Below are 124,506 nucleotides of genomic sequence, written 5' to 3' on the forward strand. Positions count from 1 at the left end.
TGACGGTGAGTTTGGGGTAGCCCAATGCAAAAATCCGGAGGATCCATGTGGATTGTTGCTTTGTAACCGCGTTTTTGAGCCATTGCGGCCCCACGAAACAGTGGATGCGTGGTTTTTTTGGGTGCAGGCTGTAGCCATGGACATGCTATGTGATCTGATGGTGAATTTGGGATGACCCAATGCAAAAATCCTGAGGATCCATGTTCTTTTACCTCCCCCCTCCCAGGCAGCCTCCTTTATCACTAGCGTCCCTTATCTCCCTCCCGATCGCTTGCCGATCAGCTGCTTCCTTTCAACACTGCCTTCCCTCTTGTTTGCCTTAGTGTCTTTTCCTTAGCTGGAGCACTTTTTTGCTCCTCCTTTTCTTCTAATTTCTCTCCTCATTGCTTTATTCTTCCTGTTTCCCCCCTTTGCAAGTTTGCTGTCTTTACCTCACCCTCCCAGGCAGCCTCCTTTATCTCTAGCATCCCATATCTCCCTTCCCAATTGCTTGCTGATCAGACATTTCCCCTTACTTTTTAGGAGGAAAAAAGTGTGTCTTACAGAGTGAAAAATACGGTAATTAAAAGTTATCTGAAAAGCTAGTCAGTTTTTCTTTTAAAAACGTGTTCCAAAGCAGATTGATAGCTTGCTGAAATTCTAGGTTGAAACTTAGTTTAGATCATATGACAAGTGTACAAAAATATTTAGAAAATTGGGTGACACAAGGTAAAAAAGTTGGATCACTTGATACGGAATGACCCAACAGTGTGTGCCTGGCAATTCTGCTATTGAGAAGCCTTCTTTGTGGTGGTGGGGGCCGTTCGCAGTTCTTCAATTCTAGGTTCTAAGATCTCCCTGCTATGGATTGCGAGATATGAGTGAGGAAGGAACAGAGTCCAGGAGATCCCATTGTGCCACCGCTGCCTCCTTCCAGCACTCGCCAGCTAATGCTGACCAGGCAGGAATATTAATCGGTGGAATTCTGCATCCCTGTGCGCTTATGACCCCCCACCCCCGCTAATCTTGCTAATACAATAGATTGGAGACCTGTCAGGTCTTCTGTTTCTGCTCAATGTTGTGGAAAATGCAAGCTGGCTTCTTTCTCGAAATTAAAGTACGGCTCAATTACCTATTGGCTTTGATTGCTAATGAGGTTACAAAAGAGGTGAATCCTGGGTTAATTAAAGAGGGGTGTGTGTGTGAGAGAGAGAGAGACAGAGAGAGAGAAAGGAAGGAAGGAAGGAAGGAAGGAAGGAAGGTGCTATGTACTGAGTTGAATAGGATCCAAAAGGCAGCAGTCTGATTGGTCCTAGAACAATAGGATCCAGAATGCAGCAGTCTGATTGGTCCATAGGAGCCACCCAATCCAACTCCAGGTGGAAGTGAATCCGCAACCTGATTGGCCTACAGGAGAATCCCAGAATTAGCCAGGCACATGGGGCCCATTGTGTAAATAATGTATATAAAGCAGACACTTTGGGGGAATTCTATTCCTCACTACTATGAGCTGAATAAAGATCATGAAATCCACACTTGACAAAGAAAGAAAGAAAGAAAGAAAGAAAGAAAGAAAGAAAGAAAGAAAGAAAGTTAGTTTAAAGTACCCAGGCTAAAAACTGAGCTGTGTTTATTTATTTTTTTAAAAAAAGATATTTATTAAAATTTTCAAGATATTACAAAATGAAAAAAGAAAAAAGAGAAATACAAAATAAAAAAACAGTTAAAAACAACTCCATCTTTCTATTACTTATTTTTCATTAGCTTGTTTCCCGGACCTCCTCACGCCTCCCTTTTTTGTATTCCAATTCAGTTTGTTAGTTCAGCAAATCCTTCCCCTCTTTATTTATCCTAATCTTTAATCTTAAAATATTGTGACATTAAATTTTTACCTATTAGTAATCCATTTTTCATATTCCCTTATAGTATTACAGCTAAAAACCACTTAATTTCTATCCAACATCATTCTAACATTCATTAATTTTACAATATTTCTATAAATAGTCTTTAAACTTTTTCCAATCTTCTTCCACTGACTCTTCTCCCTGGTCTTGGATTCTGCCAGTCATTTCCGCCAATTCCATATAGTCCATCACCTTCATCTGCCATTCTTACAGAGTAGGTAAATCTTGTGTCTTCCAGTACTTTGCAATAAGTATTCTTGCTGCTGTTGTGGCATACATAAAAAAAGTTCTGTCCTTCTTTAACACCAATTGGCCGACTATGCCCAGGAGAAAGGCCTCTGGTTTCTTCAGGAAGGTATATTTAAATACCTTTTGCATTTCATTATAAATCATCTCCCAGAAAGCCTTAATCCTTGGGCACGTCCACCAAAGGTGAAAGAATGTACCTTCAGTTTCTTTACATTTCCAACATTTATTGTCGGGCAAGTGATAAATTTTTGCAAGCTTGACTGGGGTCATGTACCACCTGTATATTATTTTCATAATATTCTCTCTTAAGGCATAAAAACTGAGCTGTGTTTATTGTGCTTTGGCCATAGGTGGGTGAAGGCATTGCAACAATCCGAACAGAAAACAAAAGTGGGCATGGTCCATACAAACACAAATCAAGAATGCCGTGCCTTTAAACAGTAAGGGAGCTTAAGATGGCAGTGAAAACAGACTTTTTAATAGAATAAAATAAACCTATCTCCACCTTCCCTCTTCCCTGAGTTCTTATTTGCAGATTCTCCTTCCTCTTCCTCTCTCCTTCTAACTTTGCTTCCAGGTTTCAAGTCCTCTCCTCTCTGAGCTCACAGAATCCAGGCTCCTGCAGACTCCAGCCTTGGGTTTTGAAGGGTCAAATCACCTAGGCAAGACAGAGAGGCGTCCATCGCCTTGCGTATCAGAGGGACAAACACCGCAAGGTTGAAGAGTTTTGAAGTACTGCAACAGCTGCTATCTCTGGACGGTGATGATAATGACGACGATGATTTCTAACTTGCCTTTCTGGCTTAGGACTCTCAAGGCACTTGGAAGTGAAAAAGAAAAATGTTAAAACAGAAAATTATTCTACGTTTTCCTTGATAGGAATGCTTCCTCCCATCTCCACCCAAATTTTCTACTGTTTTAACTTCATTGTACAAGAAGCAACCATCCGTATTCAGCAGAACACTCCAACAGAAGCACCAAATGTCTACTGAACTGCATTTAACTTTTTCAGTGCTTTCCGTTTTCAAGCAAAGGCGTCATTCCTCAAGTTGCCATGTGCCTATAGCCAGTAGTACGACTCATGCAACACATTGGTGACTAATAAAGGTAAAGGTAAAGGGACCCCTGACCATTAGGTCCAGTCGTGGCCAACTCTGGGGTTGCGGCGCTCATCTCGCTTTATTGGCCAAGGGAGCGGCATACCACTTCCGGGTCATGTGGCCAGCAGGACTAAGCTGCTTCTGGCAAACCAGAGCAGCGCACGGAAACGCCGTTTACCTTCCCGCTGGAGTGGTACCTATTTATCTACTTGCACTGGCGTGCTTTCGAACTGCTAGGTTGGCAGGAGCAGGGACCGAGTAACGGGAGTTCACCCCGTCGCGGGGATTCGAACCGCCGACCTTCTGATCGGCAAGTCCTAGGCTCTGTGGTTATGCAGAAATTGGATGCTTCTGAACCCCAGTTCCTGGAAATCAAAGGAAGGGAGAGGGCTCCTGTGCCCAGGCCCGTCTTGCGGGTTTCCCCACAAACATCAGGATGGCCCCTGTGAGAACAGGGCTCTGGACTAGCAGGGCCATTGGCTTGATCCAGCAAGTTCTTCGTCTGTTCCTGTTAACAATAAAATCTAAGAGCCACCAAAGGTCTTGCTCTGGTACCTGAGTCCCTGATTTCCCTTTCTGCTTCTTCCATAACGTTCAGGCTGAGGCCATTTCCCTTCTCTGCTCAGTTTTTTCTCTTCCCACCTTCCTGCCTTTCAGCTATTTTGGAGACGATGGAATAGAGCGTGACAATATTAAGACTGCTGGATCCTTCTTTTTTCGGAACTGCAAAAAAAGACCAAACCAGACACACATAGAGTCATACCTCATGTTACATCCACTTCATCTTACGTTCTTTCAGGTTACGTCCCGCGGCGACCCAGAAGTACCGGAAAAGGTTCCTTCCAGGATTTGCTGCTCGCGCATGCGCAGATGTGCAAAATGGTGCCATGTGCATGCGCAGAAGCGGTGAATCGCAACCTGCGTGTGCGCAGATGCACCGCTGCGGGTTGCGCTCCTTTCATGTTGTGAACGGGTCTCCGGAACGGATCCCGTTCACAACCAGAGGTACCACTGTATCTACGTAAGAGAGGAATAGCAGAGACCTTGACCATTCAGTCATTCCATTTACATTCCACCTTCCTCTTCCAAGGATCTCAAGTTGGCGTACGTGTTTGTCCTCCCAATTTTATCCTCGCGACAACCTTGCGAGGTAGATGAGGCTCAGGGATGGTGACTAGCCCAAGGCCAACCAGTGAGTTCCATGGCTGAGTGGAGATTCGAACCCTGGTCGACCCAGGTTCCAGTCCAACACTCGAACCATTACGCCACACTTTGCTGAAGTGTCAAGAAGCAATGACTGAGCTGAAAGACTACCAGGCCACCATTCTTTATGCCCAAAGTCAGAACCGTCCCCTTAGGGCAGTGGTGGAAAGCCTTTTCCATCCTGAGGCCCACATTCCGGGCAACTTCCGAAGGGCCACATGTAATTACTACTGTAATTCGCTCTATGCGGGGCTGCCCTTGAAGATGTCCCAGAAACTCCAGCGGGTGCAGAATGCTGTGCTCCTCACGGGGTCCCTGCCATGGGAGCATATTCACCCAGTGCTTTATCAGTTGCACTGGCTCCCGGTAGAGTACAGGGTCCAGTTCAAGGTGCTGGTTTTGACCTTTAAAGCCCTTTGTAGTTTAGGGCCCTTGTATTTACAGGACCACCTCTCCTGGTCTGCCCCGCAGAGGACCTTAAGGTCCATGAATAATCATAGTCTAGAGGTCCCAGGCCCTAAGGAAGTCAGATTATCCTCCACCACGGCCAGGGCCTTTTCAGTGATGGCTCCAACCTGGTGGAATGCTATGTTCCATGAGACCAGGGCTCTGCAGGATTTAACCTCCTTCTGTTGGGCCTGTAAGACAGAGCTATTCCGCCTGGCTTTTAATTTGAATTCAGCCTGATTTTTTATTTCCCTTCCCTTCTCTTCCCTCCCCCTCCCCTTTTATGAAGATTACCTGCTCTGAGACCCCACAGCTAATTCTCCCCTGGTCTCCTCGCTGGCCCAAGTAGGACCAATTCAGCCAGCTAGCCCAGGGGAAACCCAGCCAGATGGGCGGGGTACAAATAATAAATTATTATTATTATTACAGTGGTACCTCAGGTTACGTACGCTTCAGGTTACAGACTCTGCTAACCCAGAATTAGTACCTCGGGTTAAGAACTTTGCTTCAGGATGAGAACAGAAACCAGGGGGCAGTGGCGCGGTGGCAGCAGGAGGTCCCATTATCTAAAGTGGTGCTTCAGATTAAGAACAATTTCAGTGTGATGGCCTGGGAATCCGATTCAGAGGCTGAACCGGAGGAACCCCAGCCTGCACAGGAGTCCCTGCCTCCAGGGCCGGCTGAACTGGGGCAGGGCCTTGATTCTGAAGTGCCTGCACCTGTGCCGGATCCTCAGGAGCAGGCACCAGGTGAATCCACTCTGGCTCCGGAGGTGATTGAGGACCCATTGCCTACAGGTGCGCCTCTCCCAGCCCTGTCAGGGGAAGGTGAGGTTGCCTCTGGGTCCAGTAACCCTCCATCCTCTCCTGAGCTGCAGAGGCTCAGGGCAGAGAGGCAGAGGGAACTGGTTTCTCCCAGGAGGAGTGCTCGCCTTAAGGCCAGGAGAGGCGGGTCTCCTGGGGGCCGGGACCACCCCTGGCCTCAGAGAAGATAAAGGCCAGTCAGCCAGTCCCAGGTTGCGGGAGCAACGTCCTTGAAGTGCTGTTTCGGCCAGCGCCCAGTCCTGTTCCTCCAGAGTTCCTGTCCTTGCCCGGCTCCTCGCTTTGGACCTCGCTTCGCCCGTGGAGGACTGTCTGCCGACCCTCTTGAAAATCTCTCTGGAGCTAATATCGGGCCATAGTGAGGATGACGTTGTGCTTGATGGGTCTGACTCAGCCAGGAGATGTGCAGGTCCTTCCTGTAATTCTCAGTGCAGAGAGAAAGGAGGAGAGTACGCGTGGGGAATGTTTTTCTACACACCTGGGAAAACTCGCGGTGGCGGTCGAGGATTTTTGGTAGCTCTTGCAGATGAACTGCTTGACAAACTGCCAGGGGAAAAGCTTTCTGAGCTGAATAACCTAGAAATAACAACAACAATACTTAGAATCATAGAATCCTAGAGTTGGAAGAGACCACAAGGGCCATCGAGTCCAACCCCCTGCCAAGCAGGAAACACCATCAGAGCACTTCTGACATATGGTTGTCAAGCCTCTGCTTAAAGACCTCCAAAGAAGGAGACTCCACCACACTCCTTGGCAGCAAATTCCACTTTAATGGTGCTTTACGGCAAACACAAGGGCCTTCAAGGTAGGCCAGCACTGTGACCCCTCCTATTACAGAGGTGGGGTGTGTGTGTCTGTGACTCAGAGGGGGCTTCAACTGAGCCCACCTGAGGCAAAGTTCATGGCAGAGGTCTGAACCTGGGGTTTCCTAATTTGTCGCCCAGCCTCTTAGCCACCAAATCTCAGGGCAGCTGTCTACCAGCTCCATCTGGTACGCAGGCTGAGACCCTATCTGTCCGCAGACTGTCTGGCCAGAGTGGTGCATGCTCTAGTTATCTCCCGCTTGGACTACTGCAATGCGCTCTACGTGGGGCTACCTTTGAATTTGACCCGGAAACTACAACTAATCCAGAATGCGGCAGCTAGACTGGTGACTGGGGGCAGCTGCCGAGACCATATAACACCGGTCCTGAAAGACCTACATTGGCTCCCAGTACGTTTCTGAGCACAATTCAAAGGGTTGGTGCTGACCTTAAAAGCCCTAAACGGCCTCAGTCCAGTATACCTGAAGGAGCGTCTCCACCCCCATCGTTCTAACCGGACACTGAGGTCCAGCGCCAACGGCCTTCTGGCGGTTCCCTCATTGCGAGAAGCAAAGCTACAGGGAACCAGGCAGAGGGCCTTCTCGGTTGTGGTGCCTGCCCTGTGGAACGCCCTTCCAGCAGATGTCAAAGAGATAAACAACTACCTGACATTTAGAAGACACCTGAAGGCAGCCCTGTTCAGGGAAGTTTTTAATGTGTGACATTTTAATGTATTTTTAATCTTTGTTGGAAGCTGCCCAGAGTGGCTGGGGGAACCCAGTCAGATGGGCGGGGTACAAATAATAAATTATTATTATATTATTATTATTTCTTTGTTTGCTATGGCTCGTATCCAGCCAAGCCAAAGGCTTGGTCTGAGTTCACACTGCACCTTTAAAGCACATTCAAAGGAGATTTTTCACCCTCAAAGAATTCTGGGTGCTGTAGTTTGTTGAAGGTTGCTTGGAACTTGCAACTCTATGAGGGGTAAACTTCAGTGCCCATAATCCTTTGAGGGAAAGGATGTGCTCTGATATTTTTTTAAAAGGCATTGTGTGTACACAGTCCGACTCTTGACTAATCAAGACCATTGATTTCAAAGGGTCCACTTTACAACATAGCCGGATACTACCCTACATTAATTCTATATGCTGTAAAAATATCTCAAGACTTTTTCCAATTTCCTTCCTCATGAAAACATCACCTGAAAAAAATTACCGGTAATTGCAAGTTTTTATTTTATTTAAAAAACCTTAATAATCTGGATTGTTGCTTTCAAGGCTTTGGCAAATTGCCCTTTTTGGAAAGATTTTTCTTAGACTAAATGTATCTAAAGAGCAAATCTCAAATGACTATATATATATATATATATGGATGGCATGGTTTTATTTCTCATACAGATATTGCAGCAAATCTTCACTCATCGCCACCAGTAAATGCAAATGCCTGGGCCATTTAGGTCCTTTATTCTCAGTAATAATGGAACTTACAAGTAGAGAACATTTTTATTTTTTTAAATAAATCTTTATTATTTGTAAAGGGAATATTTGCATGAGTCAGTACTTCATTATCTCTTTGTAGCTTTGTACTTTTATCCTTCCAATCTGTGATGCTTTTATGATTTAAATTTTTGATTCTTTGCTGCCCCCCACCTTTATTATGCTTGCACTATTTTTTGTTAATAAATTAGTTAATTGAAATTTTTATTCTACAACTAACTGACATTTATCGGTTCCACTTGCCTAGGCTTGTATTGTTTGCTATGTCACTAATTTTAACTTATGAAAATTATTTTTCCAAAATGTGGGGGGCGGATTTTTGGAAAATATAGCAGTGGAAGATTTTCTAGAAAATGCCCTCCTCCCCAGAACTGGTTAAGTTTGCATTTTAAATCTGCAAGGCTGCCATCATCCACATCTGGGAATGTTGTCAGCCGTTACATTAGTGACAGCTGGACGATGGTCCGCCAAGGGTTTATTATCCCATTATACATGCCTTGGTAAAGATGAGCACATTGTAATGAACTCTACGTGGGGCTTCTCTTGAAGATCATTTGGGAAAATCATTGGGCCCTAAATGCAGTTATTAACTGGTGAAGGTCTCACGGGTCGTGTGACGCTGATGTTGAAACAGATCTTCGCTGGCTGTGTCTTTGTTTCCCTGCTAAATTCAAGGCCCTGCTGAAAGCCCAAGACGTGTCATCAAATCACAGAACTGAACCCCCTGCAAAGCAGGAATCAGAGCTAAAGAATCCCTGTCAAATGCCCACCCAACCTCTGCTTTAAAACCTCTAATGAATTGGAGCTGGACCATAAAGAAGGCTCATCGCCGAAGAATTGATGCTTTTGAATTATGGTGCCGGAGGAGACTCTTGAGAGTCCCATGGACTGCAAGAAGATCCAACCTCTCCATTCTGAAGGAAATCAGCCCTGAGTGCTCACTGGAAGGACAGATCCTGAAGCTGAGGCTGCAAGACTTTGGCCACCTCATGAGAAGAGAAGCCTCCCTGGAAAAGACCCTGATGTTGGGAAAGATGGAGGGCACAAGGAGAAGGGGACAACAGAGGACAAGATGGTGGGACGGTGTTCTCGAAGCTACCAGCATGAGTTTACCAAACTGCGGGAGGCAGTGGAAGACAGGAGGGCCTGGCGTGCTCTGGTCCAGGGGGTCACGAAGAGTCAGACACTACTAAATGACTTAACAACATCAACAACTTGGCTGCAGGTGAAGACTGTCTCAACAACCCCACCGCAAGAACTCTAAATAACATCGGAGCGTTTCTGTCCTCTGTTCCTCTCTACCAGCCTTCCCAATAACATTTTATTACTTTTATTATTCCCTGGATTTCTGATTCCTCCGCAAGAAACGTTGGCAAGATAATAGCATCGTAGAATCTAGAGGGGACCCAACCAAGGGTCATCTAGTCCAACCCCATGCTGCAGTGATAACTAAAGATTCCCTGACAGATGTCTGCCTGTCTTCTGTTTAAAAGCCTTCAGTGGATAATCAAATCTTCGAATTGTAGAGTTGGAGGGAACCCCAGGGTCCTCTAGTCCAGCCCTCTGCAGTGCAGGAGTCACAGCTACCGTATTTTTCGCTCCATTGGACGCACCGGACCATAGGAGGGGGAGAACAGGGAAAAAAATTTTTTTCTTGTTCTCCCCCTCTAAAACAAGGTGCGTTCAAGGTACATTCACCGGAGCTTGTGGGGCTGGCGGTGGGGGGAAGCGCTGCTTTCCCCCACCGCTAGCCTCAAAGATCCCTGAAGCCTTTGGAGCGCAGCGCCCCGCTGCCCTACAGAGGTTTGCGCGCAGCCGTCCCCAAGCTAGAGCAGCGAGATGGAGCCCTCCGTCTCGCTGTTCTGGCTTGGGAACAGCCTTGCTAGCTTCTGCAGGATAGTGGGGTGAAGGCACCGTCCCCAAGCTAGAGCAGCGAGACGGAGCGCTCCGCAGTGCTCCGTCTTCCTGTTCTGGCTTTGGGCTTAGCGGCGCAGCCTGCATTCGCTCTATAGGACGCACACACATTTCCCCTTGATTTTTGGAGGGGGAAATGTGCGTCCTATAGAACGAAAAATACGGTAAATAATCCTTGGTAGATGGCCATCCAACCTCTGTCTGAAAGGATGATATGGATGACCAGCTGACCAAGTGGTTAGAGCAGCCTTCCCCCTACCTGGCGCCACGCTCGCTGGTGGGAGTCGCAATCCAAGACATCTAGAGGGCACCAGATTGGGGAAGGCTGAGTCTGAGACACGGCGTAGGAAATGTAACGATTCAACATTAGAGGCACCTTGTTCCGTCCTCTTCTGGTCTTACTTGGGTGTCTTTGGCACTGTGTGGACGCTGTCGTAGATCTCATAGCTCTCTGCCCTCACATACAGGTCCCTTAAGCTATAGTGGAAGGGTCCTTCTGCCTCTATCGCTTCCCTCTCCTCTGCGGAATACTCCTCTTCCTCAAAGAGGACGCGGCTCTCGACAGGGCTTTTCGCTGCCTCCTCTTTCTCTTCCTCCTTCTCCACCTCCTCCTCTTCTGGCTCCTCTGGAAGAGGAGAAACCTCCTGGAGTTCAGGGTGTAAGGGGAAAAAAGGGAAGGAACTAGTCAGATGTAGCAGAAAAGTCTGCAGGGGCAGATAATTTTTTAAAAATGTGTTTATTTACATTCCTCATGCAGGAGCCCAAGGCAGTAAACGCACCACGATAAAACAACTCTTTAGTTGTTTTGAATTAATTTTATAATGGATGATTTTAGAGTGTTGTGCTGTGTTGTACTGTTGTACTGTTTTATTGTTGTTAGCTGCCCTGAGCCCGGCTTCGGCTGGGGAGGGCGGGATATTAATAAAATTTATTATTATTATTGAAATATACTCAGAGTCGCAAAGTGATTTCATGCTCTTTATTCAGCTCATAGTGGTGAGGAGGGATGAATGAAAGTCCCCTCACAGTATCTGCTTTATATACATTATTTACACAATGGGCTGCACATGATTGGCTAATTCCGGAATTCTACTGTAAGCCAATCAGGTTGTGGATTCACTTCTATCTGGAGCAGGATTGGGTGGTTCCTGCGAACCAATCATACTGCTGCATTGTTCTAGGACCAATCAGACTGCTGCATTCTGAATCCTATTGTTCTAGGACCAATCAGACTGCTGCTGTTTGGATCCTATTCAACTCAGTACATAACAATTATTATTATTAGTTGCACCGTCTACTTTCCCCAAGCAACTGGTTATTGCATCATTGCTTGCTTTTGTCACCAAAGAATTGTAGAGTTGGAAGGGACAAAGAGGGTCACCGAGTGAGTGCAGCCTCCTCCATGCATGAATCTTTTTGCTCCACACAGGGCTCAAACCCATGACTAAGAGACTGAGAGACTATTCCTCTACCAACTGAGCTGCCTCTCTCTCTCTCTCTCTCTCTCTCTCTCTCTCTCTCTCTCTCTCTCTCTCAGAAAATGAAATAAAAAGAAGGAAGGAAGGAAGGAAGGAAGGAAGGAAGGAAGGAAGGAAGGAAGGAAGGAAAGAAAGAAAGAAAGAAAGAAGGAAGAAAGAAGGGAGGGAGGGCGGAAGGAAGGAAGGGAGGGATGAATGAAGGAAGGAGGAAGAAGGGAAGGAGGGAGGAGGGAAGGAAGGAAGAAAGGAAGGAAGGGAGGGAGGAAGAAGGGAGGGAAGGAAGGAAGGAAATAAAAGGGAGGGAGGAGGGAAGGAAGGAAGGAAGGAAGGAAGGAAGGAAGGAAGGAAGGAGGGAGGGAGGAGGGAAGAAAGGGAGGGAGGGAGGAAAGGAAGGAAAGGCAAGAAAATGACATATGAAAGGGGGGAGAGGGAGGACATAACTAAAACTCTATGGTACCATGAGCAAATTAAAAGGAAAAACACAATAATTTACATTGTCATTCCTTGCAAGCCTTTTCCCACCTGCCTGGGAGGGCCAGACATTGGCAGGATTGGCAGCGACAGCAACAGCAGATAGAGTCTAATGTTTTATCCTCTTGCTAACTACACTGCTTCAAAGGGTGCCTGCAACTCCCCTCGCCCAATTCTGGCCCCAAAACGCCCCCCTGCGAAGTCTTGCTCATACTCACAGCTTCGTCGTCGCTTGGGAAGACGCGGATGCTGAGGTTCTCCAGGACGGCGTAGGATTTGGGTTGTGGTTTCAGGTAGCAAGGGGGCGGGTGCTGGAGAAGGTAGACCAGGGAAAGCCAGCGGTCAAAGACGGGCTCCTCTTCCTCGCTGGTCGCGTGAAACCGAAGGTAATAAGTGCGCCCATTGATCAGCTTGATCTTGATGATCCGCTTCTCTGGGTCGTGAATGGAGATGCGCACATATCTCAGAGGGATGAGTCTGTAGTGGCAGCAGAGAGGATGCAGAAAGAGAATATTCAGGGCAACTCAGCAGAAGGATGCGGGGAGCCACTGCCTTGTACTGAAGGAATGGGTTTCCCAAAACCCAAAACTGACTGTGCAGGCAGTTTTAAACTGCACCAAAATCCCTATTTTCCCTTAGCTAAAATGCACAAACTTGAGCTGTTGAGCAAATGTATAACAAGAACACAGCTCTCTCCCTTATCGGTCCGTGGCGGCAATGAGTGACCTTGCCAAGTTCCAGTAGAGCAGGGATGATGTGTCTGTACCTTATCTTATGTGCTGACCACAAAAGACGCACAGACCCAATCTGGGAACAGCGCCAGAGCGTATTCTTGGAGATGACGACCTCTTCCTCCAAGATAAGAGTAGGAAGAGGAATTCCCTTTTATGGTTAAGAATACCAGAGCAAGAACATATGTAATGTCAACCTGCTGACGTGGTTGGGTTTATATGGGAAGGAGGGAGAGGGTGCCTGGAGGATATATATACTGCATGAAACTTGTCATTTCTTTGGACTTGCTGTGGACTTGATCACGCAAGTGACTTCTGCTATCCGGAGAGCAGAATAAACTCTTTCTTTGAATCAACCTCAGTGTCATTTGACTTCCTTCCTCCTGTCCCGGAGCAACGCAGACCCAATCGGTGAACTCCAATAAGGCTACAGTACCTAAGCCAAGAGGACCGATCCATCTAGCTTATCAAGACAGATAAAAGAAAGCCCTTCTTGCAGGGCATACTTAACCTGTGGAACTACCTCCCACAGGAAGCAGTGATTGCCACCAACTTGGATGGCTTTAAAAGAGGAACACACAAATTCATAGGGGAGAGGGCTATTGTTGGCGATTAGCCAGGATGGCTCTGTTCTGCCCAGTGGTGAAGCTGCACGCTCCAAAGAATGGATGGTTTTGAATTCTGGTGCTGGAGGAGACTCTTGAGAGTCCCATGGACTGCAAGAAGAAAAACCTCTCCATTCTGAAGGAAATCAGCCCCGAGTGCTCACTGGAAGGACAGATCGTGAAGCTGAGGCTCCAAGACTTTGGCCACCTCATGAGAAGAGAAGACTCCCTGGAAAAGACCCTGATGTTGGGAAAGATGGAGGGCACAAGGAGAAGGGGACGACAGAGGACGAGATGGTGGGACAGTGTTCTCGAAGCTACCAGCATGAGTTTGACCAAGCTCCAGGGGGCCATGGAGGACAGGGGTGCCTGGCGTGCTCTGGTCCAGGGGGTCACGAAGAGTCGGACACGACTAAACAACTAAACAACAACAACACAGAAGTACTTGGACGTGATGCCTTAACTTACCTGGTGAGCATTGGTTCCTCTGTGTCCTCAGAGGAGACTTTGCCAGCAACAACAGGGCGAGCAATAAACATCAGGGTGGGTAGTGGCAGCTTGATGTTGGTGGAGGCAATGCCAATGATGGCCTCGTTGCACTGGTTGTGCATGAAGATTTGCCGGCCCCTTTTCGTCACCTGGGGTAGCAGAAATAATAAAAATAACAATAGCAATAGCAACAGCAACAGCAGCAGCAGCAGCAGCAGCAACAACAACATATTATTATTATTATTATTATTATTATTATTATTATTATTATTATTATTATTATTAATACCCCGCCCATCTGGCTGGGTTTCCCCAGCCACTCTGGGTAGCTTCCAACAAAACACTAAAATACAATGACCTATTAAACATTAAAAGCTTCCCTAAACAGGGCTGCCTTCAGATGTCTTCTAAAAGTTTGGTAGTTGTTGTTCTCTCTCTCTTTTTTTAAAAAAATAATATTTATTACTTTTAAGCCTTACAAAAAGGAGAAAAGAAAAAAGAAGAAAAAAGAAGAAAAAGAAAAAGAAAAAATATATAGTACAATATATAAAAAATACACAACACAACATTAACACATTAAACAAAACGAAAGCAAAAACAGTTCAAAACACACACATCATACCATCTCAATATCCTCTCTTTCATTCCCTTGTTTCATCGACCTCCTCTCACCTCCCTTTTTGTATTCCATTTCTATTAATTATTTCAGCAAATCCTTTCCATCTTTCTCTATTTTCTGTCATATGATTATCTTAACATATTTTAACCTTATTTTCCATTAATACTATAATACTTATTTATGCTTAATTCCTTAAAACATTTCTACTAAAGCCGTATAATTCCCTTCCAACATTTTTCTAACACTCATTAATTTTACATTATTTCCATTTATAGATTTTAAACTTTTTCCAATATTCTTCCACTGTCTCTTCTCCCTGGTCTCGGATTCTGCCAGTCATTTCCGTCAATTCCATATAGTCCATCAACCTGGTGATCTTCTGTCCGAGGCTCTTAACTCTTTTCCAAGTCCCTTCTGCAGGTCTTCTTCATATTTATACATGCACTTTACTTTGTCTTCTCCTGATCTTGTTCTTTTTTTCCTTCCTTTGATGCTGAAAAGTAGATCTCGGGGAAATTCCCACCTAGCAATGTTTTTATTCCTTCTCGACAAGTCAGCCAAATCTCCATAGTTAAAACTAAAATTCAAAATATATTTCCAGTCGTATTTCAAAGTTCCTCCAAGTCTGGCGGTCCCCACAATTCCAGTCTCCTCCTGACCCAAGTCCAGGTCCCAAAGGTCAATATATCCCTGCATGAAGGGATCTATCCAACTTTCCTTCTCCAGTCCAAGCAGGGCTCCAATCCTCAAAGTCTGACTTTCTCTAAATTCAGTCATAAAAGGCATCAACTTATAGTAATCAAATTGCATCTGTGAGGCTGGGGCTCTCTCCCTCTCCACTTGTGCTACTTTAGGTTCCACAACAACAACTTTCTCCCCCGCCTTCTCCTCAATTTGCCATGTCAAAGTAGGTCCCTGTATCGATTCCTGAATAGCTTCTGTATTAATATTCACCTTTTGTCCCAAATTAGTCACTTTTTGTTCCAAGTTATCAATTTTTATAATCATCACATCCGTCTGCTTATGGAGCTGTTCCAGTGAGTCATTAATCTTACATAATGCAACCACTAAGGCTTCTTCTGTCAACATTCTTAACAGTCCAAGGTCAATCCCAGATTCTCACAGTCTTATCTTGCAGCTGGAAATTCCCCCAGCTCAGCTCATGTAACAATTTCAAAGGCTTCCTCTAGGGGGAAACAATTTCTATTTGTATCAATCCTTTTAAGCACAGTTCAAGCAATAAAGTTAGTTTCAATTTTCAATTACTTTTACTCCTTTTTTAACGCAGAAGGAGACAATGGAAACAATGTATTTCTCTTCTTTAACTTACTGTCAACAAACGATCTATTCACAGGCAATGAGCATATCCAAAACTTCAGTCTTACTAGCAGCCCGTTTCCAGGTTCAGAGCGGTGGTAATTTGACTTTCTTCACTCTCTCCTGCAGGCTTACGCGGTCTAAAATTTTCCCCCTCTTCTCCTGCTTCCAAGGGGGGTTTGATGATTTTAGCCTATGGAAGTTTAATCCTTTATCAAAAGCTTTCCAAGACTTTAGCTTGCAGCCTCTTTGCTTCAGTCTATTTACAAAAGGGGAAGGCGGACTTCCTGTTTGAAACCTCCCCGTTTCGGTGCCAAATTAAGACGTTTAAAAATCCAATTTTCCGTTCTACTCACGGGTAGTTGTTTTAAGATCAAATTGTCCACAGGAAAAAGTCAGCGCCCTCCGGCAACAGCAGTGCGGCTTCACTCCGTGAAAGCAGTAGTCAATTTGAAGCACCGCGCCACTCACCCCACGTCACTCCAGATCCCCGAAACCGGGTTTCCCCGCGAGTAGGGGAGGCGCAAAAGGTGCCAGCCGAATCCCACGTTCACAGGCTTCTCCCGCCTGTGATTTTTTGTGGGTCCCCGCCTTCGCCCTGGCGGCCAGACCCTAATTTCGACGAAGCAAATTCCTCCCGATCAGAGGAATTCAGCCATTACCGGAGGCGCTAGCCCGGAAGTCCACCGGTAGTTGTTGTTCTTTTTGACATCTGGTGGGAGGGCGTTCCACAGGGCGGGTGCCACCACTGAGAAGGCCCTCTGCTTAGTTCCCTGTAACTTGGCTTCTCGCAGCGAGGGAACGGCCAGAAGGCCCTCAGCACTGGACCTTAACGTCTGGGCAGAATGATGGGGGTGGAGACGCTCCTTCAGGTATACTGGGCCGAGGCCATTTAGGGCTTTAAAGGTCAGCACCAACACTTTGAATTGTGCTCGGAAATGTACTGGGAACCAGTGTAGGTCTTTCAAGACCAAGATTACCATAACCAAGAGTACCATAACTGTTGGAGAAGGTCTTGCCAAAAAAAAACAAAAAAGCTCTCCTAGATTAGACTAGGAGGCTGATCTGTCAGGGACTGGCTGGATGAAGAGGAGTGGTGGACAGCAGCAGCTGGGGAATCCCTAGGGAAGCCTCAAAAGTGTGGGATGTAATCCACTGGGAGCAGTCAAGTGCAGCATTCCTTGTTTTCCTAGAGTGGACATGCAAGGATATGTTTGGTCCAGCCAGGCGAAACTTCCTGTTCCTCCTGGCCTGGAGCATCCTTCCTCTTGCACGTGGCTAGTAGGTGGATGTGACCTTTCCAGACCTGGTAAAAGGACAAGGCAGGCTGTCACTCTCTCTCTTTTCCATCTTCCGATCGATACGATACGATACGATACTCTTTATTGTCATTGTCCCATACAGAACAATGAAATTGAAAAAATCTACGTCAGACATTCAAAACCCAACAAGCCTGCTATCCCAGCTATCCCAACCTGGTTAACCCCCTAAAAACTCTGATACCCCATTTTTAAATACAATATACTCCCATACAGACTACTTTACACTGAGTTTAAAACCAAAATCGCATTTGGGTAAAAACTGTTTCTCAGGCGGCTAGTCCTAGTCTTCATAACCCTGTACCTTCTTCCAGAAGGCAGAAGCTGAAAGAGATCATTTCTGGGGTGCGCACTATCCTGCGCTATCTCTGCTGCTTTCTTATGGCACCTGGAAGCATAGATTTGATCCAAGGTGGGAAGAGTGCACCCAATTATTCTCTCCGCAGTCTTTACAACCCTGGACACCATTGTTTTCCCCTCTGACCGTGCAACTCCCAAACCACACACACAGACCATAAGTTAATACACTCTCAACAGTACAATGGTAAAATGCCATCAACAGGTCCTTTGAAAGATTGCTTTTCTGGAGGATTCTCAGAAAATATGACCTCTGCTGTGCTCTTGTCACCAGGTCTTTGCTGTTTTCTCCCCAGGTTAGGTCATCTCTCAACTCCATTCCCAGAAATCGAAACACTGAGACCTGTTCCACGCACTTCCCCTCAATAATAAGTGGCTGAATATTCAATTTACATTTCCTAAAGTCCACAATGATCTCTTTTGTTTTCTTTAAGTTAAGGAGTAAGTTGTTTTTCCTGCACCACTCCCCCAACTGCTCAACTTCCTTCCTAGAGGCCGCCTCCCCCTCTCCAGCCGTGATTAAACCAACCACCGTTGTATCATCTGCAAACTTAATGATCTTATTACTGGGGTATTTGGGGGCACAGTCAGCTGTATAGAGCGTATATAAAAGCGGGCTCAACACGCACCCCTGCGGCGTTCCCGTATTCATGTTGAGATCCGCAAAGACGTGGGAACCTTTCGTCCCGCGAACTTCCCCAACTGTTAACTGCAGTCACTAGGTCAACCCACAGATGGGGTAAACCTGTTTGCATATGGTTGTAACTTTAAGCCTTAAGCCTGCCTTCAGGGATCACGCTCTGCTCTGCCTGATCGTGAGTAAACTTTCTTTTTGTTCTTTATGAATAAGACTGTGGTGTCTTTATTCTTTAAGGAGGGATTCAAGGGGCCTTACAAGGAAAATATTAGAACACATTTCAAACTGGACAAGCCAGATTGTACTGTGTATTGTGTATCCTCTCCTGCCGCCCTGAACATACCCACAAAAAGAAGCTCAGGTCCCAGGGTGTGGTGGTGGGACACTGAGGACACGTCAGACGGGGGAGGAAGGGAGGAATGGTTGGGTGCTGAAGAGGCAACAGGCTTTCGTAAGCAAGAGGAGCCAGGCGCAGAAAGCGGTTCAGATTCAGCAGATGAAGCAGAGGTGGAGAGAACACAGGCTGCAGAAGCTTGCTGCTCCTACTGTATAAGCTCAACCTTGTCTCCAAGGACACGGAGGTCTTTGTAGCAGAACAAAGAACACAGACACACACCCCACATAGTTTGAGGCTGGGAAGGAGACTTAGAGGAAGTAGAAGGCAAAGGCCTCCAGTTCTGGCAACTGCTTCATAGGGGCCAGTCCTGTCTGTACACTGTTTCCTTGAATAAAGAGTTAACTTTTCTGCTCGTCTCTGCATCTTCGGTGATGACCTGCATCTGAACCAGCCCTGACACGATTTCTGGGTCAACCTTGTCACTTCCATCTTCAGGAGAGACGCTCTTACTGCCGTAGGTTCCCAAGGCTTCTTTTACATTTCCCTTTATTGTCCTAGAATTGTAGAACTGTCTAGTCCAACCCCCTGCAACTTGCTCTGACAAGCTATAGGAACAGAGGAAGCTGGCCATTTGTCCATTTGGCACAGTATTGCCTACACTGACTGGTAGCACCTCTCCAGCCTCTCCCAGCCCTACCTCGTGATGACCAAACCTGGGACCTTCTGCATGCAGGACAGATGTTCTGCCACTGAGCCACAGCAAATAGGATGCTGGGCTCCAGAGTTAGTTGAGGTCCTTGTAGGTCACCTCTCTGCAGTTCCATTTACCTGGAAGAAGCTGCTCTCGAACATGGCAACAGACCGGAAGTTCGGGTATTCTCCTTTCCCGAGGTATTTCTGCAGAACTGTCTCAATCGGAGACTGGGTCAGAGAAGAGAAGTCAATGTTTTCATGGGGGCTGTGGAAGAACTTCAGGATGCGGCCACCTGCAGGGGGAGATTGCACAGCCTCAGCATTACATGCAAAAGAGTGCAGTTTTTAATAGTAGTAGTAGTAGTAGTAGTAGTAGTAGTAGTAATAGTAATAATAATAATAATAATAATAATAATAATAATAATAATTTATTTATACCCCACCCATCTGGCTGGGTTTCCCCAGCCACTCTGGGCGGCTTCCAACAGTAATACAGTAATGCATCAAACAGTAATACAGTAATGCATCAAACATTAAAAGCTTCCTAAACAGGGCTGCCTTCAGATGTCTTCTAAAAGTTTGGTAGTTATTCTTCTCTTTGACATCTGGTGGGAGGGCGTTCCACAGGGCGGGTGCCACTACCGAGAAGGCCCTCTGCCTGGTTCCCTGTAATTTGGCTTTTCGCAGAGAGGGAACCGCCAGAAGGCCCTCGGCGCTGGACCTCAGTGTCCAGGTAGAACGATGGAGGTGGAGACGCTCCTTCAGGTATACTGGGCCGAGGCCGTTTAGGGCTTTAAAGGTCAGCACCAACACTTTGAATTGTGCTCAGAAACGTACTGGGAGCCAGTGTAGGTCTTTCAAGGCTGGTGTTATGTGGTCTCAGCAGTTGCTCCCAGTCACCAGTCGAGCTGCCGCATTCTGGATTAGTTGTAGTTTCCAGGTCACCTTCAAAGGTTGCCCCACAGTAGTCCAAGCAGGAGATAACCAAAGCATGCACCACTCTGGCGAGGCAGTCTGCAGGCAGGGAGGGTCTCATCCTACGTACCAGATGGAGCTGGTAGACAGCTGTCCTGGACACAGAATTGACCTGTGCCTCCATGGACAGCTGTGAGTCCAGAATGACTCCCAGGCTGCGCACCTGGTCCTTCAGGGGCACAGTTACCCCATTCAGGACCAGGGAGTCCTCCACACCCGCCCGTTCCTGTCCCCCGAAAACAGTACTTTTGTCTTGTCAGGATTCAACCTCAATCCGTTAGCCGCCATCCATCCTCCAACCGCCTCTAGACACTCACACAGGACCTTCACCCTCTTCATTGGTTCTGATTTAAAAGAGTAATCCCATCAAACTGAATGGATCTCACTTCTGAGTAGACATGTCTACACAAGATTGGACTGTTGTGTGTTTTGGTTGTTTAAAACAGGTTTTTGTTGTTGTTTGTTTTCCTATGTCTGTTTTTTTTCTGTATTCCCCTTTCCTCCCCTTTTACATATTCTATTCTTTGTTTTAAGATTTCTGCAAACTGCTCTGGGAGGTTGTTGAAAAGAGTTATATAAATGCCGGAAATAATAAATTGCTTATTAAAGTATATGAAGCTCTGCTGTTCAGCCTGGACACTGAGGTCCAGCTCCGAGGGCCTTCTGGCGGTTCCCTCATTGTGAGAAGTGAGGTTACAGGGAACCAGGCAGAGGGCCTTCTCGGTGGTGGCGCCCTCCCTGTGGAACGCCCTCCCACCAGATGTCAAGGAAATAAGCAGCTATCTTACTTTTAAAAGACATCTGAAGGCAGCCTTGTTTCGGGAAGTTTTTAAATATTTAATGCTGTATTGTTTTTAACACTCGATTGGGAGCCCCCCAGAGTGACTGGGGAAACTCAGCCAGATGGGCGGGGTATAAATAATAAATTAATATTATTATTTGCATGTGCACAACACGTTTAATTCAACCACTTTTATTTTGGAGAATAAAGCAGTCCCAGAATGGTTTCGCTAACCATGTGGAACAGATAAACTGCAATTTAGTTGTCACACGCTGTATTTTGTTCTCAAATTTCAGCAGCGTTAAAATCTTCCATCATTGTTCAAGGGCCCCCTGTCAAAAATGGCACCCCTAAAACCGCCTCTGCGAGGTAGACCATTGGTCTGATGCAGTACTTACAGTGGTACCTTGGTTTTAGAACAGCTTAGTTTATGAACAACTTGGAAATAGAACGCTGCAAACCCGGAAGCAGGTGTTTTGGTTTGTGAATTTTGCCTTGGGAGCGGAACATGTACCGCTTCCTGTTGAGTGTGTTCCATTTGTAAATCGAGTCCTCCGCTGCTAATCGGGCTTCCTGTTGAGTCTGGCAGCTGTTGAGTCCCAAGCACCCACGCAACACTGAGGTAGTATTTGGAGCTTTTGTTTTTGCGATTAATTTTTTACGTTTTTCCTTGTGTGGCTTTTTCGTTTTTTAAACTGTGATTTGTTCCTCGTTTTATGGGACTGACATGTGACTTGTGACTTGGTTTTTGTGACTGTGGCTTGTGACTTGTTTTTTATGACTGTGTGGAACCCAGTTCAGCTACTGATTGATTGTGTGACTGCGGAAATGGATAAAAGCCCCCCATCCAAACAAAGACTATCATCAGTGCACGTAAGAAAAGAAAAAAAGAATTTTTATCATCTACAATACTGTCTAAGGGACGCGGGTGGCGCCGTGGGTTAAACCACAGAGCCTAGGGCTTGCTGATCGGAAGGTTGGCGGTTCGAATCCCCGCGATGGGGTGAGCTCCCATTGCTCGGCCCCTGCTCCTGCCAACCTAGCAGTTTGAAAGCATGTCAAAGTTCAAGTAGATAAATAGGTACCACTCTGGCGGGAAGGTAAACGGCGTTTCCGTGTGCTGCTCTGGTTCGCCAGAAGCGGCTTAGTCATGCCGGCCACATGACCCGGAAGCTGTACGCCGGCTCCCTCAGCCAATAAAGCGAGATGAGCGCCGCAACCCCAGAGTCGGCCACAACTGGACCTAATGGTCAGGGGCCCCTTTACCTTTACCTTGCAATACTGTCTTATTTATTTCATAGTCCAGCACAATGATTATTGCTTTCATTTTATGGATCAATGGTCTCGTTAGATAGTAAAATTCATGTTAAATTGCTGTTTTGGGGGTTGTTTTTAAAAGTATGGAACGGATTAATCCATTTCGCATTACTTTCCATGGGAAAGCGCGCCTTGGTTTTAGAGCGCTTTGGTTTTGGAACGGCTTTCCGGAATGGATTCAGTTTGGGAACCAAGGTACCACTGTATAAGGCATCTTCCTAGGATGATAACAATCCATGCACATGATGTATCAGGCTGCTAGCGCATGAAAGCTTAAGCTATAATCAATCTGTTTGTGATGAAGGTGCTCCGAGACTTTTGGGTTTTTGTTGCTTTTATTTTGCAGAGACAGACTTGGCAAGGCTGCTCCTCTGGTCGATGAAATATTTGCAGTGTCTAGCAGCCAACAAATAAAGCATGAATCCAGCCTCGCCATTTATAACAGTGACATTTCCTATCAACACCTGTCCTCACACTAGCAGTAACACAAAGGTAGAGAGAGTCAGAGATAGGATCTATAGATTCAGCTGTGCAGCATCTGTTTTGCACTGTGTAGGGCAGCCAACCTGGTGTCATCCAGATGTTTGGGCCCACAACACCCAGCAGAGTGCCGGGGCTGGGGATCATGGGAGTTGTAGTCTAAAACATCTGGCTTGGGGAAAGAGAGCGGCAATAATAATAATAATTTATTATTTATACCCCGCCCATCTGGCTGGGCTTCCCCAGCCACTCTGGGCGGCTTCCAAAAGAATATTAAAATACTATAATACATCAAACATTAAAAGCTTCCCTAAACAGGGCTGCCTTCAGATGTCTTCTAAAAGCCTGCTAGTTGTTGTTCTCTTTGACATCTGGTGGGAGGGTGTTCCACAGGGAAGGCGCCACTACCGAGAAGGCCCTCTGCCTGGTTCCTTGTAACTTGGCTTCTCGCAGTGAGGGAACCGCCAGAAGGCCCTCGGAGCTGGAGCTCAGTGTCCTGGTAGAACGATGGGGGTGGAGACGCTCCTTCAGATATACTGGCCCAAGGCCGTTTAGGGCTTTAAAGGTCAGCACCAACACTTTGAATTGTGCTCGGAAACATACTGGGAGCCAATGTAGGTCTTTCAAGACCGGTGTTATGTGGTTTCGGCGGCCGCTCCCAGTCCCCAGTCTAGCTGCCGCATTCTGGATTAGTTGTAGTTTCCGGGTCACCTTCAAAGGTAGCCCCACATAGAGCGCATTGCAGTAGTCCAAGTGGGAGATAACTAGAGCATGCACCACTCTGGCGAGACAGTCCGCAGGCAGATAGGGTCTCAGCAATGGCTTTTCCCACCTGCCTTCCCCCACCCCCTCCAGCCCGAAGAGCCTTTCTCAGTCCATGACTTTGGGAACAGCAGAAGCAGCTGGGAAGGGATAAGACAAGGACAGGGATATCTTATAAAAATAATTTTATGGGCATTGTGACTTGTCATTACTATAGTAATTCTTTTGTTGTTGTTTAGTCGTTTAGTCGAGTCCGCCTCTTCGTGACCCCCTGGACCAGAGCACGCCAGGCGCTCCTGTCATCCACTGCCTCCCGCAGTTTGGTCAAAAGTAATTCTTTACTTTTCCAGAAAAACATCTACTTCTGCCTGGAGACAGACAGGTCGTGCATCCACAGCAGTGGCCAGAGGAGGAATGACCGCTGGGAGGAGCAAAGAGAGAAGAAATGCCAAAGAAACTACTCTATTCCAAACTTAAAAATGGAAAGCGTAGTGCAGGTGGTCAACAAAAGAGGTTTAAAGACTGTCTCAAGGCAAATCTAAAAAAATGTAGTATAAACGCCGACAATTGGGAACCACTGGCCTGCGAGCGCTCCAGTTGGAGAACAGCCTTTACCAAAGGTGTCATGGGCTTTGAAGACGCTCGAACTCAGGACACAAGGGAGAAACGTGCTAAGAGGAAGGCACGCTTGGCAAATCCACACCGTGATCAACTCCCACCCGGAAACCAATGTCCCTACTGTGGAAGGACGTGTGGGTCCAGAATTGGACTCCACAGTCACTTACGGACTCACTGTTAAGACCGTGTTCATGGAAGACAATCTTACTCAGCTACGAGGGATCGCCAAAGAAGAAGAAGAAGTTAAACTGTGGAACTCACTGCCACAAGTGGCAGCAATGGGACCAAAGTGGATGGCTACAAAAGAGGGTTGGACAAATTCATGAGGATGTAGCTATCAGTGGCTACTACTAAACACCGACAATTGGGAACCACTTGCCTGCGAGCATTCCAGTTGGAGAACAGCCTTTAGCAAAGGTGTCATGGGCTTTGAAGACACTCGAACTCAGGTGTCAGGGAACTGACATTGGAGCCAGAGGCGGAGGGAAGGCTCCCAAGTGATGCTGGAGAGGGACCCAGCAGGGAGAGAGGCAGCTCGTTAGCTGGGGAAGGAAATCAGCGCAACACCAGGGATAAAGGGGGGCAGATGGGGGAATCGGCGAGAGGGCTCCAGGACTCCTCGCTGGACACCAGCGGGGAGAGCACAGGTCCTCCGCTACCCACACCCTCCCTGTGCAGAAGACGTCCGCGCAGGGAGAGTAGGAGACTTGGCGTCAAACAGCTTTTATGCTGGAAAAGGTTTAAGAAACGCCCACTGACGGATTCTGCTAGGGACTGAGGCAGCCACGAAGTGAAGGGCTGTCCAGACAGAAAAGGTTTAACAAGGCAACATAGCCAGGAGTGGCGGCAACTTACGCATGAGCAACCCCTATATTCATTACATCAGGACACAGGGGAGAAACGTGCTAAGGGGAAGGCACGCTTGGCAAACCCTCACCGTGATCAACTCCCACCCGGAAACCAATGTCCCCACTGTGGAAGGACGTGTGGATCCAGAATTGGCCTCCACAGTCACTTACGGACTCACTGTTAAGACCGTGTTCATGGAAGACAATCTTACTCGGCTACGAGGGATCGCCAAATAAGATGTAGGATGCAATGCTTTTTAATCCCAGTTGCTGGAAACCACAGGAGGGGAGAGTTGCATTTGTGCACTGATCCTGTTTGGAGATTTCCCACAGGCATCCGGTCAGCCCTTGTGAGAAGAGCATGCTGGACTAGATCCAGCAGCCTCTTCTTACCTGTGCATGTTCTTAGGTACAGAGCACCTTGACTCACCTGCATGGCCTTGGAGACAGGCCTTTCTCCCCTTATGATCTTCTCTGTCTGACGCAGGCGACCTCGGCCGGCTGTTTTCTCCCCTTTGAAAGCCTGGGATCCTGGACAAAATTGACATCTGCACAATAGAAAGGTCAGAAGTGTTGGAATTTGGGGGATATCCTGTGCTGACCTGGATGTTTGTTTTTTTTAATAATTTTTTTGTCCCCCCCCCCAATTCTTTATAATCACACTTTCATCCAGGGATGTCGAATAACTTCCCAAAAAATCATTCAGTTGAAAACCTAACAATAACATGCGTCAAAATCATCCTATTAGTTATACATAACAGTAATACTTTTGTCCCTTCTCATTTATCCTAATTTTCCCCCTCCCTTCCTCCCTCCCCTTTAACCCCTCCCCCCAAAACTTGTTCTTTCTTCAAATCTTTAACCATGTGCACAGATTATTCATTCTAATTTGGATGCTTCCCCCAGTGCTATCCAATTCCTATAACTTGTCCACTGATTCAAAATCTTTTGACATTTGTTTTCCCCTGAATCTTCCGTCATTACCTGTTCAAATATATCAGATTGTATAGTCACTCCATTTTTCCATTGTCCATTTATCCTTTTCTTTCCATCCTAATGCAATAATAAGCATTGTTCCACGCCCTGGAATGCGTGCCACACCCCTGGAATGTTTGCCACGCCCCTGGAATGCATGCCACGCCCCTGGAATGCGTGTCACGCCCCTGGAATGTTTGCCACGCCCCTGGAATGCATGCCACGCCCCGGAACCCACACTACGCCCCCCTGGGCAGCATGCCATGCCCTGTGGGATACGTGCCACGCCCCCTGAGACGCATGCCACGCCCCCTGGGATGAGCGCTGCTCTGGGTACCGGAGCAGGTCGCTTCACCTCTGGCCACGGGGCCTTGGAAGTGAGAGTGACCAGCTGCCCTGTTCTCTGTCAGCATGAGGGGAAGGCAGAGCAATTGGCTGCCCTGGGACTGAGATCATCGTGCGATACCAGGGGTCCCTTGAAATCAGTTGCCTTGTTCTCCCTCATGCAAGGAGCGATATATTTCTGCATATTGCCAGGTCAAAATCGTTATCACGGTGTGATTTCTCATTTTAAATGTATTTTAAAGATTTCCTTGATTTACAAAGGTATGCGCAATGTCTCTCTCTCGTATCCCCCCCATGTAACTTTTTATTTTTTTTATTTTTTACAAATCAGTTTCATTTGTTCAGACATCAGGGGGCCACTAGGGGGCGCATCGGAAGATGGCTGACAATAACATCTCTCCGACCCACACGAGGTAATTTGGAGGCTATGATGGGAGTAATTAGCCTCCCTACCCCCCCAGGATGGTGGGGGGGACTGTCCTTGCCTGCTGTGCCCTATACCACCCCCGAATTTGTGGGGATGGGGGCACTAGGCACAAAGCCCTCCTGTGGGATTCCAGCACTCCTGGACGCTGCAAGAACTTCAAAAGAAACAATTTGGATGAAGGAATGCAAATATTTCAAGGAAGGAGGGGGAGTAAAGACAGCTAACAGAAGAGATCTCTGATAAAACAAGACAAGAATAAATCATGAGAAGATACGCCAAGATACGGTATGGCAAATGACTGATGGGGGCGGGGGGAAAACCTTCCTTTCTTTCCTTATGTGATTAAACAAGAATCCCCTCCCCCCACAAGTCAGAAATGTCGTTTTAAGGACTTAAGCTGTGGATTTAAGGCTGTGTGGAGATACACTTTCGAACCAAAGCATGTTTTAATAAGAGCGTGGAATGTATAAGGGCTTTGGAATGACACAGTTAAAAATGCCGTCGCCATATTGGGAAGTTCTGTCGGAGGTCTTGAGTCTGGGAGGAGAAACAGAGAAATAGAGCTGCTTTTATATTGCGGGTGAAACTCCTCAGAGGGACTTAAGAGCGACAGTTCTGTAATTAATGATGGAAAGAGTGCTGTTATCTATGAAGGTGATGATATATGGAAACCATCTCGATTTGAGGATTGGAAGAACGGAAAAATTCACACAGGATTAATATTGGTGTTTATCGGCTTAAGGAGACTATCAGAAGAGATCATAAAGAAAAAAGAGAAAATATATGAACAAGATGTGATGTGGAAACAGCAAGATATGACTGGATAGAATTATGAACTCTGTTTGGACTGATTTGGTCTGATTTGGACATTAATGCAGTAGCAAGAAGATGATCAGAATCCCCCTTCGGATCTTGAAATATGGGTCCCCCCAACAAAATTTAAAATTTGGCTTTGTAATTTGGAATTTATGTGATGTGATTTAATTTGATTTGATCGGCCGGTTAATAAAAATTATTTTTAAAAAATAATAATTTGTTCAGACATCAGGAAGAAAAGGGGGAAAGAAGTGGAGGGGGGGAAGTGAGTGGGGTGGGGTCAGGTGGTGATGTTTCTATTTTACTTAATATATGTGGGGTTTGGTGTCAGCGTTGCTTGTGCAGGTTCTCTGCTGTTCACTTGTGTTCCTTTGGTGGTGAGAGAGGTTGGGGTTGGCCTAGGGTGTGGCTGTTCGTTTGTGGTTGGCTGTGGTGGTCTTTGTTTTCGTGTGTGAGTGGGGTGGGTGGGTGTTTTGGAACAGGTTAGCCATATTGATTTGTATGCTGTTGGTGGGTTTTTGTCATTGTCTTGTTGGGCTGTGTAACTGATTTTGGCCAATATAGTGAAAAACCGCACAGTGCTAAAACAGATCCACATTCTCTTCTGAGCAGGGGCCACAGGCAAAAGCGATGATTATTTTGAATTTGCTTTTCTGACTATATCATATGCCTTGTGAGCCGGTGGCATATGAATGCTTGTTTCAAACAATAAATAAAAGTGGGTTTGTGATCTCACTATGCGAAAACAACAAAAAATTAGTTGTGGGAGGGGGGGAAGGGTGTGTTCTGTGGACCCCTTGGGGTCCCGAAACCCTAATTGGGAACCACTGGATTAGAGAATTGCAGCTGGAACTTCTGTGTGCTTGCTGAGAAGGAAGACCCACGAAATTGCAACCTTACAGGATTACAGTCAGAAACTACTCAGCTGCACTTGGAATTAAGTGCTGGCTGTTTGCAGTTCAGTCTGCTAATTAAGTAGCTAATTGAAGTGTGTGAGGTGTGGAAACCTCATTCTAGAAAGCAATTAATTACGGCTGAGAGCCAACAGATCAAGGGAAAGGACTTGTGGGGCAGGATGTGAAATAGTTTGAAACGGGAAACATGCTAGGGAGAAAGGAAGTTTGCCCCAAAAAGGGATGTTGGAGAATTCCGATGGGAACGGAAATGGCCAATCTTCACTTATTTGCCCCACGTCCAGAATAGAAAGCCAGCCAATGAATGCGAGCTTTATTTGATGTCACTGCTTCTTTCAGTCCCCAAATGATAAGTAATTGATTACATGCCCCCCTCAGTTGCACTGAGTGAGGGGGACTAACATAATAACAGCCTAGTTTACATAATTTGTCTCATTAATTACATAAGTTATAGAAATTAACCGCAGCACAGAACAATATTGATAATGTAGTTTTTGTTGGAAAGTGATCTGCAGTAGAATGGAAACAGCGATGCATGTGATCTGTCCCGTGAGACCAGGGCCCTGCAGGATTTAACCTCCTTCCGCAGGGCCTGTAAGACAGAGCTATTCTGCCTGGCTTTCAATTTAAACTTAGCCTGATCTTTTATTCCCCTTCCTTCCTTCCCTCCCCCTCCCCTTTTTATGAAGATTACCCGCTCTGGGATCCCACAGCTAATTCTCCGCTGACCCAAATAGAACTCATTTAGCCAGTTAGCCCTGGTGATCATCTAATGTTTATTGGATGGATTTCTCCCAAAATTGATTTTTGATTTTATTGTTATTCACGTTTTATACCGTATTTTATGCTGCTTTTATAGACTCAATTAAGTGTTTTAAATTTGTTGTTAGCCGCCCTGAGCCCGGTTTTTTGAACCGGGAAGGGCGGGGTATAAATAAAAATTTATTATTATTATTTATTATTACCTCGTGTTACGTACGCTTCAGGTTACAGACTCCACTAACCCAGAAATAGTACCTCGGATTAAGAACTTTGCTTCAGGATGAGAACAGAAATCGCACGGTGGCGTGGCAGCAGCGGGAGGCCCCATTAGCTAAAGTGGTACCTCAGGTTAAGAACAGTTTCAGGTTAAGAACGGACCTCCAGAACGAATTAAGTTCTTAACCCGAGGTACCACTGTATAAAACCAGTTTCCCCACTGAAATGCAAGAGTGCTGCCATCTTTGTTCAGAAATTCCTACTTATTTTCATTTTCATATAATACTGTATCTGAATTGTAGCAAATTCCACAGCAATATAACTCCAGATAGTTTATTGCTCTTTACCTCCAGTTATACTCAGTCTTGCCCTTTATCTGTGTTTCTGAATTTGTACTCATATTTATTCCCAATAATTCTATTTCCCCTGTATTAACCTTATATCCTACCTGGGGTCCCACAGGCATCAAAGTGTTGTTCTGTTTCCATTGACTATGGCAAGGCTTAGTTAAGGCAATAACGAAACATCATCTGCCTATTCCCCCCCCCCTTTTAATCACTATAACCTTGTTTCCTCTTATTTTGATTGCTGTGAGTTTTAATACAAAAGCAAATAAGGGCAGCAACACAGGAAGACTTGTTTTGTTCCTTTCGTTAAGTTAATTGGTTTCGATGTGAACTTTTCATTGTTCTCCATTTTCAACATTCGTCCCAGGTGGGGATTTGAACCTGGGTCTCCCTCAGCTTCTAGCACAGCGGTTCTCAACCTGTGGGTCCCCAGATGTTGTTGGACTACAACTCCCATCATCCCTGAGCTCTGGCCTTGCTAGCTAGGGGTGATGGGAGTTGTAGTTCAACGACAGCTGGGGACCCACAGGTTGAGAAAGGCTGTTCTAGCACAACACTCAAACTTAGCCTTCCCCAACTTGCTACCTTCCAGATGTTTCAGACCACATCTCTTATCCCCACAGCTGCTTATTCCTGCATTGCAGGAGGGTCAGACTAGATGATGCTCAGTATTCCCTTCCGACTCTACAATTCTGTGGTTCTTTATCACGACTCTGCTGGAGGATGTAAAGTCTTATACTCTTATACCTGGAGGATGTAAAGTCTTATACTCTTATACCTGTAGGATGTAAAGTCTCTCCCTGCTTGGAATAAATCCAGGGCCCCAGAATTCTCTTCAGCTCCACGGTTAGGGACAAAACCAGGTTACTGGGATGCCTTGAAGGGTCTGCTCTTCCTACATCTGCAGCAGGCGAGCTGAACTGCGTCCAGCCAAGACAAGGGGGTGGTGGGCTTCATTTCTCCCCAGCCCCTCCTGCACCACCATTGTGATGTCACAATCCCACCATTGCATCACGTCATGGCTTCATGTGACTTTTCCCCTTGCCCTGGCTAGCAGTTGTCAGGGAGCACTGGTTAATAATAATAATAATAATAATAATAATAATAATAATAATAATTTATTATTTGTACCCCGCCCATCTGGCTGGGTTTCCCCAGCCACTCTGGGCGGCTTCCACAGAAACCAAAAAACACTAAAATATCATACATTAAAAGCTTCCCTGAATAGGGCCGCCTTAAGATGTCTTCTGAATGTCAGGTAGTTGTCCATCACCTTGACATCCGATGGGAGGGCATTCCACAGGGCGGGCGCCACCACCGAAAAGGCCCTCTGCCTGGTTCCCTGTAGCTTCGCTTCTCGCAATGAGGGAACCGCCAGAAGGCCCTCGGCGCTGGACCTCAGTGTCCGGGCAGAACGATGGGGGTGGAGACGCTCCTTCAGGTATACTGGGCCGAAGCCGTTTAGGGCTTTAAAGGTCAACACCAGCACTTTGAATTGTGCTCGGAAACGTACTGGGAGCCAATGTAGGTCTTTCAAGACCGGTGTTATGTGGTCTCGGCGGCCGCCCCCAGTCACCAGTCTAGCTGCCGCATTCTGGATTAGCTGTAGTTTCCGAGTCACCTTCAAAGGTAGCCCCACGTAGAGCGCATTGCAGTAGTCCAAGCGGGAGATAACTAGAGCATGCACCACTCTGGCCAGACAGTCTGCGGGCAGGTAGGGTCTCAGCCTGCGTACCAGGTGGAGTTGGTAGACAGCTGCCCTGGATACAGAATTGACCTGCGCCTCCATGGACAGCTGTGAGTCCAAAATGACTCCCAGGCTACGCACCTGGTCCTTCAGGGGCACAGTTACCCTATTCAGGACCAGGGAGTCCTCCACACCAGCCCGCCCCCTGTCCCCCAAAAACAGTACTTCTGTCTTGTCAGGATTCAACTTCAATCCATTAGCCGCCATCCATCCTCCAACCGCCTCCAGGCACTCACACAGGACCTTCACCGCCTTCACTGGTTCTGATTTGAAAGAAAGGTAGAGCTGGGTATCATCTGCATATTGATGGACACCCAGTCCAAACCCCCTGATGATCTCTCCCAGCAGCTTCATATAGATGTTGAAAAGCATGGGGGAGAGGACGGAACCCTGAGGCACCCCACAAGTGAGGGCCCAAGGGTCTGAACACTCATCCCCCACCACCACTTTCTGAACACGGCCCAGGAGGAAGGAGCGAAACCACTGTATAACAGTGCCCCCAGCTCCCAACCCCTCTAGACGGTCCAGAAGGATGTTATGGTCGATTGTATCAAAGGCCGCTGAGAGATCCAGCAGAACTAGGAAACAACTCTCACCTTTGTCCCTAGCTCGCCGGAGATCATCAACCAGTGCGACCAAGGCAGTTTCAGTCCCATGATGAGGCCTGAACCCTGATTGGAAGGGATCCAAATGGTCCGCATCCTCCAGGCGTGCCTGGAGTTGTTCAGCAACCACTCGCTCAATCACCTTGCCCAAGAATGGAAGATTTGAGACTGGGCGATAGTTGGCCATACTGGCCGGGTCTAAAGATGGTTTTTTAAGAAGCGGTTTAATGACCGCCTCTTTCAGCGGATCTGGGAATGTTCCCTCACAGAGGGAAGCATTCACCACCCCGCAGAGCCCATCGCCCAGCCCTTCCCGGCTAGCTTTTATAAGCCAGGATGGGCAAGGATCAAGGAGACAGGTGGTTGGTTTCACTCGTCCAAGCAGCCTGTCCACATCCTTGGGGGTAACCGAGGGGGTTGGAGGCACCAGTTAGGGAATCCCCAAGGGAACCCCCAGAGGAAGAAGGCTCAGAGCCAGGGAGTTGGTGGTGGGACGCCAAGGAGAGGTCAGAGGAGAGGACCAGGAGGAGGTGTTGGGTGCTGAAGGGGCAACAGGGTTTGGTGGGCAGGGAGAGTCGGCGACAGGGAGCAGTTCAGACTCTGAGACTGAAGCAGATGGGTGTGTGTTGTTAGAATTCCTGCTCCGTGATTGCAGTCATGGGATTGTTGTCTATCACATGACGGTGTATGTTTTGACTCCACAGAGTGGGAAGTGACGGAGACAGGATGTTTGTGTTACTGTGTTCCGTGAAGTGGGACTATTGTCCTTTGTTCTTTTTCTCTTTGCTGTCTGGTGCTAGAGAGAGAGGGAGCCATGTTGCAGTGCTCCATGTGTGTTTATATGTAAATAAAGTAGATTAGCCAAAATGCTGAGTTGCTGAGGTCTGTTACGCAAGCTGCGAAGACTCTGCGGATCCCTAAGTGTGCAGGTGTTGATTGGCATCGGTCGCTGTGATGTACAGCCTGAAGAAAGCTTATGAAACTCCCGAACGATCGACCAGGAGGGAGGGAACATGCCAGTCGGGCATGTGTCTCTGCCAGGGTCCTACTCGAGTGTAGGCTGAACTCCTGACATGTGTGTGTGTGTGTCAAGAGGCTGCTGAAGAATCCCAGAAGTCTCCCTTTACGGCTGCGACAAGCTTCTTTCTCCCTGGTCTCCAAGAAGATAATGAGGAGGGCAAGACACAGGGCTTTCTTAAGCATATCCGGCGCCGTGGTGCAAAGCTCCCTCTGCCCCCCCCCCATTTCCCAGAGTTGTCAACCTTTTTTTAAGGGAGGATGGCGCTGCCAGCAGGGCTCTCCTCCAGCAGAGAAGAGGTGGAGGCTGGACACGGCTAGTGTGATGTGGTGGTTAAGAGCAGTTGACTCGTAATCTGGTGAACCGGGTTCGCTTCCCCGCTCCTCCACCTGCAGCTGCTGGGTGACCTTGGGCCAGTCACACTTCTCTGAAGTCTCTCAGCCCCACTCACCTCACAGAGTGTTTGTTGTGGGGGAGGAAGGGAAAGGAGAATGTGAGCCGCTTTGAGACTCCTTAAAGGGAGTAAAAGGCGGGATATCAAATCCAAACTCTTCTTCTTCTCCTGGCAAAGCTGGCTGCTTCATGCCGCAGTGGCAACGGCAGACGGAGGCTCCGGGCGTGGCGCTGCTTTGGCGTAGCATGGCAGGCGAGCTGATGCCAGGAGGCGCCGTGTCCAGCCTCCGCCTCTTCCCTGGCGCCCTCCAGAACTTGGTGCCCTGGCGTCTGGCGCCACAAGCCTCCGTGGGTAAGACAGCCCTGGCAGAACAGAGGTCAGAGGTGCACCAATGCAGTTTGAGATTGCTTGGGAAACCCATCTGGGAGAGGTGGAGCCTTAGAAAGGGTGGAAGGCAGAGACCTTCAGTCCTGGCAACTGCTCCATAAGGGCAAGACCTACTAGGAAGTGTTGCTGAGCTGCATGCCGTTTCCTTGAATGAAGAGTGAACTTCACTGACAATGGATCCCTCCTTCTTTCATGCTGGCCGGCTTCTGACTCCAGCCCTGACAGCAGCTATAGGAAGAGGAGGCAGCAGGACATCCCAGTAACACTCCAAATGAAGGTCTACCTTGGCATCCTCCATAATACCACGATACTCCCCAGCCCCAGTCCAAGACCAGGAGCTGACTTTGAGGGTGTTGTCCACACCAGGGAAAGTCCAGCTTTTGGGTTAGGAGAGTCAAAGGAGTCCCTCCTACTTACATCCATGTCCTGAAACCAGCAATGGGCTGGATTCCGAAAACAGGTTGGAACTGATTCCAGATGAAACTGGCTTACCGTAGGTTGCGTGTGTGTGTTTGGGAGTTGGATTCAGGTTGCATTTCTCCTTAAGAGTGAGGAGTAAAGCATGGGGTTCCTCCAAAATGCCCAGGTGGGGCATCTACTAGGAGCACTTTGTGGAAGCAGAATGCAGGGGTCTGGGGTCTGCAGGGACCTTGCGCTGTTTATAGCCCCGAACCTGTTTCTGTCTCAAGGCCACGTCTCCCTTATCGTGGAAAAAGAGAGCCACCATGAAAGCAGGTGAAAAGGTGACAGAGTGGAGGAAGCCGGGAACATTTGAGGATTTTGACCAGGAATTCTGTTTTCCTTCACGTTCCCTGCAAAGCAGGTTTCCTGTTGTTTCTTCTTAACCAGGTTGCAATAACTTTGTCACACTTATTAAAGCCCACCAGACACCTGTGAGAAACTCTCAAGCGCAGGGGTAGGCAACCTAAGGCTCGGGGGCTGGATGCGGCCCAATCACCTTCCCAATCTGGCCTGCGGACAGTCCGGGAATCAGTGTGTTTTTATATGAGTAGAATGCGTGCTTTTATTTGAAATGCATCTCTGGGTTATTTGTGGGGCATAAGAATTCGTTCATTCCCTCCCCCCCAAATATAGTCCGGCCCCCCCACAAGGTCTGAGGGACGGTAGACCGGACCCCTGCTGAAAAAGTTTGCTGATCCCTGATGGGGTTGAAAAACTGAAGTGTTGCTGGTAGACTTCAGGGTTGTGTTGGTTTCTTAGATCTTAAAGCACAAACCTTCCTACTGGTATGTCGTAAAGGTAAAGAGACCCCTGACCATCAGGTCCAGTCATGGCCAACTCTGGGGTTGCGGCACTCATCTCGCTTTATTGGCCAAGGGAGCTGGCGTACAGCTTCCGGGTCATGTGGCCAGCATGACTAAGCCGCTTCTGGAGAACCAGAGCAGCGCACGGAAATGCCGTTTACCTTCCCGCCGGAGCAGTACCTATTTATCTACTTGCACTTTGATGTGCTTTCGAACTGCTAGGTTGGCAGGACCGAGCAACGGGAGCTCACCCCGTCATGGGGATTCAAACCGCCAACCTTCTGATCGGCAAGTCCTAGGCTCTGTGGTTTAACCCACAGCGCCACCCACATCCCTTAGTGGTATGTCATAGAATCATAGTGGAAGGGACCTCGAAGGTCATCTTACGTCAAGATTAGCAAGCCTGGCAACTTCCAGGTGCTCTTGAACTACAGCTTCCATCATCCCAAGAACATAAGAAGAGTTCTGCCGGACCAGGCCAGTGAACTCTCTAGTCCAGCAGCCCGTTCTCACAGTGGCCAACTAGGTGCCCATGGAAAGCCTGGAAGCAGGGCCTGAGCACAATGGCATTCTCCACTCCTGGGGGTTTCAGTGTGTTGTAAATGAAATCCACTATGCTGGACCAGCCCACAGCTGAAAAAGGTTGCTGACCGCTGCTCAAGCGTGATTCAAACACAAGCTCCATTCAACCTCCTTTGGTTTCCAGAAAGTGATGTTCAGTTTCTTGCTAGGCTTGATGGGAGAGGAAATAGAAAAAGCAATATACAAGGTTATTTATGTCTGCTACGACTGCTGCCAGAACTTTGTCAGCCCCAAAATGGAAAGTACCAGAATTACCAACAATAGAGTGGCGGCAGATGGAGATGGTTGATTATGCGCAACTAGCAAAACTGACCTGTCGAATCTGAAATCAGGAGGGGAAGCAAAATTCCAACAAGACTGGAGTAAATTTATGGAGTACATAAATAATAACTGTAGAAATCTGAAGACTCTGGCAGGACTGAAATAAATCTGACGATGTAGATAGGATGGGATACAATAAGAAACGGTGGAAAAGTAACTGACATAAGAAAACCTGTTGAAGGGAGGGAAGGAAGTCAATGATCAGCAGAGTGTGGGGAAAGAATGTGGGTAAATGATTGTTGAATTTTACTGTATTTTGTTTGTTTGTATTAAATGAAACACCAATAAAAAGCATTAAAACAAAAACAAAAACCAGAAACTGATATTCAGAAGCATTGCTGCACTCCTTCCTACCTTCCTTCCTTCCTTCCTTCCTTCCTTCCTTCCTTCCTTCCTTCCTTCCTTCCTTCCTTCCTTGATAGCTCAGTTGGTTAGACCATGGTGCTGATAATGCGAAATCTGCAGGTTTGATCCCTGTATGGGACAGCTGAATATCCCTGCATTGCAGAGAGTTTGACTAAGATGATCTTCAGACTCCCTATTCTATGATTCCTTCTTTCCTTCCTGGAAAGGTTTCTCTCTCTCTCTCTCTCTCTCTCTCTCTCTCTCTCTCTCTCTCTCTGGAGAAGACTAACTCCTACATTACTGGATAGATAATATGACTTTCCTTCTTCCAACAAACCCTCAATTGAGGATGATTAACTCGTCTTGTTATTATCCCACAATGTCAGCCTGCAGGAGAGAACTTCTAATAAACGTCTGAGAGGAGCGCTCTGTTGCTGATGGAACTGTCAATTCCCCCCCAACCCCCAGATGGGTTCCTTCAATTTATTTTGTGCTTCTCCTGTCTTATGTAATTGGGAGAGGTGTGTGAAATCATGAACACAGGCAGCTACTCTTCCAGGACCGAAAGATAAGGAGGGGCTGATTGTGGAGAGGCCGTGTGGCATAGCGGTTAGAGTGTTGGACTAGCATGTGGGAGTCCAGGGTTCAAATCCCCAGTCAGTGGTGAAGCTCTAACCCACCTCACAAGGCTGTAGTGAGGATGACACGGGAAGGAGCACAACCATGTACCCCACCTTGAACTCCTTGAAAAGGAGGTGTGTAAATGTAATGAATAAATTGCAAAAAAGGAGCATGTGAATTGGCACAGGAAGAGTGTGAGCTGCGGATGTGCATTGCATGTTGGGTGGTACAACTTCTGTAATGGCTTAACTACATGGTTGGAGGATGGATGGCGGCTAATGGATTGAGGTTGAATCCTGACAAGACAGAAGTACTGTTTTTGGGGGACGGGGCGGGCTGGTGTGGAGGACTCCCTGGTCCTGAATGGGGTAACTGTGCCCCTGAAGGACCAGGTGCACAGCCTGGGAGTCATTTTGGACTCACAGCTGTCCATGGAGGCGCAGGTCAGTTCTGTGTCCAGGGCAGCTGTTTACCAGCTCCATCTGGTACGCAGGCTGAGACCCTTCCTGCCCGCAGACTGTCTCGCCAAAGTGGTGCATGCACTGGTTATCTCCCGCTTGGACTACTGCAATGCGCTCTATGTGGAGCTACCTTTGAAGGTGACCCGGAAACTACAACTAATCCAGAATGCAGCAGCTAGACTGGTGACTGGGGGCGGCCGCCGAGACCACATAACACCGGTCTTGAAAGACCTACATTGGCTCCCATTATGTTTCCAAGCACAATTCAAAGTGTTGGTACTGACCTTTAAAGCCCTAAACGGCCTCGGTCCAGTATACCTGAAGGAGCATCTCCACCCCCATCATTCTGTCCGGACGCTGAGATCCAGTTCCAAGGGCCTTCTGGCGGTTTCCTCTCTGCGAGAAGCAAAGCTACAGGGAACCAGGCAGAGGGCCTTCTCGGTAGTGGCGCCCGCCCTGTGGAACGCCCTCCCATCAGATGTCAAAGCGATAAACAACCACCTGACATTCATAAGACATCTTAAGGCTTCAGGGAAGTTTTTAATGGGTGACATTTTAGTGTATTTTTGGTCTCTGTGGAAGCTGCCCAGAGTGGCTGGGGAAACCCAGCCAGATGGGAGGGGTACAAATAATAAAATTATTATTATGACATGATGCGTCACCATGAGAACATCTCTCCTGTTCCCATCCCTGCTGCCTCACAGATCTATGAGGACCTAAGTGGTGTTACTCACTGATGGGGGAAACGTTGATACAAGGCGAACAATTGGTTAAATTACACAGTGCTTGGGATCCTGTCTTGAGGAGCACACCCTCCACATCTGGATGTTCTGAGATAAGGGTTGCCATAGCAACACCATTCAAGGCCAAGCCATTCACCCCCCCCATTGGTTCAGGAAATATGCCTACATGTAAGTAAGGTAAAGGTAAAGGACCCCTGGACAGTTAAGTCCAGTCAAAGGCAACGGTGGGGTTGCGGCACTCATCTCGCTTTTCAGGTCGAGGGAGCCAGCGTTCATCCACAGACAGCTTTCCGGGTCATGTGGCCAGCAGGATTAAGCCACTTCTGGCGCAACGGGACACCATGACGGAAGCTAGAGTGCATGGAAATGCCATTTACTTTCCCATCCCAGTGGTACCTATTTATCTACTTGCACTGGTGTGCTTTCGAACTGCTAGGTTGGCAGGAGCTGGGACAGAACAATGGGAGCTCGCCCCATCGAGCGGATTCGAACCGCCGACCTTCCGATCGGCAAGCCCAAGAGGCTCAGTGGTTTGGACCACAGCGCCACCTGCCTACGTGTAGAGATGGGTATAATAGTCTCTAGGCATTGTTTTCATTATGTTGTGTCCCATCCTCTTTGCTGTCAGGGTCTGATTCTGAATCTGTGAGAGTCAGGGGAAGAGGCTATGGGTTAGCTAGCATGGTGATGGTGTTACTGCACATATCTTTACCGTATTTTTTGCTCTATAGGACGCACTTTTTCCCCTTCAAAAATGAAGGGGAAATGTGTGTGCGTCCTATGGAGCGAAGACGCCATAGCCCCGCGACCCTCTCCCGGCTGGAGAGGTGACACGCGGCTATGGCAGGAGCCTCTCTGCTGCGCCTTTCCGCTACTCCCTGACCTGCTCTTTGGGGCTGGTGGTGGGCTTCCCCCCGCCAGCCCCAAAGAGCAGGTCGAAAGGAACCTGAAGCCTGGAGAGCGAGAGGGGTCAGTGCACACCGACCCCTCTCGCTCTCCAGGCTTCCAAGGTAGCCGCCTGAACGCACCTTAAACGGCACCTTGTTTTAGAGCGGGAAAACAAGAGGGGGAAAGTTCTCCCCCTCTCTGCGCAGCGCCTCTTGCCGCTTCACTGAAGGGGCGCTGGGTAGAGAGGGGGAGAATTTTTTTTTCTTGTTCTCCCCCCTCTAAAACAAAGTGCGTCCTATTGTCCGGTGCGTCCTATGGTGCGAAAAATACGGTACTTCTAAGACCAGAAGAACTGTATATAGATAGTAATGTTTAGCTTTGTGTTGTGCCTGGCGACAATAAACCCTTTCTTACTTGGAACTTCATGGGAGAGGAGTTTCCCCCCTAAACAGGGACTCTGGAAAAGGCTGTCTGCTGGGATCAGGAAATCTCTGTGACCCTGCTGGGGCTCTGCATAGCCTGCTGACACATCACACAGATTGAGGTGTGGTGAACTGCCAACTCCCTTCCACAAGTCACCAGCAGGAAAGGCTCGCTCTTCTTCATTATACCTCTGCAGCTCAGCCTGCAACAAAATGCCGCAGTGTGGGTTGCCCCTTTTCAGAAAACTCCATTCCACTCCCCCAGCTCCTTGTTTTCTTTCCCCGCCCCCACCAGAATTAAATTAACTACATGCCTGCTGACCATTCTAGTCCTCATTGGGCTGTTTGTGGGCACCTTGGGTATCCCCGTTCTAAATAATAATTGGGACTTCAGTAAATCTTGCCGTTTTCCAAACTGTGTGTTGCTGTAATATAGACAGGTGGTGTGCAAATGTGACATGAAAGCGAAAGTGAAACTTGCTGATTGCTGAGTTACTTAAATCCGCTGATTTCAATTGGTCTGTTCTGAGCATGACTAGCATTGGATATCACCTGTATCATTCCTTTCCATATGTTTATGAACACTCTCAAAGCACTCCAAAAAGTTAGCCAGCTAGGACTTACTCTTGTGGAAGCCAAGGCTTATTCTTCATATGCTTTGTGAGTGTTGTCTTTCACCAGTTTTCCCAGAACAGAGAAGTTAACCTAATCAGCCTCTGATTTCCAGGATCCCTAACCAGCTTCTAATTTCTAGGATCCAGATTCCCAGCCTCTAATTTCCAGGATTTAAAAAATTGGCGTTAACATTGGCCACTTTCTAGTTTTCGGTGAAGAGGCTCAACTGAAGGACATTCAGGGTAACATTTTGGTCTGGGGGACACCAGTACTTTGCCAGTACAGTGGTACCTTGGGTTAAGTACTTAATTCATTCCGGAGGTCTGTTCTTAACCTGAAACTGTTCTTAACCTGAAGCACCACTTTAGCTAATGGGGCCTCCTACTACCGCTGCGCCGCTGGAGCACGATTTCTGTTCCCATCCTGAAGCAAAGTGCTTAACCTGAAGCACTATTTCTGGGTTAGCGGAGTCTGTAACCTGAAGCGTATGTAACCTGAGGTACCACTGTACTAAATTACTCTTGGGGTCCAGTATGCCCTGACCCTTCCAGTTCTTGTGATCCTATATGGGAAATAAACAAGATGAGCTTGAGCTCTTGGTACAGCAAACTAAATATGACATAATAGGCATCACTGAAACCTGGTGGGATAAGTCCCACGATTGGAATGTAATAATGGAGGCATACAATCTATTTCAGAGAAACAGACCAGACAAGAAAGGAGGAGGAGTGGTGTTATATGCCAGGGATGTGTATACCTGTAAAGAGATCCAAGATTTAGAACCTCAAAGCCAAAGTGACAGCATTTGGGTCAAAATTAAGGGAGAGAAGAATAACAGAGACCTCATTGTGGGAGTTTACTATAGATCCCCAAGCCAAACGGAGGACATAGATGATGCCTTCCTGGAACAGATGGCCAAGCATGCAAAAGGAAGGGAGATAGTAGTAATGGGGGACTTCAATTACCCGGATATTTGTTGGATGTCAAACTCAGCCAAGAGCATAAGGTCAAACAGATTCCTCACTGGCCTTGCAGACAACTTCATTGTCCAGAAAGTGGGAGAAGCAACAAGAGGAACAGCCATTTTAGATCTGGTCCTAACCAATGTTGATGACCTGGTTAGTGGGGTAGAAGTGGAAGGATCATTAGGCGCGAGTGATCATTCTCTTCTGAAGTTTACTATACAGCAGAAAGGAGCAGCCAAGCATACCAGGACTCAATTTCTTGACTTTAAGAAAGCCGACTTCATAAAACTTAGGGAAGTGCTGGGTGAGATCCCATGGACAGTAATACTAAAAGGAAAGGGAGTTCATGATAGCTGGGAGTTTGTTAAGAGGGACATAGTAAAAGCACAACTTCAGGCAATACCAATGAGATGGAAACATGGAAGGTGCCTAAAGAAGCCAGGGTGGCTATCTAAAGAACTTTTAACTGAGTTAAGATTTAAAAAGGATGTGTACAAAAAATGGAAAAGGGGGGAAACTACCAAAGAGGAATTCAAATTCGAAGCTGGTAAAATGCAGTCTTGACTATGCTACCACTCAGTGGATTTGTAACTGGCTGACTGACTGAACCCAAAGGGTGCTTATCAATGGTTCCTCTTCATCCTGGAGAAGAGTGACTAGTGGGGTGCCACAGGGTCCTGTCTTGGGCCTGGTCTTATTCAACATCTTTATCAACGACTTGGATGATGGACTCAAGGACATCCTGATCAAATTTGCAGATGACACCAAACTGGGAGGGGTGGCTAACACCCCAGAGGACAGGATCACACTTCAAAATGACCTTGACAGATTAGAGAACTGGGCCAAAACAAAGAAGATGAACTTTAACAGGGAGAAATGTAAAGTATTGCACTTGGGCAAAAAAAATGAGAGGCACAAATACAAGATGGGTGACACCTGGCTTGAGAGCAGTACATGTGAAAAGGATCTAGGAGTCTTGGTTGACCACAAACTTGACATGAGCCAACAGTGTGATGCGGCAGCTAAAAAAGCCAATGCAATTCTGGGCTGCATCAATAGGAGTATAGCATCTAGATCAAGGGAAGTAATAGTGCCACTGTATTCTGCTCTGGTTAGACCTCACCTGGAGTACTGTGTCCAGTTCTGGGCACCACAGTTCAAGAAGGACACTGACAAACTGGAACGTGTCCAGAGGAGGGCAACCAAAATGGTCCAAGGCCTGGAAACGATGCCTTATGAGGAACGGCTAAGGGAGCTGGGTATGTTTAGCCTGGAGAAGAGGAGGTTAAGGGGTGATATGATAGCCATGTTCAAATATATAAAAGGATGTCACATAGAGGAGGGAGAAAGGTTGTTTTCTCCTGCTCCAGAGAAGCGGACACGGAGCAATGGATCCAAACTACAAGAAAGAAGATTCCACCTAAACATTCGGAAGAACTTCCTGACAGTAAGAGCTGTTCGACAGTGGAATTTGCTGCCAAGGAGTGTGGAGTCTCCTCCTTTGGAGGTCTTTAAGCAGAGGCTTGACAACCATATGTCAGGAGTGCTCTGATGGTGTTTCCTGCTTGGCAGGGGGTTGGACTCGATGGCCCTTGTGGTCTCTTCCAACTCTATGATTCTATGATCTGTGGAGGTAAAACCAGTCCCTTTGTCTAGGTAATGGTTTTGCCTAACTTGTTAAGCACCACACTTAGCATACCCAATAAAGTTGCTTTGTGCCGCAAAACAAATGGGTAGGTCTGTCACACCTCACCTAGCTGCCAATTAGGAGGAGAAGTTTTGGGGTGTTACCTAAGCTGAAAGCAGACTGGAAGCTGGAGACACAGTGACTTCTTTGCTCTGTTCTGGGTCCAAAGCTGTGGCTAATGGATAAACAAGATCTGTTGGGGTGTCATTGCTTGGAGCCCCTCCATCTTAGGCTGAGGTTGTAAAGGTAAAGGGACCCCTGACCATTAGGTCCAGTCTTGGCCGACTCTGGGGTTGCAGCGCTCATCTTGCTTTATTGGTCGAGGGAGCCGGCGTAAAGCTTCTGGGTCATGTGGCCAGCATGACTAAGCCGCTTCTGGCAAACCAGAGCAGCACACGGAAATACCATTTACCTTCCCGCTGGAGTGGTACCTATTTATCTACTTGCACTTTGACGTGCTTTCGAACTGCTAGGTGGGCAGGAGCAGGGACCGAGCAATGGGAGCTCACCCTGTCACAGGGATTTGAATCGCGGACCTGATCGGCAAGTCCTAGGCTCTGTGGTTTAACCCACACCGCCACCCATGTCCCCAGGCTCAGGTTGTACATATGTGTAAATATAACCATATATCCTAAAGACACTGCAGTCTCCGCTGAGCTTCGTTCCTAGAAAGCTGAACTGTGGGCAAACTCTGGAGCCCCTGGGAGCTCTTAGAGATTGGGACAGAGAAAATTGTGTCCCACTGGCTCTTTCCATTCTGCTAGGGTTTGTCTATGCCATGGGTAGGCAAACCAAGGCCCAGGGGCCGGATCCAGCCCAATCGCCTTCTCAATCCAGCCCGCAGACGGACCGGGAATCAGCGTGTTTTTACATGAGTAGAATGTGCCCTTTTATTTAAAATGCATCTCTGGGTTATTTGTGGGGCATAGGAATTTGTTCATTCCCCCCCCCAAAAAAAAATATAGTCCGGCCCACCACATGGTCTGAGGGACAGTGGACTGGCCCTCTGCTGAAAAAGTTTGTTGACCCCTGGCTTAGGGCATGGGTAGGAAAACTAAGGGACGGAGGCTGGATCCGGCCCAATCACCTTCTCAATCTGGCCCGCGGACGGTCCGGGAATCAGCATGTTTTTACATGAGTAGAATGTGCCCTTTTATTTAAAATGCATCTCTGGGTTATTTGTGGGGCATAGGAATTCATTCATTTTTTTTTCTTTTTTCAAAATATAGTCCGGCCCCCCTCAAGTTCTGAGGGACAGTGGACCGGCCCCCTGCTGAAAAAGTTTGCTGACCCCTGGTCTATGCCCATCTTTAAATGCCCACCTTAGCTCAGAGGCACCTGACATTATTGTATAAACACCTGTGCATGTTCTTCTTTTCAAATGTTTTTGGCACACACATTTTACCATCCTGGGCTTTGGCCTTTCAGACACCCCTCACTCGTGCCGAATTTAGTGTGCAAACACAAAGGTGCTGCAAAAACAACCCGTTAAGTCCCCTGTGGATGGAAAGCGATCCTAAATATTCCTTTGAAAGTTGGGGAGCGAGTTCGAGTGAGCCACGAGGTTGCAAGGTCTGCAACGCCAGGTCTGCAAGGCAGGCCTCTGACTCATATCTCTGCCCGAGACTTGAGCGAGTGGGGTGGCCAGGGCAGAGACAGGGGTGTGGGTGGAGAATACGCTCAGGTAGCACATTAGCGCCATGCTCATTGACGGTGTGCTGACCACAACGCTACAGTAGAAATAGAAAAGTAATTTATTAATCTTTTCTCTTTTTTTCTTTTTGCTATGTACAAGTTTAATGGAGGAATCTTGGCGTCTGCAACAATTAAAAAGAACAGGGTTTTGCGTCTCATTTCCCCTGTTTTTGAACATTCAATGGTTAACAGAAGGAGGTGCGCCCAGCTCTCGCTACATTGCTAATTTTCAGTCATGCGGTCTTTTCCGGAGACGATTGTTACCAGGCAGGGCAGAGGAAGGGGGCAACGGGAGTCTCATGGGCTCCTCACCCCTGTCATTACAAAAATACACCTTTGAAAGTGACAGCCCATAGACAGCGGCTTTGACAAAATGCATGCCATAGGGAGAGAGAGAAAGACGGAGAGGGGTGAGGAAGGGGGAACAAAATATTCACAAACACCACAGTACTGCCAATCCAAAGATGTCAACCTCGTTTGGGCAACATAATCCAGGATTTTGACTCGGTCCCAATTAAATTCTGGTGCTAAAATAAAACAAATATCAAAGTTGCAAGCCAGAAACCACAGCCTTTCTTCATTTCTAGCTATCACAGGTGGTCAGGGATTCTTTAGTTGAGATTCTAGCACTGTAGGGGGTTGGTCTGGATGACCCCCCGGGGTCCCTTCCAACTTTACAGTTCTGTGATTCTATAAATATCCCAAGGGCGCTTAGATAGAAGTCAATAACTTGTCTACACAATCACAATGGCATTCCTAAATCTGGCGGGCCCCCCCACCCCAATGTTTTAATTAATTAATTAATTACATTAAAATTATATACCGCTTGACTTAAAAACCAAAATAAAACAGAAAGCAGTTTGCAAAAAAGAACAAAAACCTATTTTTTTTAAAAAAGGGGAAAACAATTAAAACATTTAAAAAAAATTAAAACCAGCAATAATTTTTCTTCTTCTTCTTAAAACAGCATTTTAGATAACTGGCAGGCTTGGCTCAACAAAAATGTTTTTAGCAGATACTGAAAAGAGTACTTTGAAGGAACCTGTTTGATCACAATTGGCAGGGAGTTCCAAAGGTGTAGGTGCCAACACACTAAAATGTAGATTGCTTACAGATGTGGAAGGGGTGTTGTGGGTCACCTCTAACAGTGCTGGCTGGAGGTGATGGGACTCATAGACCAAAAACATCTGGAGTACAATCAATCAATCAATCAATCAATCAATCAATCAATATAAAGCCCTACATGGCTTAGGTCCAGGCAACCTGACAGACCATATTCCCACATATGAACCTGCCCAGTCTCTGAGATCTTCAGGGGAGACCTTTCTCTCGGTCCTGCCACTCTCACTGGCGTGCTTTGTGGGGATGTGGGACAGGGCCTTCTTGGTGGTGGCTCCTTTTCCTGGGCAACTTTGAAACTCCCTCCCTAGTGAGGCTAGACAGGTTCCCTTCTCACTGCTCTTCCACCTGCAGGTGAAGACCGTTTCATTCCAACAGGCCTTTGGGAAGTGTTTGTTCAAAAAAGGGCTTCTAATAGCACTTGGCTGTTTCCATCATCTTATCTTTCCATAGTCTTTTAATTCTGTTAGAGCTCAACTGCTTATCTCTCATATCTTTTTAGCTCTTCGCACTTTATCCACGCTGCGTATTTTCATTTGCATGCAGGTCTGGGACGGCAAACGTGGGAACGACGATAAATAGAACGAGAACGGAAAGGGAAAAATCGGAAGCTACGGGGTTGACTTCTTAGGCTTTGGCAGACCTGAACCAATTCACTATAAGTTGGCGGTACGAGAAAAAAAACCGGAACGCCGGAAAGGGGGGGGGGGAGTCCGTCCGCCTGCCTAGATCTCGTTCTGCTCTTTTGGGTCATCGGCTAGGCCATCGTACTCGACAGATCGCGGAGACATCCCCAGGTACTGCTTCAGAAACTCACTGAACCTCTTCTGGTTGTGCCACTTGCGAGCCGATTTCCGGACCCCAATGAAGCCTCCAAACCGCTTCTGGAGCTCCTGGACTCCGGCTTCCCCTACCGGCTCGTAACCGAACGGCCCACTCAGAAAGCCGCTCACCCCTTTCGGTATGTCGAGCTGGGCCGGCAAGTCCTTCAGCAGAGCTTGGAGCCCGTCGCCATCTCCACCTTCCGCTTGCCGGAAAAGGCCACTCGTCTTGGACACCCCCTTCTCGCTCCCGGCCTTGTCGAGGTCCGCCGCCCGGGCCAGGCTGCCGAGGCGTTTTAGGCTGCCTCGGCTTGGCCGCAGGCTGCCGTCCCACATCTCCAAGGGCCGGCTGGTGTCGTCTTCCGGGCTGTCGAGGTCGAGGGGCAAAGGACCCTTGCCGCCGGTGGCTTTGCTGCACAGCCCCCAGGTGGCGCTGGAGAGCAGCTTCCCCTCGCACTCCATGACGCAGATCTGCAAGAAGGGAGGAAGGAAGAAACAATTTCAGGAGGAGCGTGTGTGTGTGCTTTTAGTTTCGGGAGTATTGCACCGCAGTGGCGTAGCGTGGGGGGTGCAGGGGGGGCCAGCCGCACCGGGCGCAACATCTGGGGGTTAGGGTTAGGGGGCACAAATCCACGGGTTAGGGGGCACAAATTACTTGCCTTGCCCCGGGTGCTGACAACCCACGCTATGCCACTGTTGCACCGGGGGTGACGTTAATCATCTTTCTCTTTGAAGGAGGAAAGCTGGGAAAGGGCTATTATTAAAATAGCTGCAGGCTATTTTAAAATGAATCTCTTTCTAAAAAGAAAACTTAAGAAGACTGTAAGCACTGTTACGGAAATAAAGGGGGGGCACATCTTTAAAGTTGTTAAAGGTAAAGGTAAAGGAACCCCTGACCATTAGGTCCAGTCATGGCTGACTCTGGGGTTGCGGCGCTCATCTCGCTTTATTGGCCGAGGGAGCCGGCGTACAGCTTCCGGGTCATGTGGCCAGCATGACTAAGCCGCTTCTTGCGAACCAGAGCAGCGCACGGAAACGCCGTTTACCTTCCCGCCGGAGCGGTACCTATTTATCTACTTGCACTTTGATGTGCTTTCGAACTGCTAGGTTGGCAGGAGCAGGGAAAGAGCAATGGGAGCTCACCCCGTCGTGGGGATTCGAACCGCCGACCTTCTGATCGGCAAGTCCCAGGCTCTGTGGTTTAACCCACAGTGCCACCCAACAATGCTACAAATATTATGACTGAATGTATCCTTTCGACGACAGCTAGATACTTAGCTTTATAAATTCGTAGAAAATCCATACTTTAACTGACTCTCCTCATTTCGATGCCATTTAACCCTTAAAGAAAGGTGAATTTGGGCTTCACCTCCCTGTGTACCTTTTTTGCCTACCCATGGTCTAATGCAAAGACTGGTCCCAGATAGCACGGGATGACAAGGTTGAATTGCTGGCATTGGGTCAAGTGGTGACACTTCGCTTGTATTTGAGGAGGTCCCAGTCTTGCATATATTAGCAGGTAGCCAGGAGATATTTTTTCCCCAGACCCCAAACTTTCTCTGTTCATCTCTTCTCACCCCATAACTAATTGATTGCAAACAGGTTCTTAGAGGGATCACTGACTTTCATCAGAAGTCAATTATAAGACAGTAACTTCCTTTCCCCCCCTTTGCTGGAAAGGAATTGAATTCACAGCAAGGGGTCTTTGAATGCCAAGAGCGAAGAACCCAACTCTCTTTTCACGCTCAGGTTGCTAAACCGCTTACTTCTGCAATCAGGCTACTGTTTCCAAAGGCTTCCCTTCTCCACCCCCAACTTTCATTAGCAGGTGAACTGCTTGCATTTAATTCTACCCACAATATATGTGTGTGTGTGTGTGTGTGTGTGTGTGTGTGTGTGTGTGTGTGTGTGGCGGCTTGTCTGTATTTTTTTTAAAACGCTGCCCTGCAAAAGTTTAACTGTCTATTTATTCTGCACAGCCTGACTCAAGGAAGAGCAAAGTGGGGAACTTGGACTAATTATAAGTTCTGAAGTTTCCTGGGTCTTCTGAGCAGAGAGTTCTACATTTTTTGTCCCGAATGGCTTCTTCATGCAGAAGGGAGGCCTTTTGAAATTGCTCTTGCTTTGGCAAACTGAGCCATAGCTGTCAACTTACAGATTTGAAAATAAGGGACCAGCAGCCTCGAAAATAAGGGATCAGCGGCCAAAATAAGGGATCAACAATTACTTTGATAAAATACATATTTTGTTGCGTGCAAATGGCTTTAGATACCTATTAGGACCATAAATTACCATATAGCATATATTCAACACAAAAAAAAACAGCAACAATTTGTTGTTGACAAAGGATAGCTGGACATAGAAAGGGCCCCATTACCTTCAGTAGCTTATTTAAGGGACATCATCAATAAGGGACAGCAACGGGACATGGCGCTGGGATAAGGGACTGTCCCGCCAAATAAGGAACACTTGACAGCTATGAACTGAGCTGAGATATTTGTTCAGCTCCACCACGTGGCCTGACTCTACAGCTGCAAGAGACATTGCTGATGACGGCTGATCTCATGTGCGGGCTGAACTGTGTGGGGAACCAGCATGCTGAGAGCTCACTGACCAGGCAAATTAATGCAGGGGGAAGTTCCCAGGGCAGGGGTAGGCAAACTAAGGCCTGGGGGCCAGATGCAGCCCAATTGCCTTCTCAATCTGGCCTGTGGGTGGTCTGGGAATCAGCGTGTTTTTACATGAGTAGAATGTGTGCTTTTATTTAAAACGCACCTCTGGGTTATTTGTAGGGCATAGGAAGTCGTTCATCTCCCCCCCCCCCCAAATATATAGTCCAGCCCCCCACAAGGTCTGAGGGACAGTGGACCGGCCCCCTGCTGAAAAAGTTTGCTGACCCCTGCTCTAACCACTGCACCAGGCTAGCAGAGAACCTCTGCCTTCTGCAGTGCCCTTGGAGTGAGATTCAAGGTTGCACCCATTGCGTGTGTGTGTGTGTGTGTGGCTGGTGGCGAAATTGGCATTTCCCTGAAATGAGGCGGCTGACTAAATGAATCTTAATGACCTGTCCACTGCATTTTCTTAATGGGCAGGAGATTTGCCAGCACCATGCGGAGTCCAGCCCAGACAGCTGAAGCTGGCTTCGCTCCTTGGTTTGCTAATTCATTCATTCATGCATGCTTTCATTCATTCATTCATTCCAATCCACAAACCGTCCAGCCATGACAGTATCAGCTGTGGAAAGGAAGCCCTCCAAGGTCAAGGGCATAAGAGTGCATTGAACTTCCTATAATTTTGAGGCGAAGAATCCTGTCCATGCCTTGATTTCAGAGAAGCCCTCTTTGGTCGTTTGGCAACCAGAGTGATCAAGGAGATGGAGGGACTCCTCTATGGAGGAATAAAAGATTGCAGCATTTGGGACTTTTTAATTTACATCGTAGGAGTTTATAAAATCATGCATGACATTGAGAAAGTGGATCATTTTTTTCTGCCTTTCTCATAACACTGGAAGTCGTGGACATTTGATGAAGTGGAATATTGGATGATTCGTGACAGATACAGTAGAAGAAAGGACTTCTTTACAGAATCAGAGAATTGTAGAATTGGAAGGGTCATCTAGAGTCATCTAGTCCAGCCCCCAAGATATCTGGAAGGGACCAGATGGGCAAAGACCTCTTCTGGATTCACTTTCTGTTTCAGAGATGCTTCACAGGAGTTTGGGGGGGAGTTATCCTAAAATAAGCTTATTGCACAGGCAGGTGCGAATCGGCGGGACTGGAACAGGCTTCCAAGGTGGGCTCAGATGGTGACCTAGATGAATGCAGATGGATGCCTTGGCAACGATCTTTCTTTGGGGCCCCACTCAATGAGAAATGGAGCCAGGGCAGGGAATGGCTGGGACATAAATTCTCATCAAATGGGAAGGAGGAAGCGCCAGAAGCGGGAGAGGGAAGGAGAAAAAGGCCATTGCAAAAAGTGTCACTGTTGATCAGCCAAGGAGGGAGGAAAAGCGAGGAGATGAGAACGGTGTTTAACTCTTCCTTTGAAACCTGGTGTTTGAGCTGCCAGGACTGGAGCTTGGAAGGCAGCCCAAAATCATTGCTGGCATATCAAGAACAGGCTGGCCCTAGCATTGGACAGAGTGAGGCAGGGGCCTCAGGTGGCCTGTGTTGAGTTTTGTGTCAGTTTTGGTCCCCTTTTCCCAATCTTATGTTCAGTTCTCCACATTTTCACATGATGCTGTGAGGGTGGCACAGGGACGCAGGTGGCGCTGTGGGTTAAACCACAGAGCCTAGGACTTGCCGATCAGAAGGTAGGCGGTTTGAATCCCTGTGATGGGGTGAGCTCCCGTTGCTCGGTCCCTGCTCCTGCCAACCTAGCAGTTTGAAAGCACCTCAAAGTGCAAGTAGATAAAGAGGTACCACTCCGGCGGGAAGGTAAACGGCGTTTCCATGCACTGCTCTGGTCCACCAGAAGTGGCTTAGTCATGCTGGCCACATGACCCGGAAGCTGTACGCCGGCTCCCTTGGCCAGTAAAGCGAGATGAGCGTCGCAACCCCAGAGTCAGCCACAATTGAACCTAATGGTCAGGGGTCCCTTTACCTTTACAGTGATACCTTGGGTTACATATGCTTCAAGTTACATGCTCTTCAGGTTACAGACTCCGCTAACCCAGAAATAGTGCTTCAGGTTAAGAACTTTGTTTCAGGATGAGAACAGAAATCGTGCTCAGGCGGCACGGCAGCAGCGGGAGGCCCCATTAGCTAAAGTGGTGCTTCAGGTTAAGAACAGTTTCAGGTTAAGAAAAGACCTCTGGAACGAATTAAGTACTTAACATGAGGTACCACTGTACCTTTACTAAAAAATCACCAGCACTTCAGTGCAAATGCATGCAATTCTGCCTAATATACGCGTTTTTGCAAAGCAATCTCCCCTAATTTGTTCTTCGTTGCACTTCTGTACACACTACTTGGCTGGAGAACCTCATTGCAAAATTCAGAGAAGTGCAAATTTCAAAGGATGTGCATTGGTTCACAAATGATGGATTGGGTAGGTTTGCCTGGCAATGGCTGCCATATGACCCAAGCCCGCTGCTGCTTGGACTACTCACCAGAAGGCTGAAGTCATCCTGCTGGTGGCTGTACAAATGTCTGTGGCAGTTCAGGCAGTCTCTCCGGCAGTCGCTGAGGGCGTAAGCAAGCAGGCAGAACGACAAGACGTTCCAAAGGAGGAGCCTCATGGTGTCAGCTCTCAAAAACCTGCAAAAAGGAACCGGGGAGAGTGGAATGGTCAAGAGAAGGAACTGTCCTTGCCCGTCCTCTGACTCTGGACCACCAGAAGTGGAAGAAAACTCCAACCCGGTAGGTTTTTGTGTCATTCTCACCAGTCCTGTGGTATTGCCTCCCCACAGAGGTTCATGCTTCATCATCATCATCATCATCATCATCATCATCATAATAATAATAATAATAAATTTTATTTATACCCCGCCGTCCCCAGCCAAGACTGGGCTCAGGGCGGCTAACACCAATATAAAAACAATTGATTGAAATACAGCTTAAAAAGCAAGATTAAAATACAACATTAAAACATTAAAATGCAATCTCATTTCAGTGGAAACTCAAATCAAAAACTTTTGGGGGGGATAAAAACGTCAAGTCTTCACCAATGCTAACTATCCAGACTGGTCCTACGTGGGCCAGAAAAAGCCAGGGAAGTTCCCAAATAGGAGTTCCATAACAGAAGGAGAAAGGAAAAAGGAAAGAAGGGGAGGGAATCAAGTTGATTCCAAGCCAAAGGCCAGGCAGAACAGCTCTGTCTTACAAGCCCTGTGGAAAGAAATCAGATCCTGCAGGGCCCTGGTCTCATGAGACAGAGCGTTCCACCAGGCCGGGGCCAGAGTTGAAAAGGCCCTGGCTCTAGTTGAGGGTAATCTGTAAGCGGGCATATGCTTACAATCAAGGAGTATATAAATTCAAAGGATTTGCAGATAAGGGGGGTTCTGAAGAGGGATTTGAAGGACAATACAGGTGACAACAGGGCCACGGGTGCAAGAACATGCCCACTTCCTACTGAGACAGGTTCAAGGCTCTTGCATTCATTTACAAATCCCTGAACAACTTAGGTCCAGGGTACCCTGGGGGTCACCTGAACCCTTACATCCCGGTAGCAGCAGAACATATGCCCGCACTGCCCAGGGCGGGCGCAGTCCCGAGGGGTGTGTGGCACAGAGGGTGTGTTGATATTTTCACCCCCTCCCATTGCAAGAATCACCTGATCTGATGATTTGAGAAAGGAGGGGGCGGGAACTGCTCTTCTACTCCTCCGCTCCTTCCTGACTGCCTGACTTTAGAAGAATTGATTTTAGAATGAATTGATTTTAGAATGTATTTTAATTAATTGATTGTGATTTTATGTAAACTGTTACTTTTACTGTTGTTAGCCGCTCTAAGCCCGGCTTCGGCTGGGGAGAGCGGGATATAAATAAATAATTATTATTACTATTATTATTATTATTATTATGATTAAGATTTTTTAAAGCGACGCAGCAGTATACAATTTTTAAAATGTAAACAAATAAACAAATGCAAAGGAAACACGGGCGGCTTTCACAAGTTGTGCAGAAAGGTCTCTTGCAGCTGACTTATGAAGGTGACGCCGAGTGCCATTTTTCTAGAAAAAGGGGTGCCAGAGCTTAGCATGAACTTCTCCTTTGTTGTCTTAGAATGGCAATGGCGCCCACCTGAAAGGTGCCAGAACTGAGCTTCGGCTGGGTGGGGGGGGGGAGCTCTGATGACGCCCTTCCCTCCATGCTGAAACAAACCCTAGTATTCATAGAATCATAGAATCATAGAATCATAGAGTTGGAAGAGACCACAAGGGCCATCGAGTCCAACCCCCTGCCAAGCAGGAAACCCCATCAGAGCACTCCTGACATATGGTTGTCAAGCCTCTGCTTAAAGACCTCCAAAGCAGGAGACTCCACCACACTCCTTGGCAGCAAATTCCACTGTCAAACAGCTCTTACTGTCAGGAAGTTCTTCCTAATGTTTGGGTGGAATCTTCTTTCTTGTAGTTTGGATCCATTGCTCCGTGTCTGCTTCTCTGGAGCAGCAGAAAACAACCTTTCTCCCTCCTCTATATGACATCCTTTTATATATTTGAACATGGCTATCATATCACCCCTTAACCTCCTCTTCTCCAGGCTAAACATGCCCAGCTCCCTTAGCCGTTCCTCATAAGGCATCGTTTCCAGGCCTTTGACCATTTTGGTTGCCCTTCTCTGGACACGTTCCAGTTTGTCAGTGTCCTTCTTGAATTGTGGTGCCCAGAACTGGACACAGTACTCCAGGTGAGGTCTGACCAGAGCAGAATACAGTGGCACTATTACTTCCCTTGATCTAGATGCTATACTCCTATTGATGCAGCTCGGAATTGCATTGGCTTTTTTAGCTGCCGCATCACACTGTTGGCTCATGTCAAGTTTGTGGTCAACCAAGACTCCTAGATCCTTTTCACATGTACTGCTCTCAAGCCAGGTGTCACCCATCTTGTATTTGTGCCTCTCATTTTTTTTGACCAAGTGCAATACTTTACATTTCTCCCTGTTAAAATTCATCTTGTTTGTATTGCTCACTGGTGTGACGGCTCAAGCAGAACCTGTGACGGTGCAGTTACTCATTAAGTAAATTAAGACAATCGGACCCCGAGGCAGGAGGGTACTCGAAGCCTGTCACACGGCAGCGAGTCAGGCTGAGCGCAGCCTGGGATATGTTTGTTTCCCCACCTCCTCCCTCCCTCTATTTGCGAAATTCCGGATCTGCGTTTCATCTCACGCAGGGCGAGATAGCTCCTGACCGGCTCCAAGGTTTGCTGGCAGATGGAACAAAGAATTATGCTTCCTGGCTGGAGGGGAGCTCTATTTGTGACGCGCTTGCAACCCTCGCCTTACCTCGCCAGTGCCAGGAAAACGATGTGAGCATCGCGTACAGTTAGCATGCTTCGGAAAGCAATGTGGCTTGCTCACCCCAAGGAGGAAAGGAAAAGGAAAGGCCATCTCTGACCCTGGGGAGGCTAGAGATGGTGGTCGTTGGTAGATTAAATGTTGCAGCAGGTCTTGCAAAGCCACTTCCACCCTTCGGAGGAGGTGGGGTTGCGGGCTTCACGGCTCCACCACGCGCTTGGCGGCTGGAGCCCAGCCCCGCGCAATTGGGGAGATTCCCGGCCACGTCACCTCCTGGCCAGCCAAATCAGCTGGCTCTGGGGGCATGGCCTGCCCTATTTAAGGCAGGACGCGGCCGGGGATCTCCCTCTTCGCTGCCTGCCAGCTGTTCCTGTTTCCCCCCCCTCCCGCCCCATAAGGTTTCCATTCCTTGACCTTGCTATGGACCTTGGTTGGTCGCTGTTGAGGGGCCTGGAAGGAATTTTTCCACTTGGCAAATTGGCACCAGCCACTTGGTTTTCACCCACCTTGTAGCAAATTGTCACAACTTTCTGGGTATTGGCAGTTAGGCATTGGTATTGCTCTGTAGATGGAAGAGGGGAGGAAGCGCCATCACCTGCCCCACATATTGAAGGGTAGTCCGATAAAGGATTCCAGGGGGCGTGGCCCTGTCCGAAGCCTATGGAGGTGAGGGTCTAAGACACGCCCCCTATCTGTGACCCTGGGGGAGTTCTTAGTTGATGTGCATCACCAGGACTCCCCTACTGGTGGTTAACCCTTCCCGGGCTTCTAGCGGACGGGCTGAAGTCGGATATAGTCGGTTAGGACCAATGCCCTAAGCCAATACCACTCATCACCTGTAACCAATAAAGTTGTGGCCTTATTTAGCCCATTAACCTTAATAATTGTGTCATGTGTCTTTATTTCTACTGGGGGGACGGGACTCGCCACGCAAGCCCTCAAGTCCAAACACCCTGATTGATGCAAGAAAACAAGCTATGAGAAGATCTGCTGAGAGGGGTCAACTCTCAGGAACTTTCTTGACATGAGGGTCATACATGCTTCTGCTAGTCCAGCTGCTTTCTCCCGGGAAACTTTTCTGCTGGATCAGAACAAACATCAGTCGATTTTTCTGCGGGTTGACGTTTGTTCTGATTCAGCGGTAAACAGTGGCTTTTCCCAGAGAAAGCAGCGGGATGAATGGAAAACCTCTCAGATCTGTGCTTTCTAGACATGGAACAAGTGGAATGTGCCCATGGATGTTGAAACCTCAATTTCCCCCAAATGCAAAGTTTCCCAGAACTTGCGACTCCCTCTCTGGTATTAAATTATGTGGATTTTAACACTGTCTGAAAAAACAACAACTCGTAAGTTATGTGTTGGAGGATCATGAAAGATTCTGTTCTGTTTGACGGGATTTTATCTTCCATACAACAAATGCAGATATGCAGGACTCTCTCTCCACAACAGTACAAGGTGAAATCTGGTTTTGCTCGTGGTCTCAAGTACTCTACTTACCTGATTTAAGTATCTGCCTGATCTATTGTGCTACTCTTTTGCTTTTGCTTTGTTTGGCTTCAATAAAACCATGATTCTATGAAAATAACATTTTGGGGAGGGGGGAATAAAGCAAGCGATAGAGTAGAGTGGGGAACTTCAGGCCTGGAGGCCAAGTGTGGCTCTCCAGACATCCCTATCTGGCCCTTGGACCCCTCCCATGGCCACACCCCTTTCCCAAGGCTGCAGCTCTCTGTCCTCATAGAATCATAGAGTTAGAAGAGACCACAAGGGCCACCGAGTCCAACCCCCTGCCAAGCAGGAAACACCATCAGAGCACTCCTGACATATGGTTGTCAAGCCTCTGCTTAAAGACCTCCAAAGAAGGAGACTCCACTACACTCCTTGGCAGCAAATTCCACTGTTGATCACGGTGTGGATTTGCCAAGCGTGCCTTCCTCTTAGCACGTTTCTCCCTTGCATCCTGAGTTCGGGTGTCTTCAAATCCCTTGACACCTTTGGTAAAGGCTGGAGCGCTCGCAGGCCAGTGGTTCCCAATTGTCAGTGTTTATACTACATTTTTTTAGATTTGCCTTGAGACAGTCTTTAATAATAATAATAATAATAATAATAATAATAATAATAATAATAATAATAAATTTTATTTATATCCCGCCCTCCCCAGCCGAAGCCGGGCTCAGGGCGGCTAACAACAATAAAACAGTCTTTTGTTGACCACCAGGACTACGCTTTCCATTTTTAAGTTCGGAATAGAGTAGTTTCTTTGGGAGACGATAATTAGGCATCCGCACAACATGCCCAGTCCAACGAAGTTGATGTTGAAGAATCATTGCTTCAACACTGGTGATCTTTGCTTCTTCCAGTACACTGGCATTAGTTAACCTGTCTTCCCAAGTGATGTGTAAAGTTTTTCAGAGACACCATTGATGGAATCTTTCGAGGAGCTGGAGATGGCGTTTATAAGTGGTCCATGTTTCACAAGAATATTGTAAGGTTGGTAGTACAATAGCTTTGTAAACAAGCATTTTGGTTTCCCTGCGAATGTCCCGGTCCTCAAATACTCTGCACTTCAATTGGGAGCAAGCCGCACTCGCAGAGCTCAGGCAATGCTGGATTTTGGCATCAATGTTGGCCCTTGTGGAAAGAAGTACTTTCTTGCCTCTGTCCTCTGCATGTTTCCTTAGAAGTAAGCTCCTCTTTACCCAACAAGCCTTACTCCCCACAGTGCACAAAAGTGTGCTTAGGGCTACAGCTGTATTTTTTAAAAAAGAACTCCACCTTGCCTTTCAACAGACAACTCTCAAAGCAATTCACAGCTTGTTTTAAGAACCACCAATGGCAAAACAATTAAAACAGCAAAATAAAAAGGGGAAACAAAAGCAGTTCAGTAGAAACAAGGCTCCCAGGCCCTTTTAAATTCTACAAACTGCTGAGAGGCACTAAAAAACAGAGCCCTCAAACACTCATGACAGTAAAATGTTTTTACTAGGCACCTGAAGATCAGTTAGACTGGGTGCCATGGGAAGTACTGACTTTGAGGTTTCCCTGAAAGAGTAATGCTGGTGGTCAACAAAAGAGGTTTCAAGACTGTCTCAAGGCACATCTAAAAGAATGTAGTATAAACACCAACAATTGGGAAACACTGGCCTGCGAGCGCTCCAGTTGGAGAACAGCCTTTACCAAAGGTGTCCTGGGCTTTGAAGACACTCGAACTCAGGACGCAAGGGAGAAACGGGCTAAGAGGAAGGCACGCTTGGCAAATGCACACTGGGATCAACTCCCGTCCCTGGAAAACCAATGTCCCCACTGTGAAAGGACGTGTGGGGCCAGAATTGGCCTCCACTGCCACTTACGGAGTCCCTGTTAAGACTGTGTTCATGGAAGACCATCTTACTTGGCTACAAGTGATCGCCAAAGAAGAAGAAGACATCACAGAGTTTTATTTTGTATACTGTCCTTCATCCGAACATCTCAGGGCAGTTCACAGAGTAGTCCAGCATCCTGTTCCCACAGTGGCTAGCCAGAAGCCCATTATGGGGAACCCGCAAGCAGGATTTGAACACAGGAGCAACACTCTCTTCCCTCCTGTGGTTTCCAGGAACTGGGATTCAGAAGTGTTGCTGCCTCCAATTGTGGCGGTGCAGAGCATAGCCAATGTGGCCCTTTCTGTGATGGCCTTGGACTCGGGCTCGGAGCCAGAGGAGTCTCAGTCCACACCGGATCCTTTGCATCAGGCAGCATCTGAACCAAGTCTGGGGCCTGATCCTGAAGAGCCCCAGTCTGCACAGGTTCCCCTGCAACAAGCACCAGCTGGGCCGAGTCAGGGGCCTGATCCTGCCCTGGCTCCAGATGCGGGGATGACCTCGTTGCCTCCAGCTGGGCCATCACTTACAGCTGCTCCACTACTGGTTGGGTCAGGGGAGGCTGAGGCGGCCCCTGGGTCTAGTCACCCACCGACGTCTCCCAAGCTGCAGAGACTGAGGTCTGAGAGAAAGAGAGACCTGAGTACTCGCAGGAGGAGTGCTCACCTTCGGGCGAGACAGGGAGGTGAGTCGCCGGGGGATCAGGAACGGCCGTTACCCCGTCAGAGATAAAAGGCTGTCGGACCCCGCCCCAGGTTGCAGGGGCAATGTTGCTGTATGCTAGATCCTGCCTGAGATCCTGTACCTGTCCTTGCCTGGATTCCTGCCTCATGTCCTGCCTTGGCCCTGTCGGACTGACTCCTAGCGGAACGTTCGGATTCTGGACTGGACCTGGACCGCGTTTCTTGGGTTACTCCCAGCACACTCTCCTTCATGGACTTCTTAAGGAAGTGACACACCACCACCTTCTTCAAAGGGGACGGCACTTCATCCTCTTCCAGTGAAGCATTGCTTACTCTCTGGTTGCGCCCAATCCGGCCACTATGGCTAGCTCTAAGAAGCCATGATGGACAGAGGTCAAGCGAAGAGGTGGCCGGCTGCACTTCTTGACGCAGTTTGTCCACATCCTCAGACCACAATAATGGAAACTTATCCAATGTAGATGTGTTGCAGGGGGGTTGGACTAGATGACCCTCGGGTCCCTCTACAGTTCTATGATCCCATGGATCTAGAAATGCCCACGCTATCTGGAGAGAGCCAACTTGCAAAATTTCCTGCACAGACATATCTTTGCAGCCCCTTAGCAATCATTTAAGCAACTTCTGAGAAGAGGGCTTGTAGGAGACAAGTCAGGATAAAAACCATTCCTCACATCTGATTAGGAGTCAAGCACCATCAGTCCTCTAACCCCACTTGAACATTTTCTTCCTTTCTCCCTTAAAAGCGACAACAAAGATACCGAACTGTGTCATGAAAGGAAGGGCTAAAAATATCTCTCTGGTCAGAAATCTCTTAGCCAGAGTTGGGGGATTAATTTACAACTTGATTAGGGTGATGGGCGATGGGCGGATGATAGCAGGAGGAAGAGGGGGAGAAACTGCCTTTGTTTTGGAGACGGGCTCAGGAGTTTATGGGAAGCGATGAGTCTGGGATGGATGCGATGTGCAATCAAAGAAGTGGGTGTGTGATTGGAGCGCTGATTCTCACATCAATCACCGCAGTGGGAATTAGGCCGGACTCAGAAATGATGAGGCGCTGTAAATGTCTCTTATCAAGCGCGCAAGGCAAGCTCGCAAGGAGCCCATGTGGTCTGATACGGTGGTTTTTATGTGGAAAGCTCAGGGAGTCAATGGCACGGACTGCCAACCAGCTACTGAGGTAAGTCCAAGGTGTCGGTTCAAAGAGATTCTAGACCTCTGTTTTGAAGACCTTCGCATCTCCCAAGACACCTGCCTTTCCCGTGCACCTGTTGTGAACAAAAATCTGCCCTTTTTTCCCTTATGGGGTATCCAAGAGCCCATATAGAGTCCTTACGTAGGTTCCCTATTGGTAGGAGAGAATAACAGAGGCCAACCAGAGCATATTGAGAAGCAAAGCAGCTAGTAAGCCTGATCTTTATAGATCTGTTGCAACAGAGTGCTCTCCTCACACGCAGGAAAGGAGGGAGACCCAGAACAAAGGTGTTCCTGCCCTTATATAGAAATTTTAAATTCCCTGCCCTGGAGCTCAAGACCACCCCTCCATACATCATAACATCACAGAAGGGGTGTAACCTATGACCACCCCCCCAGATACATCATACCTACATCAAAGAAAAGGCAGTCTACAGCAGAAATCTGAGTGCATTGTTTAGCTCGTCTGACAGGCTACCTGTTTAATGGTCACTTGATTGGATTGCCTGGGGAGCCTGGCCAGTCTTTTGTAATGATGAATACTTAGTTCCTGAGCCAGGTCACAGGCTCACACCCTATTCATATCTTAAATGTGCCCTTAAGACAGGATTTGTGAAGAAAAAGACAATATTCCCTCACACCCAGGGGCGTACAAAGGGGGGGGCAGAGGGAGGGTGCCCCAGGACTGGTTGGGGGTAGTGACAAGATGGCCTGCTACCTCCCCCCAGCTGTAGAGCGGCGGAGGGCGCACAAGCAGTGTGGGCACCGCTTGCGCCACGTCCACACGGCTGTCGCTCGAGTGGCGACCATACGGGCTGCTGTGTGCGCGCAGTCCGTACCGGCTGCTGCACATGCGCAGTCCGTACGGACGTTGCGCATGCGTCACGAGGAGGTCAACCCTGCCCCCAGCATCCCACCCCGGGTGATGGAGAAGGTTCTTTCGCCGCTGCTCGCACCCTCACTGCTCCCGTATGAAACGTTCATATATCCTAAGGACATAAAGACATAGGGAGAGCCTGCCACTCTGGGCGGCTTCCAACAAAGATTAAAAATACATTAAAATGTCACACATTAAAAACTTCCCTGAACAGGGCTGCCTTCAGATGTCTTCTACATGTCAGATAGTTGTTTATCTCCTTGACATCTGCTGGGAGGGCGTTCCACAGGGCGGGTGCCACCACCGAGAAGGCCCTCTGCCTGGTTCCCTGTAGCTTTGCTTCTCGCAATGAGGGAACTGCCAGAAGGCCCTTGGCACTGGAACTTAGCGTCTGGGCAGAATGATGGATGTGGAGACGCTCCTTCAGGTATCCAACCAGGATCCTAGCACAATAACCCTCTTTCCTTTCCTGTGGTTTCTCGAAACTGGTGTTCATTGTTTCCTCTGACCGTGGAGGCAGGGCACAGCCATCATGCCTAGTAGTAGTAGCCATTGATAGCCCTCCTCCTCCTCCATCCTCTTTTAAAGCCATCTGAATTGGTGGACATCACGGCCTCCTGTGGCAGGGAGTTCCGCTGCTTAACTTTGTGCTGTGTCAAGAAGGACTTCCTTCTCTGGCTTTGGAGGTGAGCACGTGAGCAAACTGACTGTGAATACCAGTCATACCTCGGGTTACAGACGCTTCCGGTTGCGCGATTTCGGGTTGTGCACCACGCTGATCCTGGAAGTACCGGAATGGGTTACTTCCGGGTTTCGGCACTTGCGCATGCGCAGAAGTGCTAAATCATGCTTTGCTCATGCGCAGAAGCGCCGAATTGCAACCCCCGCGTGCGCAGACGCAGCGTTGCGAGTTGCGAACGTGCTTCCCACACGGATCACATTCTCAACCCGAGCGTCCACTGTACTGTTATAGATTCGGAGTGCAGGACCCCTCCCCCAAACCCTAGAAATTAATAAATGACCAGATTTTGATTATTTGGAGTGTTGAAGGGAATAATAATAATAATAATAATAATAATAATAATAATAATAATAATAATTTATTATTTATACCCCGCCCATCTGGCTGGGCTTCCCCAGCCACTCTGGGTGGCTTCCAAAAGAATATTAAAATACTATAATACATCAAACATTAAAAGCTTCCCGAAACAGGGCTGCCTTCAGATGTCTTCCAAAAGCCTGGTAATTGTTGTTCTCTTTGACATCTGGTGGGAGGGCGTTCCACAGGGAAGGCGCCACTACCGAGAAGGCCCTCTGCCTGGTTCCCTGTAACTTGGCTTCTCGCAGTGAGGGAACCGCCAGAAGGCCCTCAGAGCTGGACCTCAGTGTCTGGGCTGAACGATGGGGGTGGAGATGCTCCTTCAGGTCTACTGGACCGAGGCCGTTTAGGGCTTTAAAGGTCAGCACCAACACTTTGAATTGTGCTCGGAAACGTACTGGGAGTCAATGTAGGTCTTTCAAGACCGGTGTTATGTGGTCTCCAGTGTGGAGGTCAGTGGGGTAGCACAGGCTAAGATTTCTTTCCAGGCCAGGGCCTCACCTGGGATAGAGGCATTAACATGGCGAAAGGAAAGAGATTCTAACTAAACATTGGGAAGAGTTTCCTGATGGTAGCAGCTGTTCAACAGTAGAAGGGACTCCTTTCAAAGGTGGTGGACCTTCCTTCCTTGGAAGAGTTGGGTACCAACCTGCCCAGGGATTCTTTAGCTGTGGTTCCTGCACTGCTGGGGGCTGGACTACAGGACCTTTGGAGATCCCTCCCAACCCTACAATTCTATGACTCTGATCTAGGGATGCTCAGGCAGCTTTTTAAACCCCAAAACAAAGGCCCTTTATTCACAGCAACACTACCTGCTCTCCCGGGAGCGGTACTCTGCTGTTTGAAGGAGAGTGGTTCTGTTATCCGCTGAATTTTAAATAAAATACTGCCGCAACCCGAAAACGCCAGCGGCCTCCCCCTCCTTGTTTTGAGTCAGAGGGTCGCATCAGTGACTCAGGCAGAGTTTATGACCCGCTGCCGTCCCAAATGCTTCGGCCGCGGACAATTAACCCCCAAATGATATTACGCTTTTATGTGTGAGTCTCCTTCATTTCCTAGATTTCTAATTCCTTACATCCATCTCTCCTGAATACCATTTGTGGATCTGCAGCCGGCAGCAAAATGAGGTGTGATAATGATATTCAACAATGGAGTTCGTGAGGCAAGGGGCCGGTCAGCTGTGCAGTTCCACATTTGGTCCATTGCTTGGTTGAAGGAGCTAAAGACATAAGCCCACACAGTGTATGTGAGGTCCAGGGACGGCTGTACTCAGTGCTTATGGCGATCTTTAGAGTGGTTGTGCTAGAATCATGTTTTCCTTCCCTGTGGCAGCTACAGTGGAGGTTTCTTAAACCTTTCCCAATCCAAGCTGAACTGTTATAGGTACAAAATAAAGGTAAAGGACTCCTGGAAGGTTAAGTCCAGTCAAAGGCGACTATGGTATCTCGCTTTCAGGTTGAGGGAGCAGGCGTTTATCCACAGACAGCTTTCCGGGTCATGTGCCCAGCAGGAACAAACTGCTTCTGGCGCAACGGGACACTGTGACGGAAACCAGAGCGCACAGAAATGCCGTTTACCTTCCCACCGCAGTGGTACCTATTTATCTACTTGCACCGGTGTGCTTGCGAACTTCCAGGTTGGCAGAAACTGGGACAGAGCAAAGGGAAATCCCCCATCACCGGGATTCGAACCGCCAAACTTCTGATCAGCAAACCCTAAGAGGCTCAGTGGTTTAGACCACAGCGCCACCCGCGTCTGTTATATACAAGGGGTTAAAGTAAAGGTAAAGGGACCCCTGACCATTAGGTCCAGTTGTGACCGACTCTGGGGTTGTGGCGCTCATCTCACTCTACTGGCCTAGGGAGCCAGCGTACAGCTTCCGGGTCATGTGGCCAGCATGACTAAACCGCTTCTGGCGAACCAGAGAAGCGCACGGAAACGCCGTTTACCTTCCGGCCGGAGCGGCACCTATTTATCTACTTGCACTTTGATGTGCTTTTGAACTGTTAGGTTGGCAGGAGCAGGGACTGAGCAACGGGAGCTCACCCCGTCGCGGGGATTCGAACCGCCAACCTTCTGATCGGCAAGCCCTAGGCTCTGTGGTTTAACATTTGTCTATTTCCTTCCCCCATCTTAAATTCAACTCTCCAGACATGTAATAATAACAAATAATAATAATAATTTTTTATTTATACTGTGCCCTTCCCGGTTCAGAAAACCGGGCTCAGGGCGGCTAACAACAAATTTAAAACAATTGTGATACAACAAAAAATAGCATAAACTACAGTATAAAAGCATGAATAACAATGAATTCAAGAATCAATTTGGGGGGAAATCCATCCAATAAACATTAGATGGTCACCGGGGCTAGTTGGCCAAATTAGTCCTATTTGGGCCAGCGAGGAGGCCAGGGGAGAATTAGCTGTGGGATCGCAGAGCGGGTAATCTTCAAAAAAAGGGGAGAGTGGGGGAAGAGAGGGGAATAAAAGATCAGGCTAAATTCCGAATGAAAACCAGGCGGAATAGCTCTGTCTTACAGGCCCTGCGGAAGGAGGTTAAATCCTGAAGGGCCCTGATCTCATGGGACAGAGCATTCCACCAGGTCGGAGCCATCACTGAGAAGGCCCTGGCCCTGGTGGAGGATAGTCTGACTTCCTTAGGGCCCGGGACCTCTAAATTATGGCTATTCATGGACCTTAAGGTCCTCTGCGGGGCAGACCAGGAGAGGCGGTCCCGTAAATACGAGGGCCTTAAGCCACAAAGGGCTTTAAAGGTCAAAACCAGCACCTTAAGCTTGACCCTATACTCCACCAGGAGCCAGTGCAACTGGTAAAGTACTGGGTGAATATGCTCCCATGGCAGGGACCCCGTGAAGTCCCTGTTGGGACCCGTTGGAGTTTCTGGGACAGTTTCAAGGGCAGCCCCGTGTAGAGCGAATTACAGTAGTCAAGCCTGGAGGTGACCGTCACATGGATCACTGTGGCCAGGTCGGGGCGGGAAAGGTAAGGGATCAACTGCTTAATGCGGCAAAGGTGGAAAAATGCCGCCTTGGCTGTTGCTGTAACCTGCGCCTCCGTGGAAAGGGAGGCGTCAAGGATTACACCCAAACTCCTAACGGAAGGCAATGGCACTAATTGGGCCCCCGCAAGAGAAGGGAGTTGGTCCCTCATCCCCATGCCATCCTGACCCAGAGGATCTCCGTCTTCGAAGGATTTAGTTTCAATCGGCTCCCACGAAACCATCCAGCCACAGCTTCCAAGTATCTGGTCAGTGTGTCCGGGGCTGAGTCGGTGTGGCCATCCATCAGCAGATAGAGCTGAGTGTCATCAGCATATTGGTGACAGCCCAGCCCAAAGCTCCGGACAATCTGGGCAAGGGGGCGCATAAAGATGTTAAAAAGCATCGGGGAGAGGATTGCGCCCTGCGGCACTCCACACACCAAGGAGTGGCGCGACGACATCTCCCTCCCTAGTGCCACCTTCTGTCCCCAACCAGAGATAAAAGAGCACAGCCAATTTACGGGCTATGCCCTGTATCCCCACGTCTGCGAGGCGGTGGTCCAGAAGATCATGATCGACCATGTCAAAGGCTGCTGACTAAAAGGATCAGCAGTCCTGACCCGCCTTGATCCAGTTGTCTACGGAGATCATCTGTTAGGGCAACCAGAGCCGTTTCGGTCCCAAAACCAGGATGGAAACTGGACTGGACTGGATCTAAACCCGATGTTTCCTCCAGAAACCTACTGAGCTGTTCAGCAACTGCTCTCTCAATTACCTTACCCAGATACAGAAGATTCGAAACTGGGCGGTAATTGGATAGGTCTAAGGGATCTAATGAAGTTTTCTTTAAGAGCGGAGACACCACTGCTTCCTTCAGCTCCCCTGGGAATGTCCCCGTGCCAATGGACAAATTGATAATTTCAGCCAGGATGTTTTTGCTCTCTTTATTTCATTGTCTATCTGTCTGCCACCCTGGACTCCATGTGGCGGGAGGGTGGGGGTATAAATTCAACAAATAACCATTTCTTGCAGTGACTCCAAATTCGAGAGAGAAAAGAATGAATTTCTATCCACTCCCCCCCCCCAATATATTTTAATTTTGTAAACTTTTATTGTGTTCCATGTTCCCTGTCTCTCATTACACCACTCTGAGTTTTCAGGATTACTCATAGATTCAACCCCCTTAAAAAAAGAGAGAGATCAGACGCATCACCTAATTGGAGGCCGAGGGAAATAATTGTGTTGGCAGAACAGAGGGGCAAAACAATTCCTAAAACCCAATAAAGGAAGAATGGTGCATCAAGTCAAGGAAATTTGTACATGACAATATTGACAATTTGTGTTGCTCAACACCGTAAAATGGTTATGAGTTTAAATCTAGGTCATTAAAACAACAATTGCTGCAACTCCTAATTTTTAGCAAATGTGGAAAAATTTTTAATGGGGAGCAATAAAAAAGGGCTAAAAGCCCCCACAATTCTCTTTAACTGCAAAAAAATGCAGAGAGAAGCCAATAAACAGGCATATTATGCACCAATAAATGAATAAACAAAATAATAGTTCCAAGCAGATTCTGGGAATTGTAAATGTGCAAGGGTCTATGATAAGCTTGAAAGATAAGACATCTTACAGGTCCAAAGAACGCCAACACTTGCATTAGCAGAGGCTTCAACTAAGCCTGAAATCATCTGAGTGTAAGTGTAGATGAAGAGGCCTTCTGGACCAGTCCAAGGGCCCATTTAGTCCAGAATCCTGTTTTCACAGTGGCCAGACCACGTGGCCATTATGGGAAGCCAGCGTGCAGGATTCGAACACAAGAGCAGGCCTCTTTCACCTTGTGATTCCCAGCAACTGGTATTTAGGAGCAGACTGCCTTGGACAACGGAAGGAAAACATAGCTATGGAAGAATGGCAGATGAAGCTGATTAACTGTATGGGACTGGCAGAAATGACTGGCAGAATCCGTGACCAGGGAGAAGAGTCGGCAGAAGAAGACTGGAAAAAATTTAAGGACTATCTACAAAAATATTGTAAAATTAAGGAATTTTGAGTGATGTTGGATTGAACTTAAGGGGTTTCAAGCTGTAATTATGATAAAATGACTTTCTTTTTGTAAGTAAGAATTTAAAGCTACAACAATTTAAGATGTTGAAATAAGGATTTGCTGTATAAACAACTCAAACTGGGTATACAAGAAAGGGAGGTACGAGGAGTTCGGGGAAATAAGTTACAAGAAAATAAGTTGTGAAATTTATGTGTTTTTAATATTTTTATGTTTGTTTTTTCTTTTTGTTTGTTAAAAATGGGAAACTTTAATAAATATCTTTAAAAAAAAGAAAAAGCAAACATAGCTGTTGCGCAGGACCTGCCCAAGACATTTTGACACCTGAGGCCAGCCAAAAAATATGGCACCCTCCCCTCCCCACCGGTGAAGAAGGGATGGGTGAAGATCTACATCGGGAATAAAGATCTCCATCTGGATCTGTTGCCCTGTGGTTCCTGCTGCCTGAAATGGTCGCCTCACCTTGCCTCATGGGTGGGCCGGCCCTACCATTGTGGCTAGTGTTAAGTATAATTGCTTTAATTGACACTGAAGTGGGAATGGCTCAATGTGTATTGGTGGAAAGGTTTAGCGTGGGGAGATTCCATTGAAGATGAAGAAAAACAAGAAGGGTGCTCTCTGAGTTTAACTCGTTGACAGTTAACTATTGTTGTTTCCTGCTGGCTAACAGGTGGGTTTTGTAACCTTAGTTCAGGTGGCAAAGGGATTTGGCTGCAAATCTGCCTTGGAGTCGCCTTTGAGCATGGGCAGGCAAACTAAGGCCGGGGGCCGGATCCGGCCCAATCGCCTTCTAAATGCGGCCCGTGGATGGTCTGGGAATTAGCATGTTTTTACATGAGTAGAGGGACACGGGTGGCGTTGTGGATTAAACCACAGAGCCTAGGACTTGCTGATCAGAAGTTCGGCAGTTCGAATCCCCGCGACGGGGTGAGTTCCCATTGCTCGGTCCCTGCTCCTTCCAACCTAGCAGTTCGAAGGCACGTCAAAGTGCAAGTAGATAAATAGGTACCACTCCGGCGGGAAGGTAAACAGCATTTCCGTGCGCTGCTCTGGTTCGCCAGAAGCGGCTTAGTCATGCTGGCCATACGACCTGGAAGCTGTGCGCCGGCTCCCTCGGCCAATGAAACGAGATGAGCACCGCAACCCCAGAGTCGTTCGTGACTGGACCTAATGGTCAGGGGTCCTTTTACCTTTACCTTACATGAGTAGAATGTGCGTTTTTATTTAAAATGCATCTCCAGGTTATTTGTGGGGCATAAGAATTCGTTCACCCCCCCAAAAAAAATATAGTCAGGCCCCCCACAAGGTCTGAGGGACAGGGGACCAGCCCCCTGCTGAAAAAGTTTGCTGACCCCTGCCTTTGAGTCTTCTGTCTCAAGACTCTGTGGAGAGAAGATGTAAATGAAGCTCTCAAAAGCGCCAGGCGTAATGTCATAGGTCTGTTTGGGTTATTTCATATTTTCTAAGATGTTGAACTTATGCTGGACAGCACAAGATATTGTATGGATAATTTTGGATTTTTCATGTGAGGTTTTGATTTTGTTTTGATACTTGTCCCGCAAGTAAAAGTTTGAACAATATTTCTATGGGTCCAGACAATGGTTTCTTCCAAAAGGAGTCAGTGCTTCTGTTTCCAGTCGCTTCAGACTGCACAATATTAATATCTGCAATAGCTAGTAGCTGATGATTGGATAGTCTTATTCCCATGAATTTGCCTAACCCCCTTTTGAAGTTTCGTTAAGGAAATAGGAAGGCAATCCCCACAGCCGCACAACACTTTGACTACACTCCTCCTAAGCAGCCTTTGTCAATGTGACAGCCTTCAAATGCTTTGAACTGCAATTATTGCCTTCAACTGTTATGTACTGAGTTGAATAGGATCCAGAATGCAGCAGTATGATTGGTCCTAGAACAATAGGATTCAGAATGCAGCAGTCTGGTCCTAGTACAATTGGGTCCAGAATGCAGCAGTCTGATTGGTCCTAGAACAATAGGATTCAGAATGCAGCAGTCTGATTGGTCCTAGAACAAAAGGGTCCAGAATGCAGCAGTCTGATTGGTCCTAGAACAATAGGATTCAAAATGCAGCAGTCTGATTGGTCCTAGAACAATAGGGTCCAGAATGCAGCAGTCTGATTGGTCCACAGGAGCCACCCAATCCAACTCCAGGTGGAAGTGAACCTGATTGGCCTACAGGAGAATCCTGGAATTAGTCAATCATGTGGGGCCATTGTGTAAATGATGTCTATAAAGCAGACATTCTGGGGGAACTTCCATTCCTCCTCACCACTATGAGCTGAATAAAGAGCATGAAATCCACTCTCGACTCCGAGTATATTTCACTGGCGACGAAGGTGGGATCCCGCTGAGCTGACCGCAGCACCGCCACCTGCCGCACCGCTGCCTAGCACCGTGTATCCAGGCTTCAGCTCTGCAGCTCACCTGTCCTGGCTGGGAATGATGGGAGTTGTAGTCCCCAGCGTACAGTTGTCGCCTGTTGGCAAAGTCTTATGTGCAATAAACAAGAGCTTTCCTACATTGCATTCACTGGTTTGCTTAAAGACTAGCCTGGTGAAGAGCTCTGGTTTACTCAAAAGCTTGCGAAGCAATTCTTGGGCTTGTTGACATCTTGGGTGGCCGTCATAATTTCAAAATGAAAGTGGCAATTTAACCTTTAGCCCTCCCAGATGCCAGTTTAACCTGTTGCTTCCTCTGCTCAGCATCTTCGACGGGTTCCTCTCCGAGAAAATTTTATTTATTCAGCATCCTGAGGTTTGACAAACAGCTGCTGGGAAATGAGAGTCAACGCTTTGTCCCTGCCTGGCCCAGCTCCGCTGCACCAGTGGGCTAAGAGTGACGTTGAATCACTGGCATGACTAACACATCGCCACCCGTGCCAAGACTCTGGGAAGAATAAAGGAATCGTAGAGCTGGGAGAAACCCTGAGGGTCATCTAGTCCAACCCCCTGCAATGAAGGAATCTTTTTTTCCAACGTGGGACTCAAACCTGCAACCCTGAGAGTTTCCTGTTCCACCTACTCTATGAGGCTGTAAAGGTAAAGGGACCCCTGACCATTAGGTCCAGTCGTGATTGACTCTGGGGTTGCGGCGCTCATCTCACTTTATTGGCCGAGGAAGCCGGCGTACAGCTTCCGGGTCATGAGGCCAGCATGACTATGCCACTTCTGGCGAACCAGAGCAGCGCACGGAAATGCCGTTTACCTTCCCGCCGGAGCGGTACCTATTTATCTACTTGCACTGCGTGCTTTCAAACTGCTAGGTTGGCAGGAGCAGGGATGGAGCAGCGGGAGCTCACCCCGTCGCGGGGATTCGAACCACTGACCTTCTGATCGGCAAGCCCTAGGCTCTGTGGTTTAACCCACAGTGCCACCCGCGTCCCTACGAGGCTGTAAGGATGAACTAATTCAGCAATAAAGGTAAAAAAAAAAGATAAAGGACCCCGGATGGTTAAGTCCAGTCAAAGGCAACGCTGGGGTTGCGGTGCTCATCTCGCTTTTCAGGTTGACGGAGCCGGCGTTTATCCACAGACAGTTTTCCGGGTCATGTGGCCAGCAGGACTAAACCACTTCTGGCGCAACGGAACACCATGACTAAAGTCAGAGCGCATGGAAACGCCGTTTAGCTTCCCACCCCAGAGGTACCTATTTATCTACTTGCACTGGTGTGCTTTCGAACTGCTAGGTTGGCAGGAGCTGGGACAGAGCAACGGGAGCTCACCACCATTGCGGGGATTCGAACCGCTGACCTTTTTTTTTTTTAAATGATATTTATTAAGGGTTTGAAGGTTACAGAAAAAGAAAAAGAACAATAGAAAATTAAACAAAACAATACCTTACAATATATAAAAAACAAAAAACAAAAACAAAAAACAAAAAAACAATACAGTAAAACAACGAAGAAAAAAGAACGAAAACATTTAAAAATACATCCAACCTTTCCATGTCTTTACCTATCATATACTTGTTTCATCGACCTCCTCACTTCTCCCTTTTTTGTATTCTAGTTCAATTAGCTATTTCAGCAAGTCCTTTCCATCTTTCTCGATTTTCGTTCTAAAATTTAACTTAAGACAGTCTAACCTTAAATTTTCCACTTTGGTCGATTAACAATCTACAGTATTTTTACTTAATCCTTTATAACATTTCTGCTAAAGCCATATAACTTCATTCCAGCATCCTTCTAACATTCATTAATTTTGCAATATTTCTGTAAATATACTTTAAATTTTTTCCAATCTTCTTCCATCAACTCTTCTCCCTGGTCTCGGATTCTGCCAGTCATTTCCGCCAATTCCATGTAGTCCATCAGCTTCATCTGCCATTCTTCCCGGGTGGGTAGATCTTGTGTCTTCCACGAACTGCCGACCTTCTGATCAGCAAACCCAAGACACAATAACCACTCCAAAGCACACAACTCTGTCATCCTTCTCCCAGCAAGACAGAGAATACACGAGGTAGCCATGTCTTGCTGACGAGGTATTTGTTCCAGTAGGGCAGCCTTTACTGCCTATGCAGCACTTCAATTAATTAAGTATTTAGTTTAGTTTAATTAAGTATTTAAAGGATTGTTTTTCTCCCGGAGGGTAAAAGGGAAATCCCATCTCAGACAGGCTTGGATCTCTTCCCTTTTTCTCCTCCTCCTTCTCCTTGACGCTTTCTAATGAATTCTCTGCCCCTGCCCATCATAAACAGAAGAAGTGGTCTCAGTATTGTCTACACTGATTGGCTGCTACTATCCAGGTTTTGGATTCGTGTTTTACTCAGCCCTATCTGGGTCTGAACTGGGGGTGGGTGGGCTTCTGCAGATGTTCTGGCACTGAGCTATATCAAACAGTTCCATGTGTCAGACTTAGCCCTCTTTTCTGATGGCCTATTGAGTCGTTCATAAAATCACAGACTTGTAGAGTTGTAAGGGACCCATATGGCAGTGTTTCCCAACCGGTGTGCCGCGAGACGTTGCCTGGTGTGCCGTGGGAGGGAGGCGGGTGAGTCGGGCGGCGAGAGGCGGGGCGGCGGCGGCGAGGAGGGGCCGCCCAGCGCGGGGCTCTCGCCGTCTGCCTGCCTGGCTGCCTGCGTGGCGCTGACGTCACGGGGCTGTAACGTGCCCCACATAGGCACACGCGGGGCGGCGAGCGAGCTCCCTCCCACATCCCATCGCCGCTCGCTTCGGCCGGCCTACTGGGCTGTCGCAGGCGGAAGGCCTGCGCATGCGCGAGGTTTTCGGGCCTTCGGGATTCCCTTCACGCCTTCCTCCTCCCGGGTCCTTGAGAGCGCGGGAAGCGGCAGCGCGAGACCGGCGTTGAGCCTGGTAGGTATTGCGCTTGCCAAGGCAGTCATTTGGGAAATGAAAACTTGCAAAGCAAGCAACCAGTTCAATCTGAAGTACGTGTATGCTTAATATCCTGTATCTGAAACCTGTTCTGCCCCCTCCCCCACACTTGGTGCCATTTTCATCTACACAGGCAGCAGAGTAAGTTGACCCAGAATAGTACCAATTCAGATGGCAGATGGGAGAATGACAGTGCTGAATGCTTTCCCATGTAGAACAGTCCCTGCAAATAAAAACCTAGCATATTTGGAAGAGGGATGCTAGCCTAACCATTACCTTCTATGCTGTTACTATTTTTTTATTTTTTTTTACATAAGTAAAAAGTGACCTTTTCCCATCTGGCATGGTGGTGTGCCTCGAGATTTTTTTCATGAAACAAGTGTGCCTTTGCCCAAAAAAGGTTGGGAAACACTGCCATATGGGATGCAGGTGGCGTTGTGGGTTAAACCACAGAGCCTAGGACTTGCTGATCAGAAGTTCGGTGGTTCAAATCCCCGCGACGGGGTGAGCTCCCATTGCTCGGTCCCTGCTCCTGCCAACCTAGCAGTTCGAAAACACATCAAAGTGCAAGTACAGTGGTGCCTCGCAAGACGAAAAGAATCCGTTCTGTGATTCTCTTCGTCTAGCGGTTTTTTTGTCTTGCGAAGCAAGCCCATTGACGGATTAGCGGATTAGCGCTATTAGCGCTATTAGCGGCTTTTAGCGGCTTATCTGCTGATTGGATCAGCTGATAAGCGGCTTAGCGGCTTAGAAAAAGGGGGGGAGGGAAAAAAACCAGCAGGAACTCGCAAGACATTGTCGTCTTGCGAAGCAAGCCCATAGGAAATTCGTTTTGCGAAGCACCTTCAAAACGGAAAACTCTTTCGTCTAGCGAGTTTTCCGTCTTGCGAGGCATTCTTCTTGCGGGGCACCACTGTAGATAAACAGGTACCGCTCCAGCGGGAAGGTAAACAGTGTTTCCATGCGTTGCTCTGGTTCGCCAGGAGCGGCTTAGTCCTGCTGGCCACATGAACCGGAAGCTGTACGCCGGCTCCCTCGGCCAATAAGGCAAGATGAGCGTCGCAACCCCAGAGTTGTCCACGACTGGACCTAATGGTCAGGGTTCCCTTTACCTTTACCCTTTAAGGGACCCATTTGACCAAACTGCGGGAGGCAGTGGAAGACAGGAGTGCCTGGCGTGCTCTGGTCCAGGGGGTCACGAAGAGGCGGACACAACTAAACAACAACAACAAGGGACCCATGGGGGTCATCTAGTCCAACCCCCTGCAAAGCAGGAATCACAGCTCAATAATCCCTGACAGATGGCCACCCAACCTCTCCCATGATGCAGGGTCCACCACCTTCTGTTCCACAGTCAAACAGCTCTTGCCATCAGATAGTTATTCCTAATGTTTTGCCAAAATCTCCCTTCTTTTAACTTGAATCCATTGGTTCCTCTGGAGCATCAGGTAACAAGCTCGCTCCATCTTCCATGTGACAGCCCTTCAGATATGTGAACCACAGAATCATAGAATCAAAGACTTGTAGAGTTGGAAGGGACCGTCTAGGAATATGCAGCCATCCCATACGGGGATTGAACCTGCAACCTTGGCGTCATCAGCACCACGCTCTAAAACGGTTATCATATCACATGGCACCATGCCTTTCCTATGGGGACATGCAATTTGAGGGACACTCATCTGAATGGAGATTGCCAGATCACGATGATGGAATCTCATTGCCAAGGTAAAGGTAAAGGACCCCTGGACGGTTAAGTCCAGTCAAAGGCGACCATGGGGTTGTGGCGCTCATCTCGCTTTCACACCGGGGGAACAGATGTTTGTCCACAGAGAGTTTTCCCAGTCATGTGGCCAGCAGGACTAAACCACTTCTGGTGCAACGGGACACCATGACAGAAGCCAGAGCGCATGGAAATGCCGTTTACCTTCCCACCGCAGTGGTACCTATTTATCTACTTGCACCGGTGTGCTTTCGAACTGCTAGGTTGGCAGGAGCTGGGACAGAGCAACAGGAGCTGCCCCTGGCGCAGGATTCAAACCGCTGACCTTCTGATCGGCAAGCCCAAGAGGCTCAGTGGTTTAGACCACATGCCACCAGCATCCCTCGTTGCTACCAAAACCCCTGGCTCCCCTATAGGACTCTGACCACTCTGACCACAATGGCATTTATGCTCTAGACATCATAATTCTGGTGCGTTGCAGGAGGTGCATGTGGCGAAGCAAGCTGTTTCCTCCTGGAGCTCATGTCACAGGCTGAGCTGATACATGAAGGTGTTTTTGTTTTTTTGCAGAAGACACCACTTCAAGAAAACATTTCCCTGAACCATGCAGTGCAAGTTGTGGCCCAGAAGGTAGGCAGTGGATATGCTGAACATTTGCTTGGCATCTCGCTGTCAGGGCTGGGTTGAAGACCACATGGATGGAAATATACTTCACAGCATAATTTCCCTGTAAAGGCGGCCAACATCAAACAAAAGAGGAGACAGTCCTCCGGGGAGATTCTCCTTCGCCCAGTCCAATTCAATTCAACGGAGCTTGTGCAAGAGAACTTCCCCCCTCCCAGCCAGTCCGACCTGTTTCCTGTTTTCAATGCAAAGCTGTCGGAACGGCGCAAAGAATGCTCCCCTCTCCCCCCCCCCCCCGACGTTCATAAATATTTCATGACCGGTCGCGGGAAAAGACAGCATTTTGGGGGATAATGCGCCGTGAAATGTAATGTTCTCTCCCCCACCCCTAGTTACCAAGAGACGGAGCGTGGCTGCGGTCACAGCCCGTATTTTAAATACATCTCATCAGCCAACCTGATGCAGGCAGAGCGAAGGCAGCAGGCAGACCGCTTTGTTCTCTTGCTCTCCACTTTTGGGGGTAATAATAATAATAATAATAATAATAATAATAATAATAATAGGAAAAGCACGCAGGGATTCAGCTGGACCAAGGCAGGACAGCCGGGAGCACCAGGGGGGTTTATTTGCAGCACCCACCAGCTACTTAGGACTTGGAGAGGAGAAACTGAGGCACAGGAACTGGGCTGAAACAGGTGGACTTCTTCCCAGCTCCCACAGAAGGGTAGCAAACTAGGAAGAATTTGGAAGAAAGGGGTGATGGAGTATCCATGTAGTAAATAGGTATGTTGGGAAGTACAAAAACTCCTGGAGGCTCAGCCTAGAGGAGGGTGCTGTAAGGTTGTCCTAAACTTTCATTTTTATATATACAGAATTATTTTTACCGGTTTTTACATTTTTCCCAAAATGACAACAGTGTTGCATAACAAAATAAACAACATTTGGCTAATAAGCCTGATACTTCCCTCCACACCCACCCACCCACACAACGGCTAATGGTTTTCAAACTTATTCCCTGCTCCCGCATTTGATTATATTTTCTTCTTATCAAATCCAATCCTTTAAAAAAAACACACATTATTTTTTAAATCACTCTTAATAACAAATGATACTTTTATCCTTATAAAACTTCTTGTAACCCTGCTAATGATGTCGGCTGTCAGCAGTTGTCTGTCAAATACAACATAAATTTATTCCAATCTTTCAGAAAAGTCTGGTCCTGCTGGTTCCGTATTTCCCCAGTCAATTTTGCCAATTCGGCATAATCCGAGCACAATTCAAAGGGTTGGTGCTGACCTTAAAAGCCCTAAACGGCCTCGGTCCAGTATATCTGAAGGAGCGTCTCCACCCCCATCGTTCAGCCCGGATGCTGAGGTCCAGCGCCGAGGGCCTTCTGGCGGTTCCCTTGCTGCGAGAAGCCAAGTTGCAGGGAACCAGGCAGAGGGCCTTCTCGGTGGTGGCACCCGCCCTGTGGAACGCCCTCCCTTCAGATGTCAAAGAGAACAACAACTACCAGACTTTTAGAAGACATCTGAAGGCAGCCCTGTTTAGGGGAGCTTTTAATGTTGAATAGATTATTGTATTTTAGTGTTTTGTTGGAAGCCGCCCAGAGTGGCTGGGGAAACCCAGCCAGATGGGCGGGGTATAAATAATAATAAATTATTATTATTATTATTATTATTATTATTATTATTATTATTATTATTATTATTCCAATAATTTCATCTGCCGCTCTTCTTTTGTTGCTAGTCCTTCCATCTTCGGGCTAACTCCTAAACACACTTTCTGGAGAGTAAGTCCCATTGAGCATGTGGGGTGAGGGTCAACACAGGTCTTTTCTGTTGAGCATCTTCCTGCAACCTTTGTGGAGTTTTACTTGGGAGAAGAGTCAAGCGAACCTGTCCATTTCTCTGTTTCTCACCCCCCACCCTCAACCGTAAGTTTAATGCTTCACATTCTGACATTAGCTTGTGATTTTTTTTCCATCTCTGAAGCCCTTGTGGAAATCCATCAGAATTTCTGACGCTACACGCTTTGGTGTGCAATCTCGCCTAATTGATATGCTTTTGCAAAGCACTTTCCCCTTAACAGAATGCACATTTTCACTAATAGATGCATTTCAAGCATAAGACACTGACGGTTTTATTTGCTCTCAGAGCCTTTTACATGTTTTTCTACTGCCGTTTTATCGATGTCTGGGTGCCTTTTCGTTTCAATGGCAATGTTTGCTTTTTGCATTATTTTTGTATCACTGAGATTTTTTTTAAAAAAATTAAACGGTTGACGAACGCTTTTAACCAAATAACGAAAATAAATTCATATGCACCCTCTAGCCTAGTAAATGAGCTTCTTTTCGTACACGCGTTACTTGGCTGCAAAATTCGGAGAAGTGCAAATCTCAAAGGCTGGCAGTGTTTCGGTTTGAATCTTGTTCTGGAAAACGCAGATTATAAGAGCAGAAGGAGAACGCGCAGGATCAGGCCAAAGTCCCATCTAATCTAATGCCTCCAAGGGAAGCCCACAATCAGGATCCGATCACAATAACTCTCTCTCTTTTCAGCAATGGCTGTTCAGAAGCATGACTGCCTTCAGTCGTGAAGGCATGAATTTGTCTAATCCTAGGTTGCTGAGCACCACTGCTTCCTGTTGTTGCAGGAATTTATGTACAGATTGGGGGGGGGGTGCCCCTCCAGCAGATGTCATGCACATGCAGCGCACTACCAAAACCAGCACAGTCACTTTTGTGATTTGTCCCCACAAAACACTTCATCACAGTTTCTTCCTCTCTATTCATAGGGCCTCTGCTGCACGATGCCAAATGTAAGAATTCACTGATCAATGTATCTCTGTACTGGCTCACTGGGAAAACTTCAGAAATTCCTATAGACATGTGAGCTCAGCTACTCAGCAGCCCCTCTGCCTGACGGATAATTCCTCGCATCCTGATACCTGAGTGCCAGACAGGTAGCCATTCCAGAAAGAACAAACCCAGATGAAGACAAAAGGGTGTGATTAACTTGGCTGGGAAACAGGGAATTGTAAATATCTCTTTTGGTACACTTGATGGGTGTTTGGTGGAGGGCAAGGGGAACCATGGGGCAGGGTCCAGGATGCTCAGATTGCTGCCACCAGACCTCCCCTTTCATGATGTAACCATGATGTAAGAGTGATGTAGTTTGGGAGGGGGTGTAACATGGGGATTAGCAGCTAATAAAAGTTTGGGTTCTCTTTTGTTCTGGGCTTCCATCTTGTTCCACCTGGTGGCAGGTGGGAGTCCTGTCGTGACAGTCTTCAATCAAGACCAAGCCTACTGGCTGCTGTTTTGCTCTGGTATTCCTGGCTGGTGTCCTTGTTTTTTGCCCAAGGGAGCCCTCAGATTTCTCCGTTAACAGTGTGGCAGGGAGTTCCATAGTTCAACTTTGTGCTGGATGAAGAAGTTCTCTTTTTTACCTGTTCTGAACCTTCCAACATTTGTTTACATTTATATACTTGCTAGTTCTCATGAGAAGGAGCCATGCCCACAGAGCTGTATCGCTGATAGGCAGATACTCAGACCAGAGAAATGCAATTGCTAGAGAGGGCTCTGTGTGATGTCATTTCCTCTCTCCTGGAGAGGAAGGAGCATATAGTACTTCCTCTTCCTCTCTCTCTCTTCCTTTGACCAGCCCTGAGCAATGCCGGATTTACGTATAAGCTCAACAAGCTATAGCTTAGGGCCCCACTCTCTTGGGGACCCCCAAAAAAATTAAAGGAAAAAAACCCTGAATGTATATTTCCAAAATATAAGATCTAAAACATAATAAAACCTACATACAGCAAAAGTGTTTTGTGTTGTGTAGGCTCCTATTATGTAAGTCATGGGCCCCGCCTGCTAGCCTGCTCCCTAAAATATCACTGGTTTGCTCCTTTCTATATATAGGGTGCCTACATTCTGCATGGACTGGTTGCACAACAACATGTGCAAATGGCTTCAGATACTTGTTAGGTCCATCAATTACAAGATAGCATATATTCAGCACAAAAAACAGTGACAATTGGTTGTTGACAAAGGACAACTGAACATATAAAGGGCCCCATTACCTTCAGGAGCTCAGGGCCTCATCCAGCCTAAATCCGGCCCTGATCCTGAGGGCAGCTGTGCCCTGTTCTTGCTATAGTTCCAGGCACATGCCTGAAGCTGGTCATACTGTAAATATAAATATTTTGCCTGCATGGATTTTACTGCTGTCATTGCTGTGAACCAATGCAAGAATGTAAGCGATTAAATTATATTTTTAAACTTGCTTCCCAGGCTGTTGCCTAATTCTTTGTTAAGCGGGGCAAGAAGGGGAAAGCCCTACTTTGTAGCCGCACTTTCTGAAAACAAGGTTTTGCAGCCTGATTGCTTCGCTTTTAATTTTGCTGCCCAGGAGGGGAGTTTGAAACTCTGTTCAGCCCACACACGTGGGTGCCCAGAGAGATAAATCGTAATGAATATACCCTCTCCTATCCAGTCAAACCCATCCCACAAGGAGAGAGGGATGAGGACTTTGCTCGGTTGACTTTCTCCATGCTGTGCTTTGTTGTAAACAAAATCTGCCCTTATTCCCTTATGGGGAACACAAGAGCCCTTATAGAGTCCTTTGTAGGTTCTCCATCAGTAGGAGAAAATAAGAGAGGCCAACCAGAAAATATTGAAAAACAAAGCAGCTAGTAAGCCTGATCTTTATTGAACTGTTGCAATAGGGTGCTCCCCCCAGACGCAGGAAAGGAGGAGGACCCAGAACAAAGGTGTGCCTGCGCTTATATAGACATTTCCTGGAGCTCAAGGCACCCCTCCATACATACATCATACATACATCACAGAAGGGGTGTAACCCAAGACCACCCCCCTCAGACATCATACCTACATCACTGAAAAGGCGGTCTACAACAGAAATTTGAATGTTTTAGTTTTTCCTGTCTGCCAGGTTACCTGATAATGCCTTATCTGATTGCCTTTCCTGGTAGTCTGGCCATTCCTTTGAGATGGTGATTACCCAATTCCTGAGACTATGGGAAGGTTCCCTCATCCCCTCCCTCCTTGCAGAGAAACATTTGGTCAGCTTGGGAGTCAAAATGGTTTCAGGACGGTCTTCCTGTGCTGCTCCAGATGTGTAGTCCACATATCTATGTACGTGCTTGGTTGGTACATTTATGAACATTTATTATACAGTGGTGCCCCACAAGACGAATGCCTCGCAAGACGAAAAACTCACTAGACGAAAGAGTTTTCTGTTTTTTGAGTCGTTCCGCAAGACGAATTTCCCTATGGGCTTGCTTCGCAAGACAAAACATCTTGCGACTTCTTGCGAGTTTGTTTCCTTTTTCTTAAAGCCGCTAAGCTGTTAATAGCCGCTAAGCCACTAAGCCGTTAATAGCCGCCAAGCCGCTAATAGCCGTGCTTCGCAAGACGAAAAAACCGCAAGACGAAGAGACTCGCGGAATGGATTAATTTCGTCTTGCGAGGCACCACTGTACATAAAAGACCTTATTTTTTTATTTCAGCTTCATGTTATAAACTTCTACCATGAAGATAATCCAGTTCATCAGCACAATCCTGAGCATATTTATTTTCTGGAAATAAATCCTACTGCGCTCAGTTTGGCTTACTCTCCAGGAAGTGAGGTCTGTGGGTATAGGGCAGTCTATAAATTCCATTATTATTATTATTATTATTATTATTATTATTATTATTATTGATTGCAACCTGTGCCACCTTTAGCTCTTTGGTGATCAGGAATAAGCTGAGATGGGATGTTAATTGTGTGTCACATTCCCCCCCCAAAAAAAAAATCTGGGGTGGGGTGAGCAGGAAATTATTAAAAGCTTCCCAACACAACCGTTTCTTATTTCAAGTGGGGAGGCAGCCTGGGGGCAACGTTTAAGCCTTGCTTATGGCGAAAAATACGGTACTTAATTCTTGAGAGCAATTATTTACTTATTGTTGCCTTTGTATCTCACGTTTTCTCCAACGAGCTCAAGGTGGAGTACGAATCTCTCCCTCCCACACCTTGTTGCTCCATGTGTGGTAAATTACATTTTTCAGGATTCTGTAGGGTGGTTGTTATGAAATGGATGGTGGTGGACACACAGCCAACATCATGGAAACAAGCGTATTAAAATATAATCAAAAGAAACCCACAGAAAGAGCTGACATTCGAAGGAACAACTCAGATATAAAAGCTCCGGTTTGTTTCTCATGTCTTCATCACTAGACACCTAAAGCATCGACAGAACGGGAAGGGTGGATTTTCAAAGGGGGGGGGCATTGGTAAAAGTTCCACATCTGGGAAAGGATGGTTTTACAAGAACGCGGGTGGCACTGTGGGTTAAACCACAGAGCCTAGGACTCACCGATCAGAAGGTCAGTGGTTCGAATCCCTGTGACAGGGTGAGCTCTCGTTGCTCAGTCCCTGCTCCTGCCCACCTAGCAGTTCGAAAGCACGTCAAAGTGCAAGTAGATAAATAGGTACCACTCCGGTGGGAAGGTAAACTGCGTTTCCATGCGCTGCTCTGGTTCACCAGAAGCGGCTTAGTCATGCTGGCCACATGACCCGGAAGCTGTACGCCGGCTCCCTCGGACAATAAAGCGAGATGAGCGCTGCAACCCCAGAGTCGGCCACGACTGGACCTAATGGTCAGGGGTCCCTTTACCTTTAAGGAGAGCCCTGGAGTTTGATCATAGAATGGAATCATAGAGTTGGAAGAGACCGCAAGGGCCATCGAGTCCAACCCCCTGCCAAGCATCTTGTTGTTGCCATCTAGCTCAGCATCTTGTTGTTGCCATGTTCAAAAAGATGCGCAAACAGGAAGACCACAGGCAGGTTCTGAGTGCATAAAAACATAAGGAGAGATCCTCCTGGATTAGGCCAATGGCCCCATCTAGTCCAGCATCCTGATCTGACAGCGGCCGCCAACCAGATTGCCTGTGGGCAGGGCCGACCCAAGACATTTTGGCGCCTGAGGCGAATGGCAAAATGGTCTCCCCCTCTCTCCCCACCAGGGAATAATGGGTGAATGAAGATCTACATCAGGAACAAGGGAATGGGAATGAATATCTACATCTGGTTCTGGTTATTTATGTGCGCCACTACAGCAGCAAGAATGTTGATTGCACAAAATTGGAAGACTGGAGAAATGCAACTAAAGAACAATGGCAAGAGAAGTTGATGAACTATGCCGAATTGGCAAAAATGACAGAAAGACTAAGAGAAAAAGACAACAGAGACTTTGAAAAAGAGCGGGAACCATTCATGTTATATCTGCAGAAACAAAGAAAGGCAATAGACTTGGTGTCAGGATTTAAATAAACATTCACATTATTAGCATCAGAAAATGTTCGGAAGATAGTGAAATAAGATGATGTATTTAATTTTATTTTTATGTTTTTAAGGTTTGGTGTTATGTTATTAATAACTTTTCCTGCTGAGAGATAGCAAAGCGGGTGAAAAGAGAAACAAACCAGAAACGAAATTTGGGGGAAGTCTTGGAGGGGAGGGAGGGAGGAATATATAGTAAATGTTAAGAATTTGAGATGTATGTGATATTAAAGAATAGCTACATCTGGTTCTGCAGCCCCTGTGGATCCTGCCGCCTGAGGGAGTTGCCGGACCTGGTTGTGGAAATCAGCGCACAATTCCAACACTCTCCTCTCCTGTGGCTTCCAGCAATCAGCATTGCTTCTGCATTGCTTCTGCATAACTCTGCGCTCTGCGTGAGTTAGACCATTTGCTCCCCAAGCTGAGTACTGCATACCCTCCAACATTTCTCCAATGAAAATAGGGATATTCTATTCAATAATAATAATAATAATAATAATAATAATAATAATAATAATAATAATAATAATACTCCACCCATCTGACTGGGCTGCCCCAGCCACTCTGAGTGGTTTCCAACAAATATAAAATCATAATAAAACATTAAACATTTAAAAAACTTCCCTGGGCAGGGCTGCCTTCAGACGTCTTCTAAATAATAATAATAATAATAATAATAATAATAATAATAATAATAATAATAATAATAATAATTTATTATTTGTACCCCGCCCATCTGGCTGGGTTTCCCCAGCCACTCTGGGCGGCTTCCAAAAATACAGTAAAATATCACAGATTAAAAACTTTCCTGATCAGGGCTGCCTTAAGATGTCTTTTAAATGTCAGGTAGTTATTTATCACTTTGACATCTAATGGGAGGGCGTTCCACAGGGCGGGTGCCACTACCGAGAAGGCCCTCTGCCTGGTTCCCTGTAGCTTTGCTTCTCGCAATGAGGGAACCGCCAGAAGGCCCTCGGCGCTGGACCTCAGGTTGTATGTTTACTTATCTCATGGGTCATATAATTCCCTACCCTCCAACATTTCTCTGATGAAAATATCCCAAGGAAAAGCTTTTGAATTATGGTGCTGGAGGAGACTCTTGAGAGTCCCATGGACTGCAAGAAGATCAAACCTTTCCATTCTGGAGGAAATCAGCCCTGAGTGCTCCCTGGAAGGACAGATCCTGAAGCTGAGTCTCCAAGACTTTGGCCACCTCATGAGAAGAGAAGACTCCCTGGAAAAGACCCTGATGTTGGGAAAGATGGAGGACACAAGGAGAAGGGGACGGCAGAGGACGAGATGGTGGGACAGTGTTCTCGAAGCTACCAGCATGAGTTTGACCAAACTGCAGGAGGCAGTGGAAGACAGGAGTGCCTGGCGTGCTCTGGTCCAGGGGGTCAGGAAGAGGCGGACACGACTAAACGACTAAACAACAACAACAAAGGAAATGCAGGACATTCTGGGATCAAAGCAAAAACCGGGACGGCTTCTGTGAATCCAGGACTGTCCCTGCGAAATAAGGACACTTGGAAGGTCTGGTATTGCCTGCACTGCCTGGGAATGGATTTCCAGGTTTCCAGACAGCAAGATGCCCCTGATTACCGAATGAAATGCATCCTGTTAATGACTTGCATGGCCAGAGTGCAATCAGGTTTTGCCACCAGGGAGCTTTTACGAGGGAGGGAGGCGACTAAATTGCCTGGCCTTTGCGTATTACTTGTAGCAGATGCTGAGTGGGCAGATCCGGTTCACCAAAGCGAGCCAGGGGATGGAGCAAGCCTCCTAAGAAGGGAGTCTGCAGCATTTGGGTGGCGCTGTGGTCTAAACCACTGAGCCTGGGGATTGCTGATCAGAAGGTTGGCGGTTCGAATCCCCACGACGGGGTGAGCTCCCGTTGCTCTGTCCCAGCTCCTGCCAACCTAGCAGTCTTGTTTGTGTGTGTGGTTTGGGAGCTGCATGGTCAGGGGAAAAGCAATGCTGTCCAGGGTTGTAAAGACTGCGGAGAGAATAATTGGGTGCACTCTTCCCACCTTGGATCAAATCTACGTTTCCAAGTGCCATAAGAAAGCTGCAGAGATAGCGCAGGATAGTGCGCACCCCAGAAATGATCTCTTTCAGCTTCTGCCTTCTGGAAGAAGGCACAGGGTTATAAAGACTAGGACTAGCCGCCTGAGAAACAGTTTCTACCCAAATGTGATTTTGGTTTTAAACGTATTGTAAGGAGTCTGTATGGGTGTATATTGTATTTAAAAATGGGGTATCAGAGTTTTTAGGGGGCTAACCAGGTTGGGATAGCAGGCTTGTTGGGTTTTGAATGTCTTATGTAGATTTTTAAATTTAGTTGTTCTGTATGGGACAATGACAATAAAGATTATCGTATCGTGCAAGTAGATAAATAGGTACTGCTCCGGCGGGAAGGTAAACGGCGTTTCTATGCACTACTCTGGTTCGCCAGAAGTGGCTTAGTCATGCTGGCCACATGACCTGGAAGCTGTCTGCGGACAAACGCCGGCTCCCTCGGCCTATAGAGCGAGATGAGCGCCCCAACCCCAGAGTCAACCACTTGGTCCACAATTTGTTCTGATTTGTTTGTGCGAGGCAGGCAGGGAGGTTATGCAACGCAGTAGCAAACAGTTGCTATTCCACATTTTCCAATTACGGTACATTTTCCTATTACTTCCCTTACCAAAAAAATTCCTGTTTTTTAATAATAATAATGATGATGATGATGATGAAATATGATCATTTGAGTCCAGTGTAATGGATTCTACATCAACAAGGTATTGGACTAGATGATCCTCAGGGTCCCTTCCCACTTTACAATTCTACAGGAAAGGTGGGGGGAAGTTGGCAAAGGCCATTCTTCAGTGGTAGCCCCTCTGCGTTGCAAGGAGAGGGTCTTGCGTTCAATTCCCAGTGCCAATCAGTGTAGACAGTACTGGTGTCAGGCTCTTGAATGGCTAAGTGGTGAAGCTTTTATTCTAAAAATCACTGTGCAACCTCAACACGGACCAAGCTGCAGGTTACACGATCCTGTGCTTCAGAACAGAGCTCTAAGTTTGACCACTGCAGGGCTAGATATCCCCAGGGTCCCTTCTATGATAAGCTGGTAGGCACAAACTAAGTCTATGGGCAGAGCCGCGCATTTAAAGCGCACAACTCCCCACCCCCCAATACTGGGAACTGTAGTTTCTCAAAGGCGCCGGGAACTTTAGCTCCTTGCCCTCTGCACATGGCTTCTCTAACGCATCGCAGGAACCACAGTTTCTGCTGCACAGAGCTAAAGTTCCCAGCGCCTTCAAGAAACTACAGTTCCCAGTATTCGGGAGTGGAGGGAGTTGTGCGCTTTAAATGTGTGGCTCTTAAGGGAGTGCAGCCGGTTCAGTCACACTGGGCATGGAGTCCTGGGGGTGCAAGAACTATGACTTAGAATGGAGTAAGAGAAGCTGGGGAGCCAAATTTTGATGTCACCTGGGGCACCGCTGAAATCTGAGACCCCATGGTCTGCCACTGCCGCACGCTCTGCCCTCTGTGCCAGCACCTGACACGCCCCCTCGGCCCTCATTTTGGACAGTTGGGTGGGCTCAGACATTTGCACATTTCGGGTCCTGAGAGAGAGCGCTGGGCAGGCGAGCGGGGACTCCTGCGAGCAGACAGAGGGAAACGAGGGGAGTTCTGTAGCTCCATGGTAGAACATCTGCCTTGCGCACAGAGAGTTGTGGGTTCAAACCCCCAGCGCATCTCTGGGTATGGCTGGGGAAGACCCCTCCTGGCTGAAATCTTGGAGAGCAGTTGCCAGCCAGTGTAGACCAGGGGTCAGCAACCTTTTTTCAGCAGGGGGCCAGTCCACTGTCCCTCAAACCTTGTTGGGGGGCCGGACTATATTTTTTTTTGGGGGGGATGAACAAATTCCTGTGCCCCGCAAATAACCCAGAGATGCATTTTAAATAAAAGCACACATTCTACTCATGTAAAAAGTAGAGACATCACCTTGCCAACAAAGGTCCGTATATAATGTTGCACTATTTTAGTGTTGTTAGCCGCCCTGAGCCCGGCTTCGGCTGGGGAGGGCGGGATATAAATAAAATTTATTATTATTATTATTATTATAAAAGCTCTGGTTTTCCCAGTAGTGATGTATGGAAGTGAGAGCTGGACCATAAATAAGGCTGATCGCCTAAGAATGGATGCTTTTGAATTCTGGTGCTGGAGGAGACTCTTGAGAGTCCCATGGACTGAAAGAAGATCAAACCTCTCCATTCTTAGGGAAATCAGCCCTGAGTGCTCACTGGAAGGACAGATCCTGAAGCTGAGTCTCCAATCCTTTGGCCACCTCAGGAGAAGAGAAGACTCCCTGGAAAAGACCCTGATGTTGGGAAAGATGGAGGGCACAAGGAGAAGGGGACGGCAGAGGATGAGATGGTGGGACAGTGTTCTCGAAGCTACCAGCATGAGTTTGACCAAACTGCGGGAGGCAGTGGAGGACAGGAGGGCCTGGCATGGTCTGGTCCAGGGGGTCACAAAGAGTCAGACATAACTAAATGACTAAACAACAACAACAACACTCATGTAAAAACACGATTCGCAGAAGAAGAAGAAGAAGAAGAAGAGTTTGGATTTGATATCCCGCCTTTCACTCCCCTTAAGGAGTCTCAAAGCGGCTAACATTCTCCTTTCCCTTCCTCCCCCACAACAAACACCCTGTGAGGTGAGTGGGGCTGAGAGACTTCAAAGAAGTGTGACTAGCCCAAGGTCACCCAGCAGCTGCATGTGGAGGAGCGGAGACGCGAACCCGGTTCCCAAGATTACGAGACTACCGCTCTTAACCACTACACCACACTGGCTCTCTACAGGCCGGATTGAGAAGGCGATTGGGCCGCATCCGGCCCCTGGGCCTTAGGTTACCTACCGCTGGTGTAGACGATGCTGAGGTCATTGGCCCACAGGCCTGAGGCCATAAGGCAGCTCCCTGTGTCCCTAAGAGCATAGAAGCAGCAACTAGAATGATCCAGGGACCAGAGCAACTTCCAAAAGAGAAGGCAACGGTTTGGAGCATTTTTCATTTGGAAGAAATGTGGGTGAGAGAAGATGCAACAGAGGTGCAGGAAATTATGCTCACTGTAGATAGAGAGAAGCCTTTCACCAGAACAGTAAAAGGCAGGGACCATCCAGCAAAGTGGAAGGCTGGAAGATTCAGGAAGAGACAAATGGAAGGGCTCCTTCAGCTACAGCATGGGATACCACAAGGTAGTCATCAGCAACTTCACTGGGAGATAAGGCAAACAACGACTATCAGTTGTAATGCATTTGCAGAGCCTCCAAGGTCAGGAATAGTCTACCTCTAAACACCTGCCAGTAGTGATGTATGGAAGTGAGAGCAGGACCATAAAGAAGGCTGATCGCCGAAGAATGGATGCTTTTGAATTCTGGTGCTGGAGGAGACTCTGGAGAGTCCCATAGACTGCAAGAAGATCAAACCTCTCCATTCTGAAGGAAATCAGCCCTGAGTGCTCACTGGAAGGACAGATCCTGAAGCTGAGGCTCCAAGACTTTGGCCACATGGTGAGAAGAGAAGACTCCCTGGAAAAGACCCTGATGTTGGGAAAGATGGAGGGCACAAGGAGAAGGGGACGACAGAGGACGCGATGGTGGGACAGTGTTCTCGAAGCTACCAGCATGAGTTTGACCCAACTGCAGGAGGCAGTGGAAGACAGAAGTGCCTGGCGTGCTCTGGTCCAGGGGGTCACAAAGAGTCGGACACGACTAAATGACTAAACAACAACAAACACCTGCTGCTGGAGACCACAAGTGGGAGAGTCCCATTACACTCCATTCCTGTTTGTGGGCTTCCCAGATAACCCAAGGAGATGCTGGATCAGCACCTTCCAGCCAAATGCCTCTATTGGGAAACCCTCAAACAGGCTCGGAACAATTCTCCCCTCCTGTGGTTTCCAGGAACTGGGATTCAGAAGTGCCGCTGCCTCTAACTGTGGTCTGAGCAAACACACCTTCTCTGACGGAAGGGTTAAGGATGTGGGCATCTCTTGCCCAGCTGTAGCCAGGTTGTGTGATTTTAGCGATGGGAGAGAGGCGGAAGGCAGGTCAGAGACCGGTGCGCTTGGGAGCCAAGTCTCTGTGCTTCCAATGGGAATCGGTTCCCAGTAAAACTGCATCTTTAGCGAAGGTTTCCTAAACCTAAAATTGCCCATCAAATGCATATATATGTGTTTGTCTTCCTTTCTTTTTTTTGATGATCCAAAACATTGCAAAGATTTTGCTTTCTGCTGTCAACACCAGGTTAACTAGCAGATAAAGCATGTGGTGGACACGAAGGTCTTGGGAGAAAAGCAATGACAAACCTAGACAGCATCTTAAAAAGCAGAGACATCACCTTGCCAACAAAGGTCCGTATAGTTAAAGCTATGGTTTTCCCAGTAGTGATGTATGGAAGTGAGAGCTGGACCATAAAGAAGGGTGATGGCCAAAGAAGTGTTGGTTTTGAATTCTGGTGCTGGAGGAGACTCTTGAGAGTCCCATGGACTGCAAGAAGATCAAACCTCTCCATTCTGAAGGAAATCTGCCCTGAGTGCTCACTGGAAGGACAGATCCTGAAGCTGAGGCTCCAAGACTTTGGCCACCTCATGAGAAGAGAAGACTCCCTGGAAAAGACCCTGATGTTGGGAAAGATGGAGGGGACAAGGAGAAGGGGACGACAGAGGACGAGATGGTTGGACAGTGTTCTTGAAGCTTTGACCAAACTGCGGCAGGCAGTGGAAGACAGGAGTGCCTGGCGTGCTCTTGTCCAGGGGGTCACGAAGAGTTGGACACGACTAAACAACAACGGACACGAACGATGGTGTTTCCTGCTTGGCAGGGGGTTGGACTCGATGGCCCTTGTGGTCTATTCCAACTCTATGATTCTATGATCTATGAGAAGCCTGGGAACAGGCAACCGCTGACCAGCAGTGTTCCTTAGAGGATACAGTTAAACCCTCCTTGCGTTTCACCCCCCTCCTCTCTCTTACGGAATTAGCAATTAGCTTTCCTGCATGTCAGAGAACCGGCGCGAAATGTCAACACATCTAGTGGGAAGCAGGTGCCGCCGATTTAACTGAGATACTCGTAATGGGAATGCACATTAACCTCTTTCAAAAAACAAAACAAAACCCAGAGCAAACTGTAATCATGGGCGCGCTGCATTTCATCATGAGGGCATCTGGTAGTTTGATAGTATTTTAATGCAGTTCTGAGATAGGAGAGGCGCGCTCCTTTGTCAACGTGGCAGGCGCACCACATTCTGTCCATAGACCTACCTGCCTATTCTTTGCAACAACTGCCCCCCCCCCCAAAAAAAACCCCTCACAGTGGAGCTGCATTTGCTACAGATCTCCCTGGTCTATCGGATGCCTGCTGAGGCGCGAGTGGCGCAATGTGCATCCTATCGTAAAATTGACTATAATCGGCTGAATTATACGGTGCGGAGAAAGCGGCAGACAAAGACTCCAAAATTCAGCAGCAGAAATGCGAACCCGGAGAGGCTGCCGAGCAGAAGGGGAAGAAGTTTGTTCTGGGGGTTCAAATTTGTCCTCGGAACACAGCTTAGAACATTTCTCTCTGTGTGTGGCCCCAAAAAGCATTGTTCTTCCAACAGTCGCTTCTGGGAATAAAGCTTTAAGATAAAGTTCCAAAGTTTTTCAGGGCTTTTTAAAAAAAATCCTTTTTCTTTTTGTTCAGAAATGGAGTTTTAAAATACCTACTGTGGGGGTTCTGGAAGACCGAGCGTGGAATCCTATGTATGGCTACTCGGAAGTAAGTCCTGCGCCCTTCACCGCAGCTTGCTCCCAGGTAAGCGCGCATAGAACTGAAGCCTAAAGGAACTTGGATTCTAAGTTGGAGAGATTTCCATAGGAAATGCGCAGTTGTCTATGAAGGGATTATTCCCTTTGCAAGACAATAGGTGCAGGGAGAGCAGAAAAATTGAGAGCACGGTGTGTGCTCTTTGATCCCAAGGGACAGGTCTCCTGCTAACGAAATAGTTCTAAAACAAACCTTGTCAGAGCTGGCTGTAGAGAAATACCCACAGGAAGGAAAAGGGGGGAAAGCAAACATTGCGACAAATATTTTCTTTCTATCTTTTTTTTAAAAAAAGCAATATATGCATTATTTGCAAAATGCCACCTTGTTCTGGCTAATACATTTCAATACATAGAGGAATTTCCGCCCGCCCTTCTCTCTCAAATTGGGTGATTTTTTCTGTGTCCTCCACCACCCAAAAGCGTTTTTTCTTTAAAAGGGAACAAAAAGTAGCTAGTTTATCAAAAGACAAATCCTCCTTCAAGGAACCCGGTTCCAAACAATCCCTGTTCAAAGAGAAGGCGTGCTTTTGGTCCTCTCTGCTGGCGGACCAAAAACAAATGTTTCAGCGGCTGATCTCCTTGAAGGAGAGGTTAAGGCGGAGAAGGAGGTTCGCCACCGGAGAACCATAAAGCCCCCCCTCCCTCCCCAGTTCCGACCCCCCCCCCCAGGTCCTTCCCACCCCAAGCCTGCCAGTTCCAAAGCTCTGGGTTGGTTTCGAGAGCATGCAAAACCAGGAACTCACAAGCCCCGCCAAGACAAAGAGGAGAGGCTGGCAAATCACAGCTAGCAGACGCCTACCTGCCCGGGTGTGATGCCTGGGTTGCACTGTTCCGTCTGATGTTCGAGCCTTGCACTGTGTTCTCTGCCGGAGTGGCCCCCTCTATATGTACACGCAGGCACACACACACACACACACACACAAACCTTGCCAGCCCATTAACATGTGGATCGGTGAGTCCAACCCTCTGAAGGAGCCACCTGACTTGATCCACTGGCTTAGCAGCTGCCCACCCCTCGGCACCCACCAGAGAAACCTTCCCAGAAAGTGTTTGTCACACTCCAGGAAGCTGGAACGATGGCACGGGGGCATCACCGGCAGCCCTAAAAGTGAGGCTTCCGATGGGCTCGGGCTTCTCTGGCTCTGAGATGCTGCTTGCTCAGGCATCGCTGGTGAGGTTCCCTGGGAGTCCTGTGCTTCCAGACCTCACCGGGCGCTGCCTTGTGGCGGCTCTGGTTATTTGCCCATTGGGGCCAGAGTTGCCTACTCAGGCTGGCAGTAGCTGTGGGAGGAGGGCTGCAGAGGAGGGTCCCAGAGTCAATTCTGGTGTCTCCAGGTAGGGCTGCGAGAGACTCCCCGACTGAAATCCTGGACAGCTGCTGCCGGTTGGTGCAGACAATACCATGCAGATGGGCAAATAGTCTGATGCAGTCAATGGAAGCTTCTTCTGTCCCTCTCTCCAGCATCTGAGGCACCCACTGCCCTCCATCGCCTGCTTCCTGAGCCTTCTGACTGGGAGACACTAAGCACAGGAAGCTGGAGGCTTCTGCATTCAAAGCATAGGTTCTGCCACTTAGCTCCTGTCCCCCACCTAAGAGCCAACAGGGTGGAGTGGTTAGGGGTGTGCGGGTGGGAAGCCCTGAGTTCAAATCCCACGGCTGCCACCAATTTATAATGTGGACTCAGACAAGATTCTGTGACTCAGTGCTCCCCATATGTCATAAAGCAAAGGGGTGTGTGTGGGGGGGGGGGAACCTGTGGCTCTCCACGTGCCTTTGGGCTCCACCTCCCATCAGCATGGCAAATGGTCAGGGATTATGGGTGTTATAGTCCTGAAATATCTGGGGACCCACAGCTGCCCGATGCCAGCAATAAAGGTCTTGAGGTCCTTCTTGAGGCCTTGCCATAGCCACCTGTTTGGCCACTGTGAGAATGGGCTACTGGACTAGATGGGCCACTGGCCTGATCCAGCTGCCAAGACTCTTTTGTTCCAGCGGCCCCAATCCCAGGAAGTGGCTTTGACTGGCCGGCTAAACCTGGTGAGTTTTGGACTTCTCCTGCTTGTGAAGACAGGCTCAGCAGATGAACAAATGAGACCAAGAGTGGGTCCAATTATGATTATGATTATTAATTTATTATTTATACCCCGCCCACACCGGGCGGCTTCCAACAAACTATCTGTGGGAATGTCCAGGGATGCAGGAGAGGATATATCGTTTGATTATAGCCTTTCCAACTTGTATAAACAAGTTCACAATTTAGCAGAGTAACATTCCCCTTTTAAAACTTGCAGCGGAGGCGTTAGCTCAGGATCGCTAAAGCCTCTATAATAACTGTTCTGGTATTTCCCCCTTATTCCCTCATAAAAGATAAGACACGACACAGTCTTCTATAAAAGTATAAAAAGAGTTTACTCACTCACATTCTGTTCACAATTGGATCCCAGAAGGCAGACTTAGCTTAGAAAAGTAACATACACCTGGAAACTACCTCATAAGGAGACAGTCCCTTTGTCCTCTCTTGGTTGGAGGCCAACAGGGCATCTTTGGCTAAGCAGATGTTGCTTCTTTGATGCATGTTGTCAAAGAGAGGGAGATGGCTGTCCTGCCCTGTGCTTTTGTCGTTACCTGCACAGGTGAGGCCACACCCACCTCTAGTCCCATGCAGAGGAAGTCTGTCCCAGCCGAGAAGGACACAGGAAGTTTACCTTCTGGCTAGACAAACATTCCTCCCCATGTGTAAACATGTTCACTCTAGGAATGTTGTACTTGACTGCTCTTGTGTTTCACATCCCACAATATTAAAATACAGTAATGCATCAAACATTAAAAGCTTCCCTAAATAGGGCTGCCTTCAGATATCTAAAAGTCTGGTAGTTGTTTATTTCCTTGACATCTGATGGGAGGCCGTTTCACAGGGCGGGTGCCACCACTGAGAAGGCCCTCTGCCAGGTTCCCTGTAACTTGGCTTCTCGCAGGGAGGGAACCACCAGAAGCCCTCAGAGCTGGACCTCAGTGTCTGGGTAGAACGATGGGGATGGAGACGCTTCTTCAGATATCCACTCAAGAAACTGATCAAGAAGTTGGTTAGAATCATAGAATCATAGAATCATAGAATCATAGAGTTGGAAGAGACCACAAGGGGCATCGAGTCCAACCCCCTGCCAAGCAGGAAACACCATCAGAGCACTCCTGACATATGGTTGTCAAGCCTCTGCTTAAAGACCTCCAAAGAAGGAGACTCCACCACACTCCTTGGCAGCAAATGCGTGAGGGGCAGGTGGGGCTCATCAACCTGGGAAGGAAGCCCATCTAGGAGTAGGAAAACTCTGATCCTGAACCTCCACCCCCTTGCTGGATATCTTCAGGAGAAGAAAAGGCTCAGGAGGAAACTCTACGCAAATCCAGAGTGGAGTCCCTAAGGTGGTTGGGTGGCACCTTGTACGCCTCCTTCCGGCAACTCCTGCAGCCAAACTGGTGCCAAATGCCCTGCTCTCTTTCCTTTGGACCACGTCAGCGAGGCCAAGAGGGGGGTCTTGTCGTCTGGGCAGCCCGGGACCTCCAGTTACAGTGCCCAGGCTTGCGCCCCAGAGAGGTCACTTTGGTTCTGCTGGCACAGCAGTTTGACTTCACCCCTGGAGGCACACTCCATTGCCTCCCAAGTCAAACAGGTGCCAACAACTGTTAAAAGGTTTGGAAAAGGGCAACTAAGATTACCAAGGAGATGGAAAGACTCTGCTATGAGGAAAAGGTTCAGAATTTGAGAAATAGGAGGTGACATGGAAGAAGTTAATACATTATTCCTGGCATGGCGCAACTTGCAGGCCCTGACAGAGGGGGGCCCTATGGGCCACTTGGCCTGGGCCTCCGATTCCAAAGGGGGCCTCGGTCAGCATACAGTGGTACCTCGGGTTAAGTACTTAATTAGTTCTGGAGGTCCGTTCTTAACCTGAAGCACCACTTTAGCTAATGGGGCCTGCTGCTGCCGCCGCGCTGCCGGAGCACAATTTCTGTTCTCATCCTGAAGCAAAGTTCTTAACCCGAGGTAATATTTCTGGGTTACCGGAGTCTGTAACCTGAAGCGTATGTAACCCGAGGTACCACTGTATTCACAATCGCTAGGAAAGCATTTTTAAATGTAAATACTTAAAACAATCCTTTTCCCTATGTGTTTTTAAAAAGCACTATTGTACAGCTATCCAGTAGTGATGTATGGAAGTGAGAGCTGGACCATAAAGAAGGCTGATCGCCGAAGAATTGATGCTTTTGAATTCTGGTGCTGGAGGAGACTCTTGAGAGTCCCATGGACTGCAAGAAGACCAAACCTCTCCATTGTGAAGGAAATCAGCCCTGAGTGCTCACTGGAAGGACAGATCCTGAAGCTGAGGCTCCAAGACTTTGTCCGCCTCAGGAGAAGAGAAGACTCCCTGATAAAGACCCTGATGTTGGGTCAAGATGGAGGGCACAAGGAGAAGGGGACGACAGAGGACGAGATGGTGGGACAGTGTTCTCGAAGCTACCAGCATGAGCTTGACCAAACTGCGGGAGGCAGTGGAGGACAGGAGTGCCTGGCGTGCTCTGGTCCAGGGGGCCACGAAGAGTCGGACACGACTAAATGACTAAACAACAACAATTGTATATTTATATTTTCCATTTTGTCTTTATATGCAGATACGGTTCAAGCCTGTGGGCCTGACAAGATGTCTCGGGAAGTGTGCTGTCTCCCTGGGGCTAAGATCCAAGATGTAACTGAACGACTGCAAGGAATCATAAAACCCACTGACAAATACCCCTTCCTCTTGGTTCATGTGGGAACCAATGACACTGCAAGCAATAGCCTCCAGAAGATCAAAAGAGACTACGAGGCTCTCGGCAGGAAATTGAAGCAACTAAATGCACAAATTGTCATCTCGTCTGTCCTCCCAGTTGAACGACGTGGCCCAGGGAGAGAGGGGAAAATAGTGGAAGTGAACAGCTGGCTTCGCAAATGGTGTAAACAGGAACGGTTTGGATTCTTAGATCACGGACTGCAGTTTCTTGAAGATGGACTTCTGGCAAGTGATGGGCTGCACCTCACAACGGTTGGGAGGAATGTTTTTGCCAAAAATCTCAGAAACCTCATCAGGAGGGCTTTAAACTGACTAATGTGGGGGAGGGAGACAGTGCTCCTGAAGGTAGGAGTCTATCAATTAATGAAGATGATCATCCAAATGTCATAGACCAAATGGAGCAAACAGCACGCGGACCTAGTGGTGGGAGGAAAAAATCCTTAAATAAGAGACACAGGGGAATGATTAATGGACTTCAATGTCTGTACACTAATGCGCAAAGCATGGGAAATAAACAAGATGAGCTTGAGCTCTTGGTACAGCAAACTAAATATGACATAATAGGCATCACTGAAACCTGGTGGGATAAGTCCCACGATTGGAATGTAATAATGGGGGGATACAATCTATTTCAGAGAAACAGACCAGACAAGAAAGGAGGAGGAGTGGCGTTATATGTCAGGGATGTGTATACCTGTGAAGAGATCCAAGATTTAGAACCTCAAAGCCAATGTGAGAGCATTTGGGTCAAAATTAAGGGAGAGAAGAATAACAGAGACCTCATTGTGGGAGTTTACTATAGATCCCCAAGCCAAACGGAGGACATAGATGATGCCTTCCTGGAACAGATGGCCAAGCATGCAAAAGGAAGGGAGATAGTAGTAATGGGGGACTTCAATTACCCGGATATTTGTTGGACGTCAAACTCAGCCAAGAGCATAAGGTCAAACAGATTCCTCACTGGCCTTGCAGACAACTTCATTGTCCAGAAAGTGAGAGAAGCAACAAGAGGAACAGCCATTTTAGATCTGGTCCTAACCAATGTTGATGACCTGGTTAGTGGGGTAGAAGTGGAAGGATCATTAGGCGCGAGTGATCATGCTCTTCTGAAGTTTACTATACAGCGGAAAGGAGCAGCCAAGCATACTAGGACTCAATTTCTTGACTTTAAGAAAGCCGACTTCATAAAACTTAGGGAAGTGCTGGGTGAGATCCCATGGACAGCAATACTAAAAGGAAAGGGAGTTCATGATGGCTGGGAGTTTGTTAAGAGGGAGATAGTAAAAGCACAACGTCAGGCAATACCAATGAGACGGAAACATGGAAGGTGCCTAAAGAAGCCAGGGTGGCTATCTAAAGAACTTTTAACTGAATTAAGATTAAAAAAGGATGTGTACAAAAAATGGAAAAGGGGGGAAACCACCAAAGAGGAATTCAAACAAATAGCCAGCACGTGTAGACACAAAGTCAGAAAAGCTAAAGCTCAGAATGAACTCAGGCTTGCTAGAGAGGTTAAAAGCAACAAAAAAGGCTTTTATGGGTATGTTCGTAGCAAAAGGAAGAACAAAGAAACAGTGGGGTCACTCAGAGGAGAAGATGGTGAAATGCAAACAGGGGACACAGAAAGGGCTGAACTCCTCAATGCCTTCTTTGCCTCAGTCTTCTCCGATAAAGAAAACAATGCCCGACCTGAAGAATTTGGAGCAAATGATTCAGCAAAGGAAACACAGCCCAGAATAACTAAGGAGACAGTACAAGAATATTTGGCTAGTTTAGATGTATTCAAGTCTCCAGGGCCAGATGAACTGCATCCAAGAGTATTAAAAGAACTGGCAGATGTGATCTCAGAACCACTGGCAGTCATCTTCGAGAAATCCTGGAGAACAGGCGAAGTCCCGGCAGACTGGAGGAGGGCAAATGTTGTCCCTATTTTCAAAAAGGGGAAAAGAGAGGACCCAAATAATTACCGCCCAGTCAGTCTGACATCAATAGCAGGGAAGATTCTGGAGCAGATCATTAAGCAAACAGTCTGTGAGCACCTAGAAAGGAATGCTGTGATCACCAATAGTCAGCATGGATTTCTGAAAAATAAGTCATGTCAGACTAACCTGATCTCATTTTTTGACAGAATTACAAGCCTGGTAGATGAAGGGAACTCAGTGGATATAGCCTACCTTGATTTCAGTAAGGCATTTGACAAGGTGCCCCATGATATTCTTGTAAAGAAGCTGGTAAAATGCGGTCTTGACTCTGCTACCACTCAGTGGATTTGTAACTGGCTGACTGACCGAACCCAAAGGGTGCTCATCAATGGTTCCTCTTCATCCTGGAGAAGAGTGACTAGTGGGGTGCCACAGGGTTCTGTCTTGGGCCCGGTCTTATTCAACATCTTTATCAACGACTTGGATGATGGACTCAAGGGCATCCTGATCAAATTTGCAGATGACACCAAACTGGGAGGGGTGGCTAACACCCCAGAGGACAGGATCACACTTCAAAACGACCTTGACAGATTAGAGAACTGGGCAAAAACAAACAAAATGAATTTTAACAGGGAGAAATGTAAAGTATTGCACTTGGGCAAAAAAAATGAGAGGCACAAATACAAGATGGGTGACACCTGGCTTGAGAGCAGTACATGTGAAAAGGATCTAGGAGTCTTGGTTGACCACAAACTTGACATGAGCCAACAGTGTGACGCGGCAGCTAAAAAAGCCAATGCAATTCTGGGCTGCATCAATAGGAGTATAGCATCTAGATCAAGGGAAGTAATAGTGCCACTGTATTCTGCTCTGGTCAGACCACACCTGGAGTACTGTGTCCAGTTCTGGGCACCACAATTCAAGAAGGACACTGACAAACTGGAACGTGTCCAGAGGAGGGCAACCAAAATGGTCAAAGGCCTGGAAACGATGCCTTATGAGGAACGGCTAAGGGAGCTGGGCATGTTTAGCCTGGAGAAGAGAAGGTTAAGGGGTGATATGATAGCCATGTTCAAATATATAAAAGGATGTCACATAGAGGAGGGAGAAAGGTTGTTTTCTGCTGCTCCAGAGAAGCGGACATGGAGCAATGGATCCAAACTACAAGAAAGAAGATTCCACCTAAACATTAGGAAGAACTTCCTGACAGTAAGAGCTGTTCGACAGTGGAATTTGCTGCCAAGGAGTGTGGTGGAGTCTCCTACTTTGGAGGTCTTTAAGCAGAGGCTTGACAACCATATGTCAGGAGTGCTCTGATGGTGTTTCCTGCTTGGCAGGGGGTTGGACTCGATGGCCCTTGTGGTCTCTTCCAACTCTATGATTCTATGATTTGTCTGCATAACTTTTGTGAAAATTATTTATATATTTACTTATTTATAAGTCTTATCCCCAGGGTTAAAAAAAGGGGGGGGGGGAGGCCACATTATCTACCTGGCCCTGGCCTCTGCCTGGCTCTGGAAGGCCCTGGGTGCAAGTGGACACAGAGAGGTTTTTCTCCAACTTCCATAAAACTAAAACTTGTGGAGCTCCAACGAAGCTGAGTGTTGGAAGATTCAGAACAGATAAACGAAAATCCTTCCTTATGGAAAGCATAGTTAAACTGTGGAACTCTCTCCCACTGGAAGCAGCAACATCCACCGCTTTCTCCATCCCCCCCTTGTTGTCTCTCCCTTGCCGAAAGAGGAAGAGGTGGCGCCATGCAGATGCCTAAAGGATGAAATGGGATTTGTTGTTGTTTAGTCGTTTAGTGGTGTCCACCTCTTCGTGGCCCCCTGGACCAGAGCACGCCAGGCATTCCTGTCTTCCACTGCCTCCCATAGTTTGGTCAAACTCATGCTGGTAGCTTCGAGGACACTGTCCCACCATCTCATCCTCTGTCGTCCCCTTCTCCTTGTGCCCTCCATCTTTCCCAACACTGTCCCACCATCTCGTCCTCTGCCCTCCCCTTCTCCTTGTGCCCTCCAACTTTCCCAACATCAGGGTCTTTTCCAGAGAGTCTTCTCTTCTCCTGAGATGGCCAAAGTCTTGGAGCCTCAGCTTCAGGATCCGTCCTTCCAGTGAGCACTCAGGGCTGGTTTCCTTCAGAATGGAGAGGTTTGATCTTCTTGCAGTCCATGGGACTCTCAAGAGTCTCCTCCAGCACCAGAATTCAAAAGCATCCATTCTTCGGTGATCAGCCTTCTTTATGGTCCAGCTCTCACTTCCATACATCACTACTGGGAAAACCAGAGCTTTAACTATACGGACCTTTGTCGGCAAGGTGATGTCTCGACTTTTTAGGATGCTGTCTAGTTTTGTCATTGCTTTTCTCCCAAGAAGCAGGCGTCTTTTAATTTCGTGGCTGCTGTCACCATCTGCAATGGTGGGATTAGGCGTGTCTTTATTTATTTCCACCCAGCAATTTACAAAATCTGCACCGTGAGCGGTGATCAGGTTAAGAGCCGGGCACCAGGAACCTTTGACCCCTCTGGATGCTACGGTTCCCAGCACCCCTGCCCATTGGCCATGCTTGCTGGGGCTGATGGGAGCTGTAGTTCAGCACCACCCCGTGGGCCAAATGTTCCCCACTCTGTGGCTTATAGAGAGACAAAGGCAACCCCTCAGGAACATGAGCAGGACATTGCAAGACCTGGATCCTGGATCCGGACCGCCGCAGCGCCTGGTTCACCAAAGGAGAAATGACCACTGGAAGGAGTGCAGAGAGAATAAATGCTGTGGTGCATGTGTAGCAGCACAACCAGACGTCTTCTTCTGCCCTCGCTGCAACAAAACATGTCTCTCCCGCCTCGGTCTCTACAGCCACAGCAGGCGCTGTAAGCTTCCAACAGTTTGACTTCACCCCTGAATGCGCACTCCTCCATTGTCTCCCAAGACAGACAGGTGCCAACCAACCAATTCTGGCCGGGGGCAACTGAAGCCATTAGTAGCCCCCAAGAGAGAGATGGGTCACAACAGAAGGTCACTGTCATCAATGGTCACTTTGGTGCTGAGACTTGTTTTTAATGTGGATGGTTGTTGGTTGGTTTTTTTTGAATTTTTTTTAATTAATTTTGTTTATAACAAACATCATATAAAAATAAACATTTAAAAAGGAAAAGGTTAACTACAACTGTAACACTTCCCATACTGTTTATACAATCAATACAACCTCAAAGTGTGGGGTTTTTCAAATCCCTGACTTCCCTCCATGGTTCCATTATTTTCGTTATTAATTCATGCATGTCCAAATTCTATTATCCATCTATTCGTATCTAACTCTGTCTTTCGTTAAAACACTGCAAATGTTTTTTTTAGACTCCTGCTGATGTATCAACCTGTATACAATGCTATGATATATGCAATATATATATTTCCCATTCATTTTTAAAGTGGTTATTGTCCTGTTTTCTGAGTCTTCCTGTTACCTTTGCCATTTCTGCATATTCTATTAATTTCATTTGCCAGTCTTTTTTTGTGGGTATTCCCCCCCTCTTTCCAACATTGGGCTATCAATATTCATGTGGCCGATGGTTGCTGTTCGTTAATCACTCATTTCATCTGCTCTGGAACTACTTTTGGACGTGGAATTATAGGATGATTTATGCATAAGAACATAAGAACTGCTGGATGAGGTCAATGACTCAACTAGTCCAGTATCCTTGTTCTCACAGTAGCCAACCAGATGCCTGTGGGAAACAGGATTCGAACTCAGGACCCCTTTCTCTGGTCCTTTCCAGTAACTGGTGGAATGTGGAGGCAGAGCACAACCAACCATCCTGGCTAGTAGCCTTCAGAAGTGTTCTCCTCCAAGAATTTGCCTAATCCTCTTTTAAAGCCATCCAAATTGTTGGCCATCACTGCCTACTGTGGCAGGGAGTTCCATAGTTTAACCATGTGCTATGTGATGAAGAAGTTCATTTTATCCACCCTGACTCTTCCAGCATTCTTGGATGTTGATGAGTTCTAGTATTAGGAGAGAGCTTTGTGCCCCTTAATTTTTCGATATATTTTAAGACGAATTGCTAGTTGCTGACTAGTTAACCGCAATGATATTATACCACCGTGGTTATGGCATGGATGCATTTAGACAGCTTATTTTCCATGAACCTCTTTGAGCACAAAAGACAATTGTGGAAAATGGAGTGTATAGATGAATTGACTGTTTGTGTATCCTAGCAATGCCAGAAAGCGTCTTTCCATCCAAAAATTTTAGGGCCAAGGAAAACTCAAGAGACACAGCTTATGCTATAGCGCCCTGAAGCTGACTTGCGGAATCAATTTGCAGCGATTAGCGTACCAATTGCATGTGGTTGAGTCTTTTCAGGAGGTGAATTTAGCAGCCAAGCACGTTGACCCCTCGGGTGCTATACTTCAACTCTCAAATTTTGCAGCAAGGAATGCCAATATCACATGCTGTTCTGCCTATGTTTACTTGGATACAATGATGGATGGCTACATACAGCCCTTAATCTTGTTCTAGCCTTCTGAGCAACAGCTATCGCTTTAGGACTGACTTTGCCACGTTCTTGGAATGCTGGAGTCTGAGCAGAGACTTTGCAGTCTCTGCCTCCAGCATCTCCTGCTAACAAACCTTGACAGCAGCTCACGTGAAACAGATCTAGGGGTCTTAGCAGACCACAAGCTTAGCTTGGGTCAACAGTGTGATGCAGCAGCATTCAGATTTCTGTTGTAGACCGCCTTTTCTGTGATGTAGGTATGATGTGTCTGGGTGGTGGTCTTGGACTCCAGGACGGGCAATTTAAAATGACCATATAAGGGTGGGCACACCTTTGTTCTGGGTGCTCCTCCTCTCTCCTGCGTCTGGGAGTGAGGACCCTGTTGCAACAGATCAATAAAGATCAGGCTTACTAGCTGCTTTGCTTTTCAATATTCTCTGGTTGGTCTCTGTTATTTTTCTCCTACCAATAGAGAACCTACAAAAGGACTCTATATGGGCTCTTAGGTACCCCATAAGGGGAAAGGAGCAGTTTTTTTTTCTTATATCAAAGGAATTGGGTATGTTTAGCCTGGAAAAGAGGAGACTGAGAGGAGATACGACGGCCATCTTCAAATATGTCAAGGGGCTGTCACATGGAAGAGGGAGCAAGTTTGTTTTCTCCTGCTCCAGAGGGGAAGATCCAAATTTATGGATTCCATTTACAAGAAATTGTCATAGGGTAGAAAACATAGGCCCAGGATACCAAGCCAATCTCTGAGATCAACTGGGGGAGTGGTCCCCCCAGGGACTCCTGCCAGTGAGGATTTGTGCCATCACTGCAGTGGGTCCAGTCCTACACTTGCTAGGGTACGGGAGAGGGCCTTCTTGGTGGTGGCTCCCAGGCAACTTTGGAATTCCCTTCTTAGTGAGGCTGAACTGCCTCCCTCCTTGCTGTCTTCCTGCTGGCAGGTGAGGACTGTTCTAGTCCAACAGGTCTTTGGGAGCTGACTGGGTTTTTATTTATTTATTTAAGGAAAGGGCTTTTAATAATGCTGCACTGTTTTCATTATTTGTATTTTAATTTTTTTTAAAAAAATATTGTTTTAATTGTATCCGAGTCCGATTACTTTCTAACCACCGTCATTCATAGTCTTAAGCTTTCTTTGTTTTATCTGTGCCGTTTTCATTTGGTGAAGATGCCTAGAGCCCCCATCCAGGAAAAAGGAGGGCTATTAAATAAATATAAATATAGCAATAATGATGATTAATAATGCAAATATCGGAAGGCAGGTTTGGGTAGTTTTATTTCAGGAGGCCTTTGCAACATAAATGCTGCTTGTTTTACGCTTTGGTGTTTTGAATTTTGCACATTTTTGTTTTTTTGTAAGGCCCAGATGTGGTGAAAAACATGACCTTTTTTTGGAAAGAAAAAAAAACCCTAAGCAAATTGAAGCTGGGGCCTTCTGCATGCTCCTCTCCTGCTGAGCTGTGGATCTTCCCTGAACCACGGGCTGAATGGTGCCCTTAATGGTGTGTGATTATTTCCCTCTTTAGCCATCTGCTCCTGGAGACTTTGACCTTCTCCTCCTCCCAAGTCACATTTTCACTGGACCAAATTGATAATATCTGCAGTTTCCTTCATTTGGACTCACCCTCCCCTTTTTAATTTTTTTAAAAAAGAGCCATTTTCATTTTAATCACTTCTTTATCGCCACCACTTAGCCAGCTCCACATTTAGTTAACTTTCTGCAAGGTTACCGTGCATTGATCTCGAGCCATAATTACAGCGTGGTTTAAGGTTTCCATAAACCCTCCACGCTTTTTAAAAGCTTATTAACCTCTGTTTAAAAGGAAAAAGAGAGAAAAAAGAACACCGTCCCTTTAATTTTCTGTTCTCAATTTTTTCCTAGGCTTGTAGTGTGTGATGGGCACCCCAGAGGTCATCTGGCCCAACCCCAACCCCAGCGCAGGAATTCTCTTTGATTTTAAATGGAAGATGAGAGGATCAATAGGGAGCAAACAAAGGACAAAAACAAGCCGAAACAAGCCCATATATCGTATAACGGTGAGAGTCAGTGAGGGGCAGCGAGGAACCTTTTCCAGCCCGAGGGCCATATTTCCTTCTGGGTGACCTTCCAGGGGCCACATAGCAGTGGTGGGTGGGGCCAGAGACAAATGTGGGTGGAGCTACAGTTGTCAATAGACACACTCACCAACCCAACTCTCCATTCTTCAGTCAGGCAGACAAGGGGCATGATCAGTGTCAGGGCCAGAAGTGGGTGTGGCAAGAGAAGGGCGTGGCCTGTGGAGAATCCAGAGGGCCGCACAGAGATGCTTGAAGGGCCACATATAGGTCTGGGGATCCCCACCCCTGGCGTGGCGGCTGAGTGTCGTACGACGTCCAGGACAATTACCATTTAAATCTCCCCTCAGCCACGAAGATTTCTGAGTGACCCAAAGCCAGCTGTTCTCTTTCTTCTTTTTTCCAATTTTTAAAATTAATTTTCCAAATTTATAACAAACATAAACAGACAAAAACAAACAAACAAACAAACATAAATCTTAACTTTAATATTTCCACTTTTGTTGGGTGACTTCCTTGAATCCCCCGGGCTGAATTTGTATGTATATGATACCTGAAGGAGCATCTCCACCCCCATCGTTCTGCCCGGACACTGAGATCCAGCTCCGAGGGCCTTCTGGCAGTTCCCTCATTGCGAGAAGCAAAGCTACAAGGAACCAGGCAGAGGGCCTTCTCAGTAGTGGCGCCTGCCCTGTGGAACACCCTTCCAGCAGATGTCAAAGAAATAAACAACTACCTGAAATTCAGAAGACATCTTAAGACAGCCCTGTTCAGGGAAGTTTTTAATATGTAACGCTGTACTGTTTTTAACACTTGATTGGGAGCCGCCCAGAGTGGCTGGGGAGACTCAGCCAGATGGGCGGGGTATAAATAATAAATTATTATTATTATTATTATTATTATTATTATTATTATTATTATTATTATCATTGTAACAGTTTTCCAAAACTATTTTCACTAAAATTTACTTAGTCAATTAACATCTTTCTTTCTTTTCATTTTATCTTGAAACATATTATTCTATAACATCACATATTTAAATCCTAGGCCAATCTGGTATTTGCAAGTATATCTATTTAGATTATCTTAGCATATTTAACTAAATAGTCTTTAAATTTCTTCCATTAAGCCAGCTGCTATCTTCAGCCTTTCTGCAAAGGATTAAGATGGAAGAATCATGTCTGGCAATCCGCACACCTTACAAACAAGGGGAGATAAAAATGTAGTCCTGCCCAGGTGATTATTGTTCTTTTTGCAAATTGATTCTCTTTCCTGCCTCAAAATGTATGTTGTGACTTACGTTTTATGCGGTGGGGATTACAGCAAACTCCATTTGCCTCCAAAGATACCACTTTGAGAAGAAGTTGGGCTACTGCCTGATCCTTTAGGCTCTCCTCCTTTTCTTGGATATATAGCATTCACAACAGGTTAGCTACATTTCCCGGTTAAGCGTTAGTTTCGACCAGTGCTATTCTTCTAGAAAAAGAGGTGCCAGAACTCACCATGAATGCTCCCCTTGTTGGAACTGTGCTGGAACTGAGTTCCGGCTGAAAAGGAACAGTCCTGATTTTGACAGCTGGGAGAAAAGCAATGACAAACCTAGACAGCATCTTAAAAAGCAGAGACATCACCTTGCCGACAAAGGTCCATCTAGTTAAAGCTATGGTTTTCCCAGTAGTGATGTATGGAAGTGAGAGCTGGACCATAAAGAAGGCTGATCGCCGAAGAATTGATGCTTTTGAATTCTGGTGCTGGAGGAGACTCTTGAGAGTCCCATGGACTGCAAGGAGATCAAACAGATTCATTCTGAAGGAAATCAGCCCTGAGTGCTCCCTGGAAGGACAGATCCTGAAGCTGAGGCTCCAAGACTTTGGCCACCTCATGAGAAGAGAAGACTCCCTGGAAAAGACCCTGATGTTGGGAAAGATAGAGGGCACAAGGAGAAGGGGACGACAGAGGACGAGATGGTGGGACAGTGTTCTCAAAGCTACCAGCATGAGTTTGACCAAACTGCGGGAGGCAGTGGAAGACAGGAGTGCCTGGCGTGCTCTGGTCCAGGGGGCCATGAAGAGTTGGACACGACTAAACGACTAAACAACAACAAGTCCAGATCTCTGTGTATTCCCAAGTTTTGGAAAGGCCAGGCCTCACAGATCTTGCAACCCGGAGTCTTTTGGAGGCAAGGAAAGGCATTCGTGTGGTTGTGGCTTCCTTGCTCACTCCTGTCAACAACAGCCGCAGCCGCAGCCTCTTCGGAGTTCACAAAGGGCGGCTATGAATTAGCTGCCTATTAAAAGCCCCCAGCCCTTTTGCCAATACATCAATGTCAAAACACTCATTTGTTCCAAAGTGCCCAAGATTTGGTCCGAAAAGAAAGGAGCAGATGGTTAGGAAATAGCTTCTACAGCTCAGTATGTGAAATTGGACAATAAAATCCCTGCCAGCGGAGAGATTTTTATCTCTACCATTTCTTAGAACAATACCCAGGAAAAGTGTAGGTATATAGATTTGCAAGAAGCAGAAGCCTCTTGCAAGAGGTACATTGTTTTGCTGGCGACATAATTGGGATTTTATGCTTTGAATGACTGCTGCCCAATAAATCTTTCCCCAAGAAGATCAAACTAACTAAATGACTTCTGTTGAAGCTGTGGGTGAAAAGTTGTGGGGAAGAAAGTGATGGGCAGGAGACAGAGGCTGAAGATGACACAACGACTTTATACATATCTATTGTGCAACCTAGGGACGCGGGTGGCGCTGTGGGTTAAAACACAGAGCCTAGGACTTGCCGATCAGAAGGTTGGCAGTTCAAATCCCCGCAACGGGGTGAGCTCCCATTGCTCTGTCCCTGCTCCTGCCAACCTAGCAGTTTGAAAGCATGTCAAGTGCAAGTAGATAAATAGGTACCACTCCGGTGGGAAGGTAAACAGCGTTTCCGTGCGCTGCTCTGCTTCGCCAGAAGCGGCTTAGTCATGCTAGCCACATGACCCGGAAGCTGTACGCCAGCTCCCTCGGCCAATAAAGCAAGATGAGCGCTGCAACCCCAGAGTCGGCCACGACTGGACCTAATGGTCAGAGGTCCCTTTACCTTTACCTTTATTGTGCAACCTCATTTGGGTTATTTTGTACAGGGCCTCAAAAAGGGAGTTGGAAAAGGTTCAGAAATATGAGTAAAAACTGGGTTACCTATGGGAAATTGTTGGGGGGGGGGGAGGAAATAAATGGAAAATAAAACCCCATGAGGAGGTTAAAGAGTATGTGAATGATTGGTTGCACTATCACCAAGTCAATGAAACATATAAACAAGATTTTAAGGAAAAAGGATTTGATGATAAGAAAATCAAAATTTGAAACAGAAATATTAAATAATAAATGCAAAATAATGTATAAAATACTGTTGGAATGGCATTTGAAAGATGAGGAAGTGAAATCGGTTATGATACATTGGGCAAAAGACTTTGGATATAACATACAGCTTATAGATTGGGAAAGGTTGTGGAATGAAAGGATAAAATTTACAGCCTGTAATGCTTTGAAAGAGAATATGATGAAAATGATGTATAGATGGTATATTACACCAGTGAAATTAGCTTAAATGTATAAGACAAATAATAAATGTTGGAAATGTAAAGAAAAAGAAGGAACATTTTATCATATGTGGTGGGAATGTAAGAAAGTAAAGAACTTCTGGGAAATGATCTATAATGAGATGAAAAAGATGTCGAAATATACATTCTTAAAAAAATCAGAAGCATTTTTACTTGGTATTATAGGTCAAGATATTAATAGGCAAGATGTCAAACTGTTTTTATATGCAACAACAGCGGCAAGAGCATTGTTAGCCCAGAAATGGAAACAAGAAGAAATTCCGACAAAAGAAGAATGGCAGACGAAATGAATGGACTACTCAGAATTGGACAAAATGACAGGAAGGATTCGAAACCTGCGGGACCAGAGATTCACAGAAGATTGGAAGAAATATACAAACTATCTGAAGAGCAACTGTAATCAAGAAATTACGCTAGTAGGACTACAAGAAGTTTTATAGGGAGAAATATATGAAGTGCTACAAAGTAGATAAAGAATAGAGATATTGGTTATGAGTTTGAAATGTAATAGGGGAAATAAGAAATGTATACTAAGAGATTAGATTGGAAAGTTTTCAGACTGGACTGATGGAAGTCAAAATATTGAATAAGATGTAAAAATACGTTTAATTACTGTTGAAAATGGTATGTTAAATATATATATATATATATATGGAAAGTTTCAGAAACAGGAAACCGCAATGACCGAGGGGATGATGGAACAGCTTCCTTGTGATGAGCGGGTGCAATTTGTGGGTCTTTTTAATTTAGAGAGAAGGCAAGTAAGAAGAGTCATGATGGAAGTTTAGAGAATTTTGCATGGCATGGAGAAAGGGGTGGACAGAAAGGTTTTCCTCCCTCTCTCCTAAGACTAGAATTTGTGGGCATCCAGCAAATGTGGGAAGATTTAGGACAGATCAAACAAAAGACTTATTCACAGTTAAACTATGGAACTCCCTCCCACAGGGAAGCTGTGATGGCCTCCCACTGGATGGCAGCTGTCTGTCTTGGGAGACAATGAAAGAGTACGCCTTTGTGGGTGAAGTCAAACAGCTGAACGGTTACAGCGCCTGCTGTGGCAGGAGAGACATGTTTTGTTGCAGCCGGGGCAGAGGAAGGCGTCCGGTTGTGCTGCTGAAGGTGCACCAGGGCATTTTGTCTCTCGGCACTCCACATGTTCTCATTTTTTTGTGGATCTGGTTGGCAACCATGAGAGCAGGGGGCTGGACTAGATCCTTGTGGCCAGATCCTGCACCCAGGCTCCATTTAGCTTCTTCCGTCATTGGACCTTCTTTGCACAAAAGGTCTTTGCTCTATTGCCCAGTCCTGGTGGTAACCGGTCCCGTTTTTTGTTTGCATTATTTTTAAAAATTGCAACCCAGCTAAAAATCCTCCCCCAAACAGACAAGGCCAAGGCATCAGCCCCAGCGCCAAGCAACGCTTAATTCCGGTACTCTCCCCAGATCCCTTTTGGCTCCCTAATTGCCTCCCAATCTTATTTATTTCCCATTAATCTTCATCCCCATTCCCCAATAGCTGGGTGAGTCATATCCATCTCGATAAGCATCAGGGGCCGCTGTTAATGGGAGCCAATGATTAGAATAACCTGCTAAAGAAAATAAATCAACCTTCTTATTAGAGGGTTGGATTTTTCTCTCTCTCTCTCCCCGTTTTCCATTAGTATTTTAGGGGCTGATTAGATGGCAATCACAGCCCGTATTTGCTCTTCTGCTGTCCTGCTGATGTCGCCACAGGAGAGCAGGAGGGGGGGCGTCGAGGAAGGGGGGGCGAGTCTTGGCACACTGCGGGGTCACGGGATGTGTGGTGTGTGGAGCAAAGGATGCTCTCCAGCTGAGCAGAAACGCTCAGAAAGTTCCTGAGTTTTCAGTGTCACAACGACTTGGCAGCTTCACAGTCTTTCGATATGTGCATGGGAGCAGCTTCTCTTGAGCAAGACCATTCTGCTGCACTGGCAAACTACGTAGCACAGCTCAGGGGCCCCCCTGCAACCCAACAGGCTGCAGCCCAGGGGTAAAGGTAAAGGGACCCCTGACCTTTAGGTCCAGTCGTGGCCGACTCTGGGGTTGCGGCGCTCATCTCGCTTTACTGACCGAGGGAGCCGGCGTACAGCTTCCGGGTCATGTGGCCAGCAGACTAAGCCGCTTCTGGCAAACCAGAGCAGTGCATGGAAATGCCATTTACCTTCCTGCTGGAGCAGTACTTATTTATCTACTTGCACTTTGACGTGCTTTCATACTGCTAGGTAGGCAGGAGCTGGGACCGAGCAACGGGAGCTCACCCCGTCGCGGGGATTCAAACTGCCAACCTTCTGATCGGCAAGCCCTAGGCTCTGTTGTTTAACCCACAGCACTATCCACGTCCCTAGCCCAGGGGTAGAGCTTGCCAAAGCCACCAGGTTCAATCCCAGTGGCATCTTCAGGTGGGGCTGGTATAATTTCCCTGCTTGAAACAGCCATTGCTGCCACGCAGTGTGGACCATGGGTAGGCAAACTAGGGGCTGGATCCGGCCCAATCGGCTTCTCAATCCAGCCCAAGGACGGTCTGGGAATCAGTGTGTTTTTACATGAGTAGCATGTGCTCTTTTGTTTAAAATGCATCTCTGGTTACAGGTGGGTAGCCCTGTCAGTCTGCCGTGGTCAAAACAAAACAAAACAAATAAAATAAATGCATCTCTGGGTTATTTGTGGGGCATAGGAATTCGTTCTCCCCCCCCCAAAAAAATTGTCTAGCCCCCCACAAGGTCTGAGGGACAGTGGACTGGCCCCCTGCTGAAAAAGTTTGCTCACCCCTGGTGTGGACCATACTGAGCTACAGCCACGGCCAGGCCAGTGGGATGGCAGCTTGGAAATATCCCCCTATATAAAATAGGGATGCATCTAGGATGGAGAGTAGGACGTTCATTTTGTGTTTGGGGAGGGGGGAGTTACACATGCAAGACGATAAGAAAGGGGAGTTAATACAGAAATAATAAGCAATGGTCTAAAATAGCCAGGTACGGAGGATGCCTTGAACCTCTTTTGTTCTTTAAAGGTACATAATCTTGTTTTGTAAAGGTATGGGCAGGAATTGATAAACCAGCAGCTGTTGGATAAAGGGAATTGAATATAAAGGGAATGAATTGTGAGTCAGAGGTAAATATGTAGCAATGGGGGCAGCGGGGAGAGAGACAGCTGTTTTTCTGGGACTGAGAGAGAGAAGTCAACTTTTTGGAAATATTGTTTTAAATTTGATGTTATTTGGCACTGTTTTTTTTTTAATGGGAATAAATAAATAAATGTTGTTGTTTAGTCATTTAGTCATGTCCGACTCTTTGTGACCCCATGGACCAGAGCACGCCAGGCACTCCTGTCTTCTACTGCCTCCCGCAGTTTGGTCAGGCTCATGTTTGTAGCTTTGAGAACACTGTCCAACCATCTCATCCTCTGTCGTTCCCTTCTCCTTGTGCCCTCCATCTTTCCCAACATCAGGGTCTTTTCCAGGGAGTCTTCTCTTCTCATGAGGTGGCCAAAGTACAGTGATGCCTCGCAAGACGAAATTAATTCATTCCGCAAGTTTTTTCTTCTTGCGAGTTTTTCGTCTTGCGAAGCACCGTTTCCCATAGGAATGCATTGAAAATCAATTAATGCGTTCCTATGGAAACCGCTTGCCAGGCTGGCAGTGCAGAGAAGGGCTTTTCTCCCCACCGCAAGCCTTCAGGACAGGTACGGGAACAGAGGGGAAGGCGCGCAGCGCTTCTCCTCTGTTCCCGGGGCTTGCAGTGGGAGGAGGGTTTTTCCTCCCCACCGCCAACATTCAGAACAGCATTCTGAATGTTGGCGGTGGGAAGGAAAACCCTCCTCCCACCGCAAGTCTTCAGGACAGCCATCCGAAGGCTGGCGCGGGGAGAAGGTCTCTCCGCCCCACCGCCAGCCTTCGGAGGAGGTCCGAGGACAGTGGGGAAGACGCGCTGCGCTTCCCCGCTGTCCCGGAGATTTCCCTAAGGGCTTTGGTCTTGCGAAGGAAGCCCATAGGGAAATTCGTTTTGCGAAGCACCTCCAAAACGGAAAACCCTTTCGTCTAGCGGGTTTTCCGTCTTGCGAGGCATTCGTCTTGCGGGGCACCACTGTATTGGAGTCTCAGCTTCAGGATCTGTTCTTCCAGTGAGCAAAAATAAATAAATAGAAAAAAGAAAATAGAAATATTATCGTGAATAAAAACAAGTGGTTGCTTTTAGGAGTTTCTGTGCAATGCATTCATTTTGGACTCCCTCTCCCTCCTGCCTGAGAAACCAGGTCTCCTCTGCTCTTTTGATTAGCAGCACTCGATCCAAGCCGCCTGCCCTACTGGTTGGACTCTGGCTTCCTCGCAGGAGTCCACAGCAACCTGGCATCGAGCTCTGCAGCTCTAATTTCTTGCAGCCGCCTGGAGAAGCACCGGGCTGTCCCTCGCCTTGGCTTTCTCCTCCGAGAGAGGCAGGTTTCCAGGCCGCCTCTAAGGTGCTCAGCAGGGCGTCAATCACTGGCTCTGGAGAAATCCTGATGATCTCCCAGTGCAATGGCGGGGGCATCATGACTCTCCTGCTGGCACAGGGACAGAGACCTGCAGGGATAAAATGCATCCCAAATGCCGTTTGCCAGATCTGCTAAGGCAGCTTTTCTCAGACTTTCAGAGTTCAGCCCAAACCCTCTTTTCTAGGCTTATTCCTCCACCTGCTCCTCCAACGCCACTTCAGCACTAACCTTCTGAATCACAGCTGATGTGCAAAGTCCTTTGTGAGTCGAGGGCCCTCCACCCGCATAGGATTATAATAAGACACACAGACACGTTATTTTAGGTTAATGGGCAAAATTAGGCCACAACTTTTATTGGTTACAGCTGCATGTGAGTAGAATTGGCTTAGGCATTGGATGAAACAGCAATACCAGACTCCACGGGAGTCATATCAGGGTTAACAACCAATGGGAGGAGCTTGTTGATGCAAATACAACTGGAAGCTCCCCCATGACGTCATCGTGCCATGGCCCTAGCCACCAGCAGGGCATCGGACAGGATCCACGACCGCCGGATTCCTTTAATGGAATACCCAAAAGAGGAGGGGTAGGTGATGCCCATACCCAATCCTCCAACACAGCACACCTATTCCAATGCCTAATCGCCAATACAGTGGTGCCTCGCAAGACGAAAAGTATCCATTCTGTGATTCTCTTCGTCTAGCGGTTTTTTTGTCTTGCGAAGCAAGCCCATTGACGGATTAGAGGATTAGCGCTATTAGCGCTTTTAGCTGCTTTTAGCGGCTTATCAGCTTATTGGATCAGCTGATAAGCAGCTTAGTGGCTTAGAAAAGGGGGGGGGACCCCGCAGGAACTCGCAAGACATTTTCGTCTTGTGAAGCAAGCCCATAGGAGATTCGTTTTGCGAAGCACCTCCAAAACTGAAAACTCTTTTGTCTAGCGAGTTTTCCGTCTTGCGAGGCATTCGTCTTGCGGGGCACCACTGTACCAGAAAGTTGCGACGAATTGCTACGAGGCAGGCGGAAAAACCAAGAGGCTGGTGCCAATTTGCCAAATGGATAAAAAAGTCCTACCAGGTCCCTTGGGCAATCAAGGCAACCAACCATAGCAAGGTCATACGCAAAAGAAGGTGACCTAAGAGGGAGGGCAGGAGATCCGAAGAAAGCAGGAACAGACTGGGAGCAGAGCGCTGCCGCGGCCGTTTAAATGCGGCTAGCCCCGCCCACCAGCTGGCCCTATTGGTCAGCTGGAAGGCTTGGCCGCGGCAGCAGAACCAATCAGGAGCAGGGAGCCCCTGCGGGAAGCTGCTCCCGCTCACAACCCCTCCCCTCTGGAAGGAGGAGAGGCTTTCACGCAGCGATATACCTAAAACCTGGCATTTTTGCATTTAAATCAAAGGCTTTGCTTCTGTACCTGTGTGGGGTTTCCCACGTGCCAGTCACAAGCTGCAGTATTCTGTAAAAAAAATCCTGCAGCACGATCGCTGATGGGAGCAAGGCCCTGGCAGCGTACGGCACCTGTGCTCAGAGATCTGCCCTGGTAGAGATTTGCTGTGTCCTACTTCCAGGGTCAGGGGCACGGGTGGCGCTGTGAGTTAAACCACAGAGCCTAGGACTTGCCGATCAGATTTGAAACTTTGGTTTCCCAAGCCGTAACATCTCCTCTGACTTGTCACCTCTGCCTGCCCTAAGAAGCCCCTTGCCACATGACGTATTGAACACCAGGGCGCCCTCAGAACAAGTTTAAGGGGGGGGGGTGTCACATGAGGCCGCCAGCAAGCCTTTATCTCTCCTTACAAATTGTGGTTTCATTGAAAGAGCAGATTGCGCTCATTTACCTGTCATGGCGCAGCTACTCATTAGCCTTGCCTCGGTGCCATGGGGACGGACGGGGGGGGGGTCTTTGACAGCCTTGCGGAGCCCAAGACATTCCTTGGGAAATGGCCTCATCTGAGCGTTAAATTAAACTTGTCAACACCTCGCTATTCTGAGTGCTCTTCAAAAAGAGGAGAAGTTTTCTCCGAGTTCCAGCAGGAATAAAATGAGACCCGTCTCAGGCCAGAAATGAAACTTCCCCCAAATAACATTCTTAACATTCTGCGCTGAGATTCCCACATGCAACTGGTGTGGATGAGATTTGATGCTGCGCTGGGGTCTAAATCACAGAGCCTAGGACTTGCTGATCAGAAGGTCGGCAGTTCGAATCCCCACGACGGGGTGAGCTCCCGTTGCTCGGTCCCTGCTCCTGCCAACCTAGCAGTTCGAAAGCACATCAAAGTGCAAGTAGATAAATATGTACTGCTCTGGCTGGAAGGTAAGTGGTGTTTCTGTGCGCTGCTCTGGTTTGCCAGAAGCGGCTTAGTCATGCTGGCCACATGACCCGGAAGCTGTACGCTGGCTCCCTCGGACAATAAAGCCAGATGAGCTCTGCAACCCCAGAGTCCGCCACGACTGGACCTATCCGTCAGGGGTCCTTTTACCTTTACCTCCAGTAGCTTAGAGCCTCATCAAACCTCAATCCGGCCCTGCACGGAAGGAATGGGGGCGGAGACAACACTTTTTATTCCATTTACCTCCGGTAAATCTTAATTCAAAGGGGCACATTTTGTGCCACAGTGAGTCCTCATCTAACGACTTGTCCGGATTCCTCGTGGGTTGCCTTGTTTGCCTCTTCCTTGGAGATCCATTTAAAACCATTTTTGCCTCTTTGGGCTGAGTGCTTGACATTCTCATCAGCCTACCTGACAGGCTCTGCCTTCACCTCTAGCTGGGGAAAGCATCAGAATTTAAAGGATCGCTTAAGGAAGCATCTGGCTTCGCTCTTGCACAACGGAGGGGATCCATAATTATATTTAGGATTTAGAGCCAGTTCTTTTTCCAAAAGCTCTGGAGGGAGGGGAGTGACGAATAAGAGCACCCCCCATTTCTGACATTCTCACAACGACCCTGAGAAGTGGGTCACTAGGACACAGCGAACAGCGAGCCACTTCGCCTCGGAAAAGAAAGGAAAATCTCTATTATGCACCATGGTAACCCAAATCTCGCTCCAAGGAGAGCTGAACTTGGGGACCCCTTGCGAGTTATGCAAATTGCAGTTGCATAGCTTTGATTTGCGGCAATCAGAAATAATAAAGCATCCATTCTTTCTTTATTTAATTAATCAATTCCGCGCCCTCTTCCAGCAGCCGGCCCTCAGGGAGCTGTGCAAAACAATGAAATGTTTGCAGAGTTTCTGCATCTGGAGGGAAGGGAAGCAGACTCTGGATACAGTCTCCCTGGAAGAAAATCAAGGTGGTGAGATTTGGGGGGGGGGGACCAGCCTGGCCCCCTCCACCAGCCAGAGGAAAAGAAGCCACTTCAGGGACCCTGTGGCACTCACTGACTCTCAGCCTGGCCTACCCCACAGGGCTGTTTGGGGGATTCAGAGAGAACCATCTCTGAATTCCTTGGAAGAATAGCGGGCAGATATCAATCAATCAATCAATCAATCAATCAATCAATCAATCAATCTATCTATCTTTATTACGGTCCAGAGACCCAACAAATTGTTACAAAGCAGTGCTCAATTCAGACAGCCTACCTCCAGGCTAAACAAGCATTTTGTTCAGACTTAAAGATAGGGATCATTGGTTCTTGCAACCACCGATAAAAACTTCGCCACTGCTAATGTTCTAGCGTTTGTCCGGTCTTCCAATAGGAACCTGACATAGTGAGCCTCTGATTTTCCTGGGAAAGGTACCAGCAAGGGTAATATCAGTTCAGCCCTGGCTTGCTCGTATTCCGCACAGTGCAGCAAAATATGTTTTATAGAATCGATGTCTTGAGCACACGAGCGAAGTCTGTCCTGGTAGGGAACTCCTCTCAACCTGCCATCCAACACTGCAGAAGGAAAGACGTTTAATCATAGAATCATAGAATCATAGAGTTGGAAGAGACCACAAGGGCCATCGAGTCCAACCCCCTGCCAAGCAGGAAACACCATCAGAGCACTCCTGACATATGGTTGTCAAGCCTCTGCTTAAAGACCTCCAAAGAAGGAGACTCCACCACACTCCTTGGCAGCAAATTCCACTGTCAAACAGCTCTTACTGTCAGGAAGTTCTTCCTAATGTTTAGGTGGAATCTTCTTTCTTGTAGTTTGGATCCATTGCTCCATGTCCGCTTCTCTGGAGCAGCAGAAAACAACCTTTCTCCCTCCTCTAGGTGACATCCTTTTATATATTTGAACATGGCTATCATATCACCCCTTAACCTCCTCTTCTCCAGGCTAAACATGCCCAGCTCCCTTAGCCATTCCTCATAAGGCATCGTTTAGTCTGGCTTTGGTGAATAACCTTCGATAATTTGGTACTGTCAGGTTTTTAATGTAAGGTGTTAACTTAAAGACAGGGCAGATAGCAATGCAATAAACAAACAAATAAATAATGCACCGGTGACATGTTGCAGAATATATCTGCACATCCAGGCTGGAGAGGCCTTTTGTGTATGTAAGATTTATATATGCAATCCAAGGTGAACTTTTCCATCCATTTGCCATTTGCAAACCACCCAGTTTGACGGTGCGGCAGAGTGTCACCTCCCAGAGTCACGCTCATGTCTTGGTTCCCAGAAGCGCTTTTCATGATTCTGCACTCGGGGCGGCTCCCTGTGCCCTTACCCAGCTAAATGGAAGAACTCACCATGTAGGGAACACTCCCACCCCCGACTCCTCTCTTTTCTTCCCCTAGCAAGGGCACAGCTGCCACCCGCCCTACTGGTGGGTAATGCACTCAGCGTTCCGGTCCCTCGAATGGCTCTACGCAGCTGTGCTGACCCAAGGGCAAAGGAGCAGGTCCAATGCTGGCCGAAGTTGAGCAGCAAAGGAAAGTCTGCAGAAAGGGCTAAAAATGTCCGAGTTTTGTTTTCAGAATGAAAATGGTCAGCCCTGGCAATGTTGCACAAGTGTTATTGCTATCCTGTGTGAGTGTCTGGAGATGGTTGGAGGATGGATGGCGGCTAACAGATTGAGGTTGAATCCTGACAAGACAGAAGTACTGTTTTGGGGGGACAGGAGGCAGGCAGGTGTGGAGGACTCCCTGGTCCTGAATGGGGTAACTGTCATTTTGGACTCACAGCTGTTCATGGAAGCACAGATCAGTTCTGTGTCCAGGGCAGCTGTTTATCAGCTCCACCTGGTACGCAGGCTGAGACCCTACCTGCCCGCAGACTGTCTCGCCAGAGTGGTGCATGCTCTGGTTATCTCCCGCTTGGACTACTGCAATGCGCTCTACGTGGGGCTACCTTTGAAGGTGACCCGGAAACTACAACTAATCCAGAATGCGGCAGCTAGACTGGTGACTGGGAGTGGCTGCCGAGACCATATAACACCGGTCTTGAAAGACCTACATTGGCTCCCAGTACATTTCCGAGCACAATTCAAAGTGTTGGTGCTGACCTTTAAAGCCCTAAACGGCCTCAAAGGCCCAGTATACCTGAAGGAGCGTCTCCACCCCCATCATTCTGCCTACACGCTGAGGTCCACCTCCAAGGGCCTTCTGGCCCTCACTGCAAGAAGTGAGATTACACGGAACAAGGCAGAGGGCCTTCTCAGTAGTGGCACCCGCCCTGTGGAGCGCCCTCCTGGCAGATGTCAAGGAGATAAAGAACTACACAACTTTTAGAAAACCTCAGAAGGCAGCCCTGTATAGAGAAGTTTCTAATGTTTTATTGTATTTTTAATATTTTGTTGGGAGCCACCCAAAGTGGCTGGGGAGGTCACCTGCAAAGGTAGCTCTCGCCTGTGGCTCCTAGAAGCTGCCAGCAGGCGACAGCAGCCACACCCTGGGAAATGGCTTCGACTGGCTGGCTAAACCAGGTGAGGGGAGCTTACAGGTCTCAAACGCTAGATAAACTAGGGACTTCCCTAAGTATTGGAAGACACAAGATTTACCCACTTTGGAAGAATGGCAGATGAAGCTGATGGACTATATGGAACTAGCAGAAATGACTGGCAGAATCCGAGACCAGGGAGAAGGGTTGGTGGAAGAAGATTGGAAGAAATTTAAAGATTACTTACAGAAATATTGTAAAATTAATGAATGTTAGAATGATGTTGGATAGAAATTAAGTGGTTTCCAGCTGTAATGCTTTAAGGGAATAAGAAAAAAGGGTTATAAATAGGTAAAAATTTAATGCTATTATTTTTAAGATTAAGATTAGGATATTTAAAGAGGGTAATAATAATAATAATAATAATAATAATAATAATAATAATAATAATAATAATTTATTATTTGTACCCCGCCCATCTGGCTGGGCTTCCCCAGCCACTCTGGGTGGCTTCCACAAAAACCAAAAAAAACACTAAAATATCATACATTAAAAACTTCCCTGAACAGGGCTGCCTTAAGATGTCTTCTGAATGTCAGGTAGTTGTTTATCGTTTTGACATCTGATGGGAGGGCGTTCCACAGGGCGGGCGCCACTACCGAGAAGGCCCTCTGCCTGGTTCCCTGTAGCTTTGCTTCTTGCAGTGAGGGAACCGCCAGAAGGCCCTCGGCGCTGGACCTCAGCGCCCGGGCTGAACGATGGGGGTGGAGACGCTCCTTCAGGTATACTGGACTGAGGCTGTTTAGGGCTTTAAAGGTCAGCACCAACACTTTGAATCGTGCTCGGAAACGTACTGGGAGCCAATGCAGATCTCTCAGAACCGGTGTTATGTGGTCTCGGCGGCCACTCCCAGTCACCAGTCTAGCTGCCGCATTCTGGATTAGCTGTAGTTTCCGAGTCACCTTCAAAGGTAGCCCCACGTAGAGCGCATTGCAGTAGTCCAAGCGGGAGATAACTAGAGCATGCACCACTCTGGCGAGACAGTCCGCGGGCAGGTACGGTCTCAGCCTGCGTACCAGGTGGAGTTGGTAGACAGCTGCCCTGGATACAGAATTGACCTGCGCCTCAGGATTTGCTGAATCAACAGATGGAAGTAGAATACAAAAAAGGCAGGTATGAGGAGGTTCGGGAAACAAGCTAAAGGAAAACAAGTAATAGAAAATCTGTGCGTTCTTTTAACTATTTTTATTTTGTATTTTTGTTATTTTTTTTTGTTTATATCTTTTGTTGTTGTTATGCTTTAAAAAATCTTAATAAACATCTTATAAAAGAAAAGATAAATTAGGGATTTCCCCTGCAAAGGTAGGCTCTGGAGGATTGAGCGGACAAGACTAAGAGTGGGTCCAACAGCTACTTCTCCACAAGCCGTAGAGGGAAGTGAGAGGCAAGTGGAGCGTGTCCACCTGGGAAGGTCGGAGGAGAAGAACTCTGATCCTAAATCTTTGGGTTAAGGAGAAGACCCTGCACAAATCCGGAGTGGAGTTTCTAAGAATGTGGAGAGCCAGTGTGGTGTAGTGGTTAAGAGCGGTAGTCTCGTAATCTGGGGAACCGGGTTCGCGTCTCCGCTCCTCCACATGCTGGGTGACCTTGGGCCAGTCACACTTCTCTGAAGTCTCTCAGCCCCACTCACCTCACAGAGTGTTTGTTGTGGGGGAGGAAGGGAAAGGAGAATGTTAGCCGCTTTGAGACTCCTTAAAGGGAGTGAAAGGCGGGATATCAAATCCAAACTCCTCCTCCTCCTCCTCCTCTTCTTCTTCTTCTTCTTCTTCTTCTTCTTCTTCTTCTTCTTCTTCTTCTTCTTCTTCGGCAGTTGGTTGGCTCCACATTCTCCTCCTTCCTGCAACTCCTGCAGCCCAGCTGGGGCCAAACCTGTTGCTCTCCTTTCCTTTGGATCACATCAGCCAGGCTGAGGGTCTTGCCAACCACGCAGCCCAGGACCTCCATGCACACTGGTCAGGCTTGCACCCCAGGGAGGGCATGTTGTTGTTGTTGTTGTTGTTGTTTTTCAATGCAAAATTACAACGTCAAATACAAATAAGACAAAACACTAAACAGAAAACCAATACAAAGAAAAAGAAGAAAAGAGAAAAGCATCAACTATAACAAAACATAACTGTCAGGGAACTGACATTGGAGGGAGAGGCGAAGGGGAGGCTCCCAGATGATGCTGGTGAAGGACCCAGCAGCCGGGGGAGAAACAGCTCAGTAGAGGGGGAAGCCAATCAGCGCAACACCGGGGATAAAGGGGGGCAGACGGGGGAAGTGGAGAGAGGGCTCAGGGACTCTTCACTGGACATCAGTGAGGAGAGCCCAGGTCCTCCGCTACCCACGCCTTCCCTGCGCAGAAGACTCCCGCGCAGTGAGAGGGGGAGGAGACTGGGTGTCAAATAACTTTTATGCTGGAAGAGGTTCAAGAAACGCCCACTGACGGATTCTGCCAGTGACTGAGGCAGCCACGATGAGAAGGGGCTGCGCAGTCAGAAAGGTTTAACAAGGCAAATTAACCGAGAAAGGGCACCGGTTTACGCACGAGTAACTCATACCTATTACAATAACCATACATACATTTTGACTCCCTTCCATCCTTTAGCGACTTCAAGTTTTCAATTTTTCTTTTACATTTTTGGGGGCCCCCAAGAGAGCGGGGCCCTAAGCTACAGCTTGTTTAGCTTATGCATAAATCTGGCACTGCTTCCATGCCCTACACTTCAACCCCCACCCCTGAATTATGAAGGGTGGAGCAGACGGTCTTTCCTTCACTGAAGGCTTTTCAATAGTTGCAGTTCTTGCATTGCAGAGGGTTGGACTAGATGGCCCTTGGGGTCCCCTTCCAACTCAAAAGCTCTACGATTCCATGTGCAATTCAGATTTTTTTTCGCATCACTTTACGTACGTTTTTCACCGAGCCGTGTTCATCATTTTACCGATGGCACTTCGGGGATATTTGTGTGTTTAAATGCAAAGGTTCAGAAATGCTGCGTTTAAAAATACCAGCCGCTCACTGCTCAACGAACAAAGGGGGGTTAATTCTTAGAGGGACACACAGGAAGGCGCATTCTGCCCCGGACACTGTGAGGTGAGCCGACTTCATTAAAGAGATAATTCAGTCAACACCTGTGGTCTTGAGATAAGGGCTCAGCGCACATCCTCAACCGTTTCCCAGGGACCGACCAGTCACTTCCTCCGACAAAAAAAGATTCCTCTCTGGGATGGAGCATCAATTTGGATGCACTGAACGTTCCCCAGTTATCTGGGCTGTTCTAAAGGATTCGTACGACCCCGATGCACATTCGTACTTTGATTAGCAGGAGCGAATTTGCATTTCCTTCCCTTCCTGCGATGGAACCGTCAGCCGATAGGGAAATGAGACCAAACATCAGTTCAGCGAGGTTTAAGGCACCTGTGCAAATAAAGGTTTATAGCAACTTCCCTGAGCTGTTTTAGACGAGAAAATGACTGAGGTTCGGTGGTGGAACATCTGCTGTGAATGAATAACACACCAAGTTCAATTCCTGATGTCTCCAGATAAGGCCGGAAGCGACACGTCTGAAACCCTGGAAGAGTCACTGCTTCCAGTCGGGGTTGACAATACTGAGTTTGATGGATGGAAGGGATGGCTTGGTCTTCTTTTTAAAAAAAATATTCATTTTTCTTTTTCATTCATTACATACATCTCAAATTCTTAACATTTGCTATATATTCCTCCCTCCCCTCCAGGGCTTCCCCCAACTTCCGCTTCTGGTTTGTTTCTCCTTTCACCTGCTTTGCTATCTCTCAACAGAAAAGGTGATTAATAACATAACATCAAACCTAAAAACATAAAAATAAAATTAAATACATCATCTCATTTCACTATTTTCTGAACATTTTCTAATGCTGATAATGTGAATGTTAATTTAAATGCTGCCATCAAGCCTATTGACTTCTTTGTTTCTGCAAATATATTATAAATGGTTCCCAGTCTTTTTCCAAGTCTCTGTTGTCTTTTTCTCTTTTGTCTATGTCATTTTTGCCAGTTCTGCAGTTCTGTGTAGTTCATCAACTTCTCTTGCCATTATTCTTTAGTTGGTATTTCTCCAGTCTTCCAATTTTGTGCAATCAACATTCTTGCTGCTGCAGTGGTGCACATAAATAAAGTCCTCATCTTTTTTTGGTATGTCTTGACCTAAAATACCTAACAAAAAGGTTTCTGGGTGGTTTTTTTTAAACAAAAGTTATTTTTAACATTTTCTTCAATTCATTGTAAATCATTTCCCAGTAGGATTTTATCTTCTTACAATCCCACCACATATGATAGAACGTACCTTCTGTTTCACATCTCCAACACTCTTTCTTTTCATTTTTATACATTTTTGCCAATTTAACCAGTGATAAATACCATCTGTACATCATTTTCATATAGTTCTCTCTCAATGGGATGGCTTGGTCTAAGACAGTGTCTGGCTGCAGCTCTTTGAGCCAGCTGAAGTTTCTGAGCCCTTTTCAAAAGCAGCTGTTGTAAGAATTTAAGGTCTCAAATATATAAATTAAATGTTCATAAATTTACAAGGCAAACACATACATAAGTTCATAAACCACATGTCTGAAATACAGTGGTGCCCCGCAAGACGAAATTAATTCGTTCGACATTTTTTGTCGTCTAGCGAATTTTTCGTCTTGCGAAGCACGAAATCCCATAGGAATGCATTGAAAATCAATTAATGCGTTCCTATGGTCAAAAAAAGTCCAAACAAAGCCAAATTTGGTACAACAACAGTTTATTAACTGCTCTTTAAAGTCACACATACTGTAAAGAGCAGTTCAAAAATTTAAGGGAAAAGAAATTAACTTTATAAACAAAACATGTCTTTGTTTTTAGACAAAGAAAAAAAAGTCGCGAGACATTTTCGTCTTGCGAAGCAAGCCCATAGGGAAATTCGTCTTGCGAGGCAAATCGAAAACGGAAAAACCTTTCGTCTAGCGAGTTTTTTGTCTTGCGAGGCATTCGTCTTGCGAGGTACCACTGTAGTACAGAACAACCCTGAAGCCATTTTGACTCTCCCAAACCATTTTGACTCTACCAAATTGACCTCCAATATTTCTCTGCAAGGAGGAAGGAAATGGGAAAGCCTCTCCGTTGTCTTTTGCTTACCTGTCTTAAGGGCATCTTTGTGTATGAATAGGGTGAGCCTGTGACCTGGACTCAGGAACTAAAGTATGAACCATCACAAAAGAATGGCCAGGCTGCCCAGGTAATGCAATCAGTGACCATTATCAGGTATCCTGACAGGCAGGATTTCTGCTGTAGACCGCCTCCTCTGCTGTAGACTGCCTCCTTCTGGAATGAATCTATATGTTTTGGGGGGTGGTCTTGAGCTACAGGATGGGCAATTTCAAAAGCTTATATTGTTCTGGGTTCCTCCTCCCTCCTGCGTGGGGTGAGTGGGGGACCCTGTTGCAACAGTTTAATAAAGATCAGGCTTACTAGCCGCTTTGCTTCTCAATATTCTCTGGTTGGCCTCTGTTATTTTCTCCTACCAATAGAGAACCTACAAAAGGACTCTATACGGGCTCTTGGGTACCCCATAAGGGAAAAGGAACAGGTATTTGAATTCTGGTGCCGGAGGAGACTCTTGAGAGTCCCATGGACTGCAAGAAGATCAAACCTCTCCATTCTGAAGGAAATCAGCCCTGAGTGCTCACTGGAAGGACAGATCCTGAAGCTGAGGCTCCAAGACTTTGGCCACCTCAGGAGAAGAGAAGACTCCCTGGAAAAGACCCTGATGTTAGGAAAGATGGAGGGCACAAGGAGAAGGGGACGACAGAGGACGAGATGGTTGGACAGTATTCTCGAAGCTGCCAGCATGAGTTTGACCAAACTGCAGGAGGCAGTGGAAGACAGGAGGGCCTGGCGTGCTCTGGTCCAGGGGGTCACGAAGAGTTGGACAAGACTAAACGACTAAACAACAACAACATTTTCTTATAACACAGCCCTATGTAGGGCATGTTGCAGTAATTCGAGTGGAATGCATCCAAAGCATGGGGGGCTGTGACCAAATCAGGCACCTCAAGGAATGGGCGCACATGGTGCACTGGCTTTAACTGTGCAAATGCACTCCCAGCCCGCAGAGAGATCTGGGCATTCATTTCATGCTTCGGCCGATTCCAAGACCATGTACAAACTGGAGAACCTGTGTCATTATATCACGAAGACGCCACAGCCTCTGCTGACCTTCGCTGCAAGGAAACGGAACCTGAGTGAGCGCCTGGAATATTTCACCACTTGGGGACAGGGGTGATGTGGGAGGCTGCTTGGGCAGGATGAGACCATCGTTCCTGGCGACTGCAAGCAGAGGTGGTGGTGGTTTGAGCGTCACAAATCACAACCTCAGTAAGTATCCTTGGAGAAAATAGTCCTCCTCCTGGAGAAAAGCTCCTCGGTTATCGATTTGTTGTTGTGGGGAACGGGAAGGCAGGGGTGACCTTTCTAGTGACCCCCGCATCTCGGCTTAGCAGTTCCAAATGGCGCCTGATGCTTAGCTTTTAATGTACAAGTGATAAGAGGGGAATGGCAGATTGACCATGGAAGGAGATAATAATGAATTAAGAACAGAATACAAACACCGGTTCTCGAACAGCCAGCTCCGTTTCCAAACGTTTTGGCACCCGGATGCCGAAATCCCAGAAGTAAATGCTCCAGTTTTTTAATGTTTTTCGGAACCCAAATGTCCAACGCGGCTTCCGTTTTGAGTTTCCCTATTGAATTGAGGCTCTCGCTTTCAGTTTTTGAATGTTTCGGAAGTCGGGCGGTCTTCCGGAATGGATTACGTTCGAAAACCAGGGTTCCACTGTATAATGAAATTACGAACAGAAGGCAAGCCTGCAGGATCAGGCCAGTAGCCCACCTGGCCCAAAATCCCATTCCCAGCAGCCGACCAGATGCCCAGCTGGGAAACCTGCAAGAGGGACTTGAGGACAAAAGCATCTCTGAGCTCCTGTTGTTTCCATCAACTGATCTTCAGAAGCATTGATGTCTTTGAACAGGGGTCCCCAAACTAAGTCCCGCTGGCTGGATAAGGCCCGAGGGACTTGTTTATTCAGCCCACGGCGACCCCCACCGCCCGCTCTTACTAGCGCTGCGCGGCTGCCCACTTCCAGATCGGAGGAGCACTGGAAATAGCTTGTGCCCATGCACATTATTTGCGCATGTGGTTTCCGATGAACATCCAGGTCGGAGGAGGCCTGTGCACATGCGCACAAGCTATTTCCGGTGCTTCTCCGACCCGGAAGTGCGCCAAAAATAGTGTGTGCGCACGCGTATGGGCACACGCTCCCCTGCCCTCTGGCCTGCTACACGATCAGTGCGGGAGACACCGGCCCGAGGCGCAGTACGTTTACTGACCCCTGGCTTTGACAGCAGAGACAGAGCAGAGCCATCATAGTTGGTAGCCTTTGATAGAGCCAATTCCGCCTTAAGGAGCAGGTAGGGCTGCAGGCTCTCACGACCCCTCCACACACCCAGGGTGTGTGGTCAGCCCCGCACGATTGGAGGGTTCCTTGCTGTGTCACTGCCCAGGCAACCAATCTGGTCTGTCTGGAGGTGTGGCCTGCCCAATTTAAGCAGGACGCAGCTGGGAGCTCTCTCATTTTCGTGCTTCTAGCTACTCCGGTTTTCCCACCCTCCCACTCTTTAGGTTTTCACCTCTCTTGACCTTGCTATGGACTTTGGTTGGTCGCTGTTCAGTGGCCTGGTAGGATTTTTTCCGCTTGGCAAATTGGAACCACTTGGCTTTCACTTACCTCATAGCTTGTGCCCTCTTCCATGTGACAGCCCTTCAAATATTTGAAGATGGCTATCCT

The 124,506-nt window shown here is 47.4% G+C and overlaps 2 protein-coding genes across 5 annotated transcripts; both read right to left on the minus strand.

The window, feature by feature from the left end:
• Positions 1 to 2,588: 2,588 nt before the first annotated feature.
• Positions 2,589 to 30,522, minus strand: LOC308584067 (Golgi-associated RAB2 interactor protein 3-like). 4 transcript variants are annotated; one of them, XM_081188745.1, is made up of 9 exons: positions 30,334 to 30,522; positions 25,184 to 25,301; positions 19,108 to 19,265; positions 13,673 to 13,842; positions 12,087 to 12,345; positions 10,322 to 10,563; positions 6,182 to 6,279; positions 3,788 to 3,955; positions 2,589 to 2,934 (listed from the first exon to the last, which is right to left on the minus strand). In XM_081188745.1, exons 2-8 carry the CDS (start codon positions 25,299 to 25,301, stop codon positions 3,855 to 3,857), a joined length of 1,146 nt encoding a protein of 381 aa, XP_081044871.1. In that variant the 5' UTR covers positions 30,334 to 30,522; the 3' UTR covers positions 2,589 to 2,934; positions 3,788 to 3,854. The 4 variants fall into 4 exon arrangements, with proteins under 4 accessions (XP_081044871.1, XP_081044872.1, XP_081044873.1 ...); XM_081188746.1 differs by having other exon boundaries at positions 2,589 to 2,952; XM_081188747.1 differs by lacking the exon at positions 2,589 to 2,934 and having other exon boundaries at positions 3,914 to 3,955; positions 10,296 to 10,563.
• A 13,835-nt stretch (positions 30,523 to 44,357) lies between these two features.
• PNOC (prepronociceptin) lies at positions 44,358 to 90,362 on the minus strand. The gene is made up of 3 exons (XM_081188848.1): positions 90,196 to 90,362; positions 51,367 to 51,514; positions 44,358 to 46,727 (listed from the first exon to the last, which is right to left on the minus strand). Exons 2-3 carry the CDS (start codon positions 51,493 to 51,495, stop codon positions 46,161 to 46,163), a joined length of 696 nt encoding a protein of 231 aa, XP_081044974.1. The 5' UTR covers positions 51,496 to 51,514; positions 90,196 to 90,362; the 3' UTR covers positions 44,358 to 46,160.
• Positions 90,363 to 124,506: the final 34,144 nt, after the last annotated feature.

This window comes from Podarcis bocagei, assembly GCF_964188305.1.
Source record: "Podarcis bocagei genome assembly, chromosome: 3".
Lineage (NCBI taxonomy): Eukaryota > Metazoa > Chordata > Lepidosauria > Squamata > Lacertidae > Podarcis > Podarcis bocagei.

Excerpts from the sequence above, each read along its gene's own strand:
- PNOC (XM_081188848.1), bottom strand. The coding sequence starts at position 51,495 with ATGAGGCTCCTCCTTTGGAACGTCTTGTCGTTCTGCCTGCTTGCTTAC. Across the intron at positions 46,728-51,366 it reads AGGATGACTTCAGCCTTCTG|ATCTGCGTCATGGAGTGCGA; the intron begins GTGAGTAGTCCA and ends CCCTTCTTGCAG.
- LOC308584067 (XM_081188745.1), bottom strand. The coding sequence starts at position 25,301 with ATGTCAATTTTGTCCAGGATCCCAGGCTTTCAAAGGGGAGAAAACAGC. Across the intron at positions 6,280-10,321 it reads ACAGTGCCAAAGACACCCAA|GTTATTCAGCTCAGAAAGCT; the intron begins GTAAGACCAGAA and ends TGTTATTTCTAG. Across the intron at positions 3,956-6,181 it reads GCCACCGCGAGTTTTCCCAG|TTCCGAAAAAAGAAGGATCC; the intron begins GTGTGTAGAAAA and ends CTTTTTTTGCAG.